This window comes from Lepidochelys kempii, chromosome 5 (assembly GCF_965140285.1).
Source record: "Lepidochelys kempii isolate rLepKem1 chromosome 5, rLepKem1.hap1, whole genome shotgun sequence".
Classification (NCBI taxonomy): domain Eukaryota; kingdom Metazoa; phylum Chordata; order Testudines; family Cheloniidae; genus Lepidochelys; species Lepidochelys kempii.
In genome coordinates this window covers 73,485,275-73,629,453 of record NC_136384.1, presented here as the reverse complement: position 1 = coordinate 73,629,453, position 144,179 = coordinate 73,485,275, and the positions used below count along the sequence as shown (strand labels likewise).

Genomic DNA, 144,179 nt, shown 5'->3' with positions numbered 1-144,179 from the left:
ACAACTACGGTGCAGCCACAGATTTGTTGTAGTAGGAAAATTGAGCAGCTGCTATGCAAGAATTAAAATATCCATTAAGGACTCTTTTGCTCATGATAATATCTAACATCTAAGCCCCACCCCACAAAAAACCTGGCATTTCTGAGTCTAACTAAGATTAAAAATAGTAATTTAAGAAAAATGCCTTACTTTTATTCCAGTATAATCCTCAATAACTCTTGGCACTGCATAGCTGATATTCAGTGGACAATATATCTGTTACACATGTAGAACAGCTGCTTCTCTTTGAGGCAATAGCCAAAATTTTATTCCTCACAAGATCAGAATCTATATAATAAAAGGGATCTTGATTTCATCATTTGGTATATCATAATCACTGTCTTTCTTTGAACTCCATGGCAGGTCTGTAAATTAACCTTTCTCCTTTTCCGTACTTTAATCTTCATATTTTGTCTCTTCTTGTATTCCCCTTTCCACTACTGTAAGTGCTGATATGCAATTGGAATAAATCATGTGCAGTTTTGTAAAGTTCCTTGTTATATCTATTATGCACTCAGGTGCTCACATACAAAAAACCTTGCATAATGACTAAAATTTCAATACAAACCTTATCCAAAAGGGCCATCTTAAGAGCCTGCATATTTTGTTCTTTGAATAGCTTGCTCCTACTTTTTTAATATAGTACATAAGAACATAAGAATGCCCATACTGGGTCAGACCAAAGGTCCATCCAGTCCAGTATCCTGTCTACCGACAGTGGCCAATGCCAGGTGCCCCAGAGGGAGTGAACCTAACAGGTAATGATCAAGTGATCTCTCTCCTGCCATCCATCTCCACCTTCTGACAAACAGAGGCTAGGGACACCATTCTTTGCCCATCCTCGCTAATAGCCATTAATGGACTTAACCTCCATGAATTTATCCACTTCTCTTTTAAACCCTGTTATAGTCCTAGCCTTCACAACCTCCTCAGGCAAGGAGTTCCACAGGTTGACTGTGCGCTGAGTGAAGAAGAACTTCCTTTTATTTGTTTTAAACCTGCTACCCATCAATTTCATTTGGTGGCCCCTAGTTCTTATATTATGGGAACAAGTAAATAACTTTTCCTTATTCACTTTCTCCACACCACTCATGATTTTATATACCTCTCTCATATCCCCCCTTAGTCTCCTCTTTTCCAAGCTGAAAATTCCTAGCCTCTTTAATTTCTCCTCTCACAGGACCCGTTCCAAACCCCTAATCATTTTAGTTGCCCTTTTCTGAACGTTTTTCTAATGCCAGTATATCTTTTTTGAGATGAGGGGACCACATCTGTACACAGTATTCAAGATGTGGGCGTACCATGGATTTATATAAGGGCAATAAGATATTCTCTGTCTTATTCTCTATCCCTTTTTTAATGATTCCTAACATCCTGTTTGCTTTTTGACTGCCGCTGCACACTGCATGGATGTCTTCAGAGAACTGTCCATGATGACTCCAAGATCTTTCTCCTGATTAGTTGTCGTTAAATTAGCCCCCATCATAATGTACGTATAGTTGGGGTTATTTTTTCCAATGTGCATTACTTTACATTTATCCACATTAAACTTCATTTGCCATTTTGTTGCCCAATCACTTAGTTTGGCGAGATCTTTTTGAAGTTCTTCACAGTCTGCTTTGGTCTTAACTATCTTGAGCAGTTTAGTATCATCTGCAAACTTTGCCACCTCACTGTTTACCCCTTTCTCCAGATCATTTAGGAATAGGTTGAATAGGATTGGTCCTAGGACTGACCCTTGGGGAACACCACTAGTTACCCCTCTCCATTCTGAAAATTTACCATTTATTCCTACCCTTTGTTCCCTGTCTTTTAACCAGTTCTCAATCCATGAAAGGATCTTCCCTCTTATCCCATGACAACTTAATTTAAGTAAGAGCCTTTGGTGAGGGATTTTGTCAAAGGCTTTCTGGAAATCTAAGTAAACTATGTCCACTGGATCCCCCTTGTCCACATGTTTGTTGTCCCCCTCAAAGAACTCTAATAGGTTAGTAAGACATGATCTCCCTTTACAGAAACCATGTTGACTTTTGCGCAACAATTTATGTTCTTCTATGTGTCTGACAATTTTATTCTTTACTATTGTTTCAACTAATTTGCCCGGTACTGACGTTAGCCTTACCGGTCTATAATTGCCAGGATCACCTCTAGAGCCCTTCTTAAATATTGGTGTTACCTTAGCTATCTTCCAGTCATTGGATACAGTAGTTGATTTTAAGGACAGGTTACAAACCATAGCTAATAGTTCTGCAATTTCACATTTGAGTTCTTTCAGAACTCTTAGGTGAATGCCATCTGGTCCCGGTGACTTGTTACTGTTAAGTTTATCAATTAATTCCAAAACCTCCTCTAATGACACTTCAATCTGTGACAATTCCTCAGATTTGTCACGTACAAAAGACGGCTCATGTTTGGGAATCTTCCTAACATCCTCAGCCTTGAAGACTGAAGCAAAGAATTCATTTAGTTTCTCTGTGATGACTGTATCATCTTTAAGTGCTCCTTTTGTATCTCAATTGTCCAGGGACCCCACTGGTTGTTTAGCAGCCTTCCTGCTTCTGATGTACTTAAAAAACATTTTGTTATTACCTTTTGAGTTTTTGGCTTGCTGTTCTTCAAACTCCTTTTTGGCTTTTCTTATTACATTTTTACATTTAATTTGGCAGTGTTTATTCTCCTTTCTATTTACCTCACTAGGATTTGACTTCCACTTTTTAAAAGATGCCTTTTTATCTCTCACTGCTTCTTTTATATGGTGGTTAAGCCACGGTGGCTCTTTTTTAGTTCTTTTACTGTGATTTTTAATTTGGGATATTCATTTAAGTTGAGCCTCTATTATGGTGACTTTGAAAAGTGCCCATGCAGCTTGCAGGGATTTCACTCTAGTCACTGTACCTTTTAATTTCTGTTTAAGTGAGTGAAATATATTTTAAGAGTCACATGATCTGTCATTTAAGGGCCAAACTTTCAAGCTGCTGAGTTGGTGTTCCCCAAAGCTTGCTGAGTATTGACACCCCCCCCCCCGCAGAGAACTCTGTGTGTGTAATTTAGATGAGTTTAGCAAAAGCTGATAGAGATGTGTAGGATCCAGTGATTGTCATAAAAACCAGGCAGCACGCAGCAGAAAGGAACAATTAGACCTGCTGTATGTTGCGCGGGCTGTTAATAACACAAGCAGTGCCTACTTTTTCTATCCGTACCCCCTACACTGGTTGCAGGAAGAAGCAGGTGGTGTAGGAGCTACGGGTGGCTAGAAAATAAGAATTCTGTTTTGTGAAATGGTTTGAGTTTTCAGAATGTTTTTGTTCTGCATCAAAACAAAACCAAGACCTTTTGAAAAAATTTGAGAGAGAGAGAGGTGGTGGGGTGGTAGTCTCTCTTTATATATATCTTGGACCTAAGAAACCATTCTATTGATTTTTTTTTTTTTTACCAGTTCTAATAGGAGCTGCTATTCCAGCTCAACCACACTGAAAGAACCCCCATTGGAGTGATCGTCCCAGGTCCAGGTATGCACACTTTACGAGTACTTTGTGTTAGCTGTGTTGTGGAAAGCAGGCACAGCACAGACCAGGATCTCATCCATTTAGTACAATTTTACTTCACCTTTATTGGGAAGACTACCCTCAATTATGCAAACATTTTTTCTGTCCCTTGGGTGGTTGCTTAAGGTGGATTTACTGTAGTGTGAAATATAGCCTGGTTTGATATCACTACAGAACACCTCCTGACCAAACCCTAGCCTTTACCAGTCTGCTACAACATCAGCTAGGCAAGTGGAATGGCTGTGGAAAAGCTTGATGTTTGTGTATTTTGTTTAGCAATAATTCTTCTGTATTAATTCTCAGGAGCTGCACAGAGGAGACACCGACAATAAACGTAGATTCCTTTGCTGCTGATTTCCCCTAATTGCCGATCATGACCCCAGCAGATGGCTTTGTTTTTCTTCAGAAGCACCTCTGGGATATTTATAAAGATCTCAGTCATTCTTTCAGGGGACAGTAAAACTCAGGTTGAAATAAGATAAAATACCTTTCTTGAATTTTTATTCATTTTCCACATCTTCAAAATATAGCTGAAAGCTACCCTCTGTAAAAATACAGATTAAAAGAATTAGACTATCCCCTACAACAGGTCTTGTAAGGTACAGCAACAGACCAGATGGATAAGAATAAGGGGGTGGATTACTTGGATTTTAGTGAGGTACATTACTACAGAGGAAGCTCATAGGGACATAACCTTATTGTATAATATCCAGGTAAGAAAATAAAGGGATGATAGATAAGCTTATTATCAATGGTATTAAATCAGAATGGTCAGATGTACCCAAGAGGGGTCCGTTAAGGATCTGTACTGGGACGGGTGTTATACATTAATAAATTGGGGCACAACCTTGCAAATATTTATTGCATGTGCATAACTTTACTCATATTAGTAATGGGGACCACTCAAGTGAGTAAAGCTGCCTGTGTGTGTAAGTGGTTACACCAAGGGCTAGATCCTGCAGACTATAAATTTGACAAGGATTAAATTTGTATATATAAAGCCTGGTAGCGTAGGGGGAAAAAGATGGCTCTAGTTTGAAAATTTGCCAGACAAATTTGTGAGAGGATATTTGGGGCTTGCTATTTGGGGACACACAGTTCCACACAGTTTTGCTCATGCAGTAATGTGTAAATGGAGCTGGTGGGGAGGAAACAGGGTGCACAGGAATAACCTGGTTGTTAGAAGTCTAAATTATATGCATTGTGTTCACAAAGAGGATGGATTGAGACTACGATGGAAAGGAGTTCCCCAAACCCTGAGCTGCAGGTGAGCTGTGCTCTTCCTGGGGATGTCCAGCCATCAGGCTGCTTCCCATCATATAGTAGATCAACTTCAGGACTGTTCATCTTTGCACCAGCTGCTTATATCCCTAAGTCAACACTTTGGCAGTCAGTGCATAGGGATGCTCCAGACAAGCTAGTTTTTCCCCAGCCATAAAAAAGAGTGGAAACCACCCATATCTTCCCAGCTGGGGACTCTCCATGAATAGGAGAACCTCAGTGGGTTCAGAGCCATCATAGTCTATAAGCACCTACATGGGAAAAAAAATATTTAATAATGGGCTGTTCAATCTAGCAGAGAAATATATAACACAATTCAATGGTTGGAAGGTGAAGCTAAAGAAATTTATACTGGAAATAATGCAAACATTTTTAACCAATGGTAGATTCTCCATCGCTGATCATTTTAAAATCAAGATTGGATGTTTTCCAAAAGATCTGCTCTAAGAATTATTCTGAGGAGTTCTGTGGCCCGACGAGATAATCACAATAGTCCCTTCTGGACTTGGAATCCATGATTCTAAAGCCTGCAAGGGGCTGTAAACTAAACTTGGGCTGGGTCAGAGAATCAGGATGCTCTAAGCATAAAGAACAATACAGAGCATAGGTAGAAATGAAGGATCCAATCATACAACCATTTGAGATGTCCCCAGGACCTACCAAATGGCTGTTTGACTTGATAAACTTTTTATAAATTCTCTATGTATTGGTGCTGCAGAAACAAAACAAACTATCTTACAATGCAAAAGGTAAAGTTCAAAGAAGGGCAACAGAAATGATAAATGGTCTTGAGACTCTGACTTACAAGGAGAGACTGAAGGATCTATATTTGCTCCTCCTAGGAAAACTATATTTAATGGGAGTGGACATAACTCTCCTTAACTAACTGAAAGGAGATGGTATAGAAGAGGGGAGAGCATTATTCATAGTGAAATGGATTGATAAAACGAGTCAAGTTGGGGGGCGGGAAATAATTTGGTTTGGATATTAGGAAAAGCTTTCTGTTGAGAAGATAAGGCAGAGTAGAACAGTGTTCAATGATGAGGACGTTGCAGCATAATCACTAAAGGGTTCAGAGGAAAATGTTGATAAGTTGATAGCGTAGGTTCTTTTCAGCTTGAATTAGATGATCTGAAAGATGTTTTCCAAATTCCAATTCTATCATCTTCAAATCTAGGATACATTACCAAATGAAATACGGCAGTCCTCTGCTATCAGTTTAATACCTTTTTTAACATAGGCTTTGATAATGCAAGTTGTCAGTCTGAATGGTGTTTTGTTTCAGTATTCATTATTGTTGTTTTATTTCTACAGCATCGAGAAGGGTCTAGGTGCTCTACAGCCATGTGCTTTTGGAAAGGAAAGAAGGCCTAGAAGTCTAGCAGCTGGTTCACTAGTATGTGGATACCAAGAGCTGAAGTGAACATTCAGATAACTATTTTGGGATGGAAGGTAGGACTGGGGCAAAGTTAGTTTTAATTTGTCTTTGTACTTCTCATGCCCCCAGGACTGCTCGGGGAGTAGTTTAGCCCTGGATGTAACTTGGAACAGCCTGAAGGTAACTCCAGATTATGACGTCTTGTGCTGGATCCCAAGGGCAGAGCATTGAAACTATAACCTCCTTTCACCACTGGCATGTCCTCACCACACCTGTTATTCTAGGGAAAATGACCGTGAGTCGGATAGTGCCAGCATGAGACAGTCCTCAGTTATCCATGTAGAAGAACACTGAAGCCCCTTCGTGCTGCCAAAACAGCACAGTGAGGTCATAGTGTGAGCCTGGACCAAATCTGCAGGACCTGGTTCTTCTCTCGCACAAGTGCAAAATCAAATCACTCCTGATTTGAAATTGATATAAGTGAGAGAAGAATCAGATCCATAATACCTGCCACTAGAATCATCCATAGTATTAATGGTGCAAGGACTATTGTGTTTAGTATGAATGGGAAATGTGAAAAACTGACACCTGTACACGCCATCAAGCAGTGTCACGGACATCACCACAGACCTATTTAGCAGCTGGCTCTGTGAGTATATTGCTTTACCCAACATTTAAACTGCTAGCCTTCTGGTTGCAGTCTTTAGATTCCAGTCCACACTTGTATTCAGCTCACTACAAATAATTACTTTTATCCGCTGCGTTTCTGCTGACCTATTATCCTTGTGATTCCCTATTAACTGTCTCACCTGATTAACAGGTCCTAAAGCTGTACGGTATAGTGCTCAACACATTTTGGCTAAAGCTATCAGTGAGCTATGCAACAGATGGCATGGTTGCTCATACCCCCTCCCCACGCATCTTCCAAGATATGTTTCATAGCCAGATAGCGTCTCCTCTTACTTATGCCAGTGTAATCACTGGAGTTATTTCTGATTTACACCAGTGTAAGTGAGAGGAGAATCAGGCTTACAGTCCCTCATCTTTCCCAACTATTTGATCAACTTTGCAGAATACCTGGTGGCTGACCAAATAATTCAGTCGGCTACAACATCCTGTCAGTGGTGTGACAGGAGCAAATGAGCATACTTCACAGTCGCTGCCATGTCCTACAATGGCTTTTCAGTCACAACAAGTTTCTGCAGGTTATATAACTAACTGCTGTTGTTTCACAGAGGGTTTATGATACATGCTAGTTAAAATGGAGAGACTACTGTCCACAGACTGCATGTTTGTCTGGGTCAATGTATCTTCTGCACAATGTGTTTCAGACATGTGGCTGACAAGTAATACAAAGATATTAATCAGATAACACGTCACTAAAGTGAGAGGGAAACTGCCAACGATATTCAAAATGATTTGGTGTATTTATATTTCAATCCACATAATTAAATAAAGTTGAGGCTCTTATTTTAAGGAGAACAACATAAATATGTAACAGTAATGATGCTTAGTAATTACACAACATTTTCCATCTCACAGTACTTCACAAAGAAAGGTATTTTCCCTATGGTAAAGATGGGGAGGTGTGCACACAAAGATTGTGATTTGTGCCAGGTCACACAGCAATTCAGTAGCAGAGTTGGAGATAGAATCCAAATCTTGTGATTCCCAGTCATATTTCCTGTTCACTGTATCATGCTGCCTCTGCTCTATTCTAGCTACCTACTGTTCCTTATGTATTGGATATCATATTATGCATGTCAAGGAAATATGTTCCTCCAATGTAGGCTGAGGTATTTGGTACATCTTGATGCTCTCTTCACTTCCAGTGAAAACATCAGCTTGACGCACAACTCTTTTTGGCGACATTTGGGGGTTAGCCAAAAGTGCTTTGTTGACCTATGTTCATTTTCTGCTTTGAAAGGGACACATCTCTGACATAAGGAAAAAATAGTGAGAACATAGTCTTGTTATTGGAGTTGATTTGGCTCAAGAATACTCATTGAATGTGGCATTAGTCCACCCAAACAATTCAGAAAATAGACCCTCCAGGACTATACATTGGCAAAGATTCACTAAGGACAACGGAGTGACACAGATTTACACCCAGGGGGGATCTGGCCAACTATTTTTCATCCCTGTCTATGCGGAGAAAATTGGTGTTTCCAGTTCCGATTCAGATACCTGAAATGCTTGTCTGACACTTACAGTATGTCTACACTGCGATCAGAGATGTGATTGCATCTCTGGTAGGCATACCAGGGCTAGCTTTAATCTAGTTAGTGTGGCTATAAATAGCAGTGAAGACATGGTGGCACAGACCTCAGACTAAGCTAGCAATGCAAGTATGTACCTAGGATTGTGGGTGGGCTTATAGAGCCTGCACTGCTACACACATTCATTGCTCTTTTTAGCAGCTCTAGCTAGATTAAAGCTAGCATGGGTATGCCTGCCTGAGCTGCAATCGCACCTCTGATGGCAGTGTAGACATACCTGTTAGGATATAGATATTCAGGCTGTCTGTAAAGGCCTCTACTCTAAGAATTTAGGTGTATTCTTATCACTTAGCTAGTTATAGAGGTATAAAAGAAAAAATCAAAATCACTGTCTGCCAGTGTAAGGACCTTCTCTTACTGTGACAGTCTGAGGCCCTGTTCTTAGGCTAAGGCCTTTGGCTAAGCAGCAGAGGCAGCCAGAAGCTGGGAAGCGACCGGTCACATCCTCACATTCCAAACTAGTCACATTGAAATAAGGTGCTAGTGGGCTGTTAGGAATACAATCCTGTCCTGATAATGCCTATCACCTCCAGAGAAAAGAACAGGAGGACTTGTGGCACCTTAGAGACGAACAAATTTATTAGCGCATAAGCTTTCATGGGCTACAGCCCACTTCATCGGATGCATAGAATGGAACATATAGTAAGAAGAAATATATATACATACAGATAAGTTGGAAGTTGCCATACAAACTGTGAGAGGCTAATTAGTTAAGATGAGCTATTATCAGCAGGAGAAAAAAACTTTTGTAGTGATAATCAAGATGGCCCATTTAGACAGTTGACAAGAAGGTGTGAGGATACTTAACTTTAGGGAAATAGATTCAATATATGTAATGACCCAGCCACTCCCAGTCTCTATTCAAACCCAAGGTTTCAGAGTAACAGCCGTGTTAGTCTGTATTCACAAAAAGAAAAGGAGTACTTGTGGCACCTTAGAGACTAACCAATTTATTTGAGCATAAGCTTTCGTGAGCTACAGCTCACTTCATCGGATGCATACTGTGGAAAGAGTAGAAGATCTTTTTATCCACACAAAGCATGAAAAAATACCTCCCCCCACCCCACTCTCCTGCTGGTAATAGCTTATCTAAAGTGATCACTCTCCTTACAATGTGTATGATAATCAAGTTGGGCCATTTCCAGCACAAATCCAGGTTTTCTTCCCCCCCCCCACACACACACACACAAACCCACTCTCCTGTTGGTAATAGCTTATCTAAAGTGACCACTCTCCTTACAATGTGTATGATAATCAAGGTGGGCCATTTCCAGCACAAATCCAGGGTTTAACAAGAACATCTGGGGGGGGGAGGGGGTAGGAAAAAACAAGGGGAAATAGGTTACCTTGCATAATGACTTAGCCACTCCCAGTCTCTATTCAAGCCTAAGTTAATTGTATCCAATTTGCAAATGAATTCCAATTCAGCAATCTCTCGCTGGAGTCTGGATTTGAAGTTTTTTTGTTGGATTGTCTGGCTATGTAGACTCCCTCCTCTGGCCCTATGCTACCAGCACTCCCAGCTACCTTCGAGACACCACTGACTTCCTGAGGAAACTACAATCCATCGGTGATCTTCCTGATAACACCATCCTGGCCACTATGGATGTAGAAGTCCTCTATACCAACACTCCACACAAAGATGGACTACAAGCCATCAAGAACACTATCCCCGATAATGTCATGGCTAATCTGGTGGCTGAACTTTGTGACTTTGTCCTTACCCATAACTATTTTACATTTAGGGACAATGTATACCTTCAAATCAGCGGCACTGCTATGGGTATCCGCATGGCCCCACATTATGCCAACATTTTTATGGCTGACTTAGAACAACGCTTCCTCAGCTCTCATCCCCTAACGCCCCTACTCTACTTGTGCTATATTGATGACATCTTCATCATCTGGACCCATGGAAAAGAAGCCCTTGAGGAATTCCACCATGATTTCAACAATTTCCATCCCACCATCAACCTGAGCCTGGTCCAGTCCACACAAGAGATCCACTTCCTGGACACTACAGTGCTAATAAACGATGGTCACATAAACACCACCCTATACCGGAAACCTACTGACCGCTATTCTTACCTACATGCCTCCAGCTTTCACCCTGACCACACCACATGATCCATTGTCTACAGCCAAGCTCTGCGATACAACCGCATTTGCTCCAACCCCTCAGACAGAGACAAGCACCTACAAGATCTCTATCAAGCATTCTTACAACTACAGTACCCACCTGCGGAAGTGAAGAAACAGATTGATAGAGCCAGAAGAGTTCCCAGAAGTCACCTACTACAGGACAGGCCTAACAAAGAAAATAACAGAACGCCACTAGCTGTCACCTTCAGCCCCCAACTAAAACCCCTCCAATGCATTATTAAGGATCTACAACCTATCCTGAAGGATGACCCAACACTCTCACAAATCTTGGGAGACAGCCCAGTCCTTGCCTACAGACAGGCCCCCAACCTGAAGCAAATACTCATCAGCAACCACATACCACACAACAGAACCACTAACCCAGGAACCTATCCTTGCAACGAAGCCCGTTGCCAACTGTGCCCACATATCTATTCAGGGGATACCATCACAGGGCCTAATAACATCAGCCACACTATCAGAGGCTCGTTCACCTGCACATCCACCAATGTGATATATGCCATCCTGTGCCAGCAATGCCCCTCTGCCATGTACATTGGTCAAACTGGACAGTCTCTACGTAAAAGAATAAATGGACACAAATCAGATGTCAAGAATTATAACATTCATAAACCAGTCGGAGAACACTGCAATCTCTCTGGTCACACGATTACAGACATGAAAGTTGTGATATTACAACAAAAAAACTTCAAATCCAGACTCCAGTGAGAGACTGCTGAATTGGAATTCATTTGCAAATTGGATACAATTAACTTAGGTTTGAATAGAGACTGGGAGTGGCTAAGTCATTATGCAAGGTAACCTATTTCCCCTTGTTTTTTCCTACAACCCCCCCCCAGACGTTCTTGTTAAACCCTGGATTTGTGCTGGAAATGGCCCAACTTGATTATCATACACATTGTAAGGAGAGTGATCACTTTAGATAAGCTATTACCAGCAGGAGAGTGGGGTGGGGGGAGGTATTTTTTCATGCTTTGTGTGTATAAAAAGATCTTCTACACTTTCCACAGTATGTATCCGATGAAGTCGGATCTATGATTCTAAGTGAGCTGTAGCTCACGAAAGCTTATGCTCAAATAAATTGGTTAGTCTCTAAGGTGCCACAAGTACTCCTTTTCTTTTTAGTCAAACCCAAGTTAATGTTATCTAGCTTGCATATTAATTCAAGCTCAGCAGTTTCTCGTTGGAGTCTGTTTTTGAAGCTTTTCTGTTGCAAAATTGCCACCCTTAAATCTTTTACTGAGTGGCCAGAGAGGTTGAAGTGTTCTCCTACCGTCTTTTACATTTACAGCCCTGATCATTAGTAATTGCTGTTGCCATTTAAAGCTCAATCTTGGACCTGGATTTGGATAGTATGAATATTTCTTTACAATTGCTAAAGTCAGACTTTTGATTTATAGTTTCTTCTTTTGAGTTGCAAAGATTTGTCTCTGTGAAGAATATTTTAAATGAAATTCACATGATTTGGGTCTTTTAGACATCTTCAGAAATGCATGCACAAAAACGGTTTGCTCACAATTTGCTGGTGTGGTTGCTGTGATGGTTTGCAGTCACTAACTGTGCACACCACTGATCAGTGAGTTGCCTAAGTGGTTATTTGCATGCAGATTTACTGTGATTGTAATGCAAATTATGGACACAGCAAATATGAGAAATTGGCTCCTTAGTTCCAGTCTCTACTAATGTAATCACTTTGTTGTTATGCTCATTATGATGCAGTCTAGGAAATAGAAAAGTAAAAGCATGTGATTAAAAACTTAAGACCTTATTCTGCCCCAGTGAAGTCAATGACAAAACTCCCACTGACTTTTCTGGGGGTAGGATCAGGTACTAAATCAGTGACAGAACCAGATGAATCTTTCTTTGCAGTCTGTGATATAACATTCCTAAACAGCCACATTTTCTTTGCTCTTCTTGTTAAGGTCAGCTGTTGCCTGTAAGCCATTTTCTTCACAAACTTGGGAGTAATTCTTTCTGCAGGGCACACTTCTCGAATAAATCTTCATGATGTTGCTGAGGAATCATTTTATCTATCTCTGGCTTCTTGTTTATTATGTTTAGAGTATTGCTCATGGTGATTTGAGGTGGTGTGGTATCTTGCTCTTTAAATAAAAGAAGGAAGAAAGGATTCCAGGCAGCCAAAACCTTTCAATTGAGAAGGCACCTCTCCTGTGAGGGTGCTTTAAAAGGAAGTTTCTAAAGAGAAGGCACAAAGTGCACCAAGTTTGACTACTTTAGTCAGGAATGAAGACACACCGTTTTTAGAGAATCATCGGAGCTGATAGGAGTCATGGTGAAGAAGAGCTGAAGGAAACAGCTCCTGAGGAAGGTTTGAAGGTCCAACAGGACTGAGGGTCTAAGACGTGTGCCAGTTTTAACTACCTGCAGCAGCTCAGATTGCTGAGTGAAAGAGTGAGGGAGAGCCTCTGCTTTATTGCTTTGTTGAGACTTGGCTAAACCTAAAGCTTTCTGTAGTTTTGCTTTAGCACTGCTTTATCCTTGGTTGCCATGCTGTTCTTAGCTCTAACATGAATCACTGCTGTTATGCAGCTCTCCTTGTGCATTGGACTTTGAAGCACTGCATTGCTTTTGGCACATTGAAAACAATTTGTTTACAACTTGGAGATTTAATTTATGCTAGTTACAAAATACTTCTCATGTTTTACTGTATACGTAATACTCCATTGTTTTTCTCCTTCCGATATATTTGTAATAACTTTCTTGTTCTTTTTCTGGAGGAAGAGGAGTGAGGTGAGAGAGAAGAGTTAGAATAGTCCTGGGATTGCTTGCAAGTGAGGAGATGTAAGGAAATCTTAGAGAATGGAAAAGGGCAAAAAAGGAGTAGGGGGGAAAAGGGAAGAATCAGGATGAACTAATGAAAGGCCTAATTCTGGTGTCAGTTACATGGCTGTAAATCAGGAGCGAATGAGGCACTTCAATTCAGGATTCCTTTATTCATTTGAGATCCTAGAAAGAATTTATTTATTCTGTATTTCACTTCACTTTTGATCTTCCACTTCACTTTTACTGTGGAAATCCAACTTTCACTTTGGGTAAGCATAAAGCAGTTTTTTTCCTGATAGAAAGACACTTCCTTTTGTATTTTAAAAATAAATAATTTTAAAAAATGAGGACAGACAGCGTGGCAAAGGTCTGAAAATGGTGGCCTAATTTAGTGGATATTCCTGAGGATAGTAGATAGTAGTTTTATCTTATCTACCATCTAATTTCTCCAGGAATACTTACTGAAACTAGGCCACTGTCTCCAGGCCCCTAGTAATTTTCTCTGTTCTTTTAATACTTGAGCTCTTTGCAGAAGGTCTTTGAAGCAAAACTGCACAAAAATGTTTCAAACAAAAAGCCAACCCTGTGAAGTTCACCATTACACAAGTAGCTGAACACATTCTCTTTTTAGTAGGAGGAACCATTGCACTATCTTGGCTTTATGTGAACATTTTCTGGAGCCAGTGGGATGGGGTGTGTTGATCTGGAGAAAGTCAAGGGATGTGTGCAGTATAATCACTGAGTAGTCTAGAGCTTATTGGAGTGTGGGATTGTTTAGAGACTGGCAGGACAGGGCATACTCTGGGTTCTGACACTGAGATGAAGGTGCAGCGCAGGGAAGGCCTCCTTTGTATCTCTAGTTGTAGGGAGGTAGTCCGGCCTGCCTGAACTAATTGGAACATGAGAATGAGCAGACTTAGGCTCAGTCTCCCAAGGGACTGAGTAACCATTGTAAAGTGCTAAGCATCCTCAGTTCCCCTGGATTTCAATCTTGTTGTGTTGCAGGATCTGTACCATACATATACGCAGGACATGAAACAAATCGGTCTGTGATAGATAACACTGTTATCAGGGGTGACAGGTTTGTGTAATTTTTGCTGGTGGCCAGAATGGGTCCAAGTCCCCCCCCAGCCCCCATGTAAGCCAATATATATGTTTAAAAATAGAGGGCTCTGCGGTGGGGCTGGGGATGAGGGGCTTGGGATGTGAGAGGGGTGTGGGCAGAGGGTTGAGGTGCAGGGATGAGGGCTGCAGGCTGCCATCACATGTGCGCCTCCTCCCCTGCTGCTGCCGCCCCTCACTGTAGCCTCACTGGGGTGGGGGATGGGGCTGCCCCTTGCCCAGCATAGAGCAGGAGCATTGACTGTGGTCATGGGGCCCCCTGTGCTGGTGGAGGGTCCTGCCGGAAAAGGGAAGGGTCCGTCTGTCTGAGGCAGAAGGGCAGGGTCAGGGTCATCCTGCCCTGGCACTATGGTTTGGAGGTGCTAGGACCCTGCGGCAGCAGTTGATGCCAGGAGCCGGCGGAGCGGAGTGGAGTGGCAGGGCAGCCGCCCGCTGCCCAGGGTGCAGGCAGGGACGCTCGGGGGAGGCGCGCGGGGTCGGCAGGCAGGGCCAGGAGAGACCCAGCCCCAAACATTGGTGGAGCAGAGCCCCCATGCCCTGAATATTGCTGGAGCATGGGCACCATGGGCCCATATAACTCTCTGCCCCGACTATTATCCAGGCCTTAGGGCTATATGTATTGCATGATCTACCTGTTTTAGGGCAGAATCTACAGCCTTTATTAGTACAAACAGTAATTTTGGATTGGCTCCAGTGTGGAAGTGTAGTGTGTTAATACAGCATGTGAGACAGACCAACAAGTTTTAGGAATCCTATATAAAAAACACAATTTTTATTAGTAGACTAATGCCCTTTGTTATGGCGTCTGCTGATGGACATTTGAGGGGGCTATTCCGGACAAAACAAGCAAACAATTAGTAATCAGTGTGACATTTCACTTCTCTCTCTTTCAACTATCATTTTGGAAGTATGTCAAGGTCCTTCAACATTTACAATCAACTAGCTATTTCTGTTACCATCAAAGCACCTCATGTTGATTTTTCTCTGGCATTATGCCTTGCAGCAATGTTCCAGTTCTTAGTTTGCTCTTTTATTACAGAAAAGCAACTTGCAACTTTTTCTCCATAGATTCCAGAGGACCCCACAAAACCATTGCTTTGATTCCTATATGATTTCTATGAAGAAGTACTAGGAAAATGGAGTTTCCTTTGAAATACCATAGGAACCAGTTCAAAGACTTCTGGGGTACACTGGAATGGTTGCATGTGGCACCAAATTACCAAGGGTTAGTTGCACTCTTATATTCAGACTCTTGTCCATTTTACGTATTTATAAGGCATCTGGTGGTGCTGGGGCCTGGTTGTGGTGAGGTGGGAGGGAGAAGAAAGGGAAGGAGGTTAGGGACAAGGTTTAGAACCTCTTTGTGTATTGCATATCAAGGAAACTTTAAACTCCCTCCTAGAAAACTTCCATTCAGAAACTTTCTATCCCATCTGGTTTTACATATCAGTATTCTATTATGTATATCAGAGACTGTAACATATGTGCTGTTTGTTTCTATAAAGAAAAATTATCAGGAAATTCAATGCTGCTACAAGTGATTAGGTGTTTTTCAGATGACATCTGGTGGGCAAACCAGAGACAGTTGGAATAGTAACTCCAGGAAATGTAAATCTCTTCTTCTCTTAACTCAGTGAGACAGTGACCAGCACTTAAGCCTCATCTACAGTAAAGAATGGCACCATTATCAGTACTAGTTGTAACAGTGCAGTGCATCCACACTAGTGATCCTGATTTTGGTATACTTGGTGCTCAACATCCATGCCTTCCTTTTGCTAATGTTACAGGGCTTGTGGATTGTTGCCATAATTCCTGGCACAGCTCCTTGGAGCAAATGCTTTTCTATGAATCTATAATGTATATTTGCCCCTGTTTACATTTTTGTTATCCCAATGGATTCGTTGAATGGGTTTGTCCTGCCCAAGGGGCCATAACGGTTAGGGGTTATGCCCTGCTGTGACTTCACAATTGTAGATGGTAGAGGGTCACCAGCCTGTCTGGATGCTTAGGCACTCTTCCAGTGAATGCTGCTACCTCTTGGAGGTAAGGAGCTTGACTTCATTCATTAATCATAGATGATTAGGGTTGGAAGAGACCTCAGGAGGTCATCTAGTCCAACCCCCTGCTCAAAGCAGGACCAACACCCACAAAATCATCCCAGACAGGGCTTTGTCAAGCCAGGCCTTAAAAACCTCTAAGGATGGAGATTCCACCACCTCCCTAGGTAACCCATTCCAGTGCTTCACCACCCTCCTAGTGAAATAGTGTTTCCTAATATCCAACCTAGACCTCCCCCACTGCAACTTGAGACCATTGCTCCTTGTTCTGTCATCTGCCACCACTGAGAACAGCCTAGCTCCATCCTCTTTAGAACCTCCCTTCATGTAGTTGAAGGTTGCTATCAAATCCCGCATCACTCTTCTCTTCTGCAAACTAAATAAGCCCAGTTCCCCCTCTCTCTCTCTTTTTTTTTTAAAGTAACTTTGTGTCTTTAATTTGGGTGGACTTTTCTGGTCCTTATTTTGTAGCAATTCTAATGGTTTCACTCTTTCATCCAGAGATAGGAGTAGGTCTGGGCACTAGGTCCCTGAGGAAGGACATCCCTCTCAGCCCCCTTAAGCCAGCCCAGAGAGTTCCTTCATCTCCTCCTCTCCTGCCTAATGCACTTGGGCTGCCAGGGGTTGTATCCCTCATTGGGTGCAGTGGGGCAGTAAGTGGATGCTGGAGCAGCATGTTGAGATAAATGCATTTTCTTGGGGATATGGTGGATGGGTACATCGCTATGTAATCCCTTTTCTTTGTTCTGGTTTTAGGATATCAGATGCTGCTGAGGCAATCTTGTGACAGCTATGGCATCCCAACATAGTAAGTATATTGTGGGGTAGCTGCTACCAAATCTTTGATTTTTTTTTTCCCTTTTGTGTTTCCAGCTTATTTTTTTCAGAATGCATGTGTTGTATTTTTTATATGCTTGTGACGGGACCCCCAGGGTGCAGCCTGGGACTGTGGGACCGCTGTACCCTCTTAACTCTCTCCAGCCTGGGCTGTCTCTCACAATGCCTTACTAGTGACCAGCAGCACACCCCTCCAGGTGCTGTTATCACTCAGCACAAAACCATGTGGAACCCCACACCCAGCTAGATTGCATGAATGCTCCCAGAGCCACTCATGAATCACACAGAGAAAGGCACCAGAGCCAAATCCCTCCAGCTCCCATTACTGTACCTCAGGAATATGCCCTCTTGCACTGCTCAAGACGAGCTGTGCAAATTAATTAATTGGTTTACCGCTTCATCAATGGAAATACACCAGTCTTGCAAACCCAAGCAGTTTTGCCACACACTTCATGCAAACTCACTGGTGAAGATAAACAGTAAAACAAATGTATTGACTACAAAAGATAGATTTTAAGTGATTATAAATGACAGGCAAAAAGTCAGAATTAGTTACCAAAATAAAATAAAATAAAAGCACACAGTCTAAATTCTCAACCCAATTAGACTGGGCAACATCTAGATTAAGCAGTTTTTCTCACCCCACTGGATATTACAGTCCTTAGTATACAGGTTTTGTCCATCGTGGAGGTGGGTTTTTTAGAGCGCTGGGAGAACTCTCTCCTAGTGCTGTGCCACATGCCCACACAAGCCACTTTAACGTTGCCAGTGTAGACAAGCCCTTTGTTGCTGGCAGCATAGGTGGGGCAGGAGAAAGGCCAAGCATGGGGCCCCTGTGTTCTGTTTTATAAACTCAGTCCCATGTGCTGGGGGAACACAAGTCCAGGCATGTCTGGGGCGGGGCATTGCTGAGTCTCTCTGCAAGTTTGAGCAACTCCCCTGGTGTGGTCTCATGCAGGTGAGTCATTGAATTGTAGCTCCCTTGCTGGACAATGGCTGTCCATGGGTTGTTTGACACCCCGCCTGGGCATTGGTTACTTTCCTTGCTATTGCCTCTGGGGAGCTAACATCTGGCTGACTCCCCAGCTTACAGCATGTTTTAGTGACAATCGTACCACATAATTCTCATAACTGCATATGCATTAATGATATACATATATGGATAGAGAAATGACTTTCAGCAGACCATAACCTTTCCCCTGATACCTCACAAGGCAAGCTTTATATGTCAGATCACAATTATATAAAAATGAGGAATATGGGGGTTACATAGAATGTCACAATGTTAATAAAGTATTTTTTCATTGTGTTTTTGTGTCCTCCTTTACTACACTGAGGTTTGTTCTTGAGGATGGGAGGGGCAAAGCTGTGACCAGTTGAGCATCACTTCAGATGCTCACAGGCCCACGTGCAGCCAATAGCTGAGTGGGCTGCCAAGTGAGAGCTATTAATGTCAAATCTGTCACTGAAGGGAGGACTAATTGCACAGTTGCAGCTGCAAAGTTTGCACTTCTTGCCCACACAGGCCCTGTAACAGAGGGACCCATTAACTGTGGGATAGAATGGAGTTTGTACTTGCCCAGACCATGTGTCCCTATATTTATCTTAGGTACTTAAATGGCCTTCATCACCCTAATGTCTGAGCATCTTACAGTCTTGTAATGTATATATCCTCACAAGACCAGTTTGAGAGAGGGAACTATGTGATCCTCATTTTAGAGATGGGAAACTGAGCCAGAGCGACTATCTGATTTGCCCCAGGAATCTTGGGTTTCCAAAGTCCTAGGCTAGCACCTTATCCACAACCATCCTTCCTCTACACTGCTTGTGCACCACTGTAAACATTTTAATATATGAACAGAAGGTGTGTTACAGGCATTTGAAAGGGGGTCAAAATGACAGGACATTGTAAAGCTAAATCCTGAAGTACTTACATAGTTTTCCATAGGAGTTTGCCTCAGTAAGGACTGAGTAAATGAACCTCAGGATCTGGACCACTCTGCAGAAATTTGAACTACTCTGCCTGCCTGCTCAGAGAAGGTCCAAATGACAGTGTTAAAAATGCTGGCAGCTGAGGGAGCCTTGTCTCCTTGTCTGCACTAGCACTTCCCCCATTGCTACTACTTCTGGAGCTACATCAATGCTAGCAATAGTGTGTATGTTTTGTCATAAAACTGTAAAGTACAAAGCATCATAGAAGAGGATTAAAATTCCTTTTGTCTGTTTTCTAGGCTGAATATTATGCATGTCAGGGCAGAGTGCATATCGTGAGTCACAGAAAACACAGCAAACCTGTTTTGATTAGACTCTGCCTACGTTACAATAGAAATCATGCTAGCAACAACTAAATATGGTTGTTGCTAGCATGGTTTCCATGACTATTCTAAACAAGGGCCTTTTCCAGTTACCCACATAATAAAACAATGTTAATATTTTTGGGCTCCCAGCTAGACAAACCTTTACTTCCTGATAAGAAGTCATTTTAAAACAGGGGTTTTGGTACTGGTTTCTGCTACTGTGGCTGTGCTGGGTGGCGTGTCTGGAGCACAGGTTTGTTAAAACTGCTTTTTTAAAAAAAAAGTCTCTAGACTAGATCATTACTTTACAAACCTACTTTTTAATTAAAATTCTGTTCACGTCACACTGGCCAGCACAACTGAATTAGCAGAAGCCATTATTAACCTCCCCACCCCTCCGGACCAGATCCTGATGTCCAGCTGAATTGCACACCACTGATTTGAAGCTGTGGGTGTGCAAATGTGGTGTAAAGCTCACCTTTGGATTCCCCCAGTCCTGTAGCTGCTGTGTGCCCTGCCATATGTGAGAACAGTCTTAGACCTGATTTTCAGAGGTGCTGAGCACCCACATCTCCTGATGTGGAGATACAAATACTCAATGCTTCTGGAAGTCAGGCACAAGGTATCTCACGCTGGGCATCCAAAAATAGAGGCACCCAAAATCAGTAAATTTTGGCCTAAATATCCTCTACCTGGCAAATCCTTTCTTCCCCCAAAATTGCCCACTGGTAAAGAATGTAAACTAACTGTATGCATCCGATGAAGTGAGCTGTAGCTCACGAAAGCTTATGCTCAAATAAATTGGTTAGTCTCTAAGGTGCCACAAGTACTCCTTTTCTTTTTGCGAATACAGACTAACACGGCTGTTACTCTAAAACCTGTAGTAGCATCGTGTGTCATGAATGCAATGTCGTGCACTATACATATAAAGTAAACAGAGGGGCAGCAAATAAGATATTTTCACATTCTCAGCAAGTGTGTATCTTTCCTTTGTTACCACTGAAGGCCAAATCAAGCAATCAGTGGGAGTCTGCCTGAGTAAGATTTAACTAAGAGCTAAATCCTGACAGCCTTACTCTTTTCTATGTTTCAGAGTAACAGCTGTGTTAGTCTGTATCCACAAAAAGAAAAGGAGTACTTGTGGCACCTTAGAGACTAACCAATTTATTTGAGCATAAGCTTTTGTGAGCTATGCTCAAATAAACTGGTTAGTCTCTAAGGCGCCACAAGTACTCCTTTTCTTTTCTATGTGTTTAGCTGGTTAGTACGGGTTAATTAGAAGCAGTTACTGCAAACAAAATAAATGACACGAATTAGAACTGTATCCCACCTCCAATGACTTATCAACCTTGTGATCGCCATTGGAATTAGTTCAGTAGTTCTCAACCTGTGCATAGTGACCACCCAAGAGGAGTACCAGCAGATGTCTCAAGGACTATGGAAATGGGCGGAGATGCCAGAAATACCTATGAACCACTACGTTTATCATGGACCTCCAACTAAGTGCAGTGAGAAATAATGCAAAGGATTCTGGGGCATATGGGGAATATATTGTGAATTGTTGTATACGGCTTTGCCATCTGGAAATGAGTGAGAAATCATAGTATGATTGAGAGACCCCCAATAAATTTGCTTGCTAACGCCTGATATGTTGCATAGCTCAAAGCCTGAACTGCTTTCAATTGCTAACTCCACTAAAGGAAATCTCAGAATGGTTGATAAAGCAGCAGTGGATGAAGCAAAGCAAATACAAACAGGTACTACAGGGTACATCTTGTCTCTCTGATATCAGAGTAGTGCAAGAAACAGACAAAGAAAATTAGGAAACACTGTAATGGAAAGAATAAAGATATTTTTCAGACCATTGGAGGTAGCAGTCTGTAAGAACAATCCTCAATTTACATGCATGGCTATTTTCAGTTTTGAAACATTTCCTATTCCTTGCTAATTTCTATTCAGAAGTTGATATATAAAAATCACCAACACAAAGAAATCAAATGTAATTGCAATCATAAAAAACAAAAAGGAAAAATACAGCAGGAAAATGTTCTTAAAAACACCAATTAGGCAATAAAATGTCTTCAGCATAGGCCATTTAGTTAGCATCTGTGAATGCTTTTGTGTTCTGCAGCTGGGAACAGCACCAGTTCCTGAAATCTCTTTAGCTAGCAAAGCCACAATTTGAACAGATTATTTCCAGTGTGCAGAAAAATTCCGTTGACAGTTATTTAAAAGTTTAACTAGAATAAAGGACGTGAGCAGAAAAATTAGATCATTAGATCACAAAATTTACTGAGTACTTTTAAAAGATTTTCTTCATTTTTGCAGCATAACAAAGGATATGCTCTAGTCTTCCTGGATCAATAAATCAATATGAAAACTTTTAAATCCAGAAATAAATAGAGCTTGAGCTAGTAACAAACATCTCCCAGCTCCTTCGGTTATGAGAGAATATGTATATATCAGCCATTTATCTCTGGGTCCCCCTCAAAAATCTGCAGGGGCTTACCCTGACTTACCTCAGCCACAAACCTAACATGAAGAGTTGAGGTTATAGGGGAGAAGAAAGTAGTAGCATAACTTGCTGTTCTTACGTTTCAGGGTTTTCTACTTATAGGGACCTCACTGCAGATTACATGGCTTTTGTACTAGTTACAAAGGAGAACTTGTACATGATGGCTGCAACAGTGCAAGTCCAATAAACTACATGAGAACCAAGTTTTCTAAAGTTTAAGCAGTAAAAAATTGAGGCTTCCTTGTATTTTCCATTGAATTTTGCCTGGTTTCATTCCTGGTTGGAGAAATTTATCTCCCCTGGATTCTTTCAGAGACTTTCAGTTAGGGTTTAAGCTGCTAGTGTTACTCTGAAAGTCAGCCGAGTGCAGTCACCTGATCTGTCTCCTTTCTGATATTTTTTTCTTGTTTTAAGTTCCAGGACTGTGAGGCATTCAAGGCCCAATCCTAAAAGGGGATGAGAAGAGGTCTCAACACCTTGCAGGATTGGGAAGTCAGTGTCCAGGAGAAGGTTTTGTCCAAGAGAACCTCTTTTAATCATTTGGAGAATCCTCTGTGTCACTGCCTTTATTTCGCCATTAAAATCTCCTCCCTCTCAGGCTCGGCCACCTAGCTACTGTCCTCCCATTCAAGAAGTAGTGAAGTTTATCAATAAACTTCTATTCTTCAATGAGCTGGAGAGGATGTTGCTGTACCAGATAATCCTTTATTACATTGTGCTATATTTTCTCAGCTTCTGGAGAAACACACTAAAAAGGTGACCATTCTGGAGAAGTACTGAAATTACACAAGACAGACTTTTTGATAAGCTATTACCAGCAGGACAGTGGGGTGGGAATAGGTATTGTTTCATATTCTCTGTGTATATATAAAGCCTGCTGCAGTTTCCACGATATGCATCTGAGGAAGTGAGCTGTAGCTCACGAAAGCTTATACTCTAATAAATTGGTTAGTCTCTAAGGTGCCACAAGTCCTCCTTTTCTTTTTACAAGACAGACAGTCGAGTTAAGTCAATGGTAGTCTTCCCACAGACTTCAATGGGCATTGGATCAGGCCTCTAAGGTAGTAATTGTAATGGAGTTGGCAGCAGGTATACAGTGGTTTGACATCCTTGAAACAATGGCAATTCAAGCAGGATGCCTCAACTAGCCCTACTTGAACCAGCCACTGGTTTGACATTCCAAATAACTGGTATCAGAAATGAAAACATGTATAATGCAATCTCCATAACTGTGTGTTAAACAAGTGCTGCAAAATATCCCTCCTTTGTATGATACAACACAATTATATGTGACAGAAGAAATATAAAGCCTGAAGTGTATTGGTATCCATTACCTACTGGGGTGAGTAGAGTAAGGTAGCATTCAATCAACAACACAACACCAATGCCCTTAGTCAGCAAGGGGCCGTAGTGCTGAATAGCCACAGCCACACTGCATACCTTTATTCCAGGTGTCTAAAAGCTCCACAGGGTTATTACTGCTCTGGTGCAGTCAAGTTAATCGCAGATGACTGTATGGCCATTGCCAGTAGCCTTCAATCAATAGCAGTTGAATTAGAGATGGAAAAATATAACAGGCACTGTAATCTGCAGAGAGATTCATACAAAGATACATTTTTCCTTCCACATCATAAACACTAACAGCAGCACCATATTCTGACTGTAACTCTGACTCAGATGGTTCTAATATTGTAGTTCTGTAGGAACATTCCTCTATTGTTAATCACTGCAAAGGCAAAAAAAAAATGTACAAACAACTAAGCTGTAGTTGAACTCAAAAATAGATTCACTCTTCTTTTTGAACTACAGCTGACCTGTGGAAAAAAAAAAGCTGTGTCAACTGGAAAAATAGTATACTGCATACATTTTTTTCAAAAAACCCAAAATCTTATTGCAAAATCCTTTCTGAACAAACCCCTTGCCTAAAACTAGCTATACAACATTAATTTAAAGGATTACATTTTCCAAATTTGTAAATTTAACATGCAACGTTAATGAAGTTTTTTGCCAGTACAAATCTGATCTCTGGTCCTTACTCCTTGGATGCAAGTACCTGGTGGCTAACACCAGATAAATTAGATTACACTCACGCGGAAGCCCTTGCATAAATTCTGCAAGACTAGTGCTAAAAATCCAATCACACCGATTGGATAAAAGCATCTAAACGTGCAGAAAACCAGGTGGTACAATTTGACTCTTCTTAAGCAGTCCCCTAAACAGCCAGGTTGTGCTTCTAACGGGTCAAAACGTGCCACACCTCCGACACCTGTCAACGCTGGCGTCAGGTGAGCACGGCACACGTTTGAGGGGAGCCGCAGTCCCCAGGCGCTGGATATGGCTGCGTAACTGGGGCTCAGGCAGAGAACCAGGCGCACCGGGCGCGCAATGGTCAGAAGGGGCCGCAGCCCGGCCTGGGCCACGGCTTCCGGCTGGCGCCACACGTGAGACGCAGCCACTTGGCACGTGTCTGTCTCAGGTTGTGGGACGCTACCCGCCCCTCCCCCCGCGCGCTTGGGATGGGCGGAGCTTCGCCTCTCACACCGCCCCCGGTAGGAGCGCGCCGCCCGCGCGCGCCAGAGCAAAGCCCCGCCCTGTGGAGCCCTGCCCCTAGTCCGCGTTCCTGAGACCCCGACGCAGCGCGCGTAACCCCCCTCCCCGAAGAAGGGAGCTGTGCTGGCCTCCGAGATGGCGGCCGTGGCAACGGCGTCCGGGCAGCAGCAGGTAAAGGCCCCGCCGGCAGCGCCGTTCCCGCCGGGCGGCGATGAGAACGCGCCTCGGGGCAGTGACTTCGCTGCGGCTCATCCTTGTCAAAGGGATTCTGGGCTGTTCCCTGCTTCCCCCGGCGGGGAGAGAGCCCGGGGAGGCTCCGAACGGGCCCTGTGTCTGCCAGAGAAACGCTGCTGCGGCCCAGACCGTGTCCGGGGCCGCCGCTGGACCCCGCTCGCCCGCCGTAGCTGGGGCGCGTGCAGCCGTGGGGGTGAGGGGCGGCGCTGCGGTCACAGCCGTTACCGGACGTTCTGTGACGTCAGGGAGCGCCTCCTGCCGTCCCGGCCCCTGCCCAGCTCGCGGCCGCCACAGTGACACCCCCTCCCCCCACCGTCCCCGCCCTGCGCCCCGTGGCGGGGGCCGCAGAGCGGCCGGCGAGTGGCGAAAATTGTCAATGACTCCTCCCCCCCCCCCCCCAAAAAAAATCCAGGCTTTCGCAGGTTTTGTGCTGGGAGCGGAGCTGTGCCAGAACCCCTCCCCCCATCAGTGCTGCACCCCAAATCAGTCCGCACCTCTGCGCCTTTCCATTGCGCTTTCCCTCCAAAGTACCTGGCCCAGCTGAGGGCCTAAAGAAGAGCCCTGTGGGGCACTGGGAAGCTTGTCTCTCTCACCAACAGAAATCCGCCTGATAAAAGCTGTTACCCCACCCACCCTGTCTCCAATATCCTGGGACCCACTTGGCTACAGCAACGCTGCATATAGCCAGTTCAATCTGCTCTGGAACTTTTCTGCCCTGTTACGTGATTGTCCTGTTGTTCATCACGTTGATATTACATGCCCCAGTGATAGGCTCTTTAGAAGTACCTAAGTCAGTGGTCCCCAAACTTTTAACAGTTGTGCCACCCCTTACTGCTGTCTACCCCCCCCCCCCCCCCCCCGTGAGGCCAGGAGCAAAGCTGTAGCTTGGGGGAGGGCAGACAGGAGTAAGGGGGCTACAGCTGGGAGCTGGGCTGGGGCCCAGAAGGGAGCCACAGCCAGGGCTGAGGCTGGGAGCAGAGTCAGGGGCAGGAAGGGGCCAAGGCCGGGGGGAGGAGGGGTGGAGGCTGGGAGCCACGGCTGGGGCAGAGCTGGGGCTGTTTGGCCTGGCTACCCTGAATGTTCCTTAGTGCCCCCCTAGGGAGAACTTAAGAATGGCCATACTCGGTCAGACCAAAGGTCCATCCAGCCCAGTATCCTGTCTACTAACAGTGGCCAATACCAGGTGCTCCAGAGGGAGTGAACCTAACAGGTAATGATCAAGTGATCTCTCTCCTGGAATCCATCTCCACCCTCTGACAAACAGAGGCTAGGGACACCATTCCTTACCCATCCTCGCTAATAGCCATTAATGGACTTAACCTCCATGAATTTATCCAGTTCTCTTTTAAACCCTGTTATAGTCCTAGCCTTCACAACCTCCTCAGGCAAGGAGTTCCACAGGTTGACTGTGCGCTGAGTGAAGAAGAACTTCCTTTTATTTGTTTTAAACCTGCTACCCATTAATTTCATTTGATAGCCCCTAGTTCTTATATTATGGGAACAAGTAAATAACTTTTCCTTATTCACTTTCTCCACACCACTCATGATTTTATATACCTCTCTCATATCCCCCCTTAGTCTCCTCTTTTCCAAGCTGAAAAGTCCTAGCCTCTTTAATCTCTCCTCTCATGGGACCCATTCCAAACCCCTAATCATTTTAGTTGCCCTTTTCTGAACGTTTTCTTATGCCAGTATATCTTTTTTGAGATGAGGGGACCACATCTGTACACAGTATTCAAGATGTGGGCGTACCATGGATTTATATAAGGGCAATAAGATATTCTCTGTCTTATTCTCTATCCCTTTTTTAATGATTCCTAACATCCTGTTTGCTTTTTTGACTACCGCTGCACACTGCATGGATGTCTTCAGAGAGGCGGCCTCCACGCTGATCTAAGTTGTATTTAGTCTTGTAGCAGTGTTAGTCCCAGGATATTAGAAGACAAGGTGACAATATCTATTATTGGACCAACTTCTGTGTTTGGCCCAATAGAAGATATTACTTCACCCAACTCATCTCGAGAAGTTCCTAAAGTATGTGATTGAAGGTTAGTTCTTGGTTTCGTCTTGTGTTCTGCAGGGTTTTTCCGGTACGATGTCTTGTGTTGTTGGCTTCCAACTGATAATCCTAACTCTGTATCTCCTCTCCAGCATTTGGATAATATAATGTAACTGACAGAACTGCAGGATTCCCACAGGTGTCATGTAGGTTTTTAACTCTACAGAGATCAGAATCTCAGTGGTTGCTGAGTGACTGACTGTGACATGATGAATAAAAGTCAAGCTGGGTTCTTCCAGTGCATGATCACAGTAATAAGAGTACTGCTAACTAAATTATGCCATCTGGGACTCCAATACCATCTCATGGTCTTCCAAACTGATCAAATTTGATATGCAATCACGGAGGCATAATAAACATGGTACTCCATGATGTCATTTTCTATAGTTTCTGAAGAGTGACCTCTTTAAATATATCATGGACATGGCAAACTACAGTTCAAAGTGCTTAAAAAACAAAGCTGCAATCTAAGTAGACATAGAAAATGCTTCGTTTAAAAATCCAGTTATGACATAGTTTGCCCTTGTATATGCTGGCTGGCCAAACCCTTTTATAATCCACTTTGATTACAGAGTGTAAACTTTTTGCTTGAGCATGGGTGCTTTAAATAAACATGGTTAGATAGTAGTGATCAAGGAGCTGAATTTATTTTAACTTTTGTTTGTCTTCAGCTTGTGATGATGCATTAGCATTCCATGCTGAAGTTCATCTCAGCATGTAATGTTTTTGTTGATATTTATTTTTATAGTATCAACAATTCATTAAGCACTTTACAGATCGATATAAGGATAGCATTCCTCCTCCAAGGCACACTCTAAATAGAGAAAATATTGGTGAAGGAAATAGGGGATGAAAGATTGCAAGCAGATCAAAGCCAGTAAGCAGTCTGTTTAGTACACACCTTATTATTTCCATTTTTTTCCAGTTTGTATTTGTCCAGTAGAAAAAAATGTGGCAACCCTAATACACAGAATGCTGGGCATTTCTACTAATGTGATGCTAGTTCAGATGCTCCAATAAATAACTCTTTAGCTGGAGTAGTCAGATTAATTCAACTGTGCAGCAGAGGAGACATTTATTCTCTATATGGCTTAATAAGCTCCCAGCCAAATAGTCAAGTTTTCTTCCAGTTGCAGTGGTCATGGGGGTTCGATTCTCCTCACCCTCCCATTGAGAAGTCATTAACTTTTAAGGATGACTTTTCCTGTAGAGAACTCCTAATGCTTGTTAACCTGTTACACTGTGCTGATTTTAGGTAGGCTTAGTCTAAGGGGGGAAAATGCTTATTCAGTCACTGATCTTGGAATAATACTGAACCTTCCTATGTAAGAGCTAAGGGCCCTTATCTTTACAGCCATTACTCAAATTACTCACTTTGTCAGGTTGTCTATTAACTTAAATGGGATTACCCACATCAATGTTTCTCAACATTCTTATTTATTAATATTGCACTAGCGCCTAGGAGCCCCAGTCATGGGCCAAGACCCTATTGTGCTAGGTACAAACAGAGAACAAAGATAGTCCCCTCCCCAAAGAGTTTACAATCTAAGTATAAAACAAGAGACAACAAGTGAAACAGATGGGTAGGGGGCACCAAGAAACAATGAGACAATGCTGGCCAGCATGATAGACAGTGGTCTTAGCACATCAGCAGCCTAACTGTTGTCAACCTTTTTGTAGGCCGTGAGTGAGGATTGCAAAACTGCACACTAAATTACTAGTAGCTATGATATCAAGAATATCCAGGGTTAAAAAAAAAAAATTTGGATGGGCTGTTAAACCTCATGCCTCGGGATTTAAGCCAATCCCCAATGATTGGAGGGATAAGACCAGGAAGAGACCGGGGGGAGGGTTATTCCACGTTTGTGTACTGTGAGATTTTTGCATTTTCCTCTGAAGCATCTGGTACTGGTCACTGTCAGAGAGGATACTAGATGGACCCTGGGTGGCAGTTCCTATTACAGGCAACTACTGTTTAATTGTAGTGATATAACATTGTATTATTGTTCTTTTTAAGAGCATATTACAGATACAATTCCCAATTCACCACTGCATTACATCAGCTTTACACTGGTGTAATTCCACTAAAATCAGTTGAGTTACACAACTGAACAGTTGAGTTCAGTGTAAAACTGAAGTAACACAGTAGTAAATCACGTCCACAGTATGTGTTTGTCTTTTAGCTACCGTGTTACTGATAATGAATAATTGTTTAAAGATACAAGACTAATTTCTCTTAATAAAGAATGCCTTCTTTTGTGTTCTGTACAGAGTGACTGCTCTTTCAGTACTCTAGATTCCGGTCAACACTTTCAGTTTCAGAACTGGATGATTAAAGCTGATCAAGCTAAGAAAGCTGAATTCATAAGAACAGCAGAAAAACTAAAAAATCAGTAAGTTAAAGAATATAACTATAAACACATTCTGCATGGCATTGCTCTGGGTGACAGCTTTTGAGGTGATTTAAGATTAGTACTTGTGACTAGCAGCAGGGGTTACAGAACTCTGAGCTGCTGTGTTAACCCTCTCAGCCTCAGCAAGTGAGAGCTTTGCTGCTGCTAAGCTGTGTGTCAAGTTCCGGACACACCAGCTTGTCTACCTTTCCAGCAAACTCTTCAAGACTCTGCCAGTCCAAACTTTACATAGCAGTTAACAGTCAGTGAACTCCAGTTCCCAAGTTCCTCAGAGACATCTTTCTGTAGTGCACAGCCTCTACTTACTGTAACTCACAAAATCGTATCCGTTTTGCTGCTCCTTTAAAGAGACAATACACAGCAGGTTATTAACTTAAGTGGGGTTGGCAAATCCTTAATCCTATCACAGCACTGAGTTGGATTATAGTAAAAGTAAAGTAACTTTATCCACTATGAGGTTTAAGTGATACCAAATATAAGGATAGACATGGTTACACACAAAAGTAAGGTTTTAGTTTTAGAAGCATATTCTAACTTAACTAACTAGAGTCTTGGTTGAAGTAGATTTCTCAGCTGTAGCCAGTTTCCAGAGACTTTCAAGCCCCTTTCAACCCTCCACTTTTCTCGGATGTACAAGAGCTTTAGTCTTTTGTATCTGCCCAGTAAAGGATATCAAAATGGCTCTCTGTCCTTGCTTATATCTTCCAAAGTTATCTTTGTTTTTAGAATCAGGAAGCCCTCCTTGGGGACTCCAGGAGGCCTGCTGTGTCCACCAGGCAGCTGATGCCATGTTAATTTTTGAAGTCTGTTGCCCCCGTCAAGATAGTTTAGAGGATATCTCCCTGTGACATACCAGGATACAGTCCAGCCTAATGATTAGCTGTCACCCCTGCCCTCTAACCTGGGGTACCTTTTACAATGCTTTGCTTCTGTAGCCTCCAGCCTGGTCTGCTCACAAACAGCCTCCAACATGCTAGTCACTCCCAGTTATGTCTGTGTGCTGCAGCCAGCGAGCCATACCTTGGCTCTTACCAGTTTTGGTCATACTGCTGTGTGACCCCAAGACACTCCCAGTCTTGGATTTTCCCTCAGAATGTCCCCTACTGCCCACCCCTCTCCTGGACAATACCAGTTTATATGAAGTCCATTACTTCTTTAGTAGAAATACTATAATATGCACGCAACTTGCCACTCCAAATGGAGTTTCCCAGGCACTTCAATTTAAACCCACTGGATTAGATAAAACAATAAAATAGTTTATTAACTACAGAGATTTTGAGTGAGTACAAGTGACAAGGCATAAAAATCAGAAATGGTTACAAGAAAAATAAAGATAAAATACAACTGCTGCCTAACTTAACAAACTATGTTAAAGTCAGAGCAAAGTTTCCTCACCACATGCTTTTTGCAGTCTTACTGACCAAACTTCTTAGGTCAGGACCGCTTCCCCAAAATCCAATGAATGCTTCAGGTGCATGAATGCAATGGGCAGGTGGAGGAGCAGGGGGGATCTCAGAGTGTTTCTCTCTTCTTTTTATAGTTTCAGTCCCCCTCTTGAAAAACATTTCCAGCTAAGATTCAGGAGGCAAAGAGTCTCTGGGGAAGGATGTTCCCTACTGCTTTTCCTCACCTTTTTGAACTTCCTTTATCTCACTTTCCTGCTTGATGGCTGTTTACTGCATAAATGCAAATTAAGCAGAGCATGCATTCCTTTGTTTGAGACAAACCTGTTTGCTAACCGCAGTTTGGAACATGTTAATAAAAAATGTTATTAAAACCATACAGTGGAATCTTATACAGCAGAACCTCAGAGTTACGAACACCAGAGTTACGAACTAACCGGTCAACCACGCACCTCATTTGGAACTGTAAGTATGCAGCCAGGCAGCAGCATAGACAAAAGAAAAATGCAAATGCAGTATAGTACTGCATTAAACATAAACTACTAAAAAAAATTAAAGGAAAAGAAAAAAACTAACAAGGTAAAGAAACTGTTTCTGTGCTTGTTTTATTTAAATTAAGACTGTTAAAAGCAGCATTTTCTTCTGCATAGTAAAGCTTCAAAGCTGTATTAGGTCAATGTTCAGTTGTAAACTTTTGAAAGAATAACCATAATGTTTTTTTCAGAGTTATGATTCCATTTCATATTTATGAACAACTTCCATTCCCAAGATGTTTGTAACTTTGAGGTTCTACTGTAACTTCACATACAATGTTTCCACAGATATTTTACCAGGATAGTAATGACCAGAAAATTATAAGTTTTCAAATGATACCTCACAAGGCATACTTTGAGCAATGATTATTACAATAGTGTAGAATGTGGACACAGAGGTATGTTCTGTCATACTCCTCCACTGGCTAGTTTATTGACTTTGCCTTTTATGTAAATGTACTTGCATTGTCTCTCCTTGCTCAATTTATACTGGAGACACTTTCAAGCAGGTGGGATCACATTCCTTTGTCTAGGGTGGAGTGACTTCAGCCTTACTTGCCAAACACATTTTAAAAACATATTTCCAACACATAGAATCATAGAACAGTAGGACTGGAAGGGACCTCAAGAGGTCTTCTAGTCCAGTTCCCTGCACTCAGGCAGGACTAAGTATTATCTCAATCATCCCTCAATCATCCCTCTAGCCTGCTCTTAAGAATCTCCAATGATGGAGATTCCACAGGCTCCCTAGTCAATTTATTCCAGTGCTTAACTACCCTGACCGTAACTTTTTTCCTAATGTCCAGTGTAAAACGCCCTTGTTGCAATTTAAGCCCATTGCTTCTTGTCCTAAGAGATTAAAGAGAATAATTTATCTCCCTCTTGCTTGTAACAACCTTTTCTGTACTTGAAAACTGTTACCATGGTTGTCCCCCGCCCTCCCCCGCATCTTTCTCCAAACTAAACAAACCCCATTTTTTTGAATCTCCACTCATGGGTCATTTTTTCTAGACCTTTACTAATTTTTGTTGCGCTACTCTGGACTTTCTCCAGTTTGTCCACATCTTTCCTGAAATGTGGCACCCAGAACTGGACACATACTTCAGTTGAGGTCTAATCAGTGTGGAGTGGAAGAATGACTTCTTGTGTCTTGTTTACAACACTCCTGCTAATACATCCCAGAATGATATTTGCTTTTTTTGCAAGAGTATTACATTGTTGACCCATATTTAGCTGGTGATCCACTATGATCCCGTTCCGCAGTACTCCTTCTGAGGCAGTCATTTCCCATTTTGAATGCGTGCAACAGATTGTTCCTTCCTACGTGGAATATAGTAGAACCTCAGAGTTATGAACACCAGAGTTACGAACCGACCAGTCAACCACACACATCATTTGGAACCAGAAGTACACAATTAGGCAGCAGCAGAGATGGGGAAAAAAAGCAAATACAGTAGAGTACTGTATTAAACAAAAACTACTAAAGGATAAAGGGAAAGTAGCATTTTTCTTCTACACAGTAAAGTTTCAAAGCTGTATTAAGTCAATGTTCAATTGTAAACTTTTGAAAGAATAACCATAATGTTTTGTTCAGAGTTAAAAACAACCTCCATTTCCAAGGTGTTCATAACTTTGAGGTTCCACTGTACTTTGCATTTGTCCTGATTGAATTTCATCCTATTTACTTTGGACCATTTCTCCAGTTTGTCCAGATCATTTTGAATTTTAATGCTATACTCCAAAACACTTGCAACCCCTCCCAGCTTGGCATCGTCCGCTAACTTTATCAGTGTACTCTCTATGCCATTATCTAAGTCATTGAGGAAGATATTGAACAGAACCGGACCCAGAATTGATCCCTGCAGAACCCCACTTGATATGCCCTTTCATCTTGACGATGAACCACTGACAACTACTTTCTGGGAACAGTTTTCCAGCCAGTTCTGCACCCACCTTGTAGTAGCTCCATCTAGGTTGTATTTCCCTAGTTTGTTTACGAGAAGGTCATGGGAGACAGACTAAAGTCAAGATACACTACATCTACCACTTCCCCTTTATCCATAAGGCTTGTTATCCTGTCAAAGAAAGCTGTTAGGTTGGTTTGACATGATTTGTTCTTGATAAATTCATGCTGTTACTTACCACTTTATTATTTTCTAGGTGTTTTCAAATTGATTGCTTAATTATTTGCTGCATTATCTTTCCGGGTACAGAATTTAAGATGACAAGTCTGTAATTCTCCAGGTTGTCCTTATTTCCCTTTTTATAGATTGGCACTATATTTGCCCTTTTCCAGTCTTCTGGAATCTCACCCATCTTCCATGACTTTTCAAAGATAATCGCTGATGGCTCAGATATTTTCTCAGTCAGCTCCTTGAGTACTCTAGGATGTATTTCATCAGGCCCTGGTGACTAGAAAACATCTAATTTGTCTAAGTAATTTTTAACTTGTTCTTTCCCTTCACTAAAAAGAAAAGGAGTACTTGTGGCACCTTAGAGACTAACCAATTTATTAGAGCATAAGCTTTCGTGAGCTACAGCTCACTTCATCAGATGCATATGCATCAAGTGCATCTGATGAAGTGAGCTGTAGCTCACGAAAGCTTATGCTCTAATAAATTGGTTAGTCTCTAAGGTGCCACAAGTACTCCTTTTCTTTTTGCGAATACAAACTAACACGGCTGTTACTCTGAAACCTTTCCCTTCACTGTCATTCATTAAGTTAATATCCAGTTGCTACTAAACTTTTTGGTGGAAACTGAAACAAAAAAAGACATTTAGCACTTCTGCCATTTCCACATTTTCTGGTATTGTTTTCCCCTTCTCATTGAGTAACGGGTCTAATCCTGTCTTTGGCTTCCTCTTGCTTCTACTGCATTTGTAGACTGTTTTCTTGCTGTCCATATTTATAATTTTTCACATACTACTGTACATATACCATGCAATAATATTAATGACCAGCATGTTACCAGTTTGCATATGATACCTTCCCTAACACTTTTTAAATACAGATTATGACAACAGTAAATTGGAATACAATCAGAATCAGCTGGTCACACTAGCTGAGGCTTATTGCTAGATACCAGGGAGCCCCTTGTCCTCTGGGCTTTGGGTGCTCTTAGGGTCAGAGTAGTCTAAAACAATAAGGGGATGCAGTTATTGTTGGAACTCTAAAAGTTGAACTACCTTAGCAGAAGCTATATTAAGAAGGTTTAATACTTAGGAATGCTTGTTGATAAATGAGGCTACTAAACAGACATAAAAACCTTCATGAACTATGAGAGAGTTGCCCATCGTTCAAATTCACCAAGGGCCAAATTCTGATCATCTTAATTACACTGAGTAATCCATTGATCCCCAAGTCGTTCCACTGAAATCAAGGTACCAAGGTGCTACCCACTATGAGTAACGGTTTCGGACTCTGGGTGTAAGTATATTTTGTTACACCATTGACCACAGTAAAGAAACAAAAATTAGTTATGGATCTGTGTATTTAAAAATAAAAAAATGCCACTATCAAAGTTAGCAATTTCAAGCACCTTTAATATCTCTAAAACATCTCGTATCCACATTCCAATCACACTGTTGTTGCAGAGGCATTGGGAGCACATTACTTTGGAGCAAATCTGTCCGTCTACATTACAGCTCCACCTATGTATGGAACTACATTAGTACAGTTCATCCTCCCTGCTCTCTTCCACCATGCTGTGCTCAGCCTTTCAGTGATAGCTCTTTGTAAGGGTTGCTGGCACTGCACTATGCACCTAGATCAGTTCTTATACATTTTTATAGTGTGAACCGCAGTCTTAGTCAACAAGATAATTTCTTTATTATCTCTGCCCTCATTCAAGATTACTTGGAAGACCTCCCCTACCGTTGATGATCAAATAACAGCCTTGTGGCAACTACATCAATTTATCACATAGACAAGTAATAATAGGAAGGTATTTAATGTATTTTTAGCTTCCTTTAATGTGATCCAGCAGGAGGACAGAGAAAAGAACTGTCATTGTGAAACCAGGCAGCTGACTGGGAAAGTGTTCCAAGGACTTTATTTGTCTACAGAATTTGGGAATTGCTATCCTAGATGACAACCATGTTAATTAATTTTTAATCTAGTGTCCTGCATACCAGAATTCATGCCCCAAAATGTATTTTAGTTTACCCCTGTGTTCTTCTTTCTTGGTTTAATCCATTCATTTCCTCAGAGAACATCCATTCTCTCCTTTTCAGTTGGTCCAAGAACAGTATAAATGTTTTTTTAGCAGGTTTCAGCTTTGCTGGGGAAACATCAGGAAAACTAAATAGGATGCTGAACACAAATAATATTGTGTTGTTGTTTTTAAATGAAATATTAAACACTAAACATAAAATATAAATAGAACCCTACAGGAGTAGATTCCTTTGACTCTTCTATTTACAAAAATAGAAAAACAAAGTTAGAAAATAATACCCCTACAACTTAAAGATACCAACTGAAAAAAATAAAAACCTTGAAACAAACATATATTACTCTAGCCACTTACATAATTAATCTGGCCTGGGATTTGCAGCATTGTCTGGGAGCAGTTTTAGCAACAGCTTCAAGGCAGTAGACTTCCCCGCCTCTAACTAAATCTTAAATCCAAGCTTTCTATTTGCTTATTCTCAACCAACCACTTGTTTCCTTCCCTTCCATCCCCCGAGAGGACTGGTAAAACCCCTGACTTAGGTCTAACTCTTCTATTTGTGCAACCCTCATCACTGTAGTAGCTCAGCAACTCACAAACTTTAATATATTTATCCTCACAACACTCAAGTAGGGTAGGGAAGTACTGGTATCCCCATTTTACAAACTGGGAACTGAGGAACAGAGAAGCTAAATGATTTGCCAGGGTCACACAGGGAATCCGTGGTACAGCAGTAAATTGAACCCAGGTCTCCCAGTTCTTCGGCTAGTGCCCTAACCACTGGATAATCATGGCAGGGAATGTCAGAGGGGAGAGGGGGAAACAGGTTGGGCTCTACATATGTAATGAGTTTCATCTGTTTCTCAGAACGCTTAGTCACACTCCTATGAGGCAGATAATGGATAAGTAAGGACCACTTCATCTACTACTGAAGTGTGGCCACTTCTGAGGAAGAAAGTGGCATCTAACAGTACATAGTCTATAAGGCTCATCAGATGCAGAATCTTGAGTGTAAAGAAGGTAGTTATAAATTGAGGGAGAAAGTGAGACAGTTTTAAAGGATGTGAAGGACCCGAAGGCCATTAGATATAAAATCACCATTTAGCATGATCTTTTTGAAGCGAAGAGCAGAAATGTACATCAGTCTGCCTTTGTTGAGTACCAGATTTCTAATTGCTTCTGTCAGACTTACTGTCTGGCCTGCACAAAGCAAAAATCTTGCAAAGGATGTTCCTGATTTTTTTAATTCATTGACATTTACCGATAAAAATCTAATCCTTCCAGGTCTTTCAAATCTAATCCTTCCAAGTGATAACACTCTAGTTACATGATCAATTAAAAGCAGCTATTCTGATTAATATTCCCTGTATTAAAGCCCAGTTTTTAAATTCTGTAACGATACACTTGTACAAAACTAACTTATTCAATCAAAAATAATGACCACTAGTTAGTCTAAGTAATTTCTAAATGGTAATGACTGTGCATTTATATTTTTAATTAATTTTCAAGTGATTTTAAAATATGATTTCAAAGCCAAGCAACCTTTTTTTTCCCCAGACTTGTGAATATAGAAAAAGACAAGAATGGCCATCTCTACAGCAAGAAGAGTGATTGCAGGGTGGAATACAGCACACTGGAAGAACTGGAACATAAAATGACTAACAACAGGAAAGCTGAAAGTAGGATATTTGTTCCTTTCCTTGTCCACACTCACACACTTAAGTGGTGTATTAGCTCATAGAACAAAGCAAATTCTGATACTGACCCATGAAAGTATTTTTGCTACTGTATATGTACTGTTTATAAGAGAGAGTGCGCTATAAAAACAGTATTGTGGAAGAGTCAAAAAGTATGAACCTAAATATAACAAGATTTAATCTAGCTTAGTTAATGTACAATAAACTTATGACAGCACCACAAAATAATCAAGGATTCTCAGCGTCTCCCACACTGATCACTTAAAAAGAAGTAGATCTTAGAATATTTCAGTGTCTGGATTTGCAGAAGCTTGAAGCATTGGAGGTGGGTCCTAGAGAATCCAGGCACTGAAATGTCCAGTTATTTATTCCAGGCCTGGTAAGGATAGACAACAGCATAAGAAGGTATGTTCGTTGCAGAGTGGCCTGCAGAAGCTGGTTCACACATTGAATGCTCCTGAAATAGAGGGAAACCATCATAGGGCCTAATCACATCAGCCACACTATCAAGAGGCTCGTTCACCTGTACACCTACCAGTGTGATATATGCCATCATGTGCAAGCAATGCCCCTCTGCCATGTACATTGGTCAAACTGGACAGTCTCTACGTAAAAGAATAAATGGACACAAATCAGACGTCAAGAATTATAACATTCAAAAACCAGTTGGAGAACACTTCAATCTCTTTGGTCACTTGATTACAGACCTAAAAGTTGCAATTCTTCAACAAGAAAAACTTCAAAAACAGACTCCTAAATTGGAATTAATTTGCAAACTGGATACAGTTAACTTAGGCTTGACTAGAGACTGGGAGTGGATGGGTCCTTACACAAAGTAAAACTATTTCCCCATGTTTATTCCCCCCCTTCAACTCCCCGCTCTCCTGCTGGTAATAGCTCACCTTAAGTGATCACTCTCGTTACAGTGTGTATGGTAACACCCATTGTTTCATGTTCTTTGTGTATATAAATCTGCCCACTGTATTTTCCACTGAATGTATCTAATACATGAAGTGGAAATACTGAATACTCCAATACTGAAGTGAGCTGTAGCTCACGAAAGCTTATGCTCAAATACATTTGTTAGTCTCTAAGGTGCCACAAGTACTCCTTTTTGCGAATACAGACTAACACGGCTGCTACTCTGAAACCTGTCATATTCAGAAAAGACCTGATGTGTCATTCAGGGAAGGTGACACCATCACTGGACATAGGCATTTTCAAAAAGTCCCAAAACACAAAATCTTTAAATTATTTTTTGCACTCCCAAAGATGTGCTAGGTGTCTCACAAAATAAGTACAGACGCAGGGCTGTCCGTAGGCATATGCAACATATACATCTGCGTAGGGCACCTGAAAATTTGTGGCATCACTGGGTCTTAGTGTCCACCCACCCGGCTTTCCTATCCCTGTTTGACCCTTCCTGCAAGCTCTCACATCTGGCTGCTACAGCCTGGTGAGTCTTCCTCGGGAGGGGATCTAGTAGTTAAAAGTGAAAAAGTGTTCCAGCCTGCCAGACCTATTAACCCAACAATGAAACTGTTAAAGAGCCATTCAAGGGGTAATGAAGCTATTTAACAGGCATTTGCCAAACCCCAGGTATATACTGTCAGTTTCTGAATTTACTGACAAAAACAGTTGTGCATTACTGTAATATTTACTCAGAACATGTGTCTACAGGACCTTAGTTTAAAATTTGCTTTAAAAATATTTCATTAGTGAGTTGGTGAAGATTATAAAATCACATCTCTAAAAAATCCTTGCATAGATTTTTAGATGCACAGTCATCTTTAGCCTTAAATGCTTGGATCTTCAGACATATAGTTTTTTAAATAAAAAAAAAAAAAGTGCTTCCAAAGTCTTCCTGTCCTTTCTGTCCATCCCTTTCTCCCTTCCCCCCTCTCTCCCCAGCCCGCAATTGAAGAGAGCCTTTAAAGGGACAAAACTTCTTTTCTTCCAGATAGCTGGACAAAGAGTTTCCCTTTCATTACTTCTGACTATCTGATGAACTAGTTTTAAGAGAACCCTCCACCAAAATCAGTACCTTAGTAAGATATAAAATCCTTTGTTATGCCTAAAATCTTTGGAAACGTATTTTTTAAAGTTGGTGAAATTTCATAAACATATCTATTGTTATGGAGATCTCAGAAAGTAAATTAGTGTTCCCTTTTTCTAAAAGCAATGAACATTGTTATGAACATTGTTATAAACCTCTGTGACTGGTTAATTTAAAATAATGTCTTTGTTTCAGTGAGTTAAATATGTAGTCATCTGGAATGATTACTTTATGAAGGCTTAAGAGTACGTTTAAAATATAAAATCAGCTTAGAAATACTGATTAAGAAAATGTAAAACAGAGAAGAGCTGCATCATGTATTCCATAATATTTAATGTTGTATTCAGCAGGACAGTTGACTCACCCTTACTACAAAGTTTTTGCAAATAAATATCTGATAAACTTCAGAGCATATCAAAAAACCTGTGACTGACCTTTTTTATTCTCAAGTTTACTGCTTTTAATTAGGTACCTTCTGCATGTCCATTCTGCATGAGGAAGAGGGTACGGGGGGGTCTCTGCAGGGAACTGTGACTCTCCGCCACCATGAGATGGGCCGGGCATCTCATTATCCTTTGCTGTCTTGTCCCTCCCCACCCGCCACCAGGCTGCGAGCTCGGGCTGCCGTCGGGCATAGGGGTACCAGTTTAATAATACTGCGTAGGGCCCCATAAATCCTAAGGACGGCCTGTAGAGATGCTCCCTGGGTTATGCAAAACTCAACTTACGCAAATCCGCACTTATGGAAAAAGTTCCGTAAGCTAGAAATAGATGGGGTTGGTTTTTTGTTTTGTTTTGTTTTTTGGTGTAATGGTCGGGTATGTGTTTCCGACTTACGCAAAATTCGAGTTACACAAGGCGTTCTGGAACGGAATGATTACGTAAGTCGGGGAGCATCTGTAGACACATTACATATTCTGAAGAGCATACAAACTAACATGACCTAAGATGTTAGGGTCTAACTAAACACACAAAGCAGGGAAAAGAAGGGCAAAGATAGCAATAAGATCATATTCCTCAGTAAAGTTAGTACACAGTTTGATGGTGCTGTTTTGTTTGTTAAGGATATCTATCCTCCCCTCCGCATTTTATAGGCTTTATGACAGAGGTGAGTAGGAGGGATTTGAATGGGGCAAGGGAAGTGTCTATTCAAACAGAGTCAGAACTGGTGTTCCCAGCACAAGGGGCAGAATGAAACAATGGATGGAGTTGCTTCTATGAGAAGATGATGAAGATGAATACTGACATTTTTGCTAGCATCATTGTTGGCATAGGAGGGTGCGTCAGAGAAGATGTGAAAGGTGACCAGACCAGATATGTCGGGGCTACGTGACTTAGAGGTTTGTGGGTAAGGGCAAGAAATTTCAATTTGATGTATAATTAAACTTTTAACATGACTAATTAACTTATTTTTCTTCCACAGAAGCTAAAATCCAGCAACAACTAGCAAAAATACACAATAATGTTAAGAGACTTCAACGACAATTGAAAGATGTGAAGCCTACACCAGAATGTAAGTCTTGTTGATGAAGTTTGAAATACTTGCCTTTTATAGACAAAAGTTTAATTTTCTTGGATAATTGTGTTGCAGGGAAAGTCTCTGCTTGTGCCATCAGTGCAGGCTCTGGATGTCCTTTCTGCCTGTCCTTCTGTGAATCTGAGAAGGGAGGGGAGTGTCAGGAAAGGCTGGAGGCTACCTGAGATCATCTTTAAGTGGAACTCCTTATTTTCTGTTGGCACTGGCCTGGGACCCTGCAGCCTATTGGGGGTGGGGTACCTTCTGTGCTGAAGTTCATGTCCTTCTTCTTGAACTGTACTGTAATGCTAAGTGCAATGAGTATATTTTTGGGACTTAGATACAGTCGTGTGCCTCTCTTCCATCTGATGGCTGAGGACGTTGAGCAAGGGCCATAGGGAATTACATTTTCAGGCCATCTGTACCAATATAAACTGGAATATTCTGTTGATAATGAATAAAGCACACTTCGGGGATTAGATAAGTGAAACACTTGGGGCACTGGTAATCAGAGAGCCATGCATTTGTAGCTTACTAGTTCACAAATGTAGCCCAGATTAGAGACCAAGATTTGTCTTCAGCTCAAGGTTTTGTGGCTTACATTAATTATGTTAAAAGAAAAGGAGTACTTGTGGCACCTTAGAGACTAACAAATTTATTTGCGCATAAGCTTTTGTGAGCTACAGCTCACTTCATCGGATGCATTCAGTGGAAAAAGGTATTATGCTTATGCTCAAATAAATTTGTTAATCTCTAAGGTGCCACAGTACTCCTTTTCTTTTTGTGAATACAGACTAACACGGCTGCTACTCTGAAACCATTAATTATGTTGTTGATCTAACTCAATTTCTATCTGCAAATGTCTGCATCTACCTTGGTCTCTCTGCTAAACTGTCAACAAGGATGCCAAGGATTGAAAAAACATGAATCTGAATGAAGGCCTTGTCTGATGAGAAATTGTACCAATTTAACTGACTGGGTTTTAAAAACAAAGCTAGTTAAATCAGTGAACTCCCTTGTGACCACAGGGGATAATCACTTTTTACTTGTTTGACTATAGTTAAGAACATAAGAACAGCCATACTGAGTCAGACCAATGGTCTATCTACTCCAGTATTCTGTCTTCTGACAATGGCCAATGCTAGGTGCTTCAAAGGGAATGAACAGAACAGGTAATAATCAAGTGATCTATCCTCTGTTGCCTATTCCCAGCTTCTGGCAAACAAAGGCTGGGGACACGTCAGAGCATGGTTTTGTATCCCTGCCCATCCTGGCTAATAGCCATTGATGGATCTATCCTCCATTAACTTATTTTAATCTTGGCCTTCACAACATGCTCCGGCAAAGAGTTCCACAGGTTGACTGTGTGTTGTGTGAAGAAGTACTATCCTATAACTTTCTTATTAAACAAAGCCTAAGAGTCTCACCCCTAGAGATGCTGTCTCCAAATCAAGACTGAGGCACATTGGCAGGGTAACATGAGAAAGCTGGTTCTTATGTTGGGAATCATTTCAAGATAATCCAGAATGGGCTCCTCTTACTCTGAAATAAGTGTGTCCACACAAGGGTTTCCACTGGGTTAATTAAATCAGTTACTCCTGAGGGAATTATGTGCCAAAAAATTAAAAATTATGTGCACAATTTTAAAATTCTGCAAATTTTATTTGTCAGTAAATAAATGTGGCTTCAGCATGGCAGTGGGGAGCACAGGCCACTGGCTGCATTATGTTGGGAGATCACCCCGAAGCCCCTACCTCCCCCAGTACAGGGACTAGGCAGTGAGGCTGCATCTGACCCTAACACAGTGCAAGGTCTGGGCCTGCCCCAGAAACACCCCGGGGCTCTGCCCCTCTGTGCCAGGCGCACCAGGTGTGGGTAGGCAGGCTCAGCCCAGCAGGATCCAAGTGTGGAGGGACTTAGTGTGGTGGGATCCAGGTGTGGGGTGAGAGGTTTCTGTGTGAGGCAATCTGGGTGTGGCCAGCACAGTGGGAGATCTGGATGCACAGGGGCTTGTAGTGGGGGTTCCGGGTGCAGGGGCAATGGGACTCTGCAGGGGATCCAGGTAATGGTGGTTGGGCTTCGTGGGGGGCGGGGTCTGGGTGTGGAGAGATGGGGCTGGGGCTGGCGGTTCAGGGGTCCAGGTGCTGGGGGAGCGGGGCTTGTCGGAGGGGTCCAGATGTAGGGGGCTAGGGCATGTCAGGGTGAGGGTTCGATGGGCCTGCTTAATGGGGGAGCCCCAGCTGCTGCCAAGGGGATGCCGCATGCCAGGATCCTGCTTCCCCCTGATATTCCCCCATCCTTCTCCCTCCCCCTCCCCCCTATTCCCACATTCCTCTCCCCCTGCCCTATTCCACCTCCCTTCCCTCCCCACTGCCTCCTCCACTCACCCCTCTTCCCTCATTTCCCCCACCATCACTTACCCAGCCCCATTGTGGGAACTCACTGTTCCACAGAAAATAGGAAGGCTCCCAGAACACAGAAGGGGAGCACAACTTGTAGTAGGACCGAGGAGGCTGGGTTCAGCTGCAGAGTCAGTGGAGCCTGAGACCAGATGCAGCCTCAGAGCTGGGCTGCTCTGCATTTTCAGAAATTAGGAGGGAGGGGGGCAGTGGCACGTAACACCATGTGCCCCCCATGCCTCACCTCTGTTTGGGGGGCAATTGCCCCCCCTCACCCCCAGATGCACACATGGGAAGCGTGCCGGCAGACCTGTATACCTGCTAGAAGTCCCACTGACTTCACCTGATACTCCCATATTTCCACTTTTCAAGACTCCATGAGTTTGTAAGGGCCCATCCTTGCACATCCAGTTGTAGGATTGGAAACTAAGGCTCTCAGTCACATTCTTTTCACCAGCATTAAGTTTCCTGGTAGAGAAGGATGAAGAGGAATAAAAGCATGTCTACTCCAAATAGAATACTCTAAATACAAATAAAGAATTCCCTTGTATCATCAGTTATTTATTAATTCATTTTTGTAGCATAGTTTCATTTCAGGAAATCCGATTTTACCTATATCCATATTTGTCACTAATTTTGTAAAAGATTGTTTTGCCCATTGGGGATGTGTATGAAGTAGAGGCTGTATGGGATGTATATGTTTTAAGTAGAAACTTCCTGCTTTGCTATATATCTTTATTCTTCATGTTAGTTTATTAAGAAATGTCACATTTTCTTGTGTCTAGCACAGTGGTTGGCAACCTGTGGCTCCAGAGCCACACGCAACTCTTTGGCTGCCCCATTGCGGGCAACCGTTTCTTGAGGGCAACCGTTTCTTGAGGGCAAGGTGCAGACTCTGGCCGGGAGGCACTTACCACAGGCAGCTCACAGTCTGGCCGCGCAGCAGGGCTCTGGCCCCATGCCACTCCCAGAAGTGGCTGGCTGCTGGCATGTCTCTGCATGCCCCTTGGGGAGAAGGAGGCAGCGGGTCTCTGTGCGCTGCCCGCATCCGTAAGCCCTTCTTGTTTGAAAGGTTGCCGACTCCTGGTCTAGCATATAAAAGCTATATTAAGCTATAGGGAAACTGATATTTACTCCTCTTTCTGTTTTTTGTAGTTGTTGAAAAGCTCAGGGAAATGATGGAAGAAGCTGAAAATGCAATAAATGGTTTTAAAGAAGAACAGCGACTAATGTATGTTTCTACATGCTTTTCAGTTCTTGAGATAACTGAAATCAGTTGCACAAAACCAAAATAAAACTTAACTTAAATGTATGGTATAAATCACTCTTCTCTTCCTTTTTTCCATCCTGTTTCTTTATTTCCTTTTTCTGTAATTAATCATTTAAGTAAACATCTATTCAAAGCAAACTTTTAAGACTAGTTTCAGAGTAGGAGCCGTGTTAGTCTGTATCCGTAAAAAGAAAAGGAGTACTTGTGGCTACAGCTGGATGCATCCGATGAAGTGAGCTGTAGCTCACAAAAGCTTATGCTCTAATAAATTTGTTAGTCTCTAAGGTGCCACAAGTACTCCTTTTCTTTTTAAGACTAGATTACCTATAGTAGTATCATGCAATATGGTAAAGGCATTCCAATAGTGGGGATCTGGATTAGATTAAACTGATTTTTAAAGGCACATTTTTTTTCTTTTCTATCTCCCTGCCTTCCCAATATCATCAATATAGGAAAGGATTATGGTTGTTCGGGAGCCCAACTGTGCATTTCCATCTAGTTCTCTTTTAAGAGTAACCTTAACTCTGACTTTCCTGGGTTTATAATGCTTAGTTTGGGGATAATTACAAAATTTCTATACAGTAGAACCTCAGAGTTATGAACAACACCAGAGTTACAAACTGACCAGTCAACCATACGCTTAATTTGGAACCCGAAGTACACAATCAGGTAGCAACAGAGACAACCCCTTCCCCCTCCCAAAAAAAGCAAATACAGCACAGTACTGTGTTAAATGTAAACTACTAAAAAGGAGGGAAAGTAGCATTTTTCTTCTGCATACTAAAATTTCAAAGCTGTAGTAAATCAATGTTCAGTTGTAAACTTTTGAAAGAACAACCATAACGTTTCGTTCACTGTTACGAACAACCTCCATTCCCGAGGTGTTTGTAAAACTGAGGTTCTACTGTAATTTATTTTACACTAAATTAGTGATACTTAATCTCAACTTTAGTCCCATTTTACCATAGTGTTTGTCTGGGAATTGAATAATAACAAAGTCTGTTTCAAGTGAACTCATGGGTATTGTCTGATCTTTTATTTTAAAAATCAATGTTTGTTTATTTGTTTTTTTTACTTAGATATGAAGAGCTTATGAAGGCGGAGAAGACTGCTACTAATGAGCTCAGTGCCTTACAGAAAAAAATTGACACATGGGCACTGGGTAGTTCAGCCATAGAAAGAGTTTTCAAGTTGCCATCAGGTAAGATTCCAGTAGACAAAACACTGCAAAATCATCTACCTGAAGAAGTAATAGAATTTGAAAGGTTCCTTCAGCAAACAGGAGGACGACAAGGAGGCTGGGATGATTATGATCATCAACACTTTTTGAAAGTATGGACAAAACATAAAGGAAAGCCATCCTATATAGAAGAAGCCCTTGAGTTTCTCTCTAGAAGAACAAAAGAGGATATTCAACAGCATGAGACATGGTATCAAGAATTTCTGATTTTAGAGGAAAGAAAAAAAGAGGTAAGAGAATTTTAAGATTCAGAGTATGTTTGTATTTTAAAGAAGTGTATTTCTTAAAAGCCACACACGCTTTTCACCCTCTTCCATCCACCTCCAGCTATGATGGCAGACATAGCTTTTTTCCTGCAGAAAACTAATTCTCTTTAAAATTTTCACTCTGCTGGTGGTGTTCTAAGGAATGATCAGCAGATGATGCTCTAAGCCAGGGGTTGGCAACCTGTGGCACGCATGCCAACGGCGGCATGCAAGCTGATTTTTAGTGGTACTGCCAGCCAGGGTCCCGGCCACCGGCCCCGCTCAGCTTGCTGACAGCCTGGATGGACGGAACCCCGGGTCAGCAGCGGGCTGAGCGGGGCCGGCAGACGGGACTCCAGACTGGCAGCGGGCTGAGCGGCTCAGTGCACTGCTGGTCTGGGGTTCCATGTACCGCACGCACTGCCAGTCTGGGGTTCTGTCTGCCGGCCCCTGCCAGCTGGAGTCCTGGCCGCCGGCCCCACTCAGCCCACTGCCGGTCCAGGGTTCCGTGCATCCAGACCAGCAGCGGGATGAGCGGGGCCAGCGGCCGGGACCCCAGACCAGTAGCATGGGCGGCAAACGGAACCCCAGACCAGCAGGGGGGTCCCCTGTAAATGTAAAATTTATTACTGGCACGCGAAACCTTAAATTAATGAAGACTTGGCACGCTACTTCTCAAAGGTTGCTGATCCCTGCTCTAAGCACATGTTGGAGTGCCGTGTGCAGTAGCTGAGCATATTACAATTAATCATGTTTACTGTAGGCGTATTTAAGAACCAACCAAAAATGGGGCCCCATTGTGCTAAACACTGTACAGAGTAGTAGACAGTCTCAGCCCCAAAGAACTTCCAGTCTAAATAGACAAGACAGACGTGGGGGGAGGACGGGGAGAGAAGGACTAGGACAGTTGCAACAAACCTTGGCTCCGCTGGTTCTGAAAACAGACATTTGGAGGAGGGTCCTGGACCTAGGTCTCCTTCATGGTTATAGATAAGTTGGCATAAACATAGATTTATTTAAGAAAAAAGTTTGGTTTTACTTTTATATTTTATAAAAAATATAAAAAGAATTGAAAAATGTTTGCACAGTGAAAAACATCTGATCCTAGTTAACTAAGGAGCCTAATAATTATTCTGCAGAATGTGAATGCCATAAAACTTTATGTATTCAAATTATTATAGATATTAAACTTCAAAAACTGTAAGATAGGTAGATAAATAGTTGTTTACACTTTACATGTGGTGAAACTAAGAGATAGTAAGCTACTTGCCAAGGTAAAAAGGCATCTATGTCAGAGATGGAATTACTACTCTGGAGTTCTTACCTCCTAGTCTTCTCCTTAGATCGCACCTTTCTGTCCCCTGATTCTCTCCTTTGGAAATAATCCTTTCTTGGAAGAGTAAGATTTTATAAGAAGTACAGGAATTTTTTTCTTACTGTTCCTTGTGCAGTCTATTGAAAAGTGGAAAATGAAGAAGGAACAAGAAAAACAAGAAATCTTAAAGCAGAAACAGAAGTCAGAGGAAATGCTCAAGACAGAAAATCTTCAACATGAAGCAGCTCAGAAGCAAAAAGCAGAGGAGGAAAGGAAAAAGCAACAAGCAGCAGTTGAAGAATGGAAAAGACATAAAGAAATAGAATTTGCAATGAAACAAGCATCTCGACAGAAAGAGGAAGAAGAGAGAGAGAAAAAGCAGCAGAAGGAACGCCAGCGCCAGTTCCAATTGAAGCTACTGTTAGAAAAGTACACTCGGCAGAAGGAGGAACAGGAGGCGCTCCAAAGACTTGAAAAGGAGAAGAGGGAGGAGGCTGAAAGGGAAGAGAGGAAGAGAATTGCTGCAGAAAAAATTTCTAAGTTTCAAGAGCGAGTGAGTAGTCACATCCCTCACTTGTGTTTCAAATCTTCTGGATGTGTGGTACAGAGTAGACATAGTATTAGAATGTGTGGAAGACGAGGGAGTTGATTATCAATAACAATTATTTCAACTTTAAGAGCTCTTTTTGATTCACAAACTACATCTGTATGAAGATAGCTCTGTCTGTATCTTGGGAACAGCTCATCTTTTTGTCTGAAATAATGTTCTGTTGCTTTTCCTCAGTGTTCCAGTTCAGCAAGATACTTGAGCAAATGTTAAAGTACAAGAGTACTCCTGTTGCCTTCAGTGGGACTAATTAACTGTTTAAAGTTAGGTATATGCTTGAGTATATTCCTGAATCGGTGCCTAGGTGGGGGACCAGTCCATTGTCAATATTTGTTTTAATTACCATTTGTTTTCAAAAATGGAAATTATATCTTGCAAATATATAACAGTACAATATCAAGGGTTTGTTTCCAAAAGGTAAATTTCAGAAACTGGCCTTGTAATTGAATTGTGTGCCTGGGTTTTTTTTTGGTCCTGTACTCTGCCTGTGGTACACAAAGTTCAGAGTCTGGAGGACTGAAATGCTTTAGTCTTAACTACAATAATTGGGTTCCCTACAGTGGTATCTGAGTGAAATGTAATGGCCTGTGATGTACAGGTCTGACTGGATGATCAAATGGTCACTTCTGTGCTTAAAACAGTATGAAATCTAGGACACATTTGGTTTCTAAAGCATTCAGAATAAATTCTGATCATATGAAAAGCCTGTTGGTACTTTAACATATTTTTCTTTTTGATTCCCAAAAGTGCTCAATATTTCATCCATGGTATATTTTTCAGGATCTTCATAAACTTGAACTAAAGATTCTAGGAAAGCAGGCAAAAGAAGAGGAAAAAATAGAAAAAGAAAAAAGACTGGCAAAGTTAAGAGAGAAGGTGACTAACATATTTACTGAATTGATTGGTTGATTTTTCTTGTTATAATCTGATGAAACATATCTTCATGCTTGTAATTTATTTTTTTAACAGCTTTATTCTTTCGGCTGCCTTCTTCTAAACGGCAATTATTTTTTCCGATCCAAATGACCCCTTACTGAATCTTAGCTGAAGATTATTTTTTTGTCATGGCAAAATAATAAACAACCCACCTCAGAATGGGAAAAGTCTTGGCTTTTTATAGTGGAAAAAGCGCATAATTTTTGTTAAAAAGAACAACACACTTATTTTCCTTTTGAAATGTGTTTAAATAGCTATCTTTAGTGGTTTAAAAGCAGATAAAGATATCAAAACACATGTGAACCAAGGCAAAAATTTTTAATTATGGATGCCTGAAGTTAAGCACCTGAATCCTTATTTAGGCGCTTAAAATAAGTTGCCTGTTTTTCACAAATGTTGAGCATCCAGTAGCTGCTGCTCATTCTGTCAATTTATAGTGGACGTCAGTCTTCAGGGTTCCAATCCTGCACCTTTTTCCTGCACAAATTTTACTAAGAATTGAGAGGGGGAAAATATGTTAGACAGACTGTCCCTGCTCTTGTCTATAAGCACATGGAGCAAAAGCATCAATCCTGCAGTGAGCCCCATGTGGGCCAAAGACTCTTGTCACAAATGAGATTTATTGCATTTCTCGGAAGGACTATCATACAGGCACACTCCTACCTTCCTTATGCTGTTGATCTAGCCAATGTACTTATTTCTTGTGACAAATGGAAAGGCACTGTTTTTTCCTATTGTTAGCCAGTAATCGGGGTCTTACGAATTTTGTTCTATTAGGAGAAATTGATAATGGAGTCCAAATATTTCTTTGATGCAATCCTGTTTATTTACAAAGAATGTACACAAAGTCCAGTTTTCCTGAATGCACAAGGAATCAGACAGCAGGAAACAGTTTCTTTGGTCACAGTTCCAAGCTGTTTTCCAGCCAGCATTTTACCCAAAAGCGCTCTGTGTTTTTCTCATGGTCACATTATAAGTCCTCCTCTGACTCAGTATGGGGCTTCCTTGCTGCTTAATCTGTGTGCTGCTCTGCTGTTTCTTGCCGCATTACTCTCACACAGACCTACAGCTGCAATCTAATCAATCCCCTGTCCCTGCATTGTTTATCAGAAAGGCACCCACTCCTCCACCCACCCCACCCCGCCAAAAAAAAAAAAAGAGGAGGGACAAGGTGGGTGAGATACAAGTAAAAAAAAATTGTTATCTGGCACTTTATCAACCAGAAAGCTCCATTAACTGGCATTTCTGATATCTCCCAGTACAAATCTTCAATCTAATCACCTGGACTAGTATACTGCCCAGGAGGTTATGCAGTTGCACATTCTGCAGTCTATTTTTATGCAAAAGAGGTAGAAGACAAGTAAGCAAGTTGATACCAGGGATTTATTCAGAAAAGCAGCTTCCAGGGTAGCCTGAATGGGAGGCAGCTTCACACCCGGCAGCTTCACACCCAACAGCTTCAAGAGTTGATGTGACTGCCCAACTGTCCTTCCCTCTCCCCCTGCATAACAATGTATTGTTGACAGGCTGAAGTTCACGTAACCAGGGACCCATCTAGACTGTACAAACCTACCAAGGGTTGGGAGGAACGCACAAAAAAGATTGGACCAACAGATGTGCAGCCACTTTTACATATTCCACATAGGTAAGAAAAAGACTTCTATTTATACGTTTTTAAAATAGACTTAATAACCAGCTATTCATCCTTATTTTTTCCCATAGGGCTATCCCAACCTGGAGGCAAGGGGTATAGCTGAACATCTGCATATACAGGAAGATGAATTACATACAAATAAAGTTACCAACTGGGTCCTTAGAAATTTTCATAAAACTTTTTTATGTTATGAAGAATATTGTGTATTATTACATGGGTTTCAAGTTCTGACCATTTAATTTTTTGTCATGTTAGCAGTGTATTCATTATGGTATGTATTTGATAACTGGCATATCATTCACAATCCCATAAATTTGAAACTGAAATAACAGAATATAAAAAGGTGACTGTAGATAATGTCATGGAACAACAATTATATCAAAATTGCCATTCTTACACATTATTCTAAACCCTAGACCATATATAATATAGTCACTTGGGGAAACAATGGAAGAAATAGTATTTTTAATGAACAAAAATGCTGGGTCTCAGTTCCTTCATGTTTGCTCCTACATATCTGTGTCCATAATTAGCAACTTTTAAAAAATTGGGTTTTTTTATATTTGAACAAATAAGATGTCTCTCAATTGGATGGAGTGATAATAGAATGACTAACCTATGCAAACTTTTGTACTAGTGTTAATTTGACTTGGATAAAGAATACTACAATGCTATTTTGCAAAATAAATATTTATTTTGTTTAGTTCTTGTTTTAGTAATGCTATTTTGGTTATGTGTAGTGCCTTTCATCCAAGAATCTCAAAATGCCCTACAAATGGTAGATGTTCTCTCCATTTTATGGAAAGGGAAGTTGAAGAGCAGGGCAAGTGACTTGACCTGAGCCACACTGCTAGTTAATGCTGAAGCTGGGAATAGATCTTTGGTTTCCCACTGAAGTCAGTGGGAATTGTGCCTTGCTCAGCACTTTTTAAAAAAGAATCAGGCTATTTAGGTGCCTGCATATGAACTTAGATTCATAACTGTAAAATCTTGCTCAAATCACTTTCTTTCTTCTCATTCCCTTCTGCTTTTTGGCTTTCCTCCTTCTTCCTTAAATCATACCCTGCACCTTTATAAGCTTCATTTTAGTACCCTGGCCCTTTATTTGGTCTTCCTATTAGTCACTAGTCATCTACCGTCTGAACCAGAATCTTTATTTGACTGGGAACATAGTAATTTATTCTCTGTATAAGACATGAGTAGCTGATATAGCCTTTTAAATCATAGGCTTTTACAGTGATTCAAATCCTATAAATAAGATAAGGCAATTAATGTATATAATATAATATCCCACTTTGCAGTATAAAAACTTCAGTTACTTATTTTTCAGCAGTAAAATTTAAAAATTCCCTTTATAAGATGGCAAGCTTGTAGATCTTTTCCTTGACACTGCCTGCATTCATTCCTTACTCACACAAAAACTGGAAATCACCTCTGAAAACCTCTGTTTTTCATTTGATTTATACTGTACCATACCAAAATAGGTTTCAGAGTAACAGCCGTGTTAGTCTGTATTCGCAAAAAGAAAAAGAGTACTTGTGGCACCTTAGAGACTAACCAATTTATTTGAGCATAAGCTTTCGTGAGCTACAGCTCACTTCATGTAGCTCACGAAAGCTTATGCTCAAATAAATTGGTTAGTCTCTAAGGTGCCACAAGTACTCCTTTTCTTCATACCAAAATAGATTTTTTTAAATGCCTTGTTTTCTCCTATTTCAACAGTTTGATGACCCTTTCTCCCTTCCAAAAGACAAATTAGGAAACAGTTGAATAAAACCAAGTTCACAATAGGAGATCATTCTTTTAGGCCTCAATATAAAATAAAATTATACATGGTATGTACTGAAGTTGTGGTGTTGTGTTCAAATGACAAGAACACTCAAGCTTCTCTTTTTCTGATCCACTGGAGCCAAAGGGTGCAAATTCTAAAATTTATGCTCAAATATTTGGAGCCTGGATGATGATTTAGCTTTACTTCTCTGGAAAAGGTTGTGAGTAGACTTTAAACTCATAGATATTAAGGTCAGAAGGGACCATTATGATCATCTAGTCTGACCTCCTGCACAATGCAGACCACAGAATCTCACCCACCCACTCCTGCAATAAACCTCTCACCTATGTCTGAGCTATTGAAGTCCTCAAATCATGCTTTAAAGACTTTAAGGTGCAGAGAATCCTCCAGCAAGTGACCCGTGCCCCATGCTACAGAGGAAGGCGAAGAACCTCTAGGGCCTCTTCCAATCCGCCCTGGAGGAAAATTCCTTCCCTACCCCAAATATGGCGATCAGCTGAACTCTGAGCATGTGGGCAAGATTCACCAGCTAGATACCCAGGAAAGAATTCTCTGTAGTAACTCGGATCCCACTCCATCTAACATCCCATCACAGGCCATTGGGCCTATTTACTATTAATTGATCTTTAACTATTCATTTCCAAAATCATGTTATCCCATCATGCCATCTCCTCCATAAACTTATCAGGCAGTTTATATCCATTTGTTCTTGTGTCCACATTGGTACTGAGCTTAAATAATTCCTCTCCCTCTCCGGTATTTATCCCTTTGATATATTTATAGAGAGCAATCATATCTCCCCCTCAAACTTTTTTTGGTTAGGCTAAACAAGCCAAGCTCCTTGAGTCTCCTTTCATAAGACAGGTTTTCCATTCCTTGGATCATCCTAGTAGCCCTTCTCTGTACCTGTTCCAGTTCGAATTCATCCTTCTTAAACATGGGAGACCAGAACTGCACACAGTATTCCAGATGAGGTCTCACCAGTGCCTTGTATAACGGTATTAATACCTCGCCTGATGCATTCCAAGACCGCATTAGCTTTTTTCACGGCCATATCACATTGGCGGCTCATAGTCATCCTGTGATCAACCAATACTCCAAGGTCCTTCTCCTCCTCCGTTACTTCTAATTGATGCGTCCCCCCAGCTTATAACTAAAATTCTTGTTATTAATCCCTAAATGCATGACCTTACGCTTCTCATTATTAAATTTCATCCTATTACTATTATTTCAGTTTACAAGTAATACTTGTGGACAAGAATGTTAGTTGTACTATGCATTGAGATCCTTGACGTCACTAGGCAAGACAACATCACATAAATACAGCATGCTTACTTGTACTCAGCGCAGTACTATGGAAATAATTGGTTAAATGGGGTGTAAGTCAGTGCAGCCTATGATCCAGTGTGCCTGGTGCTTCCCCCCCCCCCCCCCCCCGGCCTACTGATTACCTTTTGATGGCTAGCAGTTTTGCAGGAGCACACAACTCTGAATCAGTGTAAGTGATACAGACATTTGAAAAGCTACACTTTATAGTTCTGCTTTCCGATCTAAACAGTTTAAGTTTGTTTGTTTTTTTTAAATCCAAGGTTTATTTGTAAAATGATAATATTGTAAAAGAGCATGTAGTGCTGACTACATTGCTGTATTTTAAATAACTTTTTAAGTTGCAACCTTCTTAATATCCTGAGATATCTGGAGTGCAGATATTCTGGTTCATCTACTAGTTTTAATTCATACATGACATCACCAGTGCCATATACAGAGATTTGAAAAAACTCTTATTTCCATCAATTTTATTTATAGGAGTTGTGTGTACATTGAATACTCTTAACATTATTTTTCAGGTCAGAGTTGGTATTTATAAAGTAACAAAAATTAAGGAAAACTATTGCCAATAGAAAATGTACATTAGTACTATATTTGATCCATTTTTCAGAGTAACAGCCGTGTTAGTCTGTATTCGCAAAAAGAAAAGGAGTACTTGTGGCACCTTAGAGACTAACCAATTTATTTGAGCATGAGCTTTCGTGAGCTACAGGATGCATCCGCTGAAGTGAGCTGTAGCTCACGAAAGCTCATGCTCAAATAAATTGGTTAGTCTCTAAGAAAACCTTGCTTTTTACATGCTATTGCAAACAAATGATGTCACTGCTATTATTGGAGCTTAGCTAAAATTAACTCAAGCAGTTTGGGGCTATATTCTTCTTTCTTCAAGCTTTTTCCCCTTATCTCACTTTGCCCTATTTTTCTGTAGCTACTGGACTCTGCATTTCTAACCAATTATTTACTGCACCTGGTGCCCAGTTAACATTTTCTCTTTATTGCTATTGCTTAGCCCAAACTTTAAATAAGATAATACTATTATTTCCAGGATCACTACAAGTTTGACACAAACAACCCTTCATTCTCATGAACTCATTCTTTTTGGTCACATGCTTTGGGCCTGACTCGCATCAAAATCCACACTCTGTTTAAAACCAGAGTTCACCCAGTTCTAACATGGACCTATATTCCTCCTACAGGATGTAAAAACTACCTGTCTGCTGTCTTCATTCTGGGCATTGGACCAGTCCATGGTGTAAATTACACTGGCCATGAGTGGCCCCAATGAGCTGTTATGGCAGATATCACATGGTTCAGCCATTCCCCCTTTGCCAGTAGTTAGGAAGAAGGTGCTATTTAAATTACTGTGTTGGCTCTATGCCGCTTGAGGATCTGTGCAGAGGAAATCATCTTACTAGATCTGGTGGGTTTAGGCGATGTTTATGCTGGAGAATCAGGCCATTTATTCTAAAATTCTCAAAGTATTGGTACTAGAAGCTGGAATTTTCATAATGCTAAGGCCTGATTCGTAATGTGTTATTCACAGGAGCAATAGAGCGATGGAAAATATAAATTAATTCTAAACAGCCTTCTAAAACAGTGGTTCTCAAACTTTTGTACTGGTGACACCTTTCACACTGCAAGCCTCTGAGTGCACCCCCCCTCCCCTTATGAATTAAAAACACTTTTATAATAGTGTTAAATATATATTTTTTTAATGCTGGAGGTGAAGTGGGGTTTGGGGTGGAAGCTGACGGCTCGAGACCCCCCCCCCCCATGTAATAACCTTGTGACCCCCAGTTTGAGAAATGTACTCTGGGGAACAGTCCTGTCCTGCAAGAGTAGGTGTAGATCTACAAAGTCATCTCATATTGGTTATTCTAAATTACACAGTTGAGAATTTCTTTCCACTGTAGAGAGAAACTCAAAACAAATACATTTTTGGTAACTTGTGAAGTTGACAGTATTATTCAAATTACCTTTTGTTTTTTGTTACACCTTCTATTGTGGCTAAACATGAGTATTCTTCGTGGGCACTTTTCTTTAAAATGAGTATATTTGCTGCATACTGGTTGTGTACATCTTCCATTTTTGTTCTCCATGCAACTGCACTTTAAGGTTAACATGAGAATGTGTGTATTTGATGGAGTGTTTGCAAATGCAGTTAAATATATCAAATGGTCCAATATATTAGGACAGAAAAGGGCAATTCTTCCATTAAAATAAGTAAGCTATATGTGTTGGAAGGTGTTTTAAGTCTGCCATGCCCGAGATAGTCAGTGCATCATAGGAATATTTGGTATTTGACTCTGAATACGGTCTGCTATATTCCATAAATATATTAAAAAGTTCCAACCTTTGCTAGAGGGCACATGGAAACAATGGATCACTAAAGGTATATATGATAAGTGTTTGATTAAAATTCTGTACTCAGATGAGAAGAAAATTCAGTTACAATGCCACTGATATGTCTGCTTGCAAAAGGACAGAGGTTGGAACCTATATCTCTAAAATTAGACGAGATGGTATGGCATACTTTGTAGGGCAGAAAAAAAGGTGCTAAACTGCCAGGATTTCTTTAATAACAGCAGTGAAAACAGGTTGGTCAATAGCATAAAATCAATGTAGAAATAGCTCAACAACATGAACACCTGAGAGAAGGAAGTTGCCTTTCTTTGAGCACTTAATGTTAACCTTAATTAATTAGGCAGAATATAATGTTACCACAGACTGCAAGACTGAGGAATGAAACAAGTACCCTCCCTAGAGACTAGAGAGAGGCACGTCATAAATATCTCTGCTGGGCTTCCTATGTGCCACTTTCAACCCTGACTTTTCATTTGGTTTATTTCACTGGAGAGGGATAAATGATTATGGGCTTACCACTGATACTACAGTGTCTGTGCTCAGATGTAGCAGATACTATGTCATCAAATCAGATGCATCATCTACAGTTACATGCACAACAGCAGTTTTTCAGACTAGTTCAGGGACTTAGTGTACAGTTCTCCTTTTGTGGTGAGAATCTTATTTTCAATATTCTGAAAAGAAGTAAAAGCTTGAAAAACAGCATCCGAGGGCATTTATCTTGTGTACACTGTTGTGTAAGAATTTTTTTAAATTCACATGATTTGACTTACGATGATTGGATTGGGGAGTAGGAGGGAAAGAAGATGGAGTTTGGCAGAAGGCAATTGGAGTTTAGCAGTGGGCTCTTCACCTTGAGAAGTGGGGAGGAGTGAATAGGAAGCAAGGACAGGAGAATGGGAAGAGGGAAGGTTTGAACAGGGAACCTGAGAATGAGGAAAGAGAAAGGAAGACTTCTCTAAAAGGATGAGAGAATGGAACAGAGACAGGATGAAGGTTGTGGGCTATGCTTATGCTCCATCTCACTGTATATTTACTACTACTATATATTTACTACTTAGACATTATTTAAAGGGAAATATTAATGCCACTACATTAGTTGAGGCAAATTTGAATCTGTGAAAACATCAGTTGGTGATGTCCTTGGTTATAAAGAAACTTTCAAACATCATTTATTGGGTAGTCTATGAATCACCCCAATAAAAGTTAAAAAATGATTTGGAAATACACTCTATTTAATGGATTGGTCTACAAACTATGAACAAACCAGAGTGCTATCACTATTAGTAGCTCAGGGGTTTGAGCATTGGCCTGCTAAATCCAGGGTTGTGAGTTCAATCCTTGAGGGGGCCATTTAGGGATCTGGGGCAAAAACTTGTGGATTGGTCCTGCTTTGAGCAGGGGGTTGGACTAGATGACCTCCTGAGGTCCCTTCCAACCCTGATATTCTATGATTCTATGATAATCGTAGGGTGATGCTCCCATAATTCATTCCACCGCGCAGTGATCACAGGAGAAGTGGCTCTACTTCGCTTGGGCGCCTGAATGGACCACAGCGGGCAGGCACGTGGCAAGTCACGTTCTGGCCACGCCTCCAAAACCAGCTAGCCAGCTTGCGGCCCGGGCCGTCAGTGTTGCGTCCTTGAGTCACGAAGACCACGTTACCCTCGAGATCACGTGAGCCATCGCGCGTTGCTCGCGCCGGATGTGGCTGGTGACACAGATTGTGCGCGCCGGGTGGCTGCCAGGGTGGGGAGGGCGGATAAGATGGCGGCGCCAGAGGAGGATCCGGGCATTGGGGATGAGGAGCGGTTGGATTTCCTGAAGGAGCGGCACGTGCGCTTCTTCCAGCGCTGCCTGCAGATCCTGCCCGAGAGATACTCGTCCCTGGAGACTAGCAGGTACCGGCCCGGTTGGGAAGGCGCTGGAGGGAGAGGGCCGCAAAGTGGGGGGAGTGCGTGCGGGGCTGAGGGGGGGGCCGTTGGAGCTGTCCTAGGGCCCGTCACATCGAGGCGCCTCCAGGTCGGATTCTGGTCGTAGCCGACTCGCGGACGGGGGGTCCGGCCCGCTCGCGTCTCGGCCACTCTGAGGCCCTAGCGCTGGGGTCTGGTCTGTGACACAGTCTCTGGATCTAGTTTCCACGCGTCCAGCTTCCGGGCAGGCCTCAGCGCAGCCGCTCGCACCTGATCCCGTTAGCGCGCGGGTACCGGACAGGCGGTTCGCAGCTCCTGCTGCTCAGGGACAGCTCGTGCGGGGGCTCTGGGTAGCGTGCGTTGAGCTGCTCTTTCCCTCCTGCGGGTGGCCGCGCCAGCCTGTGGTGGGAAAACGGCCGCCGTTGCACGATCGCCAGTGCAGCTGCCCTGCTGCTAGTAATCGCGGGCGGGAGGGGGGTGTACGTAGGGCATACCTGTTCCTACCAAAATGTTTTCTGATCATGAAAGTTTGGATGTCACTGTGCTAAAATACTATTGCTCTTTCTAAACTAGTATTCCTACGAGTGTTAGAGCAGCGATGTGAGAGCATTTGCAAATACTAGTGTAGTCAGGGCTGCAGTTTATATCCTCCTAAGGCCATCTGGGACAAAAGTAGCTAAGAGAAAGGTAAGTAGGTGATCCTTCCAGTCCTTGTGGCTGTTCTCCTCACACTGGAAGGAGCTCCTCCCTGCTGTGTGTACTTAAGGTCAGCAGGCATGCAGGTTGGATTAATTAAGTCACTTGTTTTAAAGCAATAATTTAAATTATAATCTGAGTTTTGTTTTCCACGTGTACTTTGAATCTTGAGAAAATGAAATCTCATTGGTTGATGTAGCCATTAAGATGTCAGTTATATTTACAACTGAATATAGTCATTGCCCTAGTTTTGATCATTCTTTTTGCTAACCAGGAGAATGCACTATACTTGTACATCTGTTAAAGTAACTGGAGAGCTCAATGTACATTATTCAGGTACAAAATGCAGAAATTAAGTACTATGGTGGAAACTGGTGGATGATGTATTTCTTATTTACTAGATACCTAACTTTTTGATCATGACTAATTCCAAGCTGCATTTGGATGGAAATTGGAATCCTATTTAAAATGCCCAAAGCCAAGATTTTTAACTTTTGTATTAACTGAGTTAATTAAAATTATTAGATTTTCCCCCCTACTTTAATTGTTTAAATCCACATTAGAAATTACACTCTGAACAATTCTAGGTTACTTTGATGAATGGCTTCAAGCATTTTGCTAACCTGATATCAAAAATAAAGAAGGCAAAAGTTGTTCTGTACTGGCTGAAAGTACTGATATTTTGGGTGTGGGGGAAGGGTAAATACTATCATTCACTCCATTATAAAGAGTGGAAATTATTTAACTGTTTAATGTAGTAGGTGACATACTGTGCTATTTATAAGGCTTAGTGTCAGAAGTTAAAGGTGTTTCTCCCTGACTCTGAATATAAAAAGCAGCCATTAACTCATAAAGGTTGAGTTTCAGCATATTAGTTTTTATTTTATTTAAATGATGTGAACAAGCAAGTTTAGACTGTAACATAATTTATCATAAATTTAAAACAAGTTTATTTTAAAAAAAACTTTTAAAGTTTACCCACTCTGGCAGCAAAGAAGATCCACAGAACTTCTGCTCATAGGGAAAACCCCAAATAAACAAATAGGAGGGAAAAGACAGGAAGGTAAAATGCCTGTGGGAGCTTGAGAGCAGATAAGAGAATTTTTATTTCATTTTTTAATCCAAGACATACAGTGATCTATGGGTACGTGACAAAAGGGTGAAATATTCATGAAGTCCTACCTAGAGATGGAACAGACATAATAAGTCACATCTATCACTTTGGGGCCCATATAGGGTGGTTTATTCCTTACGTTGTATTTCATAAGAACATACGAAAGACCATACTGGGTCAGAACAGTGGTTCATGTAGCCCAGTATTCTGTCTTCCAACGGTGGTCAATGCCAGATGCTTCAGAGGGAATGAACAGGACAAGGCAATTATTCCCTTTTGTCCAGTCCCAGGATCTGGCAGTCAGGTGCTTAGGGACACCCAGAGCATGGGGTTGCATCCTGGACTGTCTTGGCTAATAGCCTTTGATGGACCTATCCTCCATGAACTTGCATAATTCTTTTTTGACCACTATACTTTTGATCTTCACAACATCCCCTAGCAATGAGTTCCACAGATTGACCTGTGCGTTGTGTGAAGTAGTTCCTTTTGTTCATTTTAAAGCTGCTATTAATTTCATTGTGTGATCTTTTGTTTTTGTGTTACGTGAAAGGGGTAAATACCACTTCCTTATTCAATTTCTCCACACCATTCATGATTTTATAGACCTCTATCATATCTCCCCTTAGTCGTCTCTTTTCCAAGCTGAATAGTTCCAGTCTTTTTAATCTTTCCTTATATAGAAACTGTTCCATACCCCTAATCATTTTTTGTTGCTTTTCTCTGTACCTTTTCCATTTCCAACATCTTTTTTGAGATGGGGGACAGGAACTGCACGCAGTATTCAAGGTGTGGGCGTACCATGGATTTATCTAGTGGCGTTATTATACTCACTGTCATAAACATGAGGAAAGGGATAGATATTTCTAACATTGTTAGCTTTTTTGGACTGCTGCTGCACATTGAGTGGATGTTTTCAGAAAACTATCTATGATGACTCCAGGATCTCTTTCTTGAGTTGTAACGGCTAATTTATACCCCATCATTTTGTGTGTAAAGGTGGTATTATGTTTTCCTATAAGAATTACTTTGCATTTATCAACATTGAGTTTCATTTGCCATTTGGTCACCCCATCGCCCAGTTTTGTGAGATCCCTTTGTAACCCTTCACAGACTGCTTTGTACTATCTTGAGTAATTTTGTAAAGAGTGCAAACTTTATCACCTCACTCTTTATCCCTTTTTCTAGATCATTTGAGTATGTTGAACAGCACTGGTCCCAGTACAGATTCCTGGGGGACACCACTGTTTACCTCTCTCCATTCTGAAAACATACCCTTTGTTTTTCCTGTCTTTTAACCAGTTACTGATCCATGAGAGGACCTGCCCTCTTATCCCGTGATTGCTTAGTTTGCTTAAGAGGCTTTGGTGAGGGATCTTCTCAAAGGCTTGTGCACTATATGCATTGGATCACCCTTGTCCACATATTTGTTTGACTGTCTCAGAGAATTATGGTGGTTTGGTGAGTCATGATTTCCCTTTACAAAAGCTGTGTTGACTCTTTCCCCCCCCTCCCCCAACAAATCGTGTTCATCGATGTGTCTAATAATTCTGTTCTTTACTATAGTTTCAACCCGTTTGCCTGCTACTGAAGTTAGGGTTACCGGCCTTTAATTGCCAGGGTTGCCTCGGAACCCTTTTTAAAAAATTGGTGTCACATTAGCCATCCTCCAGACATCTGGAACAGAAGCTAATTTAAATGATAGGTTACATACTATAGGCAGTTGTGCTGCGATTTTCATTTTTGAGTTCCTTCAGAACTTGTGGGTGAATACCATCTGGTGCTGGTGATTTATTACTATTTAATTTATCAGATTGATCTAAAACCTCTTCTTTTGTCATCTCAATCTGGGACAGTTCCACAGGTTTGTTCACTAAAAAGAATGGCTCAGGTGTAGGAATCTCCCTCACACATCCTCTGCAGTGAAGGCTGATGCAAAAATTCATTTAGCTTCTCCTCAATGGCCTTATCTTCCTTTAATGCTCTTTTTAGCACCTCAGTCATCCAGTGGCCCCACTAATTGGCAGGTTTCCTGCTTCTGATGTACTTAACTAACAGTAACTTTTTTTTTAATCTTTTGTTAGTTCTTCAAATTCTTTTTTTGGCCTGCCTAGTTATACTTTTACACTTGAATTTCCCAGTATTTGCAACTATCTGGAAGACAGATTTAGACATTGTCCTTTTTCTCCCTTCCTACCATACATTTCATTAATTATATAAATTGTGCAATAGATTAGTGAAGTAGTCTTTGATCTCTGCATTGAAATACCAGTGCAGGTCAAAAGTGAAAATGAGTTTGAAGCTCTTAAAGCTAGTGCTCACTAGACATTTATTGATGTCACCAAAACATTGCACAGTTGGGCATCTAAAATAGCAAGGTTTGGTAAACCATGTTTGGGGTGTATTAGCGGAGTTGTGTTGAAACTTGCATGGAGTCTGTCCGCAATATTTTTGATTAAGCGAGTGCTGGGGCATGATGTTGAAATAACTTCAACTGATTTAACTTATTATCAGTTTGTAACATATTTTTAGGTATTCTACCAACTTTTGGGGTTTATTGGTATTTTCAGGTTTAAATTTTCAACTTAATTAAAAGCAGCGGTATCCTGAACAACTAGAATAAATGGAGAGAATATCTAATTCTCTCTAGCTATTCTGTGCTGCAATAGCAATGGTAACTTTAGTGATAGTTTAGTAATGTAATTCTTACCATCACACTCAGTGCTGTAAGTGCTTGCAGAGCTCTTTTACAAGGAGAAGACCATAAGATCTTCTGTCCCTTGAGTCAAGTCTACTTGAAGTTTGTGATACATCATGGTACTTTTCCTGTGTTGCTTGTTCAACATCTCAAATAGTCATTTTAAAAAGGTTTTTGAATTGTACTTGAAAAATATATCCTCTGTCCATACCTGAGGACCAGGAGTTCTGAGTCTTTTGGTAATCAGTATGGACCTTTTTCTCTAACTTCAGACTGAGGCTTGATTTTTAAAAAAAGAAAAAGAAAGCAGGGGACTCCAAATCAGTACATCTGTTGGACCCCTTCATTTGTACGAGCCTCCTGACTTCATAGATTTCAGTGTGGAGGCAAATGTGTCAAATATATGTTTGACACTTGACTATAAATTGAAATTTATGCAGTACCTGAAGTGGCAGGTGAAACAACCATCACACACTATTTCATAATATTGCCAATTTGATGTTTGTGCCAAAATGGGATGCTGTAAATGAAGTCTATAGATCAGCTTTCCATTTTGTTGACTCAAAATGTTTTTGCTGTGATACTGTTCACAAAGACTAGAGTGGTGGCACAGATATAATCATCTGAAGGTACCACTGTAAGAAGCCTTGAAGGGTTAATCTTGTGCTGCTCAAAGAACTTTGCAGCTCTCTAATTAAAAAGGCCATTTGGCTCCATGGAAGAGTTTTCGGTGGGCAGCCTGCTGTTATATCTCTATATTTGGATGTGTTTTTGACACTACCATAGAATCATCATTGTTCCCAAATTAGCTTTCGCTTGATTTACCTCAGACATCTTATGTATTTGTACTAATGTGGATGTATGGTATTCCGTGCTTGATATTTCATGACGAGCAAAGATACAGTACTGTCACATGCGGCACTCTTTGAGAAAAGGCACGTTTTAGCAATGTGACCTATCTAAGATATTACACGGAAGAAAGTCTTGTCTGAGCACAGCTCAGAAATATGAGTGTGACACTGCTATGCTCTGTTACCAAAACTCCTGCGGCTTTAGAAAGAATATATATGTGCGTGTTCACAGGGGCTGGCTTTGTACTTGAGGTAAAAGAGTACCCATTACATTCTTGTCTCATTTCTACCTCCTTATTCCCAGGAACCTTTTTGAATAATGGTTTTGTTTGATTTGTGTTCCTTCCATTCCTCTTACCCTAATGTCCATTAGCTGTCCTTAACAATTCTCAGTCTATGTGCTTGTGACAAGCCTCTAAGGCAACAGTGTCCAATACCTTCACCACTAGCCACATGTGGCTAATGGGCTATTGAATTATGGCTAATAAGAAAAACTCAAAACCACAAGTGTGGCTAGCATCAAATTTCTATTGGACACCGCTGCTCTAAAGGTATGTCTAAACTGCAATTAAAAACCCCATGGCTGGTCCATGCCAGCTGGCTCAGGCTAAGGGGCTGTTTAATTGCTGTGTAGACCTGTTTAGGCTCATGCTTGAGCCTGGGCTCTAGGATGCTGGGAAGCTGGAGGGTCCCAGAGCTTGGGCTGCAGCCTGAGACCAAACATCTACACTGCAATTAAACAGCTCCTTAACCCGAGCCCTGCAAGCCCGAGTCAGTTGGCAGAGACCCAGGTCAACCTGAGTTGCGGGTGTCATTGCAGCGGAGACATGTCCTCAGAGGCTTGGCTTGCCACTAGCAAGCTAGTATGTTTGATTCACTTTTCTTTCCAGTGCAAATACTTAAATATATGGCACTTCATTAATCATACCAAAGGAAATGTGATTCATGTAATGAAGAGCCTCATTCAAGAGTATAGAAATAAGTAAATTTTAAAACACTGTTGCAGGTAAAGTTCCTTATGTAGAAGCTATACTGTACTTAATGCGTCTCACTCCTCAAGATCAGAAAGTTGAGGTTTATTTTTTTTTTCATTTTTTGTATTAAATTTTGTTAACCTCCAGTGTGAAATTTATGGTGGGAAGTGAAAGTCGTATCTTTTTCTTTTAGGTTGACAATTGCATTTTTCGCACTCTCTGGTCTGGATATGTTGGATTCCTTAGATGTGGTGAACAAAGATGATATAATAGAATGGATTTATTCCCTGCAGGTCCTCCCCACAGAAGACAGTGAGTGAGTTTTTAGCTTTTTTTTCTTTTCTTTTTTTTTATTGTTGACATTAACACCTTTATGTTGCTTCTAGCCCTTGGGAATAGTGCACAGTTTTTTCACAGAAAACCAATGTGACTCAGAACCAGAGGTGCTGAGTACCTGCAACTCCCATTAACTTCAAATAAAAGTTGAGGTTTTTTTTTAAAGCCTCTTTCACCTGACTTTTCAGAAGAATCCAATAGTTTTAACTTTTTTCACCTATTTCAGTTGAAGCCATGAAATGACTTTGAAGATATGAACAAGTAAAATTTTGGTAAACTCTACCATTAACAGTGGGGCAGAACAATTTGTTCTGTGTGGCTTGTAAGGTTTCCTAATCAATAAAGTATGATGGCTTATCGTGTGCTCTTTTCATACTTGAACCAACTGCAGGTGTCTCCTTTAAAGAGTTTGCAGGCTACTTCTATGAAAGAGATGTGTACATCACATGCAGGAGTGGTACTTGTTAGTGATTGTACTGATTTAGCTGCCAACATAGTTATAATTAATGTTAGCAACACCGAAGCAGCTACAGGTCAGGTAGCTACAGGTAAGGAAGCAGTGGAGCAATAATGGGAAATGAAAGATAGCAGCTGTTGAAAATGGGGAGTGGAGGGTTCGGGTACAAAATGGGACAAGCATATTACCTTGCACTTAAAAAAAAGTCTAGTTCTTGGAGGTAGGATAGCTAAATTACCTGTTCTAATATTTTTAGAATGAACCGTACTGTTGCTGTATCCCAGGGAATAGCAGGCAATCCAATTACATTTTCATGACCGTGAGGACTGTTAACCTGTCAGATGCTTTATGATATTTAGCCATTGTGTATATGTGCAAAGTGAGCATGAAATGAACTGTAGTGTTACACTCACCTTATGCTTACTTTGCACATGTGTGAATAACTACAGAGTTTGCAAGATAGTGGAGACCCAAGTGCCAGGGTTATTCTTGGGTTCTATTACTGCCCTCAGTTAATGCCTATAACACATTGACCTACTGGTCATTACAGCTTTGTAATTGAGGGAGATTTGAACTCTTTATGTGTTAAGATCTGCAGGATCAACTTCCATATATGTATGAAAAGTGAAAATATTTAGAGACTCAATTGGAAGTTCCCAAAGGCACAACTATGGACACAAGGTTGTGAGGCAATGTGGTTTAGTGACAAGAAAGTGGGAGACAGCAGACCTAGGTTCCTTTGCAGGCTCTAATACTTGCTCACATTGTAGTCTTGTGCAAGCAAGTTAATGTTGCTGATCAGTGTTTCCATCCATAAAAAAGGGGGATGATATCTACCTTTTTTGATTGCTTGGGTAGAAAGCATATGAGTTGCAAGTATTACTCTGCCACTCTGCCTTCTAAACTATTTGATAAATCTTTCCATGGTTTTATTTATCAATCCAGACTATCAATAATGTCAACTGTTTCTTACATTCTTTTTAGAATAGAATACATCCTACAAATAGAATAAAATATTAATCTCTACTGTATTGTCTAGTCTTTTCATATAGCCAAATTTAACTCTCTTCTCTAAAAACAATTTTGACAAAAAACTGAAGGTTTTTTTTAAAAAAATTGACTTTCTTAACAGAGGCAAAATAACTGATTCCCAGTTTTCCACTGGTATAAAGCATTTGTTCCTCACTCTGGCAGTTCATGAACCATATGACCTATGGTTGTCATTTGGTCTAGCAGATGTTTTTGGCCCTATTCCAGGACTGTCTAGTAGATTCAGGATTTTGGGCAGAGTAGTTTTTAGACCCTTATCTAGTGTATCCTCCAGCAGCTTATCTTATTTTTAAAAGTTTCAGAGTAACAGCCGTGTTAGTCTGTGTTCGCAAAAAGAAAAGGAGTACTTTTGCACCTTAGAGACTAACCAATTTATTTGAGCATAAGCTTTCGGGTGCCACAAGTACTCCTTTTCTTTTTATTTTTAAAATGATGATAATGCTCCTGTCACTTGTCACTAAGCACACATACATCCTTTCGGTAAGCATACACCATACTGACAGTCTGTCGATCCCTTAAATTAGATCTGAAAACTCATAGATGAAAAGTCAGCTCCCTCATAACAGTTGTGAGAATAGATAGACCTGTAGTGTGCTCTCTAGCTCTGCAGATTCTGGCCTTTTTTAGTCAAAGGAGAATGCCAGAGTCAGGGGCCTTCTAAGAATGGCCAGACACCAACTCCAGTTGTTCAGTTTTAAGGGTTGCTAACAAGGCTGCCTTTGATGCAGTAGCACAATATGTAAAGCTTTTTCAACTTAAAGCCCATAATGGTCTATGGGAATGAGCAGTTAGCAAAAAACACATCTGCGGCAATGCATTTCTATGCTGATGAGTCACAAATCTGTCTCTTCACCAGTAACATTTCCATCCAATCCCTCATCTTGATGTCTTGTCATTTTAACACTAACAAAACAGAATTCCTTATCTTCCCTCTGATTGTCAAGAATACTACTATCTTAACTTGTCACCCAGTCCCAAATATCAAAATTGTTTGACTCCTCCTTTTCCTTTGCCCCACATATCCAGGCCTTATCAAAATCCTGCCCCTCAACACCTCCAGCATCTGTCCTTTCCATTCCCGCAATGAAATCTCCCATTCAGGCTCTTGTTCTTTCACCTTGGCTACTGTGGTTCATTCTCTCTGGCATCTCAAATACGCACATTTGTACAAAATACAGCTGCTAAGCTCTGCTTCCTTGTCTGTTAACTGGATCCTGTAACTTTCCTCTTTGAATTTCTCCACTGACTTCTCATCTGCTAGCACATCAAATTTAAGCTTCCTGTTGCCACCTTCAGAGCTTTACAGAACTCTTCCCCTCCCTAGTCAAGCTTCCTATCTGTTCCCTGCACACAGCTCCTATTCTCAGCCTTGTCCACCATTTGTGAACCTCTAGCACGGTCACCTCTGTACCTTCTTCCTTGAGGCCTCCCACTGCATAGTGCAACCTCTTGAGCTTTTCTGTGTGGGCCATGTAAATCTCACTTCAATTCACTGAGAGCAGGAATCTTAACTGTGTATAGATCACCTATTTTTGTGTTTTCCTGTATCTGCTTTCATTTGTCCTTTGATTGTGAGTTTCTTGGAGCTGGGGCTGTCGTTGAGCATTTGAAAAGTGTTTGGCATATAAAAGGCATGGCGGTAAATGAAATATTGCTCTTTTGGGAAACATTGTAAGAAGTCACACTTATCTATAAGGCTACTTTTCTGGATAATGAAGTAGGTGGATTAAAATTGTAAATAATAGTAACAGATTGGATATTGGTATCAGTGAGTGTCCAGAAAGGAAAAACTGGAGCCGTTTTAAAAATACCAGCTAAATTGGCAGCTCTTCAAATTTTGAAATGACTCATAATTTTCAGTACATTTCAGCTAGTTAAATTGTATTATGAAATACAGAATAAATGGGTGGCTGAATAATGGGGATAGAATTCTAATTATTTTATCTTCATTGATCTGTTTACTAGAATTCTGTGATGGAATTAATGTTCCTGCTGCTTAATAAATAAAAATAATTCCTGGTCCTTAGTCCCAGATGCATACAGTGTAGCTCAGCTCCCATCTCTTCCTTTAGCAGAGTTCTGACCACTGTTTTGATGGCCCATCCTTTTCCCTGTTGGTCCAGTCTTATAACTCAGATGTAGTGTCACCCCTATGAACTAATATATTTTTCCTTATGAATTTTAAACTGCCTTTTTAATGAAGTAGCTACTTTTTGAGTAAAACAGAGCAGATTTGTTCTGAAAATAATCAAATACACCTGTCTAATTAGAGTGAAAACCTATCAAGCTGCTAAACCAAAATGCATCATATAAAAGAACGTCTCGGACAATCGCTTGGTTTCGTAGAAATAATGTCCCATTGCGAGGACTTTGTCACTGAATAAATTGATGCCTCCCACTTTTTATGGGAAAGACAATTTTTTAAAACATTTTTGCGTGCTAAATGAACATTATTATGTTTTCTGGAATGGTAACATTACTGTAAGGTTGACTTAAGTCTTAGTCTTGACCTTGATGTTTGTCTCTTCACTAGTTTCAATTTCAGCTGTTTCCTGCTTACGTACCATTTTCACCTTCCTGAATGAGGGCCTCTGAACAGGGTTCAAAAAAGAAATAGATAAATTCATGGAGGATAGGACCATCAATCGCTATTAGCCAGGATCAGGAGGAATGGTTTCCCTAGCCTCTGTTTGGCAGAAGCTGGGAATGGTTGTTGGAATGGATCACTTGATTACTTGTTCTGTTCATTCCCTCTGAAGCATCTGGGATTGGCCACTGTTGGATGACAGGATACTGAGCTAGATGGCCCTTTGGTCTGATCCAGTGGGATCATTCTTATGTTGCACTCTGTTTTGTATTAAAGGGGTTTTGGTTCTATATATGAAGGATCTGTGAAAATAGATCATGGTATTATATTTTAATTTGGACTGTGGCTCTTCACTTTGGTTGTGTTTTGGTTGCATACATGCAGCAATTTCTAAAAATGTGCCACTAGAATTTTCTAATTGGGAAAAAATAGGTAGAACTCCTGTGCCCACTTAAGCTTGTCTGTACCAAGCTGCCATTTCAGCAATACTTTGTAATTATTCCGCTTTCTTGTGAACATATTTATTTAATAATTAGCGGTGTTCATTACAGACTAATGGTGCACTTCTTGTGTGGTTCATGGCATTCACTCTGCCTTCTTAAAGAAAAGGTCCTGTGTCTGTTTGGAGAGCCTCAACACCCAGGGCTACCACCCTTGAAAGTTATGTAACATTTCAGTTCCTTAATAGAAATTAGTATAAAAGCAAATGTATAGTTAACAGTAGCCTTATGGAAACACTAACGGAAGTTGAAGCTCATAATGGTCCAATTTCACTTTCAGATGTGGTGGGGGTTTTTTTTAAGAAATTGAGTATGTGTATCCTATTGTAGGTTCATGTGTGTCCTGGCTCCCTTTCCACACACCCCCGCCCCCAACTCAGAATCTTTTGCATAGCAGTGTTCAGGGGAGCTGCAGCTGTGTCCTGTGCCTCCTTGTGCTCCACTGTGAGAGTGGAGTGGCCTTGGCCTCCCTCGGTTTCCTCTTACTGCCCAGGGCAGTTAAACAGAACCTGGACTGTGTCCCACCTGTTTCTGAATTGCCTTGAATAAAGTCTTCATTTTATTAATTTCTTCCTTGATCTTGTTGGATGTTGGAAGTTTCCAAAAGAAGAAAGCAATTAGGATGGATGCAGGGAGACCTGTGCACATCCCTATGTATAGTGGGGAAAGGTGCTTTGCACCTGTTGCTAGCTACGGTGTACTTATAGCCCCCTGATTTTAAACCCACCCTTCCTGTGGTGGGTTAATATCCATCATAGATGAATGCCACAGATCCAATGGTAAGAACATTTGATCTCTTCAAAATTCTGCTGGATTTGAAAGTGACCTAGACCAGGTATACACTAGAAACTTTTTGCTGGTATAATAATGTTAGGGGTGTAATTATTTTGTTCGGGGAACTGGAGTAAGCTATACTTGCAAAAGCCTATGCTAAGCAGGTTTGCGAGTATAGCTATTCCAACAAACACTTTCTGGTATAGACTAAACCATAGAGGAGATGACTTTCCTTCCCCATTGAAGGTGTGTTTTGGGGGGTGGGGGTTTTTTTTGTGTTGAGGGGAGAATAAAGATCCTATAATGTGAGGTAAAAGCTCAGTTTCTGAGCCTATATGCTGTCATACTTTTAATTTAGGTCTTGGCTACACTTACGTTTTTTATAGTGCTCTAAGTTGCTGGCTCAAGAGTGTGAAAAATCACCCACCCCAAGCACAGCAAGTCTGAGCTCTTTAAATCGCTAGTGTAGACAGCGCTTTGAGCTAATCCCCTCATGGAGGTGGATTACCAGGAGTGCTGGGAGAACTCTCTCCCAGCACTCACGCGCGACCACACTTGTACTTCAAAGCGTTGCAGCGGGAGTGTTCCTGTGACAGCGCTTTGACGTTTCCAGTGTAGCCATGCTCTAAGTTTTGTTACAATGATCCACGTTCTTAGTTCCGGCACTGAAGAAACAGAAAAATATAATTGAATATGTTTGAAGTCATACTTACAACTAAGAATTCTGCTTTTATGTTTACGGTTCAGTTGCCTAACCGGTAGTCGCTTTGACTACTCACATCCAAGCCACAACAGAGGGTTAGATCTAGCCCACTTGAAGTATATATCTGGATACATGATTGACTCAAACAAATGATTGTTCTTCAGAACCTTAAACAGATTCTAACCCTTAGGCGTGCAAAGATTAGTTCACAACTGGAAGACTGTGTAGTGCTGTCTCAGGCCTCGTTTAGATCTAAAACTTAGTTCGACTTAGCTGCATAGCTCAGAGGTGTGAAAAATTTGCATGCCCTCAGTGACCCAGTTAGGTCAACCTAGCTACCACTTGTCGGAGAGGCAGATTACCTACATAAATGGAAAAAACTCCTGTCGCTGTAGGAAGTGTCCGCTCTGGAGCGGTAGAGTGGCACAGCTGCAGCGCCATAGTTGTGTCGCAATAGTTGATGTTGCTTAGATGTGCCCTGAGTCTCAAACAGTTCAGTGAGAACTACTCTGTTCATTTCAGTGGGGTGTGTTAAGTAGCAGATTTCCAAGTTGTGTGGCTTTTTCAGATAAGTTAAGGTGTTTTTAATTAGCATGTGCTGTTACCACAGTTATACAAACAAAAGAGGTAATTGCATGCACAAATGGCAACAAAAGGCAGAAAAAGTGGTGGTAAAGGTGCCCTGTATCAGGTTTTCACTGTATGATGCTTAGTGCAACAGTTTCATAATGACTAACAGTTTAGTTACTACACGGAGGCTTTTTTCATCAGATCTTTGTGTAAAGCTCCCATTGTCACTGGTGGGAGTTCTGGTGTGGCTCAGGGTTAGTGTGTCCCTGCATTTGTAGACTTGGCCCACAATTTAAAACACAATCTGGCCTTTTCCAAGGCAAGAGTTTGACTCCCCTGCGGGGGAAGGGGAGATTGGTTCAGGGAGGGGAATAATTTTGACTTATCCCTTTCACCTGAGCAGAAGATAAGACTTTTTCCAGCTGTCTTTTTTGTTATGATTGTTTATAACTGGAACACTTATAACTGGAACAGTGAGTGGTTATGAACTTCATTTTGATGACTTGTTGCATATTAGTTGATGCTTTAAACTTTCAATAGGCATTCATACTATTAAAACCAAAAATTAACACTAGATGGTGCTATTTCATAACTACATTTAAATTAAATGTTTCAGCTGACAACATGCAGCTTGCTAGAGTCCTTTCACATATTTAAAGACTCAAGGTAATAGCATTTCCTTGTGCCACTGTCAACACATTTTAAAAAAAAAAAAGACTAAAATCAGAAGGTGGATGAAGAAATATTTTTTTATTGGACCAACTTCTGTTTGTTGAGAGAGCTTTCAGGGTGCACAGAGCTCTTCTTCAGGTCTGGGAAAGGTACTCCTTGTCACAGCTAAATACAAAATTTAACAGTTTAGTGTAAGTAGTTAGCCCATATTCTTAGACCATTGAAGGTCACTTTCACATCCCTGTTCATAGGACAAAAAGGAGGGATTAATGAGTTACAGACAGTTGTAATAAGCTATAAATCTAGGTGTTTTTTTTTATTAAGACCATGATTTTTAGTGTGTAAACAGAGTCAGGATGAGCTCCACCTTGACATCTGGTGGTGAGATGTGGCAAAGAACTTCAGGGGCCGATATCATTTGCATAGGCACACCCACCCTGCCTAGAATGAGGCCATAGCTGCCCAAATGGTCACTTTGGCTGCTATGGGATCCCGAGTGTCTCTGTTATTGGGGCAGGAAGAATACATTGGTATTACCCTGATTATGGGAATCAAGGACAGTGGAACTGTACTTGGCCTTTTGTTATGATGGAGGGACTCGCCATTAACTAAGTAGCACTTGCTAGGCAAGGGACATGGGTTCCAAAACTGTGAATTGAGAGAGGCTGGGGACAGGTATTAATACTTGGTGGCATGGGCCCCTTGGTGAGGGCCTTACATACATCCTCCTCTCTCCACTGTGGAATATTAGAGCTAATTTTGATTCCATTAGGAGTCTAGTTACAGGCTGCTGAGCTCACTTTGGGCTAATGGTGCACCAGCACTGAGACTCCCCTACTACAAGCTGAAATCACAAAAGAGCTAAACTTACTAAGCTGAAATCACTGAGTGTTGTGTTAGGTAGTGGGGGAGCCTGAAGATACATTGTGGAGCAGTTTGTGGGACGGCGAGCAGAGCAATTTGCGGGATGGTGAGCAGAGCAGCTTGTGGAGCAGAGCGGTTTGTTGGATGCCTAGAGCAGCTCATGGGGCGGCTGGAAGAGCGGAGCCCCATGGAGAGGTGGGGCCATCAGCTTTGGACTACGTAAGGTGGCCCTTAAACCTCCACCTTCCCTCCCCCCCCCACAAATCTCCACCCAGGTTGGGAGGTAAAGCTCTCAGATGAACTTTCAAACTCTGGGGCTGCCCTGACCAGGGACAGAGAGACTTCGGATGATTTTGGGTTGCTGGACTCAAGAACCAAAGGGAAAGGACATGCCCCAATTTGGTTGGGGTGGGTTTTTTGCTCATGGGTCGTGTTATGAATCCTGTTGGTGGTGGTTCCCCAACATAATGCCACAAGGCGCCCAGCGGGGGTGGTATGTATTTGTCCCAGGTCGCTGGGTGGGGGCTCGAGCCAGTTTTGCATTGTGTTGTTGGAATGGAACCCCTAGATACTGAACCCGGCCCTTGTTGCTGCCAACTCTGACAGGCAGAAGGGTTACAAGTGTCTAACAAAGTTATCAATTTAAGCTCCCAGAAATCCTGTTTCTGATAGCTTGCTCTTAAATAGTGTCTGGATTTGTTTTATTTTTAAAAATCATTTTTTTTAAAAAAGGGAATATTTCTGTCTCCTTCTTGCCAACACCTTTATTAACATCAAGGGAGAGTGGTCGAGCTCTTGTGGAACGCCACCAAGCTACTGCATAAGAAGAAAGTACAACTGATCAGTAACAAAATAGCAGAAGACTTTCTATAGAAAGAATTATATGCATACACTGGAAAATACCAAAAAAAAAAAAAAAAAAAAATTGTCTATTCCAGTTTAGCAGTCTCCTTGTTACTTTTAGGCCTGGTCTACACTACACAATTAGGCTTACATCGACCTAATTATGTCAGTGTACACATTACAGCCTTGTCCTGCTAATGTCAGTGCCCTACTACATCTACATAACTCCTCCACGAGAGGCATGGGAGAGCGCTCTCCCAGCACTATTTTAAAAAACAAAAGCAAAAAAAAAAACTGCCTCCAGGAGGGGAGTAGCTCCCACCACTGGCACCCTACAGCTGGCTCCCACCGCTGGTGCACTGTCTACACTGCCACTTCACAGCGCTGAAACTTGCAGCACTGGGGGGTAGCGGGGTGTTTTTTCACACCCCTGAGTAATAAAGTTGCAGCGCTGTAAAGACAGTGTAGACAAGGCCTTGATGTAGTTAAGGCAACAGGGTACTGTTACTTACTTTGGCGGTTAGCTGTTGTCAATTTCACAGCTGCCATGTTGGAGCCATGAAATTGACAGAAAAGCCAGGCAGCTAGATCCTGGCTGCCTATGGCTTCCCCGATCCCAGCCAGGCTGCTGCCCTGAGGCTCCCTGCTCAGAAAGGTGAGGAGTCCTGGGCAGCTCCTCTTTTCCCACCCCCCGGAGTGGGGAGCTGAGAACCTGGGCAGGCTGCTGGAGTCCTGGCAGGGAGCTATATGGAGCTAAGCGCCCTGACTCTTAACCCACCATGTTGCCCCACCTCAGTTGGTGGAAGTACTCTTGGTGAGGACATGCACCAGTGGGAGAAGGAGAGTGGTGCGACCATCAGCCACTTCAGTAATTGCTCTGGTGGTTGTAAATCAATGTAACCTAGATTGACTTGTTTGTCTTAGACATGCCCTTAGTTATAGTAGGCTAGAAATTCAGAGAGAAGTGGTGTTTCATGTTTGTATCTTTGTCAGATTTGCTGTGTGAACCTCTCTTCAAGGATTTATTGTTGGGTCGTGACGGTTTGAGGAATCTGTCTACGTATGATTAACTATAAGATTCTCATGGAAGTCACAGATTCTCCTTGGGTTTCACGGCAATGGGTACTGGACACTTCTCTCCACTCCCCACGCAGCAGGGCTTGGGCTATCTTCCCTGCATCTGCGCTTCAGTCAGCCTCCCACCACCCATTATTTTTAGTAAAAGTCTCAGGTCACAGGCATCTGTGAATTTTTGTTTGTTGCCTGTGATCTGTCTGAGACTTTTACTAAAAATAGCTGACACAGTTCTAACCTTATGTATGTTACCTGAATTCTGATTGTTGTGGAATTGTTGTATCAGATTCCACATCCACAGAGGAATTCCATCATTTGCTGAGTGGGCTATAGCATGTACTACCAGACATGGGGCAATGGAAAGTCATTACCCTTAACAGTTAAGGTTTGACCGAATAATGGGAGTAGTAAGAGGGTTACCTGAGTGGGGAAACCAGTTTGACCAAGATTCTATGCAGAGAAGTGGAGAGTGGAAAATCACCAGCAGAACAGAAAAAACAGGTTTTTAGAGGGGAACACACACATTCAAGGGGTGCACAGAGCAAGACACAGGAAGCTTGGAGTAGAAGAGAGGAACAGAGAGTTAGTTTGGTAGCAGTGGAGTCCAGGCTAACTGTGAGACCAGCCGAGATCAGAGAAAGCTAGGTGAACTAGAGAGGGAAAGAGGCTCCTTATTTCTGAGGAGAAGGATCCTGGACATCCCAGAGGTGTCTGCCCAAGCCCAAAGAACTTTTCAGAGTGGTGAGGAAACTGAGACAGGGAAAATAAATGTTTATTTTTGTCTTGATATATGCATTTCTCATGCTGCTTAATAAAAAGTAAATAGTGTTTAGAATTGAATGCAAAGCCTGTGTCTGTTTGTTTGTTTTTACTGTCACATGCCCCTGATGAGTTAAACTGCAAACCCAGTGCATCCACACAGCTGAAGTTCTGGGAGAGAGTGTGGAAGCTATGGGGGAACCTGAGAGGTCAGCGCTAGTCCAAGGGGCTAGGCAGTTGGACCATGTTGTCTCGGTTCTCAATAGAGGGTGCTAAACCAAGGTTGCGCTCCAAGTGTGTGCCTAGACACCCCAATTCAGGGGCAGTGCCTTGACTCTGTTCAGATTCAGGAGTCTTAAAGAGCACTCAGAGCCCTGTGAGATGGGCTCCAAATACAACAGCCTAGGGAACGTCTAGCCAGAAGGAAAGCTCTACCAGTGCTCTGTCTATATGTAAAAGATGTATAAATATTTTGGTCTGACTTCTTCATGCCAGAATTGCCCAGCTAAAAGTTAGTTGTTTTCACTTCCTTTTTATCACTTCCTCTGTCAGCTTAAAACCTTCTATTTTTAAACTCTGGAACTGCCACTTGGAATATCACTGTCTAATTGCAATATAGTGATGCAACTCTTGGAAGTATTCACATATTGGGATGAAATACAAATAGCCCTTTTACTTAGGATGACAAGATGTCTCCCTTTGGAATTCCTTAGTCTTGTGTGAGGACCAGTAGAGTGCTGTGCTCCCTTCCCAGGGAGTGAGGGCATTACCTCTATGCTGCCAGCCAGGAAATACCAAAACTCTCGCCTAGTATAGGTCTAGTTGACCAGACGACTCACTAAAATAAACATCCAAAAATAAGTCAGTCTAGTAGCAGCTTTTTTTAATTGATTAGATACTGGGTTCAGGATTCTGTTTCTGATGTCAAACACCAAAATAGTGTAAGAAAGGAATCTGAAATGCATTCCCTGACGGTTAAAAGTACTGAAAGGGAGATGGAAATTGGGGACTCTAAAAATGAATTTATTTTTAAAACCACGTTTTCTTTGTTTTAGTTGTCGCAGGGTAACTGCATCACTGACCCCTCCTGGTCTCTTTAAGTGCAGCTTCATTCAGGTCTCAGACATCAAGCTGTCTCAGGGTGGAATCTCTTGATCTTCCCACTCTCAGACTGAGACCTAGGCTGTGATCCCAAGTGCTAACTGATTAACTCAGGGCTGCTGAAGTAATTATAGAAGTGTAGGACTGGAAGGGACTTTGAGATGTCATCTCGTAATGTTCATTACTTGCTCCTCTGGAAGCAAAGATCAGTAGTATCCAGTGACCAGACTGCCTTCTTAAAGAAAAGTATTTATTTAGAATCTGAGGGGAAAGGTCTTAAAACGATAAACTATAGGCATGTCTGTCTAGCTTCTTCAAGGTTTATCCCCTGGAATTTTGGGAAGGGTACAACTGCTTCAGACATTCACAACTGCTTCTTCTATCTTGATCTGTTTTTTCCAGGAACAAAACATTCACAACACATCCCCCTCCCCCCTCCTTCTCTCCAAAAAGTCCCTTTAACACTTTAGAGTGGCAGCCGTGTTAGCCTGTATCAGCAAAAACAACGAGGAGTCCTTGTGGCACCTTAGAGACTCACAAATTTATTTGGGCATAAGCTTTCATGGGCTAAGACCCACTTCATCAGATGCATAGAATGAAAAATACAGTAATCAGTATAAATATTACAGCACATGAAAAGATGGGAGTTGCCTTACCAAGTGAGGGGTCAGTGCTAACAAGGACAATTCAATTAAGGTGGAAGTGGCCTATTCTCAACAGTTGACAAGGTGTGAATATCAAAGGAGGAAAATTTATACCTTCAAGTCAGCAGGACTGCTCTGGGTACCCACATGGCCCCACAGTATGCCAACATTTTTTATGGCTGACTTAGAACAACACTTCCTTAGCTCTCCTCCCCTAGTGCTCTTACTTGCACTACATTGATGACTTCATCATATGGACCCAGGGGAACGAGGCCCTTGAGGAATTCCTCCAGGATTTCAACGATTTCCATCCCACCATCAACCTCAGCCTGGACCAGTCCACGCAAGAGATCTACTTCCTGGACACTACAGTGCTAATAAGCGATGGTCACATAATCACCACCCTACACGGAAAACCTACTGACCGCTATTCCTACCTACATGCCTCCAGCTTTCGTCCAGACCACATCACACGATCTATTGTCTACAGCGAAGCTCTAAGATACAACCGCATTTGCTCCGATCTCTCAGACAGAGACAAATACCTACAGGATCTCTATCAAGTGTTCTTAAAACTACAGTACCCACTTGGTGAAGTGAAGAAACAGACTGACAGATCCAGAAGGGTACCCAGAAGTCACCTACTACAGGAGAGGCCCAACGAAGAAAGTAACAGAGCGCCACTAGCTGTCACCTACAGCCCCCAACTAAAACCTCTCCAGTACATCATCAAGGATCTACAACCTATCCTGAAGGATGGTCCCTCACTCTCACAGACCTTGGGAGACAGGCCAGTCCTCGCTTACAAACAGTCCCCCAACCTGAAGCAAATACTCACTGTGACGGGTTGGGTCACAGAAATCCCCTTTGGGACTGCTACTTGATGTGTGTAGACTACCTCTGAGCCTGGTTTCCCTGCCACCATGGGATTTCAGTGCCCTGCCTGGTTTGAGCCAGACACGCTTGCCTGCTGCAAACACAGATCCAGGTCTGAACCACATCCCCCACAAGCTGCAGGCTTAACTGAAAGCAGCTTAAGATGTGCTTCTGTCTCCAGCACTCAGATACCCAACTCCCATTGGGGTCCAAAGCCCAGTAAATCCGTTTTACCCTGTGTAAGCTTTATACAGGGTAAACTCATAAATTGTTTGCCTTCTATAACACTGATAGAGAGAAATGCATAGCTGTTTGACACCCCTCCCCCCCCCCCGATGTTAATACATACTCTGGGTTAATAAGTAAAAAATGATTTATATTAAACACAAAAAGTAGGATTTAAGTGGTTCCAAGTAATAACAGAACAAAGTGAATTACCAAGCAAAATAAAATAAAACACGCAAGTCTAAGCCTAATGCAGTAAGAAAACTGAATAGAGGCATAGGGGCACCAGTTTAATAATACTGCGTAGGGCCCCATAAATCCTAAGGACAACCCTGCAAGAGGCATTAGACATCCTTCTCATCCCTTGAAGACCTGGACTTCGCAGATCTCCCTCTCCTATCACATATCCAACACCACATACAAGAAAAAACAACTCTACTCAACTGACAGTTTCTCCTCTGCCTCGGTGGATCCTGCGCTTATTGGCGGATTTGCTCACTTCAGAGGTTCATGGCAGCCCTCAGTTTGGCCACTTTTGCTGGTGGCTCAAACCTGCCATTCGCTCAGCTAACTTCATCACTGGCCAGCATGGGGAAAAGGAGAACAATCCCTGCAGTCTCTGCTGGCCTACCTAGTGGGTTGGGGGACAGTCCAGAGACCTTCCCCTCTGGTGGGACTCCCAGTCCAGGTCAACTCCTCTTATATAAAATAGGGAGTTGGGGAAGATGGAGGGAACCCGGGCCCACCCTCTACTCCGGGTTCTAGGCCAGGGCCCTGTGGATTGTAGCTGTCTACAGTGTCTTCTGTAACAACTGCGTGACAGCTACAACTCCCTGGGCTACTTCCCCATGGCCTCCCCCAAGCACCTTCTTTATCCTCACAGCAGGATCTTCCTCCTGAAGCCTGATAACACTTGTATTCCTCAGTCCTCCAGCAGCACTCACTCCCTGCTCCTTGTATACCCTCCACTAACTGATCAGAGGTCCTTTTTTAAACCAGGTGTCCTCATTAGTCTGCCTGCCATAATTGATTCTAGTATGTTCTTAATTGGCTCCAGGTGTCTGAATTAGCTTGCCTGTCTTAATTGGTTCTAGCAGGTTCCTGATTGCTCTAGCATAGCCCCTGTTCTGGTCACTCAGGGAACAGAAAACTGCTTATCCAGTGGCCAGTATGTCCACCTTCTACTACTCTGCTGTACCCAACTGGCCTAGGTCTATCACACAATGCATTCAGCCAGCAAATTAGTCTGAAAAATCAACCATAATAAGACATATATCATGACCTTTACTATTGCCTCACCATCACCAGTATGGATAGAGGATCATGTTCTCACCAATGTAGAAACATTCACATACTTGGGCAGCACCATCAGCCAGTACAGTGGAACAAGCCAGGACACCCGGAACAAAATCAGTAAAGCCAGGAACACCTTCAGGAGGTTAAATACAGTCTGGAAATCATCAACATACAAAACCGAACTCAAGATATATCAGAGCTGTGTAATTTCAACATTACTGTATAGTGCAGAATGCTGGGGAATGAGCAAGTATGACCTGTCCAAACTATCTTCGTTCCAGACAACCTTTCTCAGAAAAATCCGTATCTTTTGGCCCAGAACAATCTCAAACCAAGACCCATTGAAACAGTTCAGCCAAGAGGATCTGAGCATCATCATTTCCAGGAGGTGCTGGAGATGGATTGGCCATCTGCTTCAGATGGAAACTGATTCCATCACCAGAGTACCAACAAGATGGACACCTGAAGGCAAGCAAAAACGAGGCCACCTGAAAAGAACATAGCGAAGAGCTGTGGAAGCCGAGCTGAAAAACCTGGGGCACAGCTGTGGAGCCATTGAAAGACTTGCCAGAAACAGTCAGGAGTGGAGGAGCTTTGTCGCTGCCTAAATGCCAGAGGCATAATGGGAACACGAAGATGATGATGATGAAGAATTTCTTTAGCCATATGACCTTATGTCATTAACCATGTCCTCATTCTCCTCTTCCCTCATTATGTTTCACACTTGTTGCATCAGGTCTAAAATTGAATTATAAAACTTGTTGGGCAGGGGACTCTTGCTACGTGCTTATACGGGGCCCAACACAATGGGGCCTTCACTGCACCGCTGAGTAACAGAAAACTCCCTAGATCGAGTTTGAGAAACTTGCATCAGTGTAGTTACTGGTGCAAGTTTCTGCTGTAGACATGAGACGCAGATATAAAGTGGGGCATCAACTGGTAAATCACACCAGTGTAAGATGCCTCTGTATCTGTGCACAGTTCATCTGTATTAGGAGCTTACCGTGTAACTACATTGTCTAGTTAGGTTCTCTAATGTAGACAGGGGCTAGGACTTTTAGGTCAGAGCAAAGGATGTAACAGCAAAATTAAGGGCGCTTAAGAACATCTAGTTGAGGGGAATTAGAACACTAACTAGCCTTTTATCTCTAGAGGCCCTTTGAGTCAATCCAGCTATGCTAATACAGCTCAGAGAGGCATATTTGAGCTGTGTAGAGCAATGCTATTCAAAGTGGTGGTCTGCAGACCGGAGCAATCAGCTGCCGGTCCACGGCGAGTTTCCAGGAAAGAAAGAGAAAAATAATTTAAAAATCTCACTGGAATTTCACCAAGAATAATTATCAGTCGATAAAGTCGACAATATTAAATAATATTTTCAGAAGCACATATTATAATATTGATAATTATGCCATAGCGCTACAGCATGTTTTGCATGAGATGCACGAGCGCATGCTTACCCCACTCCTTGACATATAAAGACCCTGCCCCACGGAAGTTACTATCGAGTTGAACAAAGAGCATCATATGGATGTCTGCGTGCTTGTCATTTGGGACCCCGTCCGAGCCCACTGATCTGAGAATGTAAGTACTAATATTATAAATTTTAATAATTTTCTATCCTATCCTGCCGTATCCCTTACGAGGTAGATAGAGACGATTGAGCACCACACACCTATAGCCAAATAAACAGTCCTCACTTCCACTATATCCATATATCATTTCATACACTCTCTTTGTTCTTACTTATCCCCTTCCCCTCTTCTAGAATCAAACCTACATGTTTCTGCCAGGAAGTTCTCTAAATTCCTTGCTTTCTCCATATCCTTCAGACAGGTAAATCTTATTTTTGACATTCATTATTCATTCTTTCCATATGTTCAAACCATCTTAACTTTCCGATTATTACCCTGTTTGCAATTTAATTTTAAAATGTATATTATCTTCTTATCCTAATATTACTTACCCTATTAATCAATGTTCTCCCGCACATATTTCTCAGTAAAAGCATTCCCACTGCATTTATTTGGCTTTCATCCTAATATCATAAATTAAGTATATACCCAGGGTAATGGAATTTATATTCATTATTTTTATGCCTAATTTACAGATGGCGAAGCGAGGTCCAATCGACATATTTATCAAGCAGGCATCCGATTGCTGAACACGCAAGTAATTCTGAATCAGATGACGACAATGTAAATGAAACCGAAGTATTGTCAACAAAAAGAATTCATACTAGCTTTACTCGGAAATATGACTCCTCATACATTCAGTTTGGTTTTGTAGCCACGAATGATGAGGGAGTGCCAAAACCACAGCTCATTATTTGTGGCTATGCGTTGGCTAACGACACACAGAAGCTGTCAAAACTCAAGAGGCATTTAAATACAAAACATAATGAAATTAGTTCAAAGCCGAAAGAGTTCTTTGAAAGAAAGTATGTTGATTTAAAAGGCTGTCAGAAACAGATCCTTGAAGTGTCACGCATAAATACTTGTGCTTTGCGTTGCTAAGGCTAAAAAGCCATACACAATCGGTGAAACGCTAGTGATAGGGCTGTATTAAAGATGTCTGCATGGAAATGGTGGGCGAGCCGGCAAAGAAAGTGGCTCAGGTGCAACTTTCAAATGACAGTATAGCTCAACGAATTCACAATCTGTCTCACTATATGGAAGATCAGCTCATAGGACAGATTAAATTAGCAATGTACTCTTCTTTGCAACTTGATGAAAGTACAGATGTTGCTAAAATGGCAGTTCTGATGGTGTATGTGCGTTTTGAACATGAGGGTTGTTTGAAGGAAGAGTTTTTTTTGTTTTCTGCTTTACTGCCAACAAAAACAGCTAGTTCTGAAGTGCTCAAGACTGTGAGTGACTACTTTGTTAACATGTGGGTTGGATTTCAAGTTTTGTGTAGGCGTATGGTCTGATGGCGCTGCCGCAATGACAGGACGGCATTCCGGAGTGGTTACCCAGATTAAGGCACTTGCAACTGAATGCAAGTCGATGCACTGCTTCCTTCACCGAGAAAGTTTTGCAACAACAAAAATGTCAACAGAACTAAATAGTGCTCAGCGAAGTCGTAAAAATTGTGAGCCATGTAAAGGCAAATGCTTTAAATTTGAGACTATTCGTTGCATTATGTGATGATATTGGAGCTGATCATAAACAGCTCCTATTGCATGCCGATGTACGTTGGTTATCGAGGGGAAAAGTCCTGTCGAGTATTTGAGCTCTGAAACAAGCTTGCCGAGTTTCTTCAGGACAAAAAACCAAATTGGTCACAATTGTTCCGAGATGTGGATTCGATAGCCAAGCTCGCTTATTTGGCTGATATCTTTGCCATCTTTAATGATCTCCACACCTCCATGCAGGGAAGGATGGCTTTGTGTCTTACAATGGCAGACAAGGTGGATGGACGGACAGAAACGAAAGCTAGAAACATGGAAGAGTTGAGTGTCAAGAGATTGTTATGACATGTTTCACAAATTAGCGACAATAATCGCCGATGCAGGCGAAGACCTTAATGTTACATCTCTACAAAATGTCATCAGTGAACACTTGACGAATTGGCAGAACGTTTAGAGTTTTACTTTCTAACAGAAGAAGATCCACGGAAAGGGACTGGATGGATCCAAAATCAGTTTATTCCATTGAAAGATGACTTAACTGTTACTATGGAGGATAAATTGTTGGAGCTGGCTGCTGACGAAGGATTGAAGATGAAGTTTTGAAACTACAACATCACTAACTTCCTTTTGGATAAAAGTAAAAGCAGAATATCCTGAGCTTACTAAAATTGCTCTGAAAACTCTTCTCCCATTTCCTTCAACATACCTCTGCGAGACTGGCTTCTCAACCATGAGTGTCATTAAGATAAAGTACAGGAATAGTATGGATATTCTCCATTGTGCGTGTCACTGTCCTCAATTGAACCACGACTGGATAAGCTGACGAAGAATCAGGCTCACCTTCCCCATTAGTAAAGGTTAAGGTTTAACATGCCTATTGTGTTAATAAAATAGCTTATCAATTTGATATTTTAGTATTGACATATTTTCAAAATTATGTCTTCAATTTAATGTTCCTTTCCATCTTATTTTTTAACCTTTATTCATTATTTTTGATTTTATTACTTATATATAATGTTTTTTATAATATCTTTGAGACTGCTGGTTTGATTTTATATTTTTTTATTTGTATTGTAATATTTGTTTACAAAATAAACAAAATAATGTCTGCCAGCTTTTATTTTATTCATTATATTGTTTCCGATATAAATTAATATTACGAATGTTCAAATATTTGCTTGGATCATAAACTAATAGTAGTCATTTTATACCATCCACACAGATGCACAGCCTTTCAGTCAGTCTTCAGTGTATTTAAATGGGAACATCTCCACGAGTACGCTACACGTGGTATGCACACTCCCATTCCAATTAATACAGTGAAGAATGTTAGTTTTTCTGATCTGATGTGCTACATGCCTATGCGAGTGCGATAATAATATGGCACAAATATGGTACCGGTGCCTGGCACACTGGGAAAAAAATTGCCAGTCCGCCACATCAGATAGTTTGAGAAGCACTGGTGTAGAGGACCTGGGCTGTACTTGACTTTTGATGGTGTGTGGTATGCATTAGTACTGTACGTCCTAAGTACTCAGATACCATGAAGATCAACACAATATAAAACCTGTAAATAAGAGTTTCACATTTGAATAATCGCTAAGTGAGCAATTTTCCCTCTTATAAAAGCTTCTCATGCTTCTAGATTTTGGAGGAGAGAAATAAGCAATGCTGCTGTTAAATCTTGTGACCTTTCAGGCTATTTTAGTTTGTGTTAAACCACACAAGATATGATCTAACAATGAGCCTATTTACCATCTTTATTAAATGGCTAAAAAATCAGTGCCGACTTAAAACCATAGTAGTTGACTCTGTGCTTTGCAGCTGATCTTAAACAGTCTTGGTGGATGGAAATCCAGAGGAAAATAACCTGTTTATGCTATGCATTTTTCCAACTAGGCAATCTCCTCTTTCAAAACAATGGAGGAAATTTCAATTAGCACAAAATATATTTCAGCCAGGTGAAGCCTCTTTTACGCTTGGCACTAAGATCATTCTGAAAAAACTTTCTGTTCCCTGAAATAATATGCTGAGATTGCCAATGTACTGAAAAGATAAAATATTACTATAGCTTTCTTTTGAATTATGTTGAATTAACATGTCTGGATCCTATCCAAAGAGTTATAATTTTAAATGGCTGTTTCAACAGAGTAAATGAGGTGTTTTTTCCCCTCCTAGGATCAAATTTAAATCGCTGTGGATTCCGAGGATCTTCATATTTGGGGGTGCCATTCAATCCATCCAAGGTTAGTAGGCTCTGTGTGTGTGTGTGCAAGAGAGAGAGAGAAGACCCCTGTAATAACTAGTAAATGATCTTGTGGCTTCTTCAGAGAATAACTACATGAAGTGAATATAGAACCAGGAACCCTTTAAAGAAATTAATATTTGTTTGCATTTGCATAGTACTGCACCCCCACACAGTACTGTTTCTCTGTTTACAAATGGTTATGGAGAAATTGATGTACAGGTTGTGGATTGCCAAAACTACACAGCAAATTGTCAGTGCTTGGTTTAGAAAATGGGAGTTCCTAATTGCAATCTACTGGGTAAAAATATTCTCTGGTCCAAGAACTACATGTGAATCCTGTCCAGAAAAAGCAGAATTCCGCATGGCAGAGGAGGTGTGCGGTGTTCTCAACATTTCTCTTTCTGTGTTCAACCTCAGGACAGCTGAATCTTTCTCAAATATGGTTGAGATCCTACTCGCATCTGTTGTGGGGGGTACGTGAATCCATGGGATTTTGAGGATCAAGGGGATGGGAAACGTGGGAAATAGCAGAGCCATTGCTTTTAATGGTGGGAAACTGGAAGTGAACAGAGGCTGCTGAAGACGATGGGGAGGATTTGGTAGGCTCCGAAGATCTGAATAGACTGGTAAGCTGGACAGGGAGAGGCAGTAGAAGGCAAGGGATCCGTGCAGCATGTGGGAGGGTGGTGAAGACAGGTCAGCTGCTGCTAATATGTGGGAAAGGGAATGTAGTTTCAGGTAGGGGACAGATTCCAGCCAAGTATTTGAATGGGGAAAGAAGGGTGGAAGTAAGATCAGAGGATTTTTATGGGGGTTTGAAACTGGGAGGAGAGGGTGGGTATCTATGCACAGGAGGATATATAAAATTGACACTGGAGCAACAACTTACCTGCTCCTTTTGCATAGCAAATCAGCCAAGGCAGCAGCGCAGTTTCCTGCTTGGGTGCACAGAGTGGCACCCTTTGTTTTCATAATTTACATCCACAGTCTTCCTTCCACATTCAGCAAGGCTAAAGAATTGTGAAGGGGAGTTAATGCATCTCTGCACTAGGCACTGCATTAGCAGCGTAATCTTTGTGCCTTGATTTGCTGTGGATCTGCCCTCTTTTTTACACCATAGCTTGTGTCTGCATCATTTTACTCCTAACATTGCAATAATCAGATGAATTTGTCACCTGTTATGATTGGCATTCGCCTCAGTCATAATCCACTACACACTGAACTGTTATGCAGTCTCATGGAAAAAAATCTGTCTCTGTAACAGACTCTTACAGAAATAAGCATAGTCGAGGGTCTGTAATTTTTAAGAGTTCTTGTTAAAATCTTATTAACCTTTAAATATGTAAATGACAATCCAAAACCTGAATAAGGTTGTAAACACATCTTCAGTCTGGTACTGTAAGCCAGTCCTCTTCTTCAAATCACCATATAATCAGAACCTGATGTCTATCCCACAGCACTAGTGCAACAGTGAGTGAGGGGACTCCTCCACCATAGGGGTAGCTAATAAATCACTGTATCATTCATAATATTTAAATAAAACTTTAAACAATTTAATGCAGTACATTAAATCAGCACATGCGTCATTGGGAGACTCATTTATGCCCAAATCCTCTCTCCTGCACAAAGCTTGAGGAACTGGGCTTAGCAAAAAGGAGTTTGGCTGAGGTCTTGTAACGCACCTTGAAAATGAAGAGTGCGATATAATGTGCTAAATATTGTTACAGGGTGTCAGCATTTCACTGGTGCTTTTTCATTTTGACACGTCTGTTCAAACAGCACACAATTTAAGACGTGAATCTCCTCTTGTCAGGAAATGTGTTGCTGCCCTATACGCTGTCCTATGCTCTTGTAATTTAGCCTGTAGAAAGAAGCCAGGGGATAATCTGTGAAAGTCAATGTACATTCCTTTGTTTAAAAACTATTCATATATCAGCACACTTTTTTACATTCATGCATCAATGCATTGTCTACTGCCTTTGGTGAAAAGGAATTGGATCTGTCTTTGTTATAATTGATATTAAAAAAGGGCTTAAAATATTGCCAATGCTACCTTCTTTCCTTTTTCAAATAAATTAGTGGTTTACTGAAAGGAACAAAAACTATGGAAGCCTTGCCAGGATAAAGCTGGCTTTAAATGATATAGAAATGTAGGGTTGGTAGGGGACCTCAAGAGGTTTGTCTAGTCTCATTCTGCTGTGCTGAGGCAGGACTGGGCATGCAAAGTGGTAGCTCCATAAATTTGTTAGTCTCTAGGGTGCCACAAGTACTCCTTTTTCTTTTTTCCTCACTTCTGACACGGGCAATGGTAGCTCCTGTGTCCCACTGAACTAGGCCGAGGCTCCTGTTCTGGATGATGTGATCTGGTATGCTGGGTTGCCATGTGGCTCAGGTTTGGCCCCCCGGCTTGTGGTGATGGCTGAGAGGCAGCTGGGTCAAACCTGAATGGTGCTACAATCTTATGGGCCTGGCTGCAGTGCCCAGAGAGGGGATCTGGGACAGGAGGAGCTGCTGCTGCTTTAGGGTCAGTTGTAGACACAAAAAAGTTACAGACAGATGGGAGAATTACACTATCTGACTTTTTCCTGCTTTGACATACCTGTAGCCATACTTACAGTCTTCAAAATTTAAACTGTTAGACCGTAAAGTGGACTGAGGGGACCCCTAATCAATGACACTTTGGGTATGTCTACACAGCGCTTTAACGTGACTGTATAGTCGCAGCTCCAGTGCTGGGAGAGAGCTCTCCCAGCACTGTAATAAAACCACCTTGGTGAGAGGAATAGCTACCAGCGCTGCGCTGTAGCACTTTACAGCGCTGAAACTTGCATCACTTGGGGGTGTTTTTTCACATCCCTGAGCGAAGAACGTTTCAGCGCTGTAAGTGGCAGCGTAGACAAGGCCTTTGTCTTGTAAAACTTCTTGAAACAGGTCATGGTTGCTAAATGAACTTAAAAGCAAAAGGTTTCGTGTCACCACAGGCTGGGTCACCTTTCAGGCTTGCATCCGATGAAGTGAGCTGTAGCTCACGAAAGCTCATGCTCAAATAAATTGGTTAGTCTCTAAGGTGCCACAAGTACTCCTTTTCTTTCAGGCTGGGACTCCTCCCTCTTGTTCAGTTCTTTGGGAGTCATTGATGTCATGAGGAGAGAGGTGAATTGGAGGCCACTGTCTCATTCTTATACCACTCCCTTCTGAGGATTACCCAAGTGAGAGTTGAACTGTCTTTGTGATGAAATGTAAATTTCTTGTTCACACCTTCCCACTGCTGGAGAATGGCTGCTTAAGTAGGTGATAGCCCACTTAACTTTGATACTTGTCTGGGGGCTGAAAGGCCTGCTTTTCTTAACCTTGGAGCGTGTTATAACAATGATACACAGAGTAGAATCTCATAACTTCACATACAATGTTGATACACCTATTACCAGGACAGTAATGTTCATCAGGTTATGACGTTTCAAATAATATCTCACAAGGCATCCTTTTTTTTTTTTTAAACAACAAAATTTATCATAGTCTTGTAAAAATGGTGAACATAATAGTACAGACAGTCTCACTATAATTCTTCCAGAACAAAACTTTACCAAACTTTTCAAAATGTACCTTTGGAAAGTCTAAAGGATAATATTTTTGAGAATTACAAATGCCTAAGAATATTAACTTACAATGAAATCTCCTTCTTAACCGTACCATTGCTACTGTGACATTAATTTCAAATGGAATTTCTATAATCTCACTTTATATTTTGTCTTGACTTATTTTATATTGTACTAAATCTGATCTGCCTGATAAGCATAATCTTTCTCTCCAGGAGAATTAAACACTGTGAAGTAAAATTTTAACATTGTTTCACTCCAACTTTTACTAATCTTCCATTTCAGATCTCCATATTTATTGGAGATTGATTTAACCCTAGTGAGATGCATGTATACACAAAACTCTGGAATGCAATCAATATTTATTGCAGACTACAGCTTTTTCAGTGTCGTTGTATATCGTTAGTGCTGGCATCTTTCCTCCTCTTCCTGGACATATGAAGTAAAACAATTTAAGATTTTGGCTATTCCTGTTTGTATAATCCCATTGCATTAAAAGCTTTGGAAATTCAATTTACTTTTCAGTGTAGATTGACCTACTTGCATGTTATATAAGCAATTGTTTCAAAGTATCATGGAACTTTTCCAAACTCTTTTCACCTTACTTTAATCTATTTGACCAAGTTAGATTGTAAAACACTCCGAAGGAAATCGGGTCACCCTCCTAGGTTACAGAGGACGCTATCAGGGCAATGTTAGCTCCAAATGTAGGTTTTGTGAAAAAAAGACTTAAACAGTCATTTATGAACTGAATATTTATTGTGATGGAGCTTGATTCTATGGTCCTAGACATCAGGAATTTGTGATAACTCCCCTGGGTGCTTATATTTGGGATCAGAATTCTAAAATTCAAAAAATGTAGAAGAGCATCTTGGGCACTGGGCTACTGAGAATAAAAGTAATTGAGGGGAAGGTCTGTTGGAGGTAAGGACATAGTGTTGTAACCTTCAGAGCTGAAGTGCCTAGAATCCTTGAAACCATGTTCCAATCCCAGCAGGGGCAACTCAGTCTCGAAGTTAGATAAATAAAGTACTATATAGTTTGCTGATTGGTGGATGTGCCAGAGGAGATGGCAAAACAACATCCCGTCTACTCTGCCTGGGCTTTGGACCCCTCTTCCTTTACCAGTCGTCTGAGCCATGGGAGGAAGAGCAACATGGTCCTAGGTGTAGAATTAATGGCAGGACTGGAGACTTGTCCCTCCGCAGACTGTATCTGGGAGCAGTTGTTGACAGGAGGACATAATGTGAGGCCCACTATGACTTCCCATTCTGCACCTCTGTTATCCCTCAATGGAGGGATAACCCCAATAAGGAGGTCTCAGTAGCACCCACCTCTCCTTGTCATATGAGCTAATCGTGGAAATCACACATGTTGAGGGCAGTCTATCCACTGACCTAGAGATTAGTCACCCTGCCACCATCTACAGCTGCTGAGCAGGAGGTAAGATGTAGGTGGGTACAGACTCTAGACCTGGATTCTGTTGGTGTTATCCCCTCTGAGAGCAAGTCCATAAGGGCTCCAGGGAGCACCCCACTTGCTCCATGTACTCTGGAGGAAAAAGAGCATCATGCTGTGAGTGGAGAGTACCCAGCAGCAGAGACCTGCCCAAATCCAGGTTTTTGGTGTGACAGTAGACTCTGTATTCTGCAATTTAAGCTCTTGACATCTTTTACTCTGGTGTGCCTACCTCCCTTCCTTTCTCCTTCACAGTCTCTCCATTGCCAGTCTCATTTCCCATCTTCTGTGCCCCTCTTCATCCTTTCCTCAGTGTCCCTCCTTTTCCCTTCCTCCTTTTTAACTTTCTGCCTTCTACCATTGGCCTTCAGCCCACCTTTGCCCTCATATTACTTCACAGAAAGTGAAGCTTTGTATATTGTATCCCTTTCCACCACTTGGATCTTTTTTCTGTTTGGCTCTGTAAATGCTCAAGAGCAAGGACTGTCTCCCTTTATGGATGCTCAGTGCCTACAGTTTGAGTAATACCATAATTTAAATTCATGGTGGTGTTTTTGTAAGAGTAGGGATTTGTCCTGCCAGAGTTTTTTCTTTTCCTCCTCTCCCCTTGTTGCACAGCATTCTCTGTGCCTATTGTGTGCTTGGCTATCATGCAGTCTCCATGTCGTCAATGAACTCTATGCCGCAGCTGTGGAATTTGGTGCAGAATTGAAGCTTTCATTTCATTTCACAAGGGTTTGGCCTTTTATGGTTGTGAAGGTAACAGCGTTTTATATTGAAGTCGTGTTTAGATTGTCTTTGAAGTCTGCAGTCCGAGAGTCTGATTTGTCCCCATTCATGAAATGCAGTGGTTATGCTGAAGTATAACAATGTAAATCTCAACATGGATTATTTCATTACTGATCATTCAGCAGAAGCTTATATCTCGGCACCTTCCTAGTGCCAAAAGCCCTAACTGTCAAAACCACTAGCTTCCCTTTTGATGCAGTTATGAATTATGAATACAAAATTTCTCTAGCACATTGAGGTAGTAAAAAAATGAATTTATAATAAATACAAATAACAAATGGAATATTGCACTGAAAAATGTCAGTTCTTGAGTTTAACATGAATCTGCCACAGAAACTGGGGGCCTTACAGCAGAGTTAGTCCAGCCTCTTAAAGTCTGCAGGGGACTTTGCATGTACAGTGGATTCTGCTTATTAGCAGTCTGTTTCCAGCAAAAAATTGCTATTACCTGGAAATTGCCAATAACGTTGAAAGTATGTTTGCAGTGCTGCAGCCAGAGAAGGAAGCCCTGGGATGTACTTGCTCTAGCTGCAGCCCCCCAAACTTGCCTACAGGGCTGCTGTCAGAGAAGGAAGTGCTGGGATTTGCTGAGCCCGGGTCCTGCGTGCCAGGTCAGGAAGCAACGCAGAGAGCGCAAAGAGAGACACTGTGGAGCTCCATGGGTCCCCCGTGCCCTCACTCTATGTGGAAAGACCCAGCATCTGGGCTGCAGCCCTGCTGCTGCCCTGCCTGCTGCCTCCTCTCAGAGCCCACAGCACTGGGATTCTGGGGTGCGTGTGTGTGTGTGGGGGGGGTGTCTCCCACTGGGCAAGGAGGCAGGTGACACAGCCTGTTACCTCCTTCTATGGACTGTGGGTTCTTGACCACAAGCAGGTTTGCTGCAGCCATGGAAGGAAGCACTGGGACAATGCCAAGCCTGTGCCCCCAGCACCGGGGTAGATCAGAGCACAGGGAGAGCTACTGTGCAGCCCCAGCGCTTTTTTGCTTGATTGCAGCCCCATAAACCACCTCTTCCCCACCCCCCAAAGTTGTTAATAAATGGCATGCCTGTTGGCAAAGTTCAAATCCCTTTAACATTAAAGTAATTGGAGTGGCATTGTTTCACAGTAAAATGTTGGTATTAAGCAAAAGTTGTTGATACTGGGATTGCTATTAAGCAGCATCCACTGTAGCTTATAAAATGCTTGGGGGATCCATCTGAATGAAATGTATCATCATCATAATAATAATACCTAGCTTTTATGTAGTGCTTTTTGTCAGTAGATCTCACAGCACTTTATAATGGAGGTTAGACCATTATCTCCATTTTACAGACAGAGGAACAATTCATGAACTTATCTAATTCTGTTTTGAACCCAGTTACACTTTAGGCCTTCACCTCATCCCCTGGCAATGAGTTCCACAGGTTGACTGTGCGTTATGTGAAGAAGTACATATTTACATTTGTTTTAAACCTGCTGCCTGATTGGGTGACCCTTGGTCCTTTTGTTAAGTGAAAGGATAAATAACACTTCCCTATTCACTTTTCCCATATCACTCATGATTGTATAGACCCCTATCATCCCTCCTCCCCTCCCCCGACATCACTTTTCTAAGATAATCAGTCCCAGTCTTTTTAATCTCTCCTTGTATGGAAGCTTTTCCATATCCCTAATAAATTTTATTGCCTTCTTTGTACTTTTTCCAATTCTAATACCTTTTTTCAGATGGGGTGATCAGACCTGCATGCTGTATGCCAGGCATGGGCATATCATGGATTTATGTAGTGGCATTTTGATATTATCTGTCATCTTATCTATTCGTTTCCTAGCAGTTACTAACATTAGCTTTTTTTGACTGCCAATGTGTTCTGAGTGGATGTTTTCAGAGAACTATCCACAATGACTCCAAGATCTTTCCTGAGTGGTAACAGCTACTTTAGTCCCCATCATTTTGTGTGTATAGCTGAGATTGTTTTCCAATGTGCGTTACTTGAAATACAATTTGTAAATGTGATCTGCCATCTGTTTACCCAATTTAGTGAAATCCCTTTGTAACTCTTCGCAGTCAGCTTTGGACTTACCTATCTTGAGTAATTTTGTATTATCTGCAAACTTTGCTACCTCACCCACTTTTCCAGGTCATTTATGAATATGATGAACAGTATAGATCCATAGGGGACACCACTAATTACCTCTTTTGTGAAAATTGATCATTTCTTCCTACCCTTTGTTTCCTATCTTTTAGCCAGTTACTGATCCATGAGAGGACCTTCCCTCTTAAGCAAACTCAGCAGTCATGGGATAAGTGCCTTAGGTGAGGGACCTTGTCAAAGGCTTTGAAAGTCCAATTCACTACACTGATTGATTGCATCACTCTTGTCCACATGTTTGTTGATCCCCTCAAAGAATTTTAATAGACTGGTGAGGAGTGCTACAAAAGCCATGCTGACGATTCCGCCAACATATCGTGATTGTCTGTGTCTGATAAGTACTGTAGTTTCAACCAGTTGCCTGGTACTGAAGTTACATTTACCAGTCTGTAATTTCCAGGATTGCCTCTAGAGCCTTTTTTAAACATGGGTGTTACATTAGCAATACTCCACTCATCTGATACAGTGGCTGATTTTAAGCAATAAGATTCATATCACAGTTGGTAGTTCTGCAATTTCATGTTTGTTTTTTTTGAAGTATTTGTAAACTTCTAACTCCTCAGCAAGTGTGTCAGATGAAGCTGTGCAGTTATATAGTTTCCTTCAGGCATGTCTAGTCAGATAAATTCCACTTGACCAAAATTAATGCAAAGATTAACATTATTTACCTTTAAAACATTGTCAAAGCTTTGACTACTTAATTGTAATTCATTGAATACTTAATTGTAATTCAAGAGCTTATGAAATCAAAATAAGTTAAATGTATTTTCTTTTAATTTTAGGGTCCTGGTATATCTCATCCCTATGACAGTGGTCACATAGCAATGACATACACTGGCCTATCATGCTTGGTTATTCTTGGAGATGACTTGAGTCGAGTAAATAAAGATGCCTGCTTGACAGGACTGAGAGCTCTCCAACTGGAAGATGGAAGGTACAGGACATTCTTTATTACAGGGCACTCTGGGAAATTTTGAGGAAAACCTAACCATGGAACAAAATATACACTTCACCTGCATAACATATCTGTTATGTCTTCTCCACCTTCCAGAAGTTTGTTTGCTGTGGCTGGTGTGAAAACTAGAAGATAGGCAAGTTACCAGGTAGTCTGTTGGAGTCTTGAAATTGATTTCTTAGCCCAGTGCACATTCGCTATTGGAAAGTTACTGGCTGGCCTGGTAACATGATGGTAGCGGTGCCTTTCAGGAGAGCTGAAGTGAACTCTGACACGCCCTCACATTCTCTGGTTGTGTAACTCTGTGGAGCACTGTCAAAGCAGCTTTCTATGCCTTCTGGGAAGAGAGATTTGCTTAGGTCTGATGACTACTTCTGGCTGACTTAAGAGCGGATGAAAAGTTAGAAGTTGAGATTCAGGGGTATAATTGGGTGGAGAAAGAGGATACTAGGGATCCCTACCATATCTGGATTCTTTTTCTGCAGTCAATAAAGATGAACTCTACTGCATAAACTAGCATTATTGTATTCCTCAGATCCAATAATAGATACTGAGTGATTCTGCTTGTAGTCCAGTGAAAGGCAATTGGTCAGGTTGGGGGGGGGGGAAACAAATCTTTATTTCTCCATACTCATTTCCTCCAAGCAGCATAAACTTTTTCAGTCTGCCTCCAACACAGTGAGCGAGTGGCATGTGGAGCATGGGTATCTCTCTGTGGTGCTGGAAACACTAGGGCTTGCTAGGAAAAAGATCGCAGAAGTGCAATATGTGCAGTACTATGCTACAGCAAAGTTTGACTTTCTGCACAGTCTCTTCAGAATACCTTACAGTCTCTAGAGATGGAATGTGTCTTCTTCAGTGGTAGCTAATTCTGAAGTCAAATGTCAAAAGATTGAAATGTCCTTAGGAAATATGCTTATCTGGGTGCTAATGCCAGTTATTCAGAGCTCTATCCGTGCTAGGCACCTTTGATCCAATTTGCAGCCTCTACTGCTGGCTTTATGCCCTGGTGTCATATCCTATTTAGAAGGATACAGATGTCATTGGGACCAAAATCTTTGTGCGTGTCTGTTTTAAAAAAATCCCCGCAGGTAGTTTTTATTTTAAAACATAAGACCGTTAAAGACCTATTCTGCTGCAGTATGTGTAACCCAAAGTTGCAGCTTAGTACAGAATTATGTGTAATCAGCTAGTTGTCCCGTCTGAATGAGGAACATCAACATGAATATAGCAGAGTAAATCAGACTTTCGTTTTTAATGAAATCAGACTTCCTTACCTAATAGCTTCCCGTCAAAATGACTCTAGTTTTAAATCAGAATGCTGTAGCTTAGTTACTATATTAAGTGTGTATATGATATAAAAAGGGTATGTGTGCATTTTTCTAAAAACACCTTTCTGATTTTTTTTAAAGCAATATTTGTTTCAGTACTAAAAACAGTGTTTCAACATCACCCATCCAGTGGGGTGGTTGTCTCAAGACTGATCTGCAAACAGTTCTTGTACTGGTTCAAAACCTGTTCAGTTAGTGTTGTGATTTTTTTTTTTTTTTTAAATAGAAATAGTTAACCAGCACAGCCCTAGTGTGGACCATTATAAGTATAAGGCACCTGGACACTGATATTTATCTTATTTCCCCTTCCTGTACAGGAATCACTACATTGATAAAACACCTCTATAGCAATATAACTTCATCTAAGCTAAGGGGATTGTACTGCTTTAAATTACACTGATGTAATTAAAGCTGTGCAAGTTTTTGTGTGTAAACAAACCCTTAGTGAAAAGAAAAGGAGTACTTGTGGCACCTTAGAGACTAACCAATTTATTTGAGCATAAGCTTTCATGAGCTACATGCTCAAATAAATTGGTTAGTCTCTAAGGTGCCACAATTACTCCTTTTCTTTTTGCGAATACAGACTAACACGGCTACTACTCTGAAACCCTTAGTGGTTGCTGTTGTTTCAGTGATATTTTCTAGCTGAGAACATAAGTCCTACACACTGCTGGACTGAAAATATTGGCTTTCCTATTAGAAAGCACTGCATATCTGTGTAAAACTTGTTTTTAAAGTAAGCACTATATTTTAAACCGTTTGTCTATTTTTGAGTTAAGAATAGTTCAAGTTAAGACTGTTTGTATTTGTTCTATGTTTTGTGATTTCCAGTTGGTCTTTAGTGGGAATGTAGATTGATTCCTTCTTTGCATGGTAAATTGTTATGGTAGGTTTTTAAGTGATTGATTTTAAAGACAGTAAAAAGCATAATTAATGTGTTTTAGTGATCTCTTTTCTTTGTAATTAGACGAGAGAGGCAAGAATCATAGAATATCAGGGTTGGAAGGGACCTCAGGAGGTCATCTAGTCCAACCCCCTGCTCAAAGCAGGACCAATCCCCAATTAAATCATCCCAGCCAGGGCTTTGTCAAGCCTGACCTTAAAAATTTCTAAGGAAGGAGATTCTACCACCTCCCTAGGTAACGCATTCCAGTGTTTCACCACCCTCCTAGTGAAAAAGTTTTTCCTAATATCCAACCTAAACCTCCCCCACTGCGACTTGAGACCATTACTCCTTGTCCTGTCCTCTTCTACCACTGAGAATAGTCTAGAACCATCCTCTCTGGAACCACCTCTCAGGTAGTTGAAAGCAGCTATGAAATCCCCCCTCATTCTTCTCTTCTGCAGACTAAACAATCCCAGTTCCCTCAGCCTCTCCTCATAAGTCATGTGTTCTAGACCCCTAATCATTTTTGTTGCCCTTCGCTGGACTCTCTCCAATTTATCCACATCCTTCTTGTAGTGTGGGGCCCAAAACTGGACACAGTACTCCAGATGAGGCCTCACCAATGTCGAATAGAGGGGGACGATCACATCCCTCGATCTGCTTGCTATGCCCCTACTTATACATCCCAAAATGCCATTGGCCTTCTTGGCAACAAGGGCACACTGCTGACTCATATCCAGCTTCTTGTCCACTGTCACCCCTAGATCCTTTTCCGCAGAACTGCTGCCTAGCCATTCGGTCCCTAGTCTGTAGCTGTGCATTGGGTTCTCCTGTCCTAAGTGCAAGACCCTGCACTTATCCTTATTGAACCTCATCAGATTTCTTTTGGCCCTATCCTCCAATTTGTCTAGATCCCTCTGTATCCTATCCCTGCCCTCCAGCGTATCTACCACTCCTCCCAGTTTAGTATCATCCGCAAAGAGACCCAGTGTACAAACTCAAGTTTTTCTAATAAAACTCTTCAACAGACGGAGATTTTTGAACAGTATGTGGGGCTCTCAGGCTCTTAAATTATTTATTAGGTTGTCTGGAGAACTAACCATACTTAGGCACTGTTAAGTCAACCAATCACTAGCTTTTTTTTTTTTTTCCCCTGCTTCCAGAAAAGATGGAGCAGAAAAAATTAATCCTGTTACAGAAAGCATAACCTTCAGTTTCTGTCCAGCACTCCCAAGCTGCTAAATTCTAAAAATTAATGCAAGGCATTAACTGAATTCCCTCTCTGTGGATCCAGTTGTGTTGATCCACAGTAATATATATCAGCCAAAAAGACTGTGACCCCCAGAAATACCAACTGTAAGATTGAATGAAGCCAACAATTTGTTTATGAAAACAGAACACTCTCTTCTGAGCCTTTTTTTTTATGACAGGTATGTGGGAGTCCTTGACCCAACTTTTAAAGATAAAGCAAAAATCCAAGTATTGTACTACATTAGTACATGAAACTTAAGCTGTTTTCTTCTACAAACCAGAAGAACGCTTTAGATTTTTTTTCTGAAGACATCATAATGTTGGTAGGTCTTCATGAGCCTGAGTTTTTTGTCCCAGATTCAGTCAGGATAGCTTACTGAAAGCTCACATGGTGAAATAACTCTAAAATGTATTTGAAATTCAATACAGTCTTAGTTAAGTATGATACTAATTGAAGAAATGTAAGAGGTAATAGGAAAGCTCACTCTGTCTTAAAGCAGAATGGGGGCTACCTTAAAGACTGACTTAATAATCCATGTTAATATGTTATTTAATATGTTAAACTAATTGTTTATCTAAAAAGAAAAGGAGGACTTGTGGCACCTTAGAGACTAACCAATTTATTTGAGCCTAAGCTTTCCTGAGCTACAGCTCCATGCAGCCGATGTAGCTATAGCTACATGCATCCGATGAAGTGAGCTGTAGCTCACGAAAGCTTATGCTCAAATACATTGGTTAGCCTCTAAGGTGCCACAAGTCCTCCTTTTCTTTTTGCGAATACAGACTAACACGGCTGCTACTCTGAAACCTGTTTATCTAAAAAGGTGTTTTTTTTTTTAATTTAAGCCAGAATAGAAAGGCGTGGGGGGGTGCACAAGGAAATGTTGGGTAGAAGACTATATAGAAAAAAATACAGATCTGGTTACATGTAGAGATCTGGTCTGTGATTTTTATTACATTCTGTCTGTGAATCCATCGTTAGACCTTGTAGAAATTTGTGTTTAACACTTCGCTAGAGGTCCTGCTGTCATTCTTTGAAGAGAGTATGTTCCTTCATGAATGAACTGCCCAGGCATCTTAACTGTAAAAACATCCCTTCCATTTCTGAATCCTCTGTTTGTCCATGGTTTTTGCATTAGTTACCACAGCAAACCTGACTGTAAGTAGAATCTGTTTTGACTGCAGTGTAAGGGAAGTTAGCAAATGACCTTTAAATCACTTGGCAATTGAGTGAGAATGTTTCTTATCTGATCAGTTTTGGAGGAGAGAATTGCCCCAGTTTGACAGTTGAATACTAGCCAAAGGAGCCTATCTATACTATAAAAAGAAAAGGAGTACTTGTGGCACCTTAGAGACTAACCAATTTATTTGAGCATGAGCTTTCGTGAGCTACAGCTCACTTCATCAGATGTTTACCGTGGAAACTGCAGCAGACTTTATATACACACAGAAATCATGAAACAGTACCTCCTGACTCACTGAGTGGGGTGGGAGGAGGTATTGTTTCATGATTTCTGTGTGTATATAAAGTCTGCTGCAGTTTCCACGGTAAACATCTGATGAAGTGAGCTGTAGCTCACGAAAGCTCATGCTCAAATAAATTGGTTAGTCTCTAAGGTGCCACAAGTACTCCTTTTCTTTTTGCGAATACAGACTAACACGGCTGTTCCTCTGAAACCTATCTATACTATGTTTCAGAGTATCAGCCAGTTAGTCTGTATTCGCAAAAAGAAAAGGAGTACTTGTGGCACCTTAGAGACTAACCAATTTATTTGAGCATAAGCTTTCATGAGCTACAGCTCACTTCATCGGATGCATAAAGTGGAAAATGCAGTGAGTATTTGAATATGAAGGTCACTATCTTACAACAAAAAAACTTCAAATCCAGACTCCAGCGAGAAACTGCTGAATTGAAATTCATTTGCAAATTGGATACTATTAACTTAGGCTTAAATAGAGACTGGGAGTAGTCATTATGCAAGGTAGCCTATTTCCCCTTGTTTTTTCCTATCCCCCCCCCCCCCCCCCGACGTTCTGGTTAAACTTGGATTTATGCTGGAAATGGCCCACCTTGATTATCATACACATTGTAAGGAGAGTGGTCACTTTGGATGGGCTATTACCAGCAGGAGAGTGGGGTGGGAGGAGGTATTGTTTCATGGTCTCTGTGTATATAATGTTTTCTGCAGTTTCCACAGTATGCATCCGATGAAGAGAGCTGTAGCTCACGAAAGCTTATGCTCAAATAAATTGGTTAGTCTCTAAGGTGCCACAAGTACTCCTTTTTAAGGGGAAATAGGTTACCTTGCATAACGACTTAGCCACTCCCAGTCTCTATTCAAGCCTAAGTTAATTGTATCCAATTTGCAAATGAATTCCAATTCAGCAATCTCTTGCCGGAGTCTGGTTTTGAAGTTTTTCTGTTGTAATATCACAACTTTCCTGTCTGTAATCGTGTGACCAGAGAGATTGAAGTGTTCTCCGACTGGTTTATGAATGTTATAATTCTTGACATCTGATTTGTGTCCATTTATTCTTTTACGTAGAGACTGTCCAATGTACATGGCAGAGGGGCATTGCACATGATGGCATATATCACATTTGTAGATGTGCAGGTGAACGAGCCTCTGATAGTGTGGCTGATGTTATTAGGCCCTGTGATGGTGTCCCCTGAATAGATATGTGGATACAGTTGGCAACGGGCTTTGTTGCAAGGATAGGTTCCTGGGTTAGTGGTTCTGTTGTGTGGTATGTGATTGCTGGTGAGTATTTGTTCAGGTTGGGGGGCTGTCTGTAGGCAAGGACTGGCCTGTCTCCCAAGATCTGTGAGAGTGATGGGTCGTCCTTCAGGATAGGTTGTAGATCCTTGATAATGTGTTGGAGAGGTTTTAGTTGGGGGCTGAAGGTGACGGCTATAAAATATAGTAAGAGGCAAATAACATATTGCCTAACTGACACTCCCGGTTCTTTGGAGCTGGAACCATTAAATATAGCAGCTCCTTAAGGGAAGTAGAGCTGGTCTAATGCAGAGGGATTAAAACTTAACATTCAGCTCAACTCCCAAATTTCTCTGTAAAATCAGCATTAGAAATGAAAACTTAACCTGAATGGTCTTTAAAAAGTGTACAATAACAAGAGAGATGCATGTAATTTGTTAGAAACTGGTAGGTTCTAACTGCTTGTGCTGTTATGATTCCCATTCATAGTATTAAAATCCAGTTTCTAAGTACTTAGTCATTTGTAAAGCCCTATCTATACTAAACTGTGTGAATAATTGCTGCTCAGCGGTGAATATTATACATCTACCCTCTCGAATTAACTGTTTTACACAATTCAACTTTGTGTGTGTGTGCATAACATGGATAGATCAGGATTATGTAAATGCTTATTGCCCATTTTAATAGTCTACGGATAAAATTCTAGTTCTTATCCCTCTCTTAGTAAGGAAATTGGATTGACAGAATAATGGGCTGTTAGCGTAAAGACATTAATTAGCCTACATTTTACTTATTAAAATAAATTGCACTGCTATTATAAATGTCTCAGATCCACACATCTGATAGACATTTGTAAAACATGGATCCCTTGACTTAGAAAAAATTAAGTTAAAAAATGTCTAGCAATTTAGGTTGGGTTTATAGCTAATGAAAAGTCCTTGTTTTAGGTCACACATTCTGTGTGGGTAGTTAAATTTTTAACAGATAACATCTTATAGCATATAATGAAGAGTAGGGTGTAATGGTGTTATTTCTGAAGGGATTATGATCCATTTAATTATTAAACTGAGACAGCAGTGCTAATTAAACTAGAAGTGTTGGCTTAATTTATTTTTAACTTACGAGTCAGGTGAGACTTGCATGGCTATCACATGATAGGGCTCTACAAAGTTAAATCATTTTCAAGAACTCAAAATTATTAGAACACAACGCTAAATTTCTTTCATAAACTGAAAATTCCAAATTTAAGGGGGTGTATGCAACAGTATGTGATATTTCCAGAATTGGACCTATTATCTAGAGCAACTGACTGATATTTAATGAACCAAATTCTCGGACGTTTGTGTCAAGAAATTGCAAGTGTGCATTTGTTAGGCACGTGAATAGCCCAGTGTGCATGCAGACGTTGATTTGCACCTCAGCTGGACACAGTCCTCTTGTAGTATGGCCCAATGCAAACAAAGCGTTGCAATAATCTTGTTTTGAGGTTTTTTGAGGTTGTGAAAGCACAAAATCCAAGGCTAGAGCCTGATCAGAGCAAGCTAACTAATAGTCTTAAAATATTCTCAGATTGTAAAAAGACTAATGAAAAATTTAATAAAAACAAGAACACTGGAACATGAATGACAACACCACCACAATATATACAGTCCTAATACCAATTAAATATGTTCATTCTTGGAATCTGTTCCATGATGTAATTAAAAAGGAGTTAAATAACCAGGGCCATGCCTTACCAAAATGAGCACCAAGATTGCTAGGGAGGAATTAAGAGGCAAAGAGAAATGGGGGGTGTAACGATGGTAACTCATCAGTAACAGTGGAATATAACAGAGCGAAGAATGCAGATACTAAAATATTAATACATATACCCTGACGCTGTCTAAATAAAATTGCCTGAGCCACTAAATGTCAATGGTTCATATCACCTTACTTCACTTGTTAACACACCACCAAAAAAGAATATTCAGTAAACTTAAATACATGGTTGACTTAGTTGCCCTTCCAAGTAGGGGCATAGTATTGTCCTTCTGAAGAGTACAGTTTGAAATATTTAAGGAACTTCCTCTTGAGAGGAGAAGTATATGATAAAGAAGCCTAGGTATGGGGTTTTTTATGTTCATAAAAAGAAAAGGAGTACTTGTGGCACCTTTAGAGATTAACCAATTTATTTGAGCATAAGCTTTCGTGAGCTACAGCTCACTTCATCGGATGCAGTGAGCTGTAGCTCACGAAGGCTTATGCTCAAATTGGTTAGTGTCTAAGGTGCCACAAGTACTCCTTTTCTTTTTGCAAATACAGACTAACACGGCTGTTACTCTGAAACCTGTCTTTATGTTCATAATGTGATAGCCCTTGCAATGCATAATGAGAGAAATCTGTATTTCTTTTAGTTTCTGTGCTGTGCTTGAAGGTAGTGAGAATGACATGAGATTTGTATACTGTGCTTCCTGTATCTGCTACATGCTGAACAACTGGTCAGGCATGGATCTGAAGAAAGCGATAGAATATATAAGAAGAAGTATGGTGAGTTTTTTAAGTGTTTTTTGAAAAAATGATATTCTTCAAATCTTAAGACTGTAGGTTTTCTGCGTGCTGCAGCATGTGGCTAAAGCAGTCACCAGCACTACTAAATTTCAGCCATAACCTTTCATATAGTCCTTTGTTTTTCCTGGTATACTGAGTTGAAAGAGGAGTGGTACAGTAGTATTATAAATGTGTAAAAAGCACAAACTTTGGAGGATCCAGTGTAGTTTCCCTGATGCAGTTAACATGTGGTTTGATCTTCCTGAATAGACTGGACAGAATAACATGTAACCATGTTTCTAGACTGCAACAGCCTTGGAGCAGGGCTGTTCCAAAGTCTAAGATCATAGTTAAAACATCATTCCATGTCTCCTGTACTGCAAGACAGACTTCAGTTCTCTGTTGCTCTCTGTTGCCATGTTGCAATCAGTAGGTCCCTCAGCATGGTAGGATTTATAGTATAGACACTGAAGATGAACGTTCCCAGCTCGTAACATTCACTCAGATGAAAAATAAGCAGTCCTCCATTTCCTATTTTCTTTTTATAAATAGTATAAAACTAGTAGCTGAAAGCCTATGCTGTCACATAGGTGTGGCCGTTGGGCCAGGTAAGCCACCGTCTGTGCATTCTACCACATTCCATCAGTGAAACTGTTGCATGCAAATTAGCTGTAGAGTAATGGTGATTGCTTGAGTTGCTTCTATCAGAATGGTCTAGGACAGGGGTCGGCAACCTATGGCACACGTGCCAAAGACGGCATGCGAGCCAATTTTTAATGGCATGCTGCTGTCTGCCGGACCTAGGCAGACAGCAGCGTGCCACTAAAAATCCAGCCCAGCACAGCCCGCTCTTTTCCGCCCCCCAGCCACTGCTCTCTCCTTGCAGGGCAGGCAAACTTTCCGCTTCCCTCTTCCCCCAGCGTTCTGGGTTCCTGCCCCTCCTTCTCTACCTCCCTGCGGCCAATCAGCTGACAGCCCTTGCTAGAGATGGGGAGAGGTAAAAGCAGAGCTGCAGCGCGCTCTCTGCTCCGGGGACCTTGGGGAAGTGGATGGAATCAGGGCATGTCCCCTCCAGCCCCCTGCCGTGAGCCACTCAGGGCAGGGGGCTGGGACCACCCCCATGACCCCAGCCACACCCTCAGCCCTCTGCCCTGACCCCTGCAACCTCCCACAACCCCAGCCCTGACTCCAGCACCCCCCGACACATACCCAGCCCCCCAAGCCACCTGCCCTGACTCTTGCACCCTCCACATCCCCACTCCCACCCTGAGCACCAAATGGGAGTTCCTGCACCCCCTTCTCACACGCCCACCTGCCTTACTTATAATACATATAAGGCTTACATATAAGCCTTACTGTAGCTATACACTGCTCAGTGTAATTTGTAAATGACTGAGAACTTAGAACCAGTACTCCAGCCTCATCCTCCTGGACTTGTCAGTTGCTTTTGTCACAGTTGTCCATACCCGTCTTGAAATCTTGTCTTCTCTGGGCTTCCGTGACTCTCCTCTCCTTGTCTTCTACTGCTGTCATTGCTTCTTCAGCATGACCTTTGGAGGATTCTCCTCGTCCCTCTCCCCCCCCACGCGCACACACACCTCCTGCTTTCTGAAGAGTTTCCACAGGCCTCTGTCCTTGGTCCCGTTCCCTCTCTGCACCTAACCTCTGGATTATTTTAGTCTGCAAACTCCCGTTCAGCTATTGTCTGTATTTTCTCTTCCTCCAGACCTGTCTCCTTCCGTCCAAACTGAAATCTTGATTGGTCTGTCTATCTCCTTGTGGATGTCTGTCAGCTCAAACTCAACATGGCTAAAACAGAGCTCTTAATCTCCTCACCACCACTACTACCCTCCCCCCACTACTCCTTTGTCAATAACTGTGGGCAACAGCACCAGCCTGCTTGTCACTTAGGCCCATAACCTGGTTGTCATCTTCAGCTTGGACCTCTTTCAAAGCCCTCACATCTGGGCTATGTCTGAATTATGTAGATTCTTTCTGCACAACATCTCTAAGATACAGCTTTTCCTATCCATCCACACAGCTACAGCTCTGATCCAGGTTCCCATCTCAATTTACTGCAGTATCCTTCTCGCTGGCTTTAACTATGCAGTCTTACCTCACTTATCCATTCAGAACGGAGCTGCAAATATGATTTTCCTAGCCTGTCGCTTTAACCATGTCATTCCTCTTTACATCCCTCCACTATCACCTCAAACATAAGCTATTTGTCTTCATTTGAAGGCCCTTCATGTTTTATCCACGTCTTGTCTTGTCATCCTCAATGAAGATATTAACTCCTGCCTCTGATCAGCCTGTGATACAAGCCTCAATTGCCCACTTGTTAAATTTTCAAATGCATAGCTTTGTGCTTTCTCCCAGGCTGCCCCTCACACTTGGGAGGAGCTCCCAGTAAACATCTGCAAAATTACGCATTCTCTTCTTTAAAACTCTCCTTTTCCCTCTATAAAAAGCTTGGCAGTGGTTAGGCCACTGGTGTGCTGAGACCACTGCCTGTCATGCTGATCAATATTGTCTCATTGTTTCCTTGTATTTCCCCCATCTGCCTGCATACGCATCTGTTGTCATTTGTCTTCGATTGTGAGCTTTTTTGGGGCAGGGACCATCTTTGTTCTGTGTTTGTAAAGCACCTTGCACAATGGGATCCTATTTGATAACTAAGGCTCCTTGGCTTTATGGTAATACAAATAATAACAAGGAGTCTGGTGGCACCTTAAAGACTAACAGATGTATTTGGGCATAAGCTTTTGTGGGTAAAAAACCCACTTCAGATGCATGGAGTGAAAATGACAGATGCAGGCATTATTATACTGACACATGAAGAGAAGGGTGTTACCTCACAAGTGGAGAACCAGTGTTGACAGGGCCAATTCAATCAGGGTGAATGTAGTCCACTCCCAATAACTGATGAGGAAGTGTCAATTCCAGGAGCGGGGAATGTTGCTTTTGTAGTGAGCCAGCCGCTCCCAGTCCCTACTCAAGCCCAAATTAATGGTGTTAAATTGGCAAATGAATTTTAGTTCTGCAGTTTCTCTTTGAAGTCTGTTTCTGAAGGTTTTTTGTTCAAGTAGGGCTACTTTTAAATCTGTTAGAATGTCCAGGAAGATTTACATGTTCTCTTACTGGCTTTTGTATGTTACCATTCCTGATGTCCGATTTGTGTTTTTTACCCCCCCAGAGCTTAAGCCCAAATAAATCAGTTAGTCTTTGAGCTGCCACCAGACTCCTTGTTGTTTTTGTGGATACAGACTAACACAGCTACCTCCTGATACTTGACTATAGGAAGCTATAGGAACAGACTCTACTAGCTCTATGCTTACTGGGGACTCTTTTCTGTCAGGGGAATCCCCAGCAAGTTGCTTGCCAGCAGTGTCTGCTCCCTGGCCATCTATATTTAATTCTGGGCCAGTGTCCGAAAACCGCAGCTAGGTGGTATGACCCCAGTACAGGCCTGGTATAGGTGAGTTCAAGCGTCACTATCAGGGCTAGGCACATTTACTTACACAGTTAGGAACCTAGACTTTTTGAGTGCGCTTTTCTAACCCTAACAGTTTGCAAAATATGGAACCTGAAGAGCACGTCTTCCTGATTACACTTTTGCTTCACCTACACTTGAATTATGATCTGGTTTTAGCAGCCAGTATTTCAAGAACCAGGAGAGCTAGAAACCAATGCTTTATATCAGAAAGGAAAAATAAAATTAACCACTGCTATTATACTAGCATAAGCTTTCGTGAGCTACAGCTCACTTCATCAGATGCATACTGTGGAAAATACAGAAGATGTTCCTATACATACAAACCATGAAAAAATGGGTGTTTCCCACTACAAAAGGTTTTCTCTCCCCCCACCCCACTCTCCTGCTGGTAATAGCTTATCTAAAGTGATCACTCTCCTTACAATGTGTATGATAATCAAGGTGGGCCATTTCCAGCCCAAATCCAGGGTTTAACAAGAACGTCTGAGGAACCGGGGGTGGAGGGGTAGGGTAGGAAAAAACAAGGGGAAATAGGTTACCTTGCATAATGACTTAGTTACTCCCAGTCTCTATTCAAGCCTAAGTTAATTGTATCCAATTTGCAAATGAATTCCAATTCAACAGTGTCTCGCTGGAGTCTGGTTTTGAAGTTTTTCTGTTGTAGTATCGCAACTTTCATGTCTGTGATTGCGTGACCAGAGAGATTGAAGTGTTCTCCGACTGGTTTATGAATGTTATAATTCTTGACATCTGATTTGTGTCCATTTATTCTTTTACGTAGAGACTGTCCAGTTTGACCAGTGTACATGGCAGAGGGGCATTGCTTGCACATGATGGCATATATCACATTGGTAGATGCGCAGGTGAACGAGCCTACTGTCAGAGGCTCGTTCACCTGCGCATTTAAACCACCCCCCCACACACACACACACACACTCGTTCCTCAGACGTTCTTGTTAAACCCTGGATTTGTGCTGGAAATGGCCCACCTTGATTATCATACACATTGTAAGGAGAGTGATTACTTTAGATAAGCTATTACCAGCAGGAGAGTGGGGTGGGGGGAGAGAAAACCTTTTGTAGTGGGAAACACCCATTTTTTCATGGTTTGTATGTATAAGAACATCTTCTGTATTTTCCACAGTATGCATCCGATGAAGTGAGTTGTAGCTCACGAAAGCTTATGCTCAAATAAATTGGTTAGTCTCTAAGGTGCCACAAGTACTCCTTTTCTTTTTGCGAATACAGACTAACACGGCTGTTACTCTGAATCCTGCTATTATACTGAGACTGCTGTGTGTGGTATTCCATTTTTTCCCCACCATATAAACAAGTCTTCCTGTATGTTTAATAAACAAATATAATAGCCACAGTTAAATCAGTCGATAATGCAGGAAGTGTAGAATCTGTGAAAGAAAATCTGCAACATTGCTATTAAATTCTGAGGATGCTGTAAATAACCTAAAATAAAAATATTTTATATTCAGATGTAGCTATGAAATTTATTTTTGAAGTTAATTTTATTTCAGTGTAATACTCTATCTAATTATAATGCAAGCTACATATATCCTTGTTTTTGTTTTTTTTCTTGCGAATGCTTAGCTCTGTTATTTTTCTACAATAGTATCTTGTTTTGATAGTCCACTAATTACAAGGCAAAATAGATGGCATCATTAGTGAACTGCTGTCATACAAAGATGTGGTTTTGTTTCACCATATCTTATGTCACCATTTGCAAGTACATGAGGCCTCTTTATATATCTGAGTGCAAGTCATAGTTTATGAATTTATTTTTTTTAGTAATGCAAATTGTGAAATGCAACTGAGGTACAAATAACTTTAAGTAGCAGCGAGATTGATTAGCTGTAATAGATATTTGTAACTGAACTCCTAAATTCTAATTCTAAAATTTCCTGTTGTGTCAGAATTGAGACACAAACTTTAACTCCAAAAATTGCTACTGCAACTTGAATTGTAGAATTAAGCACATCAGGAAAGGCAAAAGTTTTAAGGTTGAACATACCTTTCAGACTAGAACTACACTTTAATATTGTAACTGTCTAAACATTGCATCTTTATAGATAATAGCTCTCTGTGTGTATTCGTTGTTGTATCTACTGCCTTTACTGATGGCAATAAGTGGGTTTTTTATTCCTGTTTGGAACCTGTTTGTTCAGCTTTCCCTCATCAGTAGAACTATCAAGTTCGGACTGCAGAATTTTTATTGATGTGTAAAGTCCATTTTGATTTTCATATTCAGGGGTGAGTTTGTGACCCTGATAGTGGGGGAAAATTTAGTGAATTGAACAGGGGTGATTTGGAATCACTGATGCAATAAAGATAAAAAATGCCATTTTTAGTCACCCTTTAGAGTAGAGAGACAAATTAACTACTTTGATTATGATATCTCTACAGATTGACTGTGATGCAAATGGCAGGGGGCTGGAGTTAAGATTGTGCTTAATTGATTTACACATTTCCTGATTTGGATAGGATTTAATTATTCAACTTTCGTACTGCAGCAATGATGAATTCTTTTCATTATCCTTTTTAAAATAAAAAAGTAGAAAATTAAATTAATGGGGAATTTTTGTCTAACAGGATCAAATTCTCAAAAAGCAACTAGTGCCTGTGTCTGTTAAAATTTCAGGCTAATTATGCAGCTGAACATAATGCACTTCTTGGGTTGCACACTTAACTTTTCCCCAGAGCTGATTATTTTGCAGTACATAAAGCACACCACCTTATTTTACAATTATTCAGTTTATAGAGTTAACTAGCTTCACCAGCCTAGCTCTTCTTTCCTCCAGTGCTAATCAGCTTCCCATTGCTCAGCAGTTAATGGGCCTTTGATGCTTGGCAGCACATAGGGACTGCATGCTCAAAATGCACTGATAATGGCTTAAGGGAACTTTGTGCTGCCTATGCTCAGTCTTCAAATGTTCATAGCGGTTGCTTAGAATCAACTTTTCCATGCTCCTGCTTAAAGTTTGTCAGATGTGAACTTTCAGAATTCATCCTTTTTAGTCATCACCACTCCAAAAAAAGACACTGGTTAGAATATATGTCCAGTGAGGAATATTACAGTTTTTAATATGAAAGCAGAAAACCGATAATGTGTTCTCTGTGATAAAGACTATGTCACTGCTTGAAGGTGAAATCGTGTGATCTTGAAGTGCTGGGCACCTGCCATTTTCCTAGAAGTAGGAACATGGAAATCGGACCAGTGGTCTGACTTGTCAATATCCCATCTCTGATGGCGGCCCCTACTAGCTGCGTCAGAGGAAGATATAAGAAACCCCTGGTCAACAATTAGGGAATAACCTGTCCATAGTTGACAGTTATAGAATAACCTAGCCAAAGGGTAGTTTGCTTCCTAATTCTGCTAGTGATTTAATTTATTCTCTGAAGTATGAGGCTCTATATATAGCCTTTATTTTTGTATGTGCGTGTGCGCACACAAACTTTGGATATTCAGTATAAATATTGACTCCTTTTTTTTGAATCCTACTTTAAGCACTTAGTATCTAATGATAGAGTTCCACAGGTGGTTTAAGCATTTCTGTGAACATTTTTCATGTTATCCATTGAAATAGTGTTGCCACTCAGTTTAATTGACTGTCTTTTTTTCTTGTAGCATGGGAAGGCTTAATAAGGTTGCTGTATCTAACTTCTCTATATTATTTATTGTTTTGTTTATACGTCAGCCATGTCTCCTCTTACTGGCTTCCTCTAAACAGTCCCAGACTCTGCAGTTTCTTGACGTATGGTTGGTTTGTCAAGGTACTGCTTGCCCCCGGATCAATCCCTGCCCCCCCCCCCCAGTCCCTCTCACAACTCAAGTCTCTCATGCCCTACCCATATATTGCTTCCCCCCCATGTTGTCTCTGTTACATGCAGAATGAAGATGGAGATGTCTGGACTGTGGCTTGGGTGCAAGGGAATTCAGGACAAGAAGGGGGAGTGGGAGTGTAGGCAGGAGGAGTAAATGACTCATGTCTACACGGCAATTAAAAACCTTTTGCTGGCCTGTGTCAGCTGACTCAGGCTTGGGTTAGGGGGCTGTTTTACTGAGGTGCAAATTCAGGCTTGAGCCGGGCTCTGGGACACTGTAAGGGGGGAGAGTCCCACAGCTCAGGCTTGAGCCTAGCCCAAATGTCTCGACTACAGTTAAACAGCCCCTTATCCTGAGCTCTGTGAGCCCGAGTCAGCTGGCACAGGACAGCTGTGGATGTTTAATTGCAGTGCAGCCATACCCTTAGCTGATTTTTTCCTAGGTCTCTGGTAATGGGTTATGCTCTAGCAACCTTAATTTCGTTAACTAAATTATTTGGGGGATTATACTGAAATACTAACTGCTACTAAAATAAAACAAATTTGAGTTAAAAATCCCACAAACCAAAGAGCATTGCAGTATATACTATTGTCATTCTTTAACTTGCTTCAGTATTGTGTCACAACGGGTAAGTAACACCCACTGCACAGACATCCACTGATACAGGATCATGTGAATTGGAATTTCTAGGACAATGGAGCGAGCCCGGGATGGAACATCAGCCCTTTACTCTTTGCTTTAAAAGGCTTAAATCAGAATGAAGAAACTATTTTTTAAAGGTGATATTTTATAGAATATCAGTTTGTTCAGCAGAATGCTGATGCTTTCCCATTCTTTCGTTTCCCAACAAGTGTAGATTGTTGTTGCAGTTTAGCACATAAGGCCTTTGTCTTCACTGCAGAATGTATTGTATTTAAGCACTGTGCTGCTACGTGTACTAGTGGCCTGACTGTTACATTCTTGTACACTAAATGACTCTTGATTTGGGAACAGACATAGACAAATAGGATAGACTCTTATCTTGTCTAGCGTTTTGCAGATGCTTTGGCTCCTTAAGGGGGACACAGCTCCTGCAGAATGTATTTTAAAACCTCCACAGAAGTGGCTTTTCCTTGCCACTTGACTTGGTACCGTAATACTGCATAATTCTAGAACCTTAACTTTAGCATTTTAGCATATAATCTTTTAAACAAACTTTAATTTTTTATTTTTTTAAAAGAAAATGCTTATTAAAAACTGCATGTGTTCAAACTGTGCTGCTTTGCTGACAGGTCAATGTGATGCTGATAACTTTTGATGCACAGTGTATGCCTTTGAAAAGCTATTGGCCAGTTAAAACTAATTAAAATAGATGTTGGTGTGGTTTGTGATGCAGGTCTTGCTAATAAAATGAGAAATTACATAATCAAAATACATGTATGAACAATCTATTTCTGAAATGGCTTTTTCTTTTTCAGTCCTATGATAATGGGCTGGCACAGGGAGCTGGACTTGAATCTCATGGTAAGAGCCTTAATTTTTCTCCATTCTTAAAAACCTTAGCAATTAAATGAAGCTTCTCAAAACATTGCTGGGGTTTCAGCATGCATGCCTTTCCTCCCTTGTTGGTATTTCGGGTTTTCAGAGAAGTGGGGTGAAGAGAAAGCAATGAAAAGGTTCTCCCAGAACATGTGGGCTTCTTTCCTTGCCATGACTGGCTCCATCCCCAACACTAGACCAAATGGGGGTCCTGAGAATTTTCTTACTCCAGTATTCTTACCTCAGCAACTCTCCAGTCTCCTCCCTCTCTGTTCTCATTCCTCACTATGGGACAATTAGGTTTCAGAGTAGCAGCCGTGTTAGTCTGTATTCGCAAAAAGAAAAGGAGGACTTGTGGCACCTTAGAGACTAACCAATTTATTTGAGCATAAGCTTTCGTGAGCTACAGCTCACTTCATCGGATGCATAAAGAGGAAAATGCAGTGAGGAGATTTATATACACACAGACCATGAAAAAATGGGTGTTTATCATACACATTGTAAGGAGTGTGATCACTTAAGATGAGCTGTTACCAGCAGGAGAGTGGGGTGTGGGGAGAGAACCTTTTGAAGTGATAATCAAGGTGGGCCATTTCCAGGAGTTAACAAGAACCTCTGAGGAACAGTGGCGGGGTGGGGGGATAAACAAGGGGAAATAGTTTTACTTTGTATGATAACTCAACCACTCCCAGTCTTTATTCAAGCCTAAGTTAATTGGATCCAATTTGCAAATTAATTCCAATTCAGCAGTCTCTTGTTGGAGTCTGTTTTCAAAGTTTTTTTTGTTGAAGAATAGTCACTTTTAGATGAGAAATCAAGTGACCAGAGAGATTGAAGTGTTCTCCGACTGGTTTATGAACATAAAGGAATAAATGGACACAAATCAGATGTTAAGAATTATAACATTCATAAACCAGTCGGAGAACACTTCAGTCTCTTTGTTCACTCGATTGCTGATCTAAAAGTGACTATTCAACAAAAAAAACTTTGAAAACAGACTCCAACGAGAGACTGCTGAATTGGAATTAATTTGCAAATTGGATCCAATTAACTTAGGCTTGAATAGAGACTGGGAGTGGTTGAGTCATCATACAAAGTAAAACTATTTCCCCATGTTTATTCCTCCCCCCTTCCCCCCTCTTGTTCCTCAGACATTCTTGTTAACGCCTGGAAATGTGCTGGAAATGGCCCACCTTGATTATCACTTCAAAAGGTTCTGTCCCCACACCCCACTCTCCTGCTGGTAATAGCTCATCTTAAGTGATCACGCTCCTTACAATGTGTATGATAAACACCCATTTTTTCATGGTCTGTGTGTATATAAATCTCCTCACTGTATTTTCCACAGTATGCATCCGATGAAGTGAGCTGTAGCTCACGAAAGCTTATGCTCAAATAAGTTGGTTAGTCTCTAAGGTGCCACAAGTACTCCTTTTTCTTTTTGTGGGACAATTGTTGCAGCACTCCTTCCTGATACACCCCAGTTCTGCCAGCTGTGGATGTATTCTATAATCATTTCCTGTGTTGAATCACAGAGTCTGCTTGGGGCTGAATTTTAAAACTACAGTTAATTTTTATTAAAAAAGCAAATTGTGACTCAAGTCGGGAATTTTTAACTTGGTGCTTTTCTGGAGCACAAACGTTCCATTTATCCCTTTGCAGCAACAGACAGTGCTGAGGAAGGTAGGCTAAATGCTACTAAATGCTAGTCGGTTATAATCTTACCACGGGTTTTTACGTAATTGCATCCATGTTTTTCCATGGTATGTTGAAGTTGAAAACAAACTTATCAGAAAAAGAATCCATATTTAAATACGTTCATTTTAGTAACTTATCCATGGTCTTTTAGTATTCTATCCCATTTTGTTACTTTGGTGTCTCTTCTCCATGGGAATGGTTAGGATGAAAGTCCATGGGCCTGATTCTCACTGCACCAACTTCAAAGCGTCTTAACGCTTCCAGTGGTGTAAAGGGATCTTAGTCTAAATGAGACTCAGGCCCCATGTCTTATTGTATCTACAGCTTACTCAGGTTCTTCCTCAGGGCGCTTTTTTTTTTGGGGGGGGGGGGGGGGGAGTATTCCAGGGGTCGGCAACCTATGGCACACGTGTCAGACAGCACGCAAGCCAATTTTTAATGGCACGCTGCTGTCTGCAGGGGACCACGGCAGCATGCCATTAAAAGTCCGGCCCAGCCCGCTCTTCTCCGCCCACCGCTCTCTCCTTGCAGAACAAGCAAGCTTCCGCCTCTTCCCCCAGCGTGCTGGGTTCCTGCCCCTTTTCCTCTCCCTCCCTGCGGCCGATCAGCTGGCGGCCCTTGCTACGGAGGGGAGGGAAAAGCGGAGCCGCAGCGCACTCTCTGCTCTGGGGACCCTGGGGAAGGGGGTGGAATCGGCACATCCCCTCCAGTCCACAGCCATGAGCCGCTCAGGGCAGGGGTCTGGGACCGCACCCACCCACGACCGCAGCCTTAACTCCAGCATCCCACACACACAAACCCAGCCCCCTGCCGTGACTCCTGCACCCCCCACACGTACCCAGCCCCCCACACTCCATGCCCTAACTCTTGCGCCCCCACCTCCTCACCCCCACCCTGAGCACCAAACCGGAACTCCTGCATCTCCCCCTCCCCCAAACTCCCTCACACACTCCCACCAGCACCCCTCTCACCAAATGGGAGCTGCCCAGGTAAGCGCTCCACACCCAAACCTCCTGCCCCAACCCTGAGCCCCCTCCCTCATTCTAGCTCCTGGCCAGACCCTGCACCCCAACCCCCAGCCTGCTCCTTCACCCCCAGCCCTGTTCTCAGTGCACTCCCACCCTCATCTCAGTGCAGAGAGAGGAAGAGAGTGGCTAGAACCAGGGAGAAGGTAAGTACCTACTCTCTGTGGACAGGGCCGGGACCCCAGACCGGCAGCAGGTTGAGCGGGGCCGGCGGACGGGACCCTGGCTGAGCGGGGCCCTGCTCAGCCCACTGCTAGCCTAGGTGAATGGAACCCCAGGCCGGCAGCGGGCTGAGCAGGCCGGCAGTGTAAGATCAGCATGTTAATTTAATTTTAAATGAAGCTTCTTAAACATTTTGAAAACCTTGTTTACATACGACAATAGTTTATATATTATATAACTAGACTTATAGCGTGAGACCTTCTAAAAACGTTAAAATGTATTACTGGTACGCAAAACCTTAAATTAAGGTGAATAAATGAAGACTCGGCACACCACTTCTGAAAGGTTGCCGACCCCTGCTCTATACAGAGGCTGTGGCACAGAGTCCATATCTAATTACAAGGAATAGATGGAATTCTTGGAGGTAATTCACCACTGTTTTATCTACATGAGTGGTTCTCAAAGTTTTGTACTGGTGACCCCCCCCTTTCACACAGCAAACCTCTGAGTGCAACCCCTCCCCCCTTATAAATTAAAAACACCTTTAAAAATATATTTAACACCATTATAAATGCTGGGGGTAAAGCGGGATTTGGGGTGGAGGCTGATACCTCACAACCCGCCATGCAATAACCTCACAACACCCTGAGGGGTCATGACCCCTGGTTTGAGAACCCCTGATCTGTGTTTCAGAAAATCTTGCCAGCTGAGTTAGTTTCTTTATGACTTCCAAGCTATCTGGGATTTCCCTTCTGGTTCCAGATTTCTCTTCAACCTCACTTTAATGTAAAAGTCACAATTTGAGTATTGTCGTGCTAGCACTTTGCTGTTATAACACGGGTCCTCAAACTTTTTCATAGTGTGGACCACATCTTAACATAGGTTTTTTCTTATTGCCACCTCCCCTCCTGTTTTCACAGAAAGTCCCCATGGCACCCACAGTAACTGCTTATATAGAAAAGTGATTTTAGGGATATATATATAGTGTGGGTATGTTTGCTCTCACTGCAGTTCAGTAAGTGGAGTGAGCAACCAGTTTCTACTGGACCACTGAAATTTAAGAACCTCTGTTACAGTGCATTTTGCAGGGGCTTCTATAATGTATAGCAGTGTGGAAGCTGGGAATGGGAAGAGTGCAGAACTGCCAGTAGCGTGTAACTGGCTCAGTCTCTAAGCCAACAAAATACACTAAATTATCTGCAGATTATATTTTGTACTCATAGATTAGTAGCCTGATTGGGAGATGTCTAGTTTGTCCAATTCTGAGTGTCTCCATTCTAGGAAACCTAGAACTAGTATCTGCTTAATAGGCAAGTGCTGAGAGCCATTTATAACAAGCCTACCTTTACTGCTATGTTTTTAGCCCACTACAATTGTGGGGTCACTGAACTGATATGGGAGACATTTTAACAAGGACATTTATGTAATTGTGTAACTGCAGCAACTCATCTGGGTGATTCATCAGCATTGATTAGCTTCAGGGGGAGTGTCTAGCCTTGTTCTGTTAGGACTGGCAATTGGATTGTAGATGAAACGTAGGAATTTGGGATGAGGAAGGGTGGGTGAATGAGGTGGTTCAGCAGCCAGCTGTTTACGGGCCTGAAACCAATAAATCTCCAAGTTGGAGCAGCAGCAGGAAGAAAACCGCTATAGTAAATGTTCTGTAGGAATTAAAGGTTGGGAGGGGTTAAGGAACTTTCTTCCCCTCCCTCTTTGAAGGGGAGAGAAACTTCCACCATATCACTCCTAAAGTAAATCTAATCAGGCATGGGAAAATTTGGTGTATTTTGACTGAAGCCTTTTTTCTTGTACTGGAATGATGTGGCTCGCTCATTCGCTCAGCCTGCCTCTTTAAATGTGACACCACTGCTTCAGATTCCTGCTTCCCATTAGCTTGTTTGTGTAATGTTACGTATGGAAACCAGTCTGCAGCAGTGAGTAGTGGTGGTGCCATGGCGGTGGGCAAATGAGCGAGAGCATTTACATAATGAGGCAGCACTGAGGCCCACCAAATTCCATTTGTAATAGTATGTGTAATACTTTGACCTCTGTGTTGGATTAAGGATCACCTTATTTGTCTGGATTTTAGACTTCAGACCTTTCTGAACTCCTTTACACAACTCTGTTTGTTTGATATTTTGTACTACTACTTGGTATCTTGTCTTGTCTTAATCAGAAGTTTTAACTTCAATGAAAAAATGTTGCAGAAACAGAATTATTTCTTACAGGTGGCTCCACGTTCTGTGGTATTGCCTCACTGTGCTTGATGGGTAAATTGGAGGAAGTATTTTCAGAGAAAGAACTGAACAGAATAAAGAGATGGTGCATAATGAGACAACAGAATGGCTATCATGGACGTCCCAACAAACCTGTAGACACCTGCTACTCATTTTGGGTAGGAGCAACACTTAAGGTAATACATATATTGTAGCAATTATATTAACCTGTTTGACTTGGTTAACCAACCTTCATCTCCTCAAGTTACAGAGTAACAGCCGTGTTAGTCTGTATTCGCAAAAAGAAAAGGAGTACTTGTGGCACCTTAGAGACTAACCAATTTATTTGAGCATGAGCTTTCGTGAGCTACAGTTCACTTCATTGTTGCATCCGATGAAGTGAGCTGTAGCTCACGAAAGCTCATGCTCAAATAAATTGGTTAGTCTCTAAGGTGCCACAAGTACTCCTTTTCTTTCTCCTCAAGTTAGTTATAGGCAGTGCAAATAGGCTTGATCTTTGAATTACTAAACTATTTTGATCTCTGTACATTTATGTACTGGGCTACACATGTCTGCTGCTTCCTTGCAAGACGACAGGTTACTAAAACCTACCATAACTATGCCCCAATGCACCACTTATAGCTGATAAAATGGTAAAGCTTCTCTTTTAATAGGTATTTCTGTAACACTGTAACTTTTTTCCAGCTCTTGAAAATATTCCAATATACAAATTTTGAGAAAAACAGAAATTACATCTTGTCAACTCAAGATCGTCTTGTTGGTGGATTTGCCAAGTGGCCAGATAGCCACCCAGGTAAATTTATTTCTCAGAATCTTGATGTGTGTTGTGTTGCAAAATGTATTCCAGTGGTCCAAGAGGTGGCTCATTTTTAACACAAATAAAGGAATATTTTTAATTCTGCCCCCCTCAGAAATATGTGCAATAGTAAGCCATAACATATAATTGGAAAGCTATATTTTTATAATGTAAAGTATACATCTCCCTCTGCCCCTTTTCCTTGTTTTAAAATGTCACAAATGAACTGCCCATTATTGAAAGAGAAAATAGCAAACAACCTGGTCATACTATTTAGTATCTGAATAGTATTTCCATGTATTTAAAATAATTTTATCTAAAGAGCATAGATTGTGTAATGGGTATCTTTATAAGGGCCCATTTACAAATATTCCAGAGCTTGTTCTTTTTAATAAACATACTAAGAGCACATCAGACAATATTGCGAATGAAAAAGCTAATGCAAAAAGCTTAGAGGAAAGTACAAATGGTACCTAAAACTTTTCATCTATTCGTAGGCTTGCAGAATTCAGTTTTTACTTTTCATAACAATAGATTTATTTTTAAACATTTTTATTATCCATTTAAATGTACACTGTTGAAAGAAATTATGCAGTGAGTTTCAGGCAGTGGGGAAGACAATATTTAATGAGCAAGGTTGAGATTCCAAAAGTTAAAGCTTCATAACCATTCAAACACAAATTGTCAGCATCACATGTCCATATAAAAAGTCAATATGCTTAATCTTCATGCAGTGTCAAGAAAAAAATTACATTGACTGTGTCATAAGGAAAGTTTTTGTATTCCAAATGCATTAGGAATCTAAGAACAATTCATCAATGTTTTAGGAGAAAAAAACTTACTCTAACTCGCAAATTGAAAAACTAGCAGGAGTCTCGTTCAGCGTGAGCCTGTGTGCAATTGCACATCAACATCAATGTGCAGTGGTTAGCACATACAAATTCACTACATTCTCCACATTGCTTGCTTAGTGAGGGAGACGTAGTTTCCAGTTACAATACAAGATGCTCACTAGATGCAAACATGTACACAACTATTAAAAATACAGGATAACAGTGCAACATGTTTGGGATATATTTGTATCCCATATACATTTTTGCTATAAAAGAAATGTTCTTCATACTAAAGTCTTTTTTCCTGACCTGTGTACATGTGACAAGATCCAAAAACAGTACAGTTGGAGGGCTACTAGTTGGTGAGCTATCACAACTCACAGGGTACACCATTATCCCAGGAATGTGGATGAGAGTTAAATAAAACTCCTTAATCAGCATTTTTCTTTCTTCGCCTACCTGTAAATTTCAGTTATTTATAGATGAAAATTTTTTTATTGATTTGTGTGTACAGTAAAATTGACATTTACTGACATCAATAAAAATTAACCCCTTTCATGCCTAATTATGTGCTTGATATATGTGTAATAGCTAGAACCCCTGTATGTGTAGTTTTTAGAGCTCATCTGAGTTTAGGAAGGAGGTAGCTCAGTTCCAGATATTAAAAATTGGTGGCATTTCAATAATGGGTAATCAGATCTTGGACATAATTTGAAAATATGGAGATGTAGCAGAATGTGAAAACAAACTTTGCACTGGTAATAACTCTTGTAGCAGCATTTAGGATAAAGGATAGAGAGGATAAACCATCTCTAACTCACGAGAAGAAGATAAAATGTAGCCATAATAAAGGCAGCAACTGTTCAGTATCCACATGTGACAGAAATTTCAGCCGGGCTATATTTTAGTTAGTAGAGCTAATTTATGGGCACATATGAAAGAGTGGTTCTACTCTTATAATAAGGGCATTGAGAGAGTCTGTTTATCATATCAGTGTCCAGGTCAAATGAGCTCACTTTGCACATAGAATCATAGAATATCAGGGTTAGCAGGGACCTCAGGAGGTCATCTAGTCCAACCCCCTGCTCAAAGCAGGACCAATACCCAACTAAATCATCCTAGCCAGGGCTTTGTCAAGCCTGACCTTAAAAACCTCAAAGGAAGGAGATTCCACCACCTCCCTAGGTAACCCATTCCAGTGCTTCACCACCCTCCTACTGAAAAAGTTTTTCCTAATATCCAACCTAAACTTCCCCCACTGCAACTTGAAACCATTACTCCTTGTTCTGTCACCTGCTACCACTGAGAACAGTCTAGATCCATCCTCTTTGGAACCCCCTTTCAGCTATCAAATCCCCGCTCATTCTTCTCTTCTGCAGACTAAATAATCCCAGTTCCCTCAGCCTCTCCTCATAAGTCATTGTGCTCCAGCCTCCTAATCATTTTTTGTTGCCCTCTGCTGGATTCTTTCCAATTTTCCCACATCCTTCTTGTAGGATGGGGCCCAAAACTGGACACAGTACTCCAGATGAGGCCTCACCAATGCTGAATAGAGGGGAATGATCACATCCCTTGATCTGCTGGCAGTGCTCCTACTTATACACCCCAAAATGCTGTTAGCCTTCTTGGCAACAAGGGCACACTGCTGACTCATATCCAGCTTCTCGTCCACTCTAACCCCTAGGTTCTTTTCTGCAGAACTGCTGCCGAGCCATTCGGTCCCTAGTCTGTAGCAGTGCATGGGATTCTTTCGTCCTAAGTGCAGGACTCTGCACCTGTCCTTGTTGTACCTCATCAGATTTCTTTTGGCCCAATCCTCTAATTTGTCTAGATCCCTCTGTATCCTATCCCTGCCCTCCAGCATATCTACCACTCCTCCCAGTTTAGTGTCAACATAACTGCCAGTCCTGCAGAAACTCCTCAGGGATCAAGATGAGTTCTTTCCTTCTCGTGCATGATCCCCAGTAATAGTCTGCAGTTCAAATGAGGCCCCCAGTTATACCTGAGCCAGTCCCATTGGTTTTCATGTTCCGTGGGCTTGCACAAATGTAATTTACGGAGACCTAGGCCTTGTCTATATGCAATCTTTATACCAGTTTAACTATATATTGGGTAGGAAGGGTTGATTTTTTTTTCTTCCCCTCACCCCCTCCCCCCTGCCAAAATACTTAAATTGGTATAGTCCATGGTGTGGACACAGTTGTTATATTTGGTATAAAAGTGCTTTATGCCAGCATAGTTTATTCCCCTTCTCTACAGGAATTGCTATACTGGTATGAGCACCTTTGTACTCCTTACTGTGTCCATGCTAGGCGCTTTGTATCACTTTAACTATTCTGGTGTAATTAAAGTGGTATAATTTATGTATATAGACAAGGCCTTAGTAAAGTATTAGTCTGGGAACTGGGTCTGCAGTGCTAATAGAAATAAAAAGTCAAGTTAGAAGAAATAATTGAATACACATACAGAGCAGCTGTATCGAGTAAGATGTTACTTTTACATATGGTCCTCAGAGTAAATCTGTACTTTAAAGGCTAAAACTCATGGCCCATCATTGTTCGTGCTTGGAAAGGCAAACAGTGCTTGTGGCTTTTCAGCAATCTTTCCTTCATCCTGTAACCCTGCTAATCCTGAGGCTATCTGAACACTACTTTCAGCAAGAAGGGGTTTGGGGGTTTTTCCCAGGCTAGACAACAGCTGTAGCACCTCAATATTTTCATTAAGTCTCAGTTACCTCTTAATTTTTCTTCTCCTCCTTCCCTTCTAAATGGCATTATTCTTGTGATGTGCCCAAGCTCTTCTGGTCTAGGAAGCAAAAGATTTGACATTGTTTCTATCCCAGCCCCCATATGCAGCTTTACCAGCCAGTTGTCTAGTTTAATTATTTTAGTGACCTATAGCGTGGTATAAGAGGAGCTCCAGAGTGTTCCTGTTGCATTAAGAGCCATTTAAGCAAATCCTCTAACCAATTTTTTCCATGAAGAGCTAGGATACTTTGTGCTGAATAAGGAAGAGTTCAGATGAAACTGTACAGGAAAAAGCAGCATTCTTTGGACACTGAAGTCTTGTGAGGTGTAGCTGTATTTGCTGCTGCATCTTGTTGATCAATCCTTACCATTGTAAGGCAACTGAAATCCCACTTTTCTTTATCTACATGCACATCTTGCTTTATTAATACACCAGAAGAAAGCAGCCTGTTGAAAAGCTCAACTGTATGAAAGGTTTCTTAAACATATTTTAAACAACAAAACTGTGTGTATTAAAGATAAGACTCAAGACTGAAATTTGGATAAAAATGAACCTTCCTACTTCGGTTTTGTATTGGGCACGCATATACTCACTATGTACTTCCTGTAAAGCATGTCTGCTGTGTGCCTGTAACATTTGCTCTTCTTTGAGAGCATGCTTGTGATAAACTTAAATATTCTTCCTGACCACAAAAATGGAACAGGCAGGTTGAATGTAGAACTGCAGGGATTATGAATGTTTTATCCTGGATCACTCTGGCAGGATCTGCATCTAGGGGAAAAAAAATCACCTGATATAACTCTCTGCTAACCTTGGCAGCGTCCCGAAAGCCTGGATATCTCCTAATAACAAATTAGTATATTTTCTTAGTTGATATTCAGCAGCAGCAAAAAAACAATGTTAAGACTTCACAAAATTACAATTGCTGTGTACGTCTACTGTGATACCTTTTCCCAGCTGTTTTTTTTCCATGTAGCTGCTGACAAGTTCATGTTCCTGCTTTTAAGAAAAGCTAGAGAGGCATAGTTGAAAAGAGACTATCCTTCTTTATTAAAATGCGGTTCTACTCCAAAGGGAGACTGACTATAGAAATGGCATAACATTCCACATTTGCGAGTCAATGGCTTCTGTATCAAATGTGCACGGTTTAAATGATTTTTTTTTTTAAACTGTAGACAGCCCCTGCAAAATCAGCCTGGGATCTGAAAGTCAGACTATGTTCTCCTGTTGTAAAGGTTCTCCCAACCTAATTTTGTTCTCATTTACATCTGCAATTCAAAGCATGCTGTCAGTGAAATTATAGAGCCCTGTTGCTTTCATTGTAACAGAACAGAATTTGAAGATAGTGAGGACTGCATAGGTGGCCCTGCAAACTGAACTTAACAAGTCTGTTGATGTATGGGCCAGGAAAGATACAGTTCATTATCTTTGTGCTGTTTTGATCTGCAGAGCTGCAAGTTTGGATTAGTGTAACTCTTGATCCCTGGGCTGTTAAATAAGAAACCCTGTTCCCTGTGTGTGTAAAATCATTGAAAGTACACCTGTAGCTGAAACACTTCAAGTTGATTCTCAGAAATTGAGGAGAGTAATCTAGACAGATATGTGCATACAGGATTGCAGAGTACATCTTTATCGTTGTTTCAGAGCACAATAAATTAAGCCTTTCAACACCCTTGTGGCATTGTTATTCCTATTTTACAGATGGGGAAACTGAGACAATGATTTGTCCAGTGAATCAGGGTCACTGCAGATATAAAACGCAGGAACATTTGACTCATAGGCCTGTGTTCTGTTCATTAATTAATCATATACTCTCCCTAGTATTCACATACGGCAAACAAAAGCCAACTTTTTTCTTTGTTTAAAAGGCTTTCACATTGTTAGGCATTTAAGAAGATTGCCCCTGTCTCACATTAATTCTGCTGCTGCTCAGCGACAAGTATCAAGAACAATAAGAAATCTGTGTTTTTGTTTTTACAACTGTCTCATTAAAAACGAATGATTCCATTAATATCCATTTCCCCCTCACTACTTGTGTGTAAATCCCATTATGTTTAAAGCTTCAGAGGAGAATACAAAAAAACCCCTAAGATCTCGAAGCATACAGAGAGCACAGGTGAGGCAGAAGGAAAATGGGAAATAAAGAATTAGCTTGATAAAACATGGAGAGTGAATAATGTGAAAACAAACATGCAAGAAACATTAAATGTAAAGGTATTTGAGTACAACAGCCTAAATTGAGATTTGGCAAGGAAGCCATGCAAATGATACTTGCTTCATCCAGTTGCTGTGTTCCATGGTTGTCTTCTGCCTGTGTGTCTTATTCACAAAATATTTGTCTCCACAACTCCTGACCTTCAAATGCCTTGAGATTTTTATTATCACTTCAAATAGCCTGAACTGTGCACTGCTTTTTCTGTCACAGTCAGTATGTTTTGGCTGGCATTAAATTCTGCACTGTCCTGCACAACTTCAGAGCCTCTGGGTTAAATCTACCATATATGGGCAGTCGGGTGGTACTCTGTAAAGGGGTTTCAGTGAGCATGCTTGGGGAGTTTTCCCGTGGGTGAGCTGTTGCTGGCAGACACATTTTCAGTGAGGTCACCCAGAAGGAGATGTGTGTGGTGAGCATGTTTCTGTGTGCACAGCAACGATGCTTTATAAGGATGCTTTCTGGATATTTGGCTGGAGTATGTGCAGATACCTTTTTGAAAAAGATCAGTTTGGTAACTGTGAAATGACAATGAAACTGAAAAGGTTATGGAGCCTTGATATGGTTGGGAGTGCCATATAAGAGGTACCTTTCTTCCCCAGCATTAGAGAAATCCCCATGGATGGGCTGGTAGAGGTGTTATGGTGGTACTTGAACTTTCCAGATTCTGCCTTTTCATAGCTGCTAGTACCAAAATACAGCTTGCTGTTTTAATGAACAGTCAGCTATCATCTATGCCCTCATCTACAGAGGTTGCTGCTACTGTAACAGGAGTAATTTCTCTATGCTAAAAAAAAATCCTCCTGTTTTAGAAGGAAATATTTTTAGAGTGCCTGGGAGGGAATGCTTTAAATAAGCTCCTGACTCTCTCAGGCTCTTCCACATCTCTGTCATGACCTCTCATATGTGATCAGCTAGGTGGGAGAGCTCTTTACTGAATAAAGTAGTTGTGCTTCCTAGAGTCTAGTCTTAGGACAGAAATTCCAGATCATCTCCTCATACTCAGTGTGTGGTAGGGCTTGGTTAACTATTATATTTTATATTTGGAGTTAGAAAAAGCCAAACATAACTAGGAACGTCTGTTTGCCATTTATCTTTCAGTGCTTGGCTTAAAATTGGTTGGTGTTTTGGAACACAGAAACAGTTGGTTATTACTGCATGATACACCAGGAAGCATTTACATTTTAATGAACTCCCTTGCTATTTTGTTTTCAGATGCTTTGCATGCATACTTTGGGATCTGTGGCCTGTCGTTAATGGAGGAATCGGGCATTTGCAAAGTTCACCCGGCCCTGAATGTAAGCACAAGAACCTCTGAGCGCCTTCAGCACCTCCATCAGCTCTGGAAAACTAAGGACTCTAAACAGTGTTCAGATGACGTGCACATCTCTACATGACTGATTTAGACTCAAGCTTAGTTTGGTAGCATAACTGTAGCCCAGGGTTAAAAGCCATGTATAACCAATGTGCTCTTTTTAAGTGCTGGAGTCATACAATCAAATCCATGTTACTGGCGTCTCTTTTTTAGCGAATGGCCTTTAGCCAGTTGTTCACTGGGATAAAAGGAAATTTCAGTTGTGTAGAAGTTTGCCACTGCAGACTCCTGAAATGGCTCGTACTTCTAAGAAATCCCTTGAGGCAAATTTGTTTTCATTTGTATTTTATTTTTTAAAATTTGTGCATACTGTGTCAAAGTTTATAATGGGGGAAGTGTCTTCAAAATCTGTTTACATATTATCATACAGTATAGCACTGAACCTCACAAAGTTCTTAATGATCGTCATGTTTGGGTAGAGAAACCCCTATGTTAGGTCTCAGTTGAAAGTAGATGTCAGCTTCCATAACCTTTGTAAACAAAAAATAAAATTATTTTATTCAATATAGACAGGATTCCTAAAGTTGTGTGGCATTATTACATTAATTCCATAATCCCCTTGTATAGCTCAAACTAGGCAGATGCAATAACTTGATATGAAGTATTTATTACCTTAACGAGAATTTAATTAAATATTTATGGCATATTAACAATGGGATGGGAAAGTAACCAGCAGAATCCTGGGGGTATAGGTACCTTCTGGCAAGGTGCCATCACAGAGGGTTTCTGAAGTAGAGTGCCAGAAATGTTGGTAGTGTTATACCACTCAATTACATCTTGATTTCTTTCAAAATATTTCTTCCCTTCTATTTTAAAGAAAAAAGTCCTGATTCTCTTTAAAATGTCTGAATATGAAGAGCAGAAAGTTGTATTTTAAAATTACTGTTTGATGCTCTTTTTTTAAATAGTTTTATTCCAAATAAAGTCCAATAAATTGAACGTTTTCAGCCGTTTGCCAATATAATCTCTAGTTGTATCAGACTTGAGAGGTGCAGTTGAGGTGCTGTTCTGAGTTCAAGCAAATCATTTTCTAGCCATTGCATTTGACACAAATCTCAATTGCTTAAATTTCACAGACATACAGCAGGAAAATGCATGATACACCTAACCTTGCTGTAACCTCACTGACCTGCATATCAAAAAGCCACAAATTCTCATTTAAAAACAGATTTTCAGCTTCACTGTTCACTGAGGAGCCACTGCTGGAGGCCAAATAAGTGACGTGCTCCTGACATCTGCCTAAAACTGATCCAAGAGGAGAAAATAAAGAAGACCTTGGCCTCTTCATGCTGATGGACGAGAGTGACCCTGGGGTTGGCCTTTCCAGCTCATTAGAAGTGAATGGGGAGGGTAGTCCTCTTCCTTCCACATAGGGAACTGGCAGTGACTATCTTTAGTTCCTCATGGTGTGGGGAAGTGCAGTGATGGGGCATTCTAAGGTTACATCAAGCTGCTGATGAAAATAGGGGGTGGATGTTGTTGGAACTAGCTTTTCTTAAAGGTGTTTCTTCCTTGTTGGAGAACCAGCTGTCAGGTTTCTCATGGCAAGAACCCACCACTTTCCCAACTATTGGTTGGAGCAGCAGACTTGAGAAGAGCAGCACTCGTAAGTTGTTCTTAGCGCTAGTGCTGGAAGTGGGTGCAAGTGATGAAATGGCACTCCTTTTATTGGCCTGGGTGGGGAGTGACATCTCCTGCACTGACTGTGCCACTGTACATTGTGGATTATACATTAGAGGGTTCTCTAATGTATGGCTGACAAGAGTCGCACCTTGTGCCTGTGATCTAGCCTTGCAGTCTTTAGGGAAAATCTTGATGAAAAACCACAAGAAATGGGACTTCGGTGAAAACAGTGAGTCGTGGCCAAATCCATAACTACTTTTAAATTTTGGAAAACTGGCTCACATCTCACAGCAAATATGCCATTTGCCATTTTTTTTGCTTTGAAAACCAGCTACAGATCTAATAAACCAGCAGTAAATATTTCAAACTATGGCAGCATGCCAGTTAAACTATTTAACACCCTCTTCTTCCTTCCCTTGCTCTTCTCCTTTTCCAGCTAGACAACTTCAGTCAGATCTTTTCAGGCTTAATGTTAGCATGGTTGACAGCAGGCTTCAGTTTCTCTTGAGTTAGAATAATCAAAAAAAATTGTAAAGTCACATTTGTTCCCCATTAACTCCTTTAGCTTTGTTCTTAAGTCCCTCAACTGTTCAGGCCTTTGCCTCTCATTGAGACTAATTACTTTGATCAGTTTGAAACCTTAATCTTTTTAAATTGACAAAGATCTGTCTCTGTGCAAACAGCCAACTTGGCATGCATGACTTGTCATTCTTAATGTCCCAATCTTCTTCAAACAATGGGCACCGAACAGTCCAGTACAGCAACCGTTTTGATTCTGATTTCCAATGCTACTGAAGCTAGTAGACATAAATCTAAATTTCATATTGGTGTGAATTGCTTACTGCATTGTCTTCCTTGGTCAGCAAGTGTCTTGACTAGGGAAAATGTTTGTCCATATGAAATGCTTGAATTAATAACTGGAGAAAAACCACCTGGAAACTCTTAAGATCTAATGAAAGCAGTTATGTAACCAGGACAGCAGCTGAAAATGTAGCTTGAAAGCATGACAAACAACTCTGTCCAGCTATAATAACCCTCAACTTTTCACAGAATCTGTTTATAAACTTGTGAAGCTAAAATTCCTAAATAAGCAGTGAATGTATTCACTTTATTACACTTATCCAATAAATAGTGAGCAGACAGGTGCAATACAGGCTTGAGAGTGTAATAGCTTCTCCATTCTGATGGAAACCTGCAATAATACTTGACACTTGCAGATGGAGGAACTGAAACTGCTTTATAAGAATGCGTAGTTCTCCCCCCTTTACAGATGGGGAAACTTTGGTGTGGAGAAGTTAATTCGCCCAAGATGCCAGTTTATTAAGTACTGGGCAGTTCTGCAGACATTCTCTATGCAGAGCTACCGCAATTGAGCCAGGACCTTTCATTGTTTTTGTAATGCTGGTATTCTGCACATCCGAAGAAACGTTGATTACCTTCCTAAATACAGAACTACAGCAGCCCTGCTACTCTAACTCCTCCTCCTCACCATGATGCACTATGTACCTATATATATTAGTGTTTTATCTACTAATCTTCAGCCGCTGAAAGTTGCTGTTGCAGAGTAGTAACTTGGTAGCTGTAAGCTCTCATCTACCAGCTATTTCAGTTTACTTCTGAGCCATACGGAAAGCCACAAGTACTGATTTCACAGCCTGCTACAGAAATTGAAATTGGCTTCCTTAGACCAAGGAAGTTAAAATCTTTTAAAGGAGTGAAAAATTGAAAATTAAGGCTTCCATAGCAACCTTAATCTTTGAATTTGTACGTAGTTGGTGGAAGATGTCATGACATAACACTTCGGAATGTTACTATTAAATATACATGTATCCATATAATAGGATTCCAGGAATGTCACTCTGAAATGTCTTTGGGACAGTACAAAGTGGCAGAAGCAGCTACAACCATAGTTGAGAGCTTTTTGTTCTGAATATCACCAGGTTCAATCGTCACTGGGATTCACGGTCTGTTACTGTTGAGTTTTTAAGTATTCAGCCATTTTGACTTTATGAAATTACATGTCTTAATGTAGCTGTACATCACAAGGGTAGGCCATGCTAAGCGACCTAGACCATTGGGATGTCAGAGGTTGCTCAACCAACCACCACTATTATAGTTAATTTGCATGTGACACTTTCATGGTTTGAATGAGAGAGACTGCACATATGATGGATTACTTGGCCCAAATGCCACCTGCACAAATCTACCACTATAATCTCCCCAGACAAATCAACACAGCCAGCACACATCGTAACCCCAAACAGCACTCTGAATCCTAGCATGTCTGAGTCAGGATGGAGTTATGGAAACAACTACCAGTATGGTTTAGAATTTTTGTTGCTCTTGTTTAGAATTTCTCCAGGTTCAATCATCACTGGGATTTGCAGTATGTTACCATCAAGGGCATTTTCAACTTTTTATACACATGACTTGACAAATTACAACTGTGTGACAGCATGAGCTTTCAGCTAGTTCATAAACATGGCCTACCCAGCCGGAGGGTTATGAACAGGCCAAACAACAATTCTAATACATATGGCTAATAACAAATAAATTTGATATCTATTTTTTCAGGTCACTCTGGACATTTCTAACCGAGTTAGATGATAACAAAGAATACCTGTCCCATGTTCTTGGAAGCCTTGACAAACTAAAACGCAAGCCAAGAGAGCAGAAGCAAAGCATCCACACTTCTCTGCGCAAATGAGGATTGTACCCAAAACTGAAATATCTCCACCTAAGATCCTATAAACCCTTTCTTCCCCTCCCCCCCCACAACAGACTTCCATTACAGTGTGTCCTAAAGCTTCAGGTTATTTCAGATGGAAGGGTGGTGAAAATTATTTCCAAAATCCAGGGACCCTCAAGGAGAATGCCTTTCCAAAAGCTGTTTTTTACATACCTAGGGGGCTCGCTCTGGCTTCAGTGCCCCAAATGATGTGGAATGTAGCAGTCATGCTGGGAGAGAGAGGGGACTTCCTCAGATAAGCAGCTACTTTGTGGGGTCCCCATCACTGTAACTAAAACAAAATTAATATTCAAATGTTCATGACACTATATAAATTGGGAAATGTATTCTATGAAAAAAGATAAGAATCTTGGTACATTTCTAAATGGCTACTAGGGTACTGTAATTCACACAGGAACATAATTGCTATGCTACAGTAGAACTGGTCTACTGTAGAACTAGTCAGCTTGTCTTGGAAAAGAGGTAGTATTGGATGCTGCAGAGAATGGTTTCATTAACCCTGTGATGGACAACAGGAAATAAGGAAGACTTCCTAAAGAGTTATTGCCTGTGCTTTTTCTTCAAATGTTGCTGTAGTTGACAGTGTTTACGAAAGAAAAATTAAAATTAATCTAGCCAACTTATTGTCACTGAGCGCCTAGACCTATTTGTGATGATGACAGCACCTCCTTTGTCCGCTAGGCAGCTCTCTAACACCACATGCTACAGGCCATTACCCTCTGATCCCACTGAGGGTTACCAAAAGAAACTACACCATCTGCTCAAGAAACTCCCTGAAAAAGCACAGGAATGAATCTGCACAGACACACCCCTAGAACCCCGACCAGGTTCTATCTGCTACCCAAGATCCATAAACCTGGAAATCCTGGGCGCCCCATCATCTCAGGCATTGGCACCCTGACAGCAGGATTGTCTGGCTATGTAGACTCCTTCCTCAGCCCCTACGCTACCAGCACTCTCAACTACCTTCGAGACACCACTGACTTCCTGAGGAAACTACAGTTGATCGGTGATCTTCCTGATAACACCATCCTGGCCACTATGGATGTAGAAGCCCTCTACACCAACATTCCACACAAAGATGGACTACAAGCCATCTGGAACAGTATGTTATGGCAAACCTGGTCGCTGAACTTTGACTTTGTCCTCACCCACAACTATTTCACATTTGCGGACAACATATACCTTCAAGTCAGCGGCACTGCTATGGGTACTCGCATGGCCCCACAGTATGCCAACATTTTTATGGCTGACTTAGGGGACAAGAGCTGAGGAAGTGTTGTTCTAACACCCCTACTCGACTTGCACTACATTGATGACATCTTCATCATCTGGACCCATGGAAAAGAAGCCCTTGAGGAATTCCACCATGATTTCAACAATTTCCATCCCACCATCAACCTCAGCCTAGACCAGTCCTCACAAGAGATCCACCTCCTGGACACTACAGTGCTAATAAGCGATGGTCACATAAACACCACCCTATACCGGAAACCTACTGACCGCTATTCCTACCTACATGCCTCCAGCTTTCATCCAGACCACACCACACGATCCATTGTCTACTGCCAAGCTCTACAATACAACCGCATTTCTCCAATCCCTCAGACAGGGACAAACACCTACAAGATCTCTTTCAAGTATTCTTAAAACTACAATACCCACCTGCTGAAGTGAAGAAACAGATTGACGGAGCCAGAAGAGTATCCAGAAGTCACCTACTACAGGACAGGCCCAACAAAGAAAGTAACAGAATGCCACTAGCCGTCACCTTCAGCCCCCAACTAAAACCTCTCCAACTCATCATCAAGAATCTACAACCTATTCTGAAGGACGGCCCATCACTCTCACAGATCTTGGGAGACAGGCCAGTCCTTGCTTACGGACAGCCCCCCAACCTGAAGCAAATACTCACCAGCAACCATACACCACAGAACAAAAACACTAATCCAGGAACCTATCCTTGCAACAAAACCTGTTGCCAACTCTGTCCACATATCTATGCAGAGGACACCATCGTAGGGCCTAATCACATCAGCCACACCATCAGGGGCTCGTTCACCTGCACATCTACCAATGTGATATATGCCATCATGTGCCAGCAATGCCCCTCTGCCATGTACATTGGCCAAACCGGACAGTCTCTACGCAAAAGAATAAATGGACACAAATCAGACATCAAGAATTAGAACATTCAAAAACCAGTTGGAGAACACTTCAACCTCCCTGGACACTCAATTTCAGACCTAAAAGTCGCAATTCTTCAACAAAAAAACTTCAAAAACAGACTCCAATGAGAAACTGCAGAACTGGAATTAATTTGCAAACTGGACATCATTAAATTAGGCTTGAATAAAGACTGGGGGTGGATGAATCATTAGACAAACTAAAAACTATTTCTCCATGCTAATTTTCCCCCTACTGTTACTCACACCTTCTTGTCAACTATTTGAAATGGGCCATCCTGATTATCACTACAAAAGTTTTTTTTTCCCTCCTCCTGATAAAAGCCCACCTTAATTGATTACTCTCGTTAGAGTTGGTATGGCAACCCCCATTTTTTCATGTTCTCTGTGTGTGTGTGTGTGTGTGTGCGCGTGCGTGCGTATACTTCCTACTGTATTTTCCACTGCATGCATCTGATGAAGTGGGTTTAGCCCATGAAAGCTTATGCCCAAATAAATTTTAGTCTTTAAGGTGCCACAAGTACTCCTCATTGTTTTTGCTGATACAGACTAACATGGCTACCACTCTGAAACCTGAGAGCCCCAGAGTTGCTAGAAGAGCAACTGGGGGCCTTCTAGCCCTCAGAGGGCAATGGGGTATAGCTGTACTGTGGAGTGGGGATGGAGCACTAACTGCATTTGAGAGTAGTCTGCACAGGGGTTTATACCCTCCTCTCCTCTGCAACCTGAGTAGCAAGCTCCCATAGCCCTTCCCACCATTTAACACATTGGAAAACTAATTTATTGGCTTCACATGGGGAAGAAAATAATCTTAATTAGCTTTACAATTAAAAACCAGTGTAATCTGCCATTTACAGCATGATACAAAACAAGGTATTTCACCTCTTGGTCATACCTCACACATTTTGATAGGTTATGCCACATGTTGGTTTGAAGGAGTGGGAATGGGGAGCTGGTGGAGAGTGGCATGATCAGATGAATGCTGGGCAAAGACAATGCCTATCATTGCAGCACTTTGTATGGACTGGAAGAGGCAGTGTAGGTTTTAATGAGTCCATTAATGAGGGGCAGGGGGCTGGCTGTGTGTAAAAATGTGAGCGCTGGAACAAAAAACCTTAACTGGAAAGAAAGGGGGTTTTTGAGCTGTTGATGATGAAGTGGTGCTAGAACGGTGGATTTGATTTGAATGACATAAATATGCCCCAGTAACTCTGAGTGCCATGTGTTGAACTCTTTTAAGTTGTGAGGGATCCTTTTTATGGCATAAGTGCGCTGCATCTGAGTAATTCGGGCCAAGGAACATACTTACAGGGTCTCCTGTATGAGGAATAGCTAAAGGGGTATTTGAATGTGGTTTTCATATATGGAGCACGGTGATTTATTTTCAATGCAAAAATCGCTGTACAAGTCACACATTCTAAGCCTTTACCAGTGGGTAATACACAAATGTATTAGGGTTCGGGGAAAGAAGGGATAGGACAATTTCTTCCTTCTTAATGCCTCCATGTTTAATGCCTTTAAAGCCGCAGTGCTTCTCCCTCCTCCTGTGTCCCATCCCTATGGTGTTGCTGACATAGTAGTGTGCTTTGGAGCGCTGCATAATAAGATGGGGTAGCTAATTCTCCCTCCACCTGTGTAAGGAACTACATGATAGCTAACCTTAACACTACTGCTCTTTACCTTCTATCTGTATGCTGAAGGGAATCAACCTCCCGGGCCCAGGTGAGTGGCCCACACTCCTGCATTCTTGCCCTGCCTGAAGCAGTGAGGGTCTGTCTACACACCCCCTGGCAGCCAGTCTCAGAGCCTCAGTTGACATCCCCAGGCTCATGCTAGCATACTGAAAATAGCTGTATAAATGTTGTGGCTTGGGCAGCAGCTGAAGCTCTGAAGTTCCTCCCATCCCTAGGCTGCCACTCCCTGTGTAGACACCTTGAGAGGCCAGAAGGAAATCAATTGGTGGTAGAGAATGGGGCTTTCATTGCGAAGGCTGCTGGATTGGTTTGTTTAAATAAAAAAGAGGTGGGAGCAGGGAACATGCACATGGTGAAGGGAAGCCTGTGCTTGGCAATAAATTGGGGTCTCTTTCCGTGAAGATCTAATCCGCGTTGAACCCTGTAACACGGCCAAGATGAGTGAGACACAGCTAGCCCGAGTAAATGGAAACTCCCCAGTTGGTGACCCTATGTCCCGATATCTTGTTTTACAAACGTACTTTAAAATATTCTTTTCACATAGCAGTGAGGCTATATTTAAGTTTCTCTTGTAGCCCAATCCTTCTCCTTTTGCATCCATGTCCCCGCCACACCACCCCGTCCTTCCCCACAATCACAACATGCATAATATGCAGGTTTTGCAAAATGCAGCCTTTCTTCTAGGAAAGAGGATCCAGCATGTGGCTGTGTAATTTTATGGGAGATTCACAAAAGGGCACTCTGATATTTAAGTGACAAGGAAAACCAGGATCATCAGAATAAAGCCAGGATAGAACTTTAGAAGGATTTTTTTTTTAATCACCTAGTCCTGAATTTAGCGAAAGCAAAAGTGAATGGTTCTTATGTCTGACGGTGGTTCCGAGACAACTAAGTAAACTGGAAAAAATTTTAAATGACAGGCTTAGTTCAGCTAATTTAAAGGTGTTCTGTTAGATACAGCCCTGTGTTTACATGGTGTGCCACAATAACCTTTATTTTAGCAAAAACCTCCCTTCAATCGTGATTTTTGTTTTACAAAAATAAAACAATTTCTTACTCTGAGGAATCCACCTCCATGTTGACTGTTACGGTATTTTAAAAAACAAAAATAAACACCCTTCAAATGTAAACTCTCATTGCAGCTGCTCATCAGTGTTTAAAGGCCATATAATCTTATCTTTGTCATTTACTTTTGGTGCTCGGTCTGTCTATTCCTACACTCGGTATTTTTAAAGCTGGTCTAACTGCTGGTGGGGGTGTTCTTCTTGTGTAAGGTTATGCACTACTGAACTAAAGAGCATCTAGGAATGAATATGTGAGTAGTATTACAAATGGGAGGGAGACAGTTTAGAAAAAAGCAGCCATCTTGAAATTACTGTGTACAGTCGGAGCGTACAGACTTGAGAGCAAGTTAATCTCCTGAGGCTCAGAGGCATGCAGGCTGTGCAGCATCCTCCCTAAATAGCCTCTCAAATATGCAGCTGCCCAGTGGGGCCAGAGACAGGCTGTGTCAAGAGCTGAATCTGTAGGAGGATTTTAAATATAGTCCCAAGGCTTTCCTTTTATACACAGAGCTACAACAGGGTGGTGGTAACATTTGGCCCAGGGTTGCCTTTCAGTTTGCTATATTGAGACATATATGGACCATGCAAACTATTAACGCTGCCAGGCTTGAAGTTCCTCTTTGCCTGCTGTTCCTCTCCAATGACTCCATGCCTTGAGGGTTTGTTTGCATTGTAGCCGCCACTAGCAAACCGCTTCTAGTCACAGAGCAAGGGAGCTAAAGTACAAGCAAAACCTGTAGGGTGATTGTGGCCTGATTTAAAACAAAACCAAAACAAAGGTGTGTACAGTTCTCTAACAACTAGGGGGGGCAGTTTGCCAGTGTACCATGCCCTCCCCCATCGCACCATTTGTGAACCCCGCATTTGAACTGATTGGGAATTTTTCTACACTGATTTGTCAAAAGCAAACCTTTGTGGGAACATGTCAGTTTTGACTGAGCTGGCTCAGGTCCAGGACGGAATTCCTTGTGCCAGAACGCAGCGACCGAAGGTAGCTAGGAGCCTAGGGGTGCGGGACCTCCCCTAGGCAGTGGAAGACCTAGGTTCAAGTCACAGAATCAGGGTGTTGAACCTACTCTTTCTACAGCCCAGGTGAGGGGCCTAATCACCAGGCTATCCTGGGGTGGCAGGGGCCTCACGGGAGCTCTCCTGGGCCCACTCCCACATACTGAGCTGGGTAGTTTGTTCCTACTAAACCGCAGAATCCAAGGGCACATTAGGGCCAGCCGTAACTCTGGCTAGAGGGTTCCTGGCTAGAGGGTGCTATCCACTTCACTCTTCTGCTATGCCTGGATGCCACTAATTCTCCATTGCCATGAAAATTCCCTAGCAATCTCCTCCTCCCTGCAACCCCTCTCCAGGTGGTGGCATGCCCTTGGGCCTACCTGTGACACCTGGTGACCCCATGCATAGGCCAAGAAGCCATAGTAGGGAGCATGCAACTGTCCATAAAAGGAGTCAGGAAGGGCAGTTAGGCAATTAATTCTTGTCTGTGGCCTGCTGGCTCTGGAGGCAGATGGGGCTGTGGAGCAGAAACCTGGGCAGGCAGTCTGACTAGCATGTGAGAGGTGTGTAGCGTGGGTCCCCAGAGAGTGCCCTGTCTAAGGGCACCGGCAAGCTGTGGAATGCTGCTGGAGCCCAACAGTTCCCAGAGTTTCCCTTCTAAAAAAGGAAACAAAATTCTACAGCAGCTGTTGAGCAGATACCAAGTCTGGCCTGGATTCCCCTCTCGCTCATTCCTTCTCGCCAGTCTGCTCTCGCTGCAGCTTGAACAGCTTTGCGAGGCGTCTGGGCTGATGCCATCCTCTGTGGCGACTTGAAGCAAATGGGCAGGTGAAGGAAGGGTTGTTTTTTTTCCACCAGAAACAAGTGGCCTGATCACACTGGCTGTGCTAAAAAGCTTCTTTGTCACATAGCACTAACAAAAATGTTTCAGACACTGCATAGGAAACTCTGCTTTAATGGCAAGAGCCTCCACTGAGATATTTAGGGAAGGTCTGCATGAGAAACTTTTGATTTATGATTTTTTGCAAAATTTCTATTCTGGAAAAAAGCCCTGGATGCAGTTACACCACCATAAAAGGGCTTTAGCCACTACAGCTTATTTCGGTAACTGAACTGGTATAAGCTATACCAGCATAATCTTTTTTTCCCTTTTTTCTTCTGATATAAGCTGTCTATACTAGGAGGCTTTGCCAACACAGCTACCCTGGAAAACCTTTTCTAGCACAGACCGGGCCTGCGTAGAACACACCGCTAATATCCTGGTCCTTTAATGTTCATCTTAGTTTGCATTTGAAGCCCAGCACTTTGTCACAACTACTCAAAGAACGTACATTGTAAAAATGTTACTGACGATCAAGCAAGAGAAACGTTGTTGTTGTTTTGTCCCGTTCTTTAACCTGTTTAACGCCTTTGTTTTCATGTGATGCTATGAGAGCCCTGAAGGAACAAACCCATGCGGCGCAGTTAATTAGTCTGACCCGCACACAATCAGGCGTAACACGGCTAAGCTTAGTGGAGTTACACTAGTGTCAGCCTGAGCTAAGTCAAAGGAAAATCAGCCCCATTAAATCTGGCTCACTTGTCAGGCAAACTTTTGTACGGGCGTAGGAAAGGAAAGTTGATGGCAGAAGAAAACAAGGAAGAAAAAAAAGATCTTGGCTGCACAACGTGGTATCCTGGGCGGAACAAAAGGATTATTCAGCCATAAAGAGCGTAGCAGAGGATTGCACAGAATGGGCTACCATGGTTGCAAACCTCCAGTAATGGAGATGCCACATAAGAAGAATAGAGTCTGCCCAGTTTTATTCAATTAATATTTTTTAAAAGCCCTGCATACCTGATTTTCCCTTTATACTGTCAGACTTTACAAGCTAAAGCTGCCACATAAAATGGTTACATATTCATAGCATGCATGGTTACATGCTTCGGCTGGTTCCTTATAAATATATAATGACATATTGAAAATAATGCATAAAATATTAATAGCAGTCTACATACTTAACCCATATTTCTGAAATGAACTTGTTCCCAGGGGCGTGTGATACGGCAAGGCAATGCCACATGAGACAGTCTCAGAGGAAACCACAGACCATGCTTCAGTGAAGGAAAGAGCAGCCTTTACAGTGATTTTCCTTTTCTTTTGCATCTCTAAGGTTGGCAGCCTAGAAATGGACCAAGATCAGAGCAGCGGATCCAGATGGTCGAAACGATCTGGATCCAAGGTCCATGGCTGACCTTTATCTAGAATAGGTTGAACCAGAATTCGGGATCCTGATGCTCCAAAACTTTATGCATTTTCAATCCAGCTGTTAGTTTCGCAGCACAAGCCCATCTTTGCTTTTGAACATGTGTAAATCAGGATGGGGAGGGGAGGTGTCAGAGACTAGGTATCAGAATGTTCATGTCTAAACAGGAAACATTTCTTTCTATAATGTGCCATCAGTAATATGAGGTAGAAAGCACCACTGATGCATTATTTTATTAGCAGTACTTTAGTATCACATGAACCGGAGTCCTCATTTCCAGTGTTTAACGTTCTTGCTCTTTTTGCCGGTTCCCATCAGGGTGAAATTATGGGTCTACACTTACGCCGATGTGTAGAATACAGACACTCCACTTCCAGCTAACCTGGGTGTAAATAACCGAGTAGACAGTGAGGCATGTCTTAGGTGAGTAAAGTAGCATGTCCTACACACAAGAACCCCCATTCACCTATCTACATGCCCAAGCAGTGCCTTCTACATCTACATTGCTATTTTTAGCAGTATTGTGTCCAGCTGCCACACCCCAACACAGCCTTTCCACACTGCTGGAGCCTTTCACTGCAGCATGTAGCTACACCTGAAGTGCTGTACTCTACACGCCACGGCAAGTGTAGACCTAGCCTAAAAAATAAGCTCTTACTGCCTTCCATGGTAACTGGTGTTGAAGGTCAGTTCGAGTTTGTTTCCAGGTATCCTTCTGGTTGAAACTTGCTTCATGTCCGCACATGACATACCTTCAGAAGCTGTTTGAAGCATGTTCAACAACTGATGTCAGGTCTTGCTCATGGTCTAGGCTCAACTCTGGGTGGTGATGGGACAAGTTGGCTTTCTTCTCAATGTGGATGGGAAGTCCAACCCATGTCAACTGACTTGATTTAGCTGTATCCCCCATCTGTACTATATACCCCATGGCATGTGATCTGCAGAAACAGGAAGTATCTACTGGTATTTATTAAGTAGACACAGCATGTAGCTTATTGTCAGCATTCACTTCTCTTTGCAGCTGATCTGAACTTAACTGATGAGCCAACTGACCCAAGATCAAAAGAAATACCCTAACTGTGCTGTGAAGCAATATGATATCCACAATCAGTGAGCCTATAAGCAGATTTTAGATAAACTCCCCAAAACAGGCATTGCAAGATGTGCCAAGCACTCCTAGGAGAAGACTAAAGCATTGTAGAGTTGGTGCAAGAGATTCCCTGACACACTAATCATGACTCCAGTATAAAAAGATCTTTCTTTATGTCATTAACTGAATGTAATTTGGGGACTTAAAATACCAGCTAAGCCTTCCTGCATACTGAAGAGCTCTAAGCTCCCGACCTATTGTGGGAGTGTAGCTGGAAACTTGTAGGAGCAGGATTTTATAATTGCACTACAAGAATTAATGTACGATTTGATTTCATCTTGCTAGCCACCCTTGTTGAATAGCAAAAAGGAATAACCCTCTGGGACTATGAGATTTTGTTTTCCCATATACATTAAAAATTGGGCCCTCTTTAGTTCTTTGTTTTAAGGTTTACTTAGTAAGAGACAGGATTCTGTATTGTGTCTATGTTAAGTAGATTAGAGGAACATTGAAGGCCTGGATCTCAATGTAAATTGTCTTGGTTATTGGTTATAAAACTTAGCAAGGTTTAATTTGCAATGCCTTTTTGCTAAATATAAAATACTGTACTACTGTTTGTGTTCTCAAAGTCTCTGTAAAAGGCTGTTTGGTCTCTGTAAAAGTCTGTTTGTGTGAATGAGGAATGCATGCATCAGGAAAAGATAAGGTGCGAAGGCCGTTGTTAACCAGATGGCCAAGAAAGGAGGAGTGAAGACACTTATCGAGATTTGTTGTTGCCAAAGAACCATCAATGCGCATCCATGATTGAGGAAGGGCAGATTGAGGACCCTGAGGTGGAAGCTGGCACCCTAAAGACAATTGATTAAATCGAAACCAGGACAGGATGACTCAGAGGTGTTTGAGCGCCTTCCATGTAAAATCAAAGTGCCCAATGGACTTCCTTTACTCCATTTTTGGGGTAAAATCTCTGCTTGGAGTGGGGTTCTTGCTTTGGATTTTTTAGATTTTTAACTAATTTCCTTTTTTGGAGGAGTGTGGTGGGAGGGGCTTGGGTCGAAGGGGAGTGCCAGTGTTGGGGGTGCCATTTTTATGGTGGAAAGGTCTTTTCGAAGAGATGAATCTTTAGGAATTGATGTGTGAAAAGCACAGTAAGATCCTTACATGAAAATCACAAGTGTTAAATATTGTACATATCCCCAACTGATCCCTGCTCCAGTAAGAAAGGTATTTGGGGGGAGGGAGAAGACGTAGACGCAAAAGTAAACAAATGGCTACTCTTAGCTTCCTGACAGAAGATAATGTATGTGCATTGATTGTTTGCTGAGAGTCTCAAGTTAATTGTATTGCTTCCCCCTTCCCCCCCTCTCAGAAGCATGGATGAGATAGAAAAAAATAAAATCTGTCTATGGCATTTAGAAGAGATCAGTATAGAGCAACTGCCAAGGGACTGCACTGCTGGTGGAGTTTTAGGCTTGCCCACCTGAGCAGTGAGCTTTTGATGGAGAATTTGGGCAAATAGCACATCCTGTATTTGTAAAACTTCTCCTGAGTGTAATGGGGGCTCTTTATGTGCCATTGACTCTTGTTTCAGCTGCTGGCAGTTTCCATCTACTCGACTCCCTGTGGAAGGGAAGAGCTTATGTAAAATTCATAAACCATTTACCTCATTCTCTTTAGTTTTGCTTGATTTGGGCACTTCTCTGAATGTAGCTAGGAGAATAAAAGCAAGTTCTGTTTCTCACCAGAGGGATTGGCTCTTGACTGTGCATAGCTCTTTTTCGATGGTTTCTAGTGTTTGTTGGTCTAACAGTACAGTGTAATGCTGAGGTTGTTCCCATTGTACATTAAAATATTGTTCTACCATCCACAATCTGATCTTTCTTGTTGTATCTCTTTTCCTGGTGTTTGAACCATTAACAGCGTTTTCTTGCTGTGAGATGAAGAGCTAGTACCTCATTGTCATGTCTGTATCCATCTTTCAGTCTCATTCTCAATTCCTTCCGCCCCTTTTCCGAAACCATATAACTGGTTCCCATCTTTCCTTAAATTCCTTTCCATGACAGTGGATTGTGTATATTATGTTGCGCTTGCATCACTGGTTCCAGCCACTCTCCTAAAGGCTCCTCTTCCCCTCTCCTCCCTCATGTAAGGACTGCCAGCGACATGAAGCCCTTTGTGCAGATTTATATGGGAAGACCCGTAAACGAGAAATGAGACCTATATAATGGGTATGTGCATGGCTGGATTCACAGTCTAATGAAAAAGGGCAAATACCTAAGAATCCTAGGAGACTAAAAAAGAAAATAGGATCAAGCTTCACTGCCCAGATTTAGTTCAACAGCAGAAACTCAAGCAATGGAGAGACCACCAGTAATCCAGAGCTGTCCTTGGAAAGGGAACATATTTTACAGGTCAGGAAATACACATTCCCCTTATACATTAACTTCCACATTGATGCACTGGGACACATTACTATTTTATGCTACACTCGTAAGATTATGATAAGGAGGCAGAGCTTCAGATGAGGTAAATCGGTTTATCGCAGCTGAGGATCCGGCTCATGGTATTTATTTGTATGCATGCCATTTCAAGGTCTAAATGACACCACGTAAAGTGAAGCAGTTCACTGTTGATTTGTAACATAAATTTATGTGTGTCAAGTGCTAATGAAAGGTGCTGGATTATCACCCACAAAGCTTTTGAAGAAAATTAGGATGGCAGTTCCACAGACGGGAAGAGTTCCTGGGGACGAAGCAAAAGAATGAAAAAGCTGAAAGACAAATTCTTACTGGTCTCACAAGTCAGTTTCTATGGAATTAGGTTGGGGTTCTGACTCCTCAACCATTTGCATAAGGTGGCCCTGCCCCACATCTGATTGGCTCATGGACACCTCCCCTCCCACCGAGGAATAAACAACAGCTAGAGCAGGTGATATTAGGAAATCACAGTATTTTTAGCAGCTGGAAATGAGATGATCCAGCACTACGTGAGCACCATTGAAAAAGCCTTCAGAGACCTCCAGCTCCAGTAGAGAGCCATGGAGCTAAATCCTGCTGTTTGCTGTGCTGGGTATACTGAGGATGATGTTGTGCAAGAGGCCAGAAGGTGTTTTTTCCATCCCAGCAAGCAGCAGGTTCTAAACACCTGATCTGAGTGTTCTTAACACGTAATAAGCATGATAGAGTAACTGCAATATCGGAGTGATGTTTCCATTGTGCAGAAGCACGCAAGTGGGTATTTGACTGCACAGATTTGCTTACATCATCCTAGTCTCACTTGAATATGAATAGGTGTGCATGGGAGATTTTTGGTCTCTTTCAGTATTCTACTGTATGAGTCTATTTGTGTCAATGTAGTGCTTGTGAAAGGGGTTGAACTGAAAACCTAAGACACTGACAGTCTCTGTTTAATCAGCACCAGATATATCCTTGCCATCTGGCCAGGACCTGCCCTGACAATATAACTCAGCCTGGATCTGGGTCTCCCACCTCTCAGGTGAGTGCTCTAATCTCTCTGGCCAATGATTTTTTCATTATTTATTCACAGCAGAACAGCTTCAACAGGAGAGACTGAGGCAGCCCCACATCAGACTATCCCATAGCTCAGTGGTTAGGACACTCGCCTGAGAGATCATAGAGCCCTGTTCAAATCCCTTCTCCCCCTTACAAAGAGGAGGGATTTGAACAGGGGTTTTCCTCACCCCACATGAGTACCCTAACCACTGGGTGAAAAGTTATAAGGGAGGGCTGTCTCTCCCTCCCGACCTCCACTTTGCGTAAGCTCACCTACAGGGGCCCAATCAGTAGCTCTGAGCATGCTTACAGGACAGGCTCTACAAATGACTTAGGCAGAGGAACATCTATCTTCCCCAGGTTTGTGCATTGCTGTGGGGCTTAGGCATGTGGACACTTGGCATGGGGCTGCAATGTGCACAGGTCGAAACATTGGCACCTAGGGAAATTTTACTGCAAATGTTTAGGTGTCGAGCAAGTTTAGGTACCTACAGAGATTAGGGCAAGCGAGTGGGAGTTTGGCAACTCCCAGCGGGACCTGATTTGGGATTTAGGCACCTAATGTGGCAGGTGCCTAAGTCCTTTTGTGAATCCAGCCCTAGGAGACTGACTTACTGCAGACAGTTGGCTCCCTTGAATCAGTGCTGAAAATGGTTTGTACTTGTGCAGAGAGAGTTCTTGAATCTAGTCAATCTCCCCATATAGATAGGACTCACAGGCGATTTCCTACATGGGTAAGGCTTAAATGGCAGTTATGGTGGTAGTTTTTAAAGGGTAGATACTTCTTGCCTGGGAACAAAGTCTTTTCAGACAGCTGATAGAAACTTTCAGTCATTACCATTACATTGTGTGTGGCCAGGTTTGAACCAGCAACTTAGAAATGAAAGCCTCTCTAGCCCATTAACGATCCTTTGATTTAACCGGTTCCCTGATTCCCTTAACCAACCAGGTCTTTTGTTTTCATTGTATTGATATTTTGACTTATTTCCTGGGACTTTTTTCAATGTCATTCAATTGTGGAAATCAAGTTGAATAAATATTGCAGCTCAATTGAAAAATGTTCAAGGTAAGAAGTAGGTATTTTGTTGTAGAAAACAACTGGTAAGAGGAGATTGTAAACTATTGTCTTCAGTATTCTGAAGTGGAAACAGCTGTAAATTCCTTGGCTTTTCCCAGTGCTTATCATTAATAAATGGATCAAAGGTGCATTTTGTTGCCTGTGTCTGATTATCATACTGGACACAGCCACGACACGTTATAATCTTCCACAGCCCCGCATTTATTCAGTGCTTGCCTCAGGACGAAATTAGTATCCTAAAGCTTGATTTACCTGGAAAACCTTACGTCAACATAGCTACAGCCCTCAGGGATGTGGAAAATCCACACACCCCCTGAGCACTGTAGCGATACCAACCTAACCCCCAGTGTAGATGCAACTAGGCCAATGGAAGAATGCTTCTGTCAACCTAGCTACTGTCACTCAGGGAAGTGGGGTTCCTACAGTGATGGACACGCCTCTTCTGTTTAGGTCTACGCTAGGGGGCTATGCCGGCAGAGCTACAGTGCTGTAGCTATGCTGCTATAATCCCCATAGCATAGACATGGCAGGAGTCAGAATGATGGTTGTATTACCAGTCAGGTGTCCTTTTGAACAACTTGCTGTCCTGGGAGGAACATACTCAGTTTTTAACTCCATGTAATGCTTAGGAAAAGGAACTATAACAGAAGGTGGAAGTTTGCCATGGAGACGGTTTTTACTACTACTTACTGAATTGCAGGGACAGGGAGTTGTGTGTGGAGGGAGGAGGGGAGGAGGTGCGTGGCAGCCACCCACCCTCCCCCGGTAGGTGACTCCAAGTTGACTCCGGGGGGCTTATCCTGGCTGGACCTCCTGAGCAGCAGCCTGGGGGGGCTTACGCAAGTGTTGGGCTGGGGAGGGCCCCTCCTCCCCCAGAGCTCACTGCTGCCAGTGGGGAGAGGGCTGGGGGAAGTCCTCCTCTCTGGCCCCCCACCCCAGCGCAGCCTGCCTGCTGCACCCCAAACTCCTCATCCCTGGCCCAGCCCCATGCCTCACACCCCCTCATACACCCCAACCCTCTGTCCCAGCCCAGTGCCCGCACCCAGAACCCAACCCCCCTCCCGCACCCAGCACCCCACACCCCCTCCTGCACCCTAACCCCCTGTCCCAGCCCAGAGCCCACACCCAGCACACAAACTCCCTCCCAGAGCCAGCACCCCTCCTGCACCCAAACTCCCTCTTAGAGCCCACACTCTGCACTCCAACCCCCAGCCCAGAGCCTGCACCCAGCACCCAAACTCTGTCACAGAGCCTACACCCCTCCCGCACCCAAACTTCCTCCCAGAGTCTGCACCCCGAACCCCCTTCCGCACCCAAATTCCCTCC

The 144,179-nt window shown here is 41.7% G+C and overlaps 2 protein-coding genes across 8 annotated transcripts; both read left to right on the top strand.

The window, feature by feature from the left end:
* Nucleotides 1-24,845: 24,845 nt before the first annotated feature.
* CCDC112 (coiled-coil domain containing 112) lies at nucleotides 24,846-52,103 on the top strand. Of its 5 annotated transcripts, XM_073344738.2 has the most exons (11): nucleotides 24,850-25,018; nucleotides 26,954-27,129; nucleotides 29,412-29,533; nucleotides 37,217-37,338; nucleotides 40,836-40,925; nucleotides 44,483-44,558; nucleotides 45,677-46,067; nucleotides 47,534-47,950; nucleotides 48,785-48,880; nucleotides 50,467-50,585; nucleotides 50,663-50,778. In XM_073344738.2, exons 3-11 carry the CDS (start codon nucleotides 29,469-29,471, stop codon nucleotides 50,691-50,693), a joined length of 1,407 nt encoding a protein of 468 aa, XP_073200839.1. In that variant the 5' UTR covers nucleotides 24,850-25,018; nucleotides 26,954-27,129; nucleotides 29,412-29,468; the 3' UTR covers nucleotides 50,694-50,778. The 5 variants fall into 5 exon arrangements, 4 of the variants coding, with proteins under 4 accessions (XP_073200841.1, XP_073200839.1, XP_073200838.1 ...); XM_073344737.2 differs by lacking the exon at nucleotides 26,954-27,129; XM_073344739.1 differs by lacking the exons at nucleotides 24,850-25,018; nucleotides 26,954-27,129 and adding an exon at nucleotides 31,340-31,422 and having other exon boundaries at nucleotides 29,444-29,533.
* Nucleotides 52,104-57,788: 5,685 nt separating this feature from the next.
* Nucleotides 57,789-131,684, top strand: PGGT1B (protein geranylgeranyltransferase type I subunit beta). 3 transcript variants are annotated; one of them, XM_073344734.2, is made up of 10 exons: nucleotides 57,916-57,980; nucleotides 61,102-61,260; nucleotides 64,516-64,634; nucleotides 84,962-85,029; nucleotides 93,788-93,939; nucleotides 102,539-102,671; nucleotides 111,460-111,505; nucleotides 116,634-116,818; nucleotides 117,327-117,435; nucleotides 124,447-125,121. In XM_073344734.2, the coding sequence occupies exons 2-10, from the start codon at nucleotides 61,250-61,252 to the stop codon at nucleotides 124,626-124,628; spliced, it is 1,005 nt and encodes a 334-aa protein (XP_073200835.2). In that variant the 5' UTR covers nucleotides 57,916-57,980; nucleotides 61,102-61,249; the 3' UTR covers nucleotides 124,629-125,121. The 3 variants fall into 3 exon arrangements, with proteins under 3 accessions (XP_073200836.2, XP_073200834.2, XP_073200835.2); XM_073344735.2 differs by lacking the exons at nucleotides 61,102-61,260; nucleotides 124,447-125,121 and adding an exon at nucleotides 128,804-131,684 and having other exon boundaries at nucleotides 57,789-57,980; XM_073344733.2 differs by lacking the exon at nucleotides 61,102-61,260 and having other exon boundaries at nucleotides 57,789-57,980.
* The last annotated feature ends 12,495 nt before the right edge of the window (nucleotides 131,685-144,179 follow it).

Bases quoted from the DNA above. Each gene is read 5' to 3' on its own strand.
- PGGT1B (XM_073344733.2), top strand. From the start codon at position 57,847: ATGGCGGCGCCAGAGGAGGATCCGGGCATTGGGGATGAGGAGCGGTTG. The intron at 64,635-84,961 runs GTGAGTGAGTTT...TTCCCCTCCTAG, and splicing joins GGTCCTCCCCACAGAAGACA to GATCAAATTTAAATCGCTGT. The intron at 85,030-93,787 runs GTTAGTAGGCTC...TTTTAATTTTAG, and splicing joins TGCCATTCAATCCATCCAAG to GGTCCTGGTATATCTCATCC.
- CCDC112 (XM_073344740.2), top strand. From the start codon at position 24,983: ATGGCGGCCGTGGCAACGGCGTCCGGGCAGCAGCAG. The intron at 40,926-44,482 runs GTAAGTCTTGTT...TGTTTTTTGTAG, and splicing joins TGTGAAGCCTACACCAGAAT to TTGTTGAAAAGCTCAGGGAA. The intron at 44,559-45,676 runs GTATGTTTCTAC...TTTTTTACTTAG, and splicing joins AAAGAAGAACAGCGACTAAT to ATATGAAGAGCTTATGAAGG.